The sequence below is a fragment of the Malus domestica genome, chromosome 03, assembly GCF_042453785.1.
Source record: "Malus domestica chromosome 03, GDT2T_hap1".
NCBI lineage: Eukaryota > Viridiplantae > Streptophyta > Magnoliopsida > Rosales > Rosaceae > Malus > Malus domestica.
The window spans coordinates 28,095,494-28,227,282 of record NC_091663.1 but is presented as its reverse complement, the minus strand read 5'-3'; the positions used below and the strand labels follow the sequence as shown (position 1 = coordinate 28,227,282).

The window sequence follows — 131,789 nt, the reverse complement described above, 5'->3', positions numbered from 1 at the left end:
AGGTGGTTCCGACTCATGTGCAGGATTTGATATGGTTGAGATTGGTTATGAGCTATAGACTCAGTCGTGCAGGTCACGTATGTGGATTTGGCTGATATGATATCTGGCATTGATACATTTTAATTGGATTACTTATAGCATTTCATTGAGATACTTTGGCATGGTATATTTCTATGGATTTTCATCCTGAGCATAATTTATGTTATAACATATATTATTTTCTAGGAAATTATACAGGTTTTACGGCGAGGGGTTAGAACTTTTGAAAAATGAAATGATTTTGAAAAGCTTTGTTTTTGCCCACTCACACTTTCTGTTTTGTGTCCTTCCAGATTTTAGGTAGAAGTGCTTTGGTGGCTCACGGGGATTTTGATAGTGGTTCTAACAGAACATCTCAAATGTAGGATCACCTTTGGGTGTAGTATAATTAGTACTTGTTCAGTCGGATTGCACTTAGGCTATTTATGCTCTAATGGTGAATTTCACACTTAATCTCGCACTTGCACCTTATCATAATTAGTACTGCTAGTAGTTGGATTTTTATTTACTCATATTTCTCTATATCAATTTTTGCTTCCGCACTGTGCACATGGTTACGTCACTTTCACGTGATAGCCAACATGCCCTGATTTAGGTCGGGGTGTGTCACACACCACAACTTCACTAAGTTCTATCATGTCTCCAATAATACTGATAGCATGTTAAAGAAGTTCGACAAAAAAAAGGCATGTTCAAGAAGTATCATGACAATCCAATAGTTAGATATCCGTCAATCACAAAATTCATATGGTAGTCAATTTGGGAACTATGTTCAAATGAAGAAATCTCGTCAAATAAACATTAGAAATGAATTCAAGGCATTGAATTTAGCTTATGAACACAAAATTAGGTCATTGGCCATACGCCGCTGTACACAGCGGTGGACGACCAAACCTTTGCTAGAATCCGGCCAACACTAACATTATTGATACCAAAATATAGCAAAACGAAGATCGTGAAGAGTGGAGCAATGTTTATACATTCCATGAAGGCTTACTCCATCGAAAAATGCCAGAAGACGGTGAGAGGAACTGAAAAAAAAAAACTCTAAAACTTTCGAACTTTGATCTGCTGTCACTAGGGGTTCATGACTTGGATCTTTGTTGGGTTTTGTTGCCAAGGTCGAGATCAGTTGATTGGTTGTGATTGTTGATGTCGGGGTGACTAGAGATGAGTGATCGACGACGAAGAATAACCCAAAAATCGGTGGCCTTCGAATAGCCCTCTACAATGGTTAAACAACCAAAAAATGTCGAAATCATCGTAAAAAATTTGCCCAGCGAACCTGGGTAGATCGTGGGTCAAACGAGTAAACTGGTCAGCTATCTAGGTTGGGTTTCCAAAATGGGAATGACTTCTTAGGGAAGCTATAAATAGAAAGCGACAATATGCCAAATTACATTTGACTTTGATTGCTTATCTCCCTCATTAAAACTCTGTTTCAGGAACGATTTTTGTCTATGTGTTTGTAGGATCGAGCCCTATTTGAAAATTCTACAAGTGACCCCAAAAGGTCTACGGATTTTGAACGACTAATTACTAAAAACCAAACTTTGTAACCAAAGTAAAACTACAAAATTAACGAAAATAAAATAAAGTTGGAAAAATACGAAATACGAAAAAGAAATAGTGATATCCGGGGACGAGATTTCACATCAGCTCCAAGTAAAGGGTTCTTGTTATCTAAGAAAGGTCATTTGAAGGTTGAAGTGTTTACAGATGTCGAGTGGGCATGATAGGTCATTTGGAGGTTGAAGTGTTTACAGATGTCGAGTGGGCAGGATCGATTGATTATAGGAGATTAACATCAGGTTACCTCACTTTTGTAGGAGGTAATTTCGTCGCTTGGAGAAGTAAGAAACATAATGTTGTTACTCGCTCGAGTGCCAAAGTAGAGTACAAAGGCGTTGCTTTGAGAACTATTGAAATGCTTTGGTCACGAAATATCTTGAGGGATTTGGGATATGATTCGAAAAAATTTATGAAGTTGTATTGTGACAATAAAATTGCGTGTGAGATTGCAACTAAAACAGTTCATCGTGATCGAACAAAGCATGTGGAAGTATATTGGTTCTTCATCAAGAAGAAGCTAGATCTAGAGATTTTTGAAATACCAAGAGTCAAGTCGGAAGATCAACTTGCAGATGACTTAACAAACACAGTATCGAAGAGGATATTTGCAAAACTTATGGGCAAGTTGGGCATGTTCGATATTATGCACCAACTTGAGGCGGATTGTTAGATAGGAATGCAAATATTGTAATTGATTATATTGAGGATTCATTTCCTTAATAGGTTTCCTAGATTAATTGTGATTAGGGTTGTACAACTACATATATTTCCTCTCGTGAGAAGAATAATATTGAAGAATTCACAAATTCTAAGTTAAACAAACCATGTTGTTCAATTAATCATAAAATTTTGACAAAATTAATCAAACAGATAAATGATTTCTAGTTTGGTTATTTTTTATAGAGTTTACCTATAAGGGGTGAAATAAAACGGAAAATTTGGAAAAATAACCACAATTTGGACCTCATATAGAATTATAGCCACCCTTTTAAATTTATGATAATTATAACCAAAAGTTGACATAAAAATACTAATATACCCTTAAAATTACCAAAATGCAAAATTAAAATATGCAAACCACCGTAGACGGTTCAACAGATTCCCCTTCCCCTTCAATTGGATTCGAAGTCAGAGCCTTTGAACACAAAATTCCTAAATCCTTTAAGCTATCACATTTCAAGCTCTTTTAGTTCTTCTTCAATCCTATATGAATCCAATTGACGATTTTGGTCTTCTGTTTTTTCTTTTTCTACTCCCCATTCTTTTACTTATGTCTTCCAAAACTTAACAACGTTTTGAACAAAAACAATTGTTAGAAGTGGGTCTTTTTATCGGCTTTCTTCCAAGTTTATGATGGAATAAATCAAAATTAACAAATTCTATTTGTTTCGTTAGATTTCAAGATGGAAAATAATTTGGGGATTCACAAATGGTGCCAAAAGGAATAAAGTTGAACCCAAATCAGCGACCTGGGGGCTAGGAAGTTTGTAGCCCCTCTGGTTTGTTTTCAAATCTTTTTTTATCTTGAAGGTCGATTTTTTCATGGTTAAGAGCAGCAAATGAGGAAGGTTTTAGCCATTATGGGTATTTTAGTACTTTTATATCAACTTTTGGTTATAATTATCATAAATTTAACATTGTGGCTATAATTCTATATGGGATCTAAATTTTGGTTATTTTTCCAAATTTCTCAAATAAAACGTAGAAGGTTTAGATCATCATACAAAATTACATGATGAGAAGGGAATCTGAGAACGTAAAATGAGAAACTAGAAGATAACATTCCCATCTAAAATTTATGCTTTTTTAAAATGAGTTTTTTTATTAGATATAATATGAGTAGTTGTTAAATAAAAAAAAATTATTAGATTTAAAATGAATCGATCAGCTCAACTGAGTAGCACTTAAATCGTTTATTCCCTCCAATAATGAAAAGAAAGAAAAAGAAATATTTCCAATCATTCATACTAATAATTTGCATAGGATCATTGTCGACTAAGGTGGGTATGTAATTGGGTACCAAGACAATAACAACTTTGCAGGTTACTGGATATCACGAGAAGAAAAGAGAGAGCAATGTATTTGGTCACCATGTTGGATTTGAACTCCTTTTTTCCTCAAGTCGGCCGTTGAAAACTCTGCCATCAGTGGATAGGTGGATAGAATGATGTATCAAGTTGACTCAACCAGAAGAAACAACATAAATAACTGTTGAAAATTGTTTTACAAAAAACAAACGTGGCTGACGCTAATTGTCAATGTTTAGTATAAGCCTTTGATTAGTTATAGGTCTTATTGCTGGCGTTGGTTTTAATTTTCTTTATAGCTTTGGTGGTTATAACATATGTCACATGCATGAATATTAGATGGACTCTCTAACACCTACAGTCTAACGTCAATTTTTGTACAACTATTATAAAATATTGTACTAAAAAATGAGTTGGTTGAGAGTTTATGGAGTATTCCACTTTTTGAGAAAGTCTCATTACCATTTCTCATGTCGCATATGCAAAAGCCCAATTAGTAGGTTATTTTTTTTTCTTTTCCGGTGGTTATAACGTATGTCACTTAATTAAGCACTTTTGTTTGTTTGTTTTCTTTAAAGTAGGTAAAGTATTAGTGGCAAGCCGGAGAATTTTGAATCGTGATTGTAATTAATTAAGCAGCACATCTTCTAATTAAGCACATAGATAAAGGAGAGTATCAATATTAAGAAATTTGTATTCTAAGTTCTAGTTATCTCCTAAAAAACATTAGATTTGAACTAACCAGAGTTTGAATTATGTGCTTCAAATCTAGGGTTTTTGGGACTTTTAGGGATTGTTCATATGTCCATAGTTCACCTGGCGTCTCGTTTGACCATACTTTGGATGTAACATTTAAATAGTCATTTTAGAATTTATTTTGTTGGATCACAAGCGATATTTTTACTTTAAATTAACTCCCCCCCTTCTCTCTCTCAAATTTTATATTATCACATTGCATAAGCGCGCGGGAGCACCATGTCTTAATTGTTGATTAATCTATCATTATTGGCTTTGCATCATTCTTATGACATTTTTAGTTGAAGATCTTTCTGTTGATTTGTTTTAATAAAAAAACATTATTCTTTATATTATTAGTGTCAATCATGCCCCCATTAGATGTGCCTAAACCTACCCCCTTCTCATATAATTAGTTGTTGGATACTAATCATTTCATCCACAAAGAATCTAATTAAGGCATCACATTCTCTCCACGTGTGACAAATTATTCAATTTTCCAAACTTCAATCTATGAATTAGGTTATAAAACAAAGGATACATAGAGAAGCCTATATTCCTAACATTTATGTGTGATATATAACCAAAATGTGGGTGACTTATAGAGGCCTCCCCTTGGGTAGGACAAGAAACTTCTATATTAGTTTAATTGTACAAGTTTTAGGGGGTGATGGGTCTCTTTCCAATGACCTGGAGAAGTAGTTAAATTGAGGGCACTACCCTAATAGTGGGTCCAAACTAGCTAACACATGATTCCTTGAGAAATTGTTCCTAATTTAGGTCAAATTGCTTTGTGTTTTCTTTTCAAAGATGCAAACTAATCATGGATTTTTTTTGGGTTCATAGTTAGAGGAATGGTTCTTTCATGGGGCATATGGGCATGCATGCACGTGTGCCCTACCAGCTGCTTTGTACAAGCCACCACCACATGCATGTTTGGTTTGGGAGCGCAGAAAAATAAGTCACCAAACCTGAACTTTATTAGTGTTGTCTCTAGAAAGGTTGCTTTTAGAAAAACAGAAGAAGCTGAAATTTGGATTCAATTTCTTTGGTTAGGTCGGACCTATTATCCTATATACTCATACTTCTGATGAGAAATTTTCCAGTGTTATTTGTTTACCTTATTTATAACGTACCTACAATGATTAATTCTGAACTTTAAACTTTAAATGGTGAACTTTAGACATAGTAAAACTATTATTTTTTGTATGGGAATATATACCACATTTTTTTTATAATAGTTTCAAGCATATATGGATTAGGCTATCGAAGTCATTGTGTAAGCATTCAGTTTTTTGATGTAAATAAGAGTAGTTTAGAATTCTTTAAAAAAAAAAATGGTAATATTTACATTAAAGCTAAGGGGTGGGAGAGTGAGCTAAGTCTCACAATGGGTGAGTAATAATATGGTTCAAATTCGTCTTTAGCGAGAATCGAATTTAAGACATCTGACTTACAAGTGAAGAAGAATATCACTAGACTGTAGTACTAAGTGGCATAATTCTTCTTGTTAGACGCAAAAAAGAAACTCTCCTTGGGGAATAGGAAAAACCCTAGCCACTAGTGGAAGGGTAGGAGGTAGAGAGCTTCTACTTCATCCCCTCCTCTCATAATCTTTTTAGGCTTTTTAGTCAAAATGGTCCCTGAGATTTGCATAACACATACTGAGATTTAAAATCAATAGAAGTGGTCCTTGAGTTGTTCACCTTCCATTATTTTGGTCATTCCGTTAAAAAACTCCGTTAATTTGAGGGTATAACACATAACTTTGGTCCCTGAGATTTGTAAAACACATAATTTTGGTCCCTGAAATTTGCATAATACATAACTTTGGTCCCTGAGATTGTCCATCATCCATCATTTTGGTCCTTTTGTTAAAAAGCTCAGGGACCACTTAATGGAGTTTTTTAATGGAATGACCAAAATAATAGTTGATGGACAATCTCAAGGACCACTTCTATTGATTTTAAATCTCAGGGACCAAAGTTATATGTTATGAAAATCTCATGGACCATTTTGGCTAAAAAGCCATCTTTTTATTTTCCTTTTCGTTTAGTGTCTTGTTTCAAATGAATAATATTCCATTCTGATGATTTCTCTTATAGTGATTTGATCTAATTTTCCATCATTGTTTTCTACTCTCCTTTATACAAAGTCTACTTCCAATATCATTTCTCAAATATGTCCTACTTTTTCCAAACTTTGATCCATCATCGATTAGGACTTTATTGCAATACTTTCATATATTTTTGTCCAAGTCAAATCAAGACTTTGGTTTTTGTACACAATTAAATCGTAGAAGGCCAAGTTCGAGTCTTACTGATTCATCAATTGCTCCACAGATTCTTCGTGGCGAAATGGAAATGATCGTTCCTTTTCTTTTCCATTTTTTTCTTTTTAACTTGCCATTTGATTTTCCTTTGCAAGTTTTGGGGTTTAAAGGGCCAGCACCGATTCAAGGAGGCTTGGGTTAAGAAGGGCCGAATGCCAAATTAGAGATGACCTTACTTTCTATAACTTTATTATATTTAGAAAACTCACAGCCATGCATGTATGACGTTTATCGGGTCTCATGAAAACTGTTTTGTGTTGAAGTGCCTTGTAGTGCGCTTTTTTTTTTAATTAATAAAATGAATTGGCGCAACAATTAGTAGTTCAACTTTGTTGAAGGATAAAATTGAGTGAATTCTTATTTTACTTTTCATAAAATAAAAAATTCGAGCTAACTGGAATATTTGCATGGTTAATATGCGTTCTAATACGTGAAGATAAAACGAAGGCCATTGTCCGAGGCAGATAGGTGGATCACAATGCATGTACAATAAGCATATAACACTTTGCTAAGTTTGGAGTTGCCAGTTTAAAACGAGACCTGGAGATATATGGCATATAAATGTGATAAATAATTTTATGAATGAATGATGCATCGCTAGCATATAAAGATGGTGCACTTTCTGGCAGTGAGTGGTTAATTTGTTTGGTAGAAGTTTAAGTCGAATGTTTGGCTTTCAATACTTGAAAACCATGAGAAATATACGACTACGTATGTACTGTCTCTATCTCACGTGGTCGACCCTTTTGTGTATAGGTGTTGCCCCACTGCGAGAGAGGCGATATTAAAACAAAACAAATTAATAGATTTCGTGTCTATTTAAATTTTTTACATTGACGGTGTCACGTCTCGAGGATAGACTCGTGACGTCAAAATATAGCTGAATAACAAATATACACATATCAAAAGTCCAATAAAACTCTAAAGATGTTGTAGGTCTATTTAACTGAGCTATTCCAAGGGAATAGAGAAGGGAAGGCCAGCAGCAGTGAGAGAGAGAATAGAGAGATTTAATTGTGAGGTGTGTGTTGCATCACCCCTTTGTGTCTTTATTTACAGTAGTAGGATAGGTTAAATTCTTATCCTTTTAGGATTACAACTCTTAATATGAATTAAACTACTAAAGGGAATATAAAAGATATCCCTAGATACACTAGGATTTACATAATTACATTCCAATTCCAAATATGACTACAACACTCCCCCTTGAGTGTGTAAATACTCAAACAAAACATCGCATCAGATCATCAGCAGATAAGGTAGAACAGTTGATGAAGTCGGCAACACAACGGATAAATGTGAGTCTCAAATTTAAAGAAAGTATGCATGGGTAGTAAAATTCACAAAACCTCGTTATGGTAAAACCCAAGGTAGGTGAAAACCCATTGGCTAAGGAGAAAAAGTGAGAAGTATGCATAATGTCTAAAACAAACATCAAGCGGGACGAAAGTAGTGAACTCAACGGAGTATGATCATCTCAGGATGGGTGCCTCATCAAAACCTCGTTAGGTAGCAAAAACTCAGTGGGAAAAATGCTCTTAATCGTAGGAAAAATAGTACATTAAGATCAAGTGAGTTTGCTTCAGGATACTCCTCCTGAGTTAGACATAACTTCCAAATAAGAGAACTATAAGCAATTTAATTCAGATAATTTACACATACTGATTCCTTGGACGAGCTTTTGAAAAGTAGACTTGGGCAATGACTTAGTAAAGAGATCGGCCAGGTTGTCCTAGGAATGGATTTGCTTAACTTCAATATTCTGATGCTGTTGTTGCTGGTGAGAACAAAAGAACTTTGACGCTATGTGCTTGGTGTTGTCTCCTTTGATGTATCCCCTCTTTAACCACTCGATACATGCTCATTGTCTTCAAAGATCGTCGTAGGAAGGTCAACGACAAAAGTAAGACCACTAGTGCTTCGAATATGTTCCATGACTGTTTTCAACCAAAAGCACTCACACAATGCTTCATGCAGGACGAGAATCTCAGTATGGTTCGAAGAAGTCGCAACTAGCGTTTGCTTGGTAGACCTTCAAGATATAGCGGTGTCTCCAACGGTAAAGACATAGCCCGTTTAAGAACGTGCCCTATGTGGGTCAGATAGATATCCAGCATCTGTATAACTAACAAGGCGGGAATCAATCCAAAGACTGAGGTGGCGGTAATTCTCGAAGATTCACGGGTATAGAACAAGCCCAAATCCGTAGTACCTTTGAGGTAGCGGAAAATGTCTTTAACACCATTCCAGTGTCTGCGTGTGGGCGTTTTGCTGTATTTAGCCAAAAGATTAATAGCGAAGGAGATGTCAGGTCTAATGTATTGACCCAAGTACAATAAAGCCCCAATTGCACTTAGGTATGGAACTTCGGGCTCCAAAATCTATTCCTCATCTTCCTTTGGATGGAAGGGATCTCGTTTAGCATTTAGAGTCCAAATGACCATAGGTGTACTCGACGACTTCGTTTTATCCTCATTAAAACGTCATAACACCTTTTGGGTGTAGTTTGATTGATGTACTAGGATTCCATCTGAACAGTGCTCGATTTCCAAGCCGAGACAGTATCGAGTGTTCCCAAGATCTTTCATCTCAAATTCTGATTTCAAGTGAACAACAATTTCCTCAAGCTTTGCGGGAGTCTTGATAAGGTTCATGTCATCGACATAAACTGCAACGATTTCAAATCCAGAATGTGACTTCTTTATAAACATGCATGGGCATAATTCATTGTTCACATAACCCTGACTTGTCAAATGACGGTAATACCACATCCGTCCGAATTATTTCAATTCGTAGAGTGATTAATCTAATAGAAAAAGTGTTCCTTGGTCTAGAACTATTTAAACCAGTCAATGGAAGTCCTTTTGGAACTTTCATGTAGATATATGTATCTAGATCCTCATAGAGATACGCGGTTACCACGTCCATAAGCTGCATATTTAGTTTTACAGAAACTACCAAACTGATTAGGTAACAGAACGTTATAACGTCCATTACAGGGGAATACTTATCCTTGTAATCAATCCTAGGCGTTGAGAGAATCCTTACACTACGAGGCGTGCTTTATATCGCACTATTTCATTCTTCTCATTATGCTTCCTTACGAAATTTGTAGCCCACGGGCTTCACATATGGTGGAGTATGAGCTATAGGTTCAAACACTTTACGTTTCACAAGTGAATTGAATTTAACCTGGATTGATGGTTCAATGTGACGTGACATTTATCAACGAAACGTGGTTCAATGTTATTGCTAAGCATGATGTCAGAAGCAACGGTATATGCAAATGCATGATCAACAATCATTTCATTCCAATTCCAAACCTCATCCAATACTGCGTAATGGATCGAAATCTCACGATTCTTGGGAGGCTGGTATGTCTCATCTAAGACATCACCGTAATCTAGAATAACCTCATGAAACAGACGAGTAAGCAATGGTTAGATTCAGACTAGGATCACTAGTTTGTGATGTTTTCCTTTTCTGAGGTTGTGAATCCTTTGAACTAAGGGACTTGCCACGCTTCAGGGTAGGAGCAGGTGATTGGTTAGCCGCCAGTGTACCGTGCCGTGTAGGAGGTGCAGCCGCCACACCCTCGGGGATGGTCCAGCCTTCCACGGTGGTGTTACAGCGTACTTTAAGTACGTCCATCCTTGCAGGTGTGTTTGCAGCGAGTATATGTGATCTCATCACATTTGCTAGATCAGTAAAAACATCTGGCATGCTTTGAGCAATGCTCTGAAAATCTAGAATACGTTGCACTTCAATTAAGACTGAAGGGTGCGGGGATCTAAATGAGACATAGTGGGAGTAATCCACGACAATTCGCGACGTTATATAGGAATGCTAGTATACTTATCTCCCCTTAACGACGGGAAAACTGTCTCATCAAAATGACAATCCGCAAAACATGCGGTAAAGAGACCTCCTATCAAGGGTTTTAAATAGGGAACAATTGATGGTGAATCATAACCGACATATATTCCCATTTTTCTCTGAGGATCCAGTTTGGTACATAGTGGTGGCGCTATTAGCACATAAACTGGGCACCCAAACACACATAAATGGGAGACGTTAGGCTCGTATCCAGTAACCAACTGTAACGGTGAATGAGGTTGGGTAACGGTGGGCCTTAGGTGAACCAGCATAGCTACGTGCAATATTGCATAACCCTAGGCAGATACCGGTAGTTTGGTTCGCATAACCAAAGTTCGAGCTATCAATTGAATGTGCTTTATGAAAGCTTCAGCCATGCCGGTTTGGGTGTGAACATGAGGTACAGGATGTTCCACTTCAATCCCTACTGACATGCAATAATCGTTAAAAGTCCGTTTCGTAAAATCTCCAACGTTCTCCAATCGAATCGACTTGATCGGATAATCAGGGTGGTGAACCCTTAGCTTAATAATTTATGCTAGGAGTTTCGCAAATGCAGCGTTGCATGTGGACAACAAGAAAATATGTGACCATTGTGTCGATGTGTCAACCAACACCATAAAATAATGGTCTGTATGTTGGTTGGATATGTCCGCAAATATCCATTTGAATCTTCTGAAAAAACTTAGGAGGGTTGTGAATAATCTTTGTAATCGAGGGTTGAGTATTTAACTTCCCCAAAGAACACACTTTGCATGGTGGGAATCCAATGTAGGGAGGTAAATGATGCCCTTGTGATGATTTGAGGATACGACGCAACATATCATGTCTGGGATATCCCATATGGTCATGCCAAAGCAACAAAGTGCTCTGGAACTCAGGCATAGGGCCAGCCACATGGTGGGCTTCTATGCCGCTAATGGTTGTTATGTACAACCCACTCAGAAGACGTTCCAACTTCTCGTGAATACGCTTTTGGCCATATTCGTACAAAGTGATACAAAGAAATTCAGAACCATTATCTTCAGTGGTTTCAATATGATATTGATTATCTTGAATATCTCTAAAACTTAGCAACGTTCTTCCGGAACATGGATAATAGAGGGCCTCTTTAATGGTTAAGACAATACCATTGGACAACATGATACGGGCATTTCCGTATCCTTTAATTAGGTTGGATGAGCCTGAGAAAGTTGTCAGAGGTGCTTTCTTAGGTACAAAGTTAGTAAAATAGTGCCGCTCACGCAATATGGTGTGCGTGGTAGCACTATCAGCCAAACAACTAACTTCCCCACTAGACATATACCTAGAAGTAAATTGATTGAATTGGTCACATGCATAACTATAAATCCATTCATTCAATTAATCAATTCGAGAAATAATATCCACAAAATAATTATCCATAATTCAAAACAAACCAAAAACCAAACAAATAATTCCAAAGTCTTAGAAGAATTGTCCAAAAATTAAACCATAAACCTAAAAATTTAGGGGGGGGTTCAGCCTCTCCTAGTGGGTTCGGCCACTAGGGTAAAACACCCTAAAAACATATCTAAAATTTATTTGTACATAGGAGTTGATGCCTCTTGAAAATCTGATATCTCCATAGATGTAGTAGCAACTTTCAGATCTTCCACATGTGCAAAGTTAGACTCACGACAAGAATGATACTTGGCAATAGCCTCAGGGGTAGCTCGGTATACGCGTGATTAATGATCATTTGATTCACAACAATAGCACATGTCCATTTCAGTGGAAGCAGATTGAACGGTAGTTTTTCCTTTGTTCTTGAAGTTTGGGGCCTTAGGGGCAAGGGGTTGGCGTTTCTGGGTCAAATTTCCTCCCTTGAGTGGGCCTTGTTTCTGTTGACCATGGGCCCGTGGTTAGGCTTGCCGCCCATTTTCACGGCCACAATGATTTTTACGTCGTTTGTGGCTGCTAGAATTGGTCGCATGCGCTTCAGGCGCGGTGTTCGAGGCAGTGGGTCGAGCTTGATGATTCTTCATCAAAAGCTGGTTCTGCTTTTCAGCGATAAGTAAAACAGAGATCAAATCCAAAAATTTGGTGAACTTTTGTGCGTTATATTATTGCTGCAGGACAATATTGATGGCATGGAAGGTCGAATATGTCTTCTCCAGGAGATCTGAATCGGTTAGTTCCACTTTACAGAACTTCAATAGTGATCAGATTCTACAAACCTCAGAGTTGTATTCATTCAATGACTTAAAGTCTTGGAAGTGAAGATGCTACCAGTCAAGTCTTGCTTCAGGCAAGTAGATGTCTTTCTGGTGATCGAAACTGAAGGCCAGAGCAAGCCCGATGGTGCGTGGGTCTTCCTCGACGAGGTACTCGGATCATTGCATTAGCTTTCTAAGCTTCGTCGACTGGTTTGTCATTGATAGGTGCCTCGATGGTGGCTCTAATACCTTTTACAGTAAGATGAAACTTCACGTCTTGAATCCACTTCAGATAGTTTCTTCCAGAGCGGTGAAATCGAGCTTGTTCAAGTTCGACATGTCCCTAAAACAGAGGGTACAACAAAAACATGGTTAGTTAGATGGTGATCCATAGACATATATTGTATAACATTTGGGGTTCTATATACATTGGTTTAATTTATGCATGAAAGCTACTGATTTCATGTGGTACGTTTTGGATGAAAACTTCAGATTTCAAAGGCACTAAATATGAAACTACAGGTTCAATTTAGTTTTATGAACGATTAGTTCATAAAGGAAAGGTTCCTGCAAGAACACATAATGCAATATGCTGATTTAAGTGTAGTGGATTTGAGTTGCTTCAGGAACTCAAGTGTGAGAGCTTCGGGACTATGAAAGGATGTCAACGGTTCAAAGTATAAAAATAAATTATTGAATCATTAATGTCCAAAAGTGATTTTTAGGTCAATAATTTTAGATTAATTATTGGATTAATTATTAGATTAAGGGACTGCATGTCACTTTTAATTAATTCAATAGATCAAGACCAAACGGGGTCGATCGTGGAAGCAAAATAATGACAAATGTGTCATATTAGCTTCGGTTAGTGATAAACCAAGTGATAATTAAATTAGAATTAATTAGCGTAAACCAAAACGCCCCAAATAAAATATTTGGGCATGATTTATAACGCGGGGATGCCAAAAATTGGCATCGGGTTGAAAAAACACAGGAGTGGGCCTTGCATGTATGATTGCAGGCTTATTGGGCCTCGATGAGGGCTGCAGGCCTCGGGCCGAGCGGCCTGGGTAAACCAAGCAACAATAGCTATTGGCATTGGGCCAAAAATTGGACACGGGTGTAGGCCTAGCGAAAGCTGGCCTTGGGTCGGTCTGAGGAAGCCCATCCGAAACTGGGTTTCATGTTTTTGGGTCGAGGCAGTTCAAGCCCAGAGGCAAACGGTTGCAGGTGAATGGGTCGAGATTTGGGCAAAGCCCAATAAGCGATATGGGCTTCCTGCAGGCGGGCCAAGGACACAAGACCAGGCCTAGCAACACACGGGTTACTAGTGATAGGCCATGGGTGTGAGGGCAAAGCCCAGCAAACGGCTATGGGCTAAGGCTGCAGGCCCAATCAGAACTAAACCCAGGCCAAAGAGGCCGGGTTTTCTTTGCTCACGGCAAGCCCAACGGGCTGCACCATGGGTAAGGCGTCAAAATGACGTCATCCTGGTGGCGTGCTTAACGCGGCTAGGCTGCAGGCTAACACGGATGTCCAAGGCGATGCAGCAGTCGTGCCGCACGGTTTCCTAGATGACGTCTTTTATTTATATGCTTCTAATTTATTTATATGCTTTGATTCACAAATTCCACATAGCAATATAATTGTGTAATGCATGAAACATACACACACACACACACAATATATATATATATATATATATATATATATATATATATATATATATATATATATATATATCGAAAGGAAAATATAAACATAGGGGGTTTATGCATCATGGGGAATGTTTTCATGCTTCGTGGATGTTTCAAATATCTTACTTTATTTTAAGCGTACCTGATTGGCAGAAAACAAATAAAAGCCTTTGAATTTTGTAGAAGAGAGCCTCCTCCTATGATCCTTCAGTTCCTTAGCTTCTGGCAAGAGCCTGCTGATAATGTATTGTAGGCCTATTTAACTAAGCTATTCTAAGGGAATAGAGAGGGGGAGGCCGGCGGTAGTGAGAGAGAGAAGAGAGACATTTAATTGTAAGGTGTGTGTTGTATCACCCCATTGTGCCTTTATTTATAGTAGCAGGATAGGTTAAATCCTTACCCTTTTAGGATTACAACTCTTAATAGAAATTAAACTACCAAAGGGAATATAAAAGATATCCCTAGATACACTAAGATTTACACAATCACATTCTTATTCTAAATATGACTGCAACAAAAGAAACTATTTTTACTATCTATTTATATCGCCATTCGTATCATCTTTCTAATAAATATGAGATCCACATGTATTAGTGGGCCTTACCTCAATTAGATCAATGGTACAAATGATGTTATAAATAGATGTTACATTCAATATATGAGATCTCAGCACAATAACAATTTACAACAAATTTTACTTCACAAGAGAACGAAATCAAACTGACTAAATATAAGGGTTATTAAAAACCTACTTTTCAAGTGCTCCGTGATTTAGTATGTTTGTTTAGATGAAAGACTATAAGCTATAAAGTTCGTGCGAATGACGAACAATAACATTGGAATCACTAATTGAAATGACAAATGCAGATTTAATCTCAGATCCTAATTAACATAACAACTTCATCTGTATTCAGTTTTCGTATAATTTAATCACAAGCTCTTCCACGTCCAACGTTTAATTCCGGTATAACACCTCGCACATATTGTAGCACTTGATCATTAATACTTGTTTACCTTACACGTCCAACATTTAAATCGAGTATAAACTCCAAACCCTAAATCATAAAGACCGCGGTGGTCTGACTATTGGAAATCCGAACTTTGAACTTGAATAAACGCCACAACAATTTACTTAGATCACAAATAGGATACTTTGGCCAGCGTGATATTCTTTGGGAAAATGGCGAGAATTGTCAAGAAACTCGTGGGTATCCAAAAGCTTTGCAGCGTCGATCGGTCGCCATCACTGGTTGGATGGCGGTGGGTCTTATAGAGCTTTTCTCCTTGGTTGATGAGCAACGTACGTGTTGATGGCTATCGAGCCTTGATATGACTTCACAGTAGCTCCGATATGACTTCACAACAACTTAGAAATAAAAATAAAAATCTTGAGAATATATTTTGACAGAAAGGAATTAGACCCTATAGATTAAGTGTATATGTAATTGAGAGATACAAATTTGAGATGTATTCATTTGCATCTTTTTGGAGCCAAATTTTCAAAATGCCAAAGTTGCCTAAACTATACCATGCCAAACTTGCAAAACAAAGGAAGAGATCATAAAAGAACTTGCGCACCGGTGTGGAACAGGCCAAGGACTCTCCGACGATCAAGGCAGTAATGACATTACAACTCAAACAGTAGGCTTTGGAGTAGAGATAAATAATGCCTTTGATGATAGCTGGGATGGATGGTCGAGAAGGGCTATTTGTAGTGTGTTTGTACCATACTTGACCAATCCCGAAACTACTGAGCATCGGTCAACGTTATACTATCAAGGACCTAGAAGAGTTTCCCTCCAACTAGGAGGCCAATCACAACGTGACACGTGTCGACATCAAAAGCCAATCATAGCGCGACACGTGTCAACATAAGAAGCTAATCACAACACGACACATGTCAATGTCAGAATGAAACTAGAAACTTTCTTCTATGAATAGAGATCATTCTCTCACAATATTTCCTAATGTCATTTGTACTATATCATTCACTAGTACTCACTAAAGGAGAGCTTGAACCTAAGTACTTGTGTAAACCCTTCACAATTAATGAGAACTCCTCTACTCCGTGGACGTAGCCAATCTGGGTGAACCACGTACATCTTGTGTTTACTTCCCTGTCCTTATCCATTTACTTACTTATCCACACTAGTGATCGGAACAATCTAGCGAATGTCACAAACTTAACACTTTCTGTTGTACCAAAGTCCTCGTTGATTTTGTGCATCAACATTTGGCGCCGTCTGTGGGAACGACACTTATTCCCACTCTCTTCAGCTTTGTCAAGCTGGTTTCCACCATTCATACACTCTCTTTTGACCAGGCATCCCTCTCTAACATGGGGAGCGAAGGAAGCCACAGCACACAGAATGACACCCCTCTTACACCTAGTGCGAAGCAACGAAAAAAGGAAGGAAAAAGGGTTGCTCTTCAAGCTAAAGTCAATGAGCTAGAAGCTCAGAATAACAAGATAGCAATAAAGAATGAGGTCCTCCAGGAGCAATATGAGAAGCTAGTTGAGACGCTCCACGAAACTAGACATACTCAAACACGCGAGCTCATTACTCATGTGGACATCAATCATCATCTGGGTGCCTTCCAATACGGAGGGTTACCTTCCTTCGACATGGGTATCCCTGATGAAGAGCGAGCTAATCATCAAAACATTGATTAACATGAGACATCTCTCAACCCAGCTGCTTCGATCCGAAGCAGGAGAAGTGGAGGAAGACACCTCTTTGTAAAAGGGTTGGAAGGATCGAAAGCCGTTTATCGTGACTGCCGAGACTTCTTAAAGCAACGTCGAGAGAATCCCTTCCACATATGCTCGAAGATCAATGACCCAAGGGTTTCTGAAAAAATCGGTCCCTTCCCACGACCCAGGCCATCTACCAATCTAGGGAAGGAACGACAGGTCCCTGAGGGACATGAAGGTACATGGGACTCTGAGGTATTCCGACAGACTCGCCCTAGAAGTCAGTACAGCGAGTCCAAGGAAAAATCACACGCCTTTGCTCAAACTTTCCTACTTCCAAGAGGCGATGGAGACTTACGAACGAAAATCCCAGTGGTACATGACTCCACTCAGAACCCCCTTGTCCTACAGCTCCTTGAGGAAGTAAACAAGTTGAAGGCTGAACGTCAGGCTGAGATACCTGATTGGAACCAACCCAGGCCTGGCCCTCTCACATGGAGGATCCTCGACACCCCCTTCAAGCAAAGACAAAACAAAAGCTTGGTTTACAACTCTATACTGGAAGGGAAGACCCAATTGAACATCTTAACCTCTTTGAGTCCACCATGGCCTATCGGATGCACACCGACGAAGAACGATGTCTTCTCTTCCCCTCCACCCTCTCTAGTGGAGCTCTAAACTGGTATTGTCGTTTTCCACCTGAGACAATAGACTCATTTGAGGAACTGAGGAAACTGTTTGTCTCTCAACACATCTTCCAAACCGATCGCTTGTATTTTGCAGATGACTTGTACACTATTCGCCAGAAGCCGGACAAGTCACTACGAAAGTATGTCCGTCGTTTCAGCTATGAGTATTCTCGCTGCACTGAGGCAGATGATAAGATCGCCCTCAAGGCCTACGTGATTGTTTCTTCAAGTACATGATCAATGCCAACACTTGGAAGACTTACTCTGAAGTGATGGCACAGGCTTACAACCATGCCTCTGCCGAGGCAAGGACATATCAAGGGAAACCCCCCACAACCACCCCTTATCAGCAAGTAGGGAGTGGAAGCCAGATCCAACCAAATGAAAAGACTTCGACCTTCCAAACGGCAGCGGTGCCTCCCTCTGCCTTACTTCATACTTTGCCAAGTCAACAGACATATCAATCTCAGGGCAAAAGGAAAGATTTCCATCCTTACCAGTCTCATTTTAGTAAAAAGAGTAAGGGACACTATAGCGATAACCAAAGGTATCGCCATGATAATCCCCGACCCCAAGCAGTCAACATAGTGGGTCAAGCACGTGTCAGGACAGCCCCTACCCCGAGGTATGAGGCATACACACCTTTGAACGCCACATGCGTGGCCATTTACCCCAGCATATCATACTTGATATCGAAGCCAAAGCCAAGGCACCCAGATTACAAGCCCACAAAGAACACGAGCACGTTTTGATGCTACCACGAGCATAATGGCCATGACGGCGAGAAGTGTATCACCCTTCGTGATCATATTGAAGCTTTGGCACTTGAAGGAAAAATTGGTCAATTCCTCATTCACCCTCCAAGGGGTAACCGTAACCAACGCCAGGTAAATGTGATATATTCCATAAGTGGTGGCATACCCATATCTAAATCTTCCAATAGGGCTATGAAAAATAGTGAACGAGCTTTAAGGTCTGGCCACCAAATGTTTCACGTGGAAGACATCAAGGGAGGTAAGTATCAAAAGCCTAACTAAGATCCAATATGTTTCTACCCTGAGAAAGAAAGAGGTATCATCTACCCTCACAACGACCCACTGATCGTGGAAGCTCACATAGCCAACTTTGAAGTACGACGAATCCTGGTAAACACGGGGGCTTCGGTCAATATCATGTTTGCTGAAGCTTTCAGGGCACTTAATGTAGCTGAACACTTGCTCGACCGCTCGATTTCCCCTCTGATAAGCTTCTCCGGCGATATCGTGCAACCTTTGGGGAGCATACACTTACCTTTCACCATTGGTACATGCCCTTACACAGCTACCATTACCACTAACTTCCTGGTGGTTGATTGCCCAACGGCATACAATGTTATCTTCGGACGCACATGCATCAATGATCTCAAGGCCATGGTATCCACACATATGTTGTTGATGAAATTTCCAACCCCCTATGGCAATGGTTACATTAGAGGAGATCAACTTAGTGCACGATCATGTTACAACACGTCAGTCAAGCAAGAGCACCTGTATGTGCCCAAGGAAACCCTTTCTATACATGACCAAGTCATAAAGACCAGCCCAGACGAAGCCAACTTGGATCTTCACGGTGGCAACAGTCAACCCAACGTTTCTCGAGATGACTTTTTCACCTAGCAAGCACAACCCGTTGAAGAGTTAGAGAAGGTCTCTATCTCAAAAGATTATCCGAATCGTATGGTGAAGATTGGTACCACCTTGTCACCACCCATTCGGTTGGCATTGATATCTTTTTTGGAAGAGAACACTAAGGTCTTCGCCTGGTCATACGAGGACATGCCAAGCATCTCTCCCGATATAATCTGTCATCACTTAAATATTGACCCCAAGACCATGCCAGTGAGACAGAAATGAAGATGTTATAACATTAAACGGTACGAGGCAATGAAGGTAGAAGTTGAAAAACTCAAAGGCATAGGCTTCGTCCGTGAAGTCAATTATCCAATGTGGGTAGCAAATGTTGTCCTTATTAAAAAGAATCTGACCAAGGAAAGTCTCCTACTCTAAAAGGTCTTGTGGAGAATGTGTGTCGATTACACCGACCTAAACAAAGGATGCCTGAATGATAGCTTTCCTCTTCCTTTCATAGACAGACTTATAGACTCTACGGCAGGGTGTGAACTCCTAAGCTTCATGGATGCTTACTCAGGATACAACCAAATCCTCATGAACCCTCCGGACCAAGAACACACAGCCTTCACTACTGACAAGGGACTATATTACTATAAAGTCATGCCCTTCGGCCTAAAGAATGTAGGAATGACTTATCAGAAACTGGTCAATTCAATGTTCGCCGAACAGATTGGGAAGAGCATGGAAGTTTACGTTGATGATATGCTAGTCAAGAGCAAACATACTGACCAACACATCACCAACCTATCTGAAACTTTCACCATTCTGAAGAGGTATCGAATGAGGTTGAACCCCAACAAATGTGCCTTCAGTATAGGCTCTGGCAAATTCTTAGGCTTCATGATAAGTCAACGAGGCATTGAGGCTAATCCCGAGAAGATCAAAGCAATCCTCGACATGAAGGAACCGGTAACTTCAAAAGACATCTAGAGCCTTACTGGCAAGGTGGCAGCCTTAACTAGGTTCATCTCTAAGGCCACAGACAGATGTGCTCATTTCTTCAAAGCACTTAAGGGAAGTAAGAAGTACATTACATGGACTAATGAATGTACTGAGGCATTCAAGAACCTCAAAGACTACATGAATAAAGCCCATTTGCTCTCCAAACCTGAGGTTGGTGATACTCTCATTATCTATCTGTCGGTATCGGCTTCAGCAGTAAGTTCCGTTCTCATTCGAAATGATGGTAATGTCGAACGACTTGTCTACTACACTAGTAAGGCCTTACAAGATGCGGAGACACGATACTCCAACATTGAGAAATTGGCACTAGCATTGGTCATGTCTGCTCGAAAACTTCGCCCTTACTTCCAAGCACACTCCATCATCGTGCTTACCAATCATCATCTTCGACAAATACTCCAAAGTCCTAACACTTCCAGGCGAATGATCAAATGGGCAATAGTTTTGGGTGAGTTTGACATCTCCTACCAACCAAAGCCAGCTAAGAAGGGCCAAGTAGTGGTAGACTTCATCGCCGACTTCACATATCCTGTTGACATTGTTTCTACGCCTAAAGAAGTGGTTTCATTACCCTCGGAAGCTCAAAAAATAGAACCAACAGCCCCAACATTGAGTCTATATGTTGATGGCTCGTTCAACCAACATGGTTGTGAAGCAGGATTAGTCCTTACGACCCCTAACAAAGTGGCGATGGAGTATGCTCTTCGTTTCAAATTCAAGGCGTCGAACAATGAGGCCGAATATGAAGCCCTCCTAGCAGGCTTACGTTTGGCCAAACACCTTGGGGTTAAACGAATTGATATCTTCAGTGATTCCCAATTGGTAGTTAACCAGGTCACCGACAACTTTGACGCTAAGGATAGCTCCATGGCAATATATCTGGCACAAACACAATTGTTGCTCAAGTACTTCCACTACCAGATCACCTAAATTCCTTGAGCGGCAAACAGTCATGCAGATGCTTTGGCTTGCCTCGCCTCAGCGGTGGAAAATAGGATTGGGAGAAAAATTCAGGTCGAATTGTTGGCAGCACCAAGCACCATGGTTGCTGAAGTGTGCAACTTACAACAAGGAGATAGTTGGATTACCCCGATTTATAGATTCCTTGCTCATGGCACCCTTCCAAATGACAAATTCCAGGCTAAGCAGAGTCGATACAAGGCTACTCGTTACTTGATCATTAATGACCAACTCTATAAGCGGGGTTTTAACCTACCATACCTAAGATGCCTTACGCCTGCAGAGGCGGAAACTGTCCTTCGGGAAATACATGAAGGAGTCTGCGGAGATCATGCTGGATCTCAATCCCTAGCACACAAGGCTTTTCGTTAAGGAAATTACTGGCCAACACTCCACCAAGATGCCATCAGAATATCCCGCTCATGTGATAAGTGTCAATGCTACGTAACTATTCCTCACTCCCCTCCCGAGCCGCTCATTCCTATGATCAGCCCTTAGCCCTTCGCCCAATGGGGACTTGATTTGATTGGCCCAATACCTGCAGGGAAGGGCAAAGTTCGCTATGCAATCGTTGCAGTTGACTACTTCACAAAGTGAGCCGAAGTAGAACCCTTGGCAACCATTACTGAGGCAAAAATAGAAGACTTCGTATGGAAGAACATCCTTTGCAGATTCGACATTCCCAATGCGATAGTCACTGACAACGGGCAACAGTTCGACAACAATAAGTTTAGGATGTTCTGCTCTAAGTTCAACATCAACTTATGTTTTACCTCCCCAGCTCATCCCAGTCTAATGGACAAGTTGAAGCCATCAACAAAATAATCAAGTGAACTTTGAAAACCAGCTTGGACAAGGCTAAAGGTTGTTGGCCAGAATTTGTACCCCAAGTTCTTTGGTCATATCGCACTTCTTATCAAACATCAACAGGAGAAACCCCATTCTCACTTGCCTTTGGTACAGAGACAGTTGTCCCAGTTGAGCTTAAGCAAGCAACGTTCCAAGTCTAGAACTACGTGCAAAGCGAAAATGACAAACAACTTACCCTTAACTTAGATCTAGTCGAGGAACACAGAAACCAGGATCACTTGAAGAATGTCGCCTACAAGCAGCGCATCTCCAACTACTATGACTCCAGGGTCAAACCTCGTTCTTTCAAAGTAGGGGACTGGGTATTGAAGAAAAGATTACTCTGCGACAGAGTCCCGAGTGAAGGAACACTTAGTCCAAACTGAGATTGACCGTTTGAAGTTGTTGGCATCAGTCGCCCTGGCTCCTACAAGCTTAGAAGCTCCGATGGCAAGACCCTTGGCCATCCATGGAACGCTGATCACTTGGAGTACTGTTACAAGTAAACTCACATTGTACAAGTGTTAAGCTTCAGCCGTTTGGCATCCTATGTAACAAAGACTATTTGGCATGAATTCAATAAAGAGGTGATTTAAACAACTCAGTCCTAATCATCATACATTCCTAGCAATGAAACACTTGGGTTCAAAGCTTCAACATGAATGCTTCCAACATGAAACAAATTCTAAGTATATGTCAATAAGACTATACAAATAAACGAACAACTTCACAGTATATTCGTTCAATCATACATTCCAACACATTCGTACATAAGCCAACTGTGCTTTGAAAAGGTTCAACATAATTTGTGTCATTCGACACTTGCTACAATTTGCCTAAACACCTTGCCCTTATTCTCGCCAACCAAGTGATGAAATGTGAAGAATGAACTCATCTTCATGCCACTAACCAGGTGATCAAATGTACAACTCGTACTCTTCTTCATGCCACCAACCAGGTGATGAAATGTACAACCCGTACTCTAATATCATTTGGCAACTTGCCACTCAAGCCACCAACCAGGTGAAGAAGGAACTCATCTTCATGCCACCAACCAGGTGATGAAATGTACAACCCGTACTTTCCTTCATGCCACCAACTACGTGATGAAATGTACAACTCGTACTCTAATATCATTTGGCAACTTGCCATTCATGCCACCAACCAGGTGAAGAAGGAACTCATCCTTGTGCCACCAACCAGGTGATGGAATGTGATGAAAGGTGATGAAGGAACTCACATTCGTACCACCAACCAAGTGATGAAAACAACTTACTATTCATTTCACCTACCAGAAGACGAGTGTTACAACTTGTACATGTGAACTCCTAGCATTCACAAATAATAAAAAAACCCTGAAGCTTGACAACTCAACTAGGGGAGCACTTATGCCCAACAAGAGTTATAGTCACCAACAAAGTCTTATTGCAAGCCAACAACAACTTCAGTGCATGGCATATGAAGATCAAGCTCTTCGGCCTTCTTACATCTGCTTCAAACATTTCCCTTCTGTAACAATTCAAACACTACAACTCGTAGAAGCTTCACACACTCTTAATCAAGACAGTGTGAAGCAAAACCAATTTATGATGCCAACAAGAGCTTCATTAAAGGAGTTCAACCACAATTCTCAAAAGCTTCACACACTTTTGATCAAGACAGTGTGAAGCAAAACCAATTTATGGTGCCAACAAGAGCTTCATCAAAGGAAGGCAACCGCAATTCTCAAAAGCTTCACACTCTTCATCAAGACAGTGTGAAGAAAAACCAATTTATGATGCCAACAAAAGCTTCATCAATGGAGGGCAACTACAATTCTCAAACCTTTGAAGTAAATTCAAGACTGATCGAAGCAAATTCAATTTATATAGTTCATCCAAACATTCGACTACTACAAGGTGTGGCTTGCATCACAATCTCTTGCTCAACAGTGTGGAAGCCAAATTTGTATATGTTGTCTCTCCCACATTTTCAAAGTTCTAGTTTCCAAAAAAAAAAAAAAAGGGAAATTCAACAAAAGCTTCAACTTCAAAGCTTCACCAACAAAAGCTTCATCAATGAAGGACAACTACAAATTCTCAAAAGCTTCACACTATCTTGGTCAAGATAGTGTGAAGCAAAATGAATTCATGGTACCCAACAAAAGCTTCACCCATAAAAGTTTCACCAACAAAAGCTTCAACTCCAAAGCTTCACCAACAAAAGCTTCTTCAATGGAGGACAACTACAAATTCTCAAAAGCTTCACACTATCTTGATCAAGATAGTGTGAAGCAAAATCAATTCATGGTACCCAACAAAAGCTTCAACTCCAAAGCTTGACCCACAAAAGCTTCACACTATCTTGATTAAGATAGTGTGAAGCAAAATCAATTCATGGTGCCCAACAAAGCTTCAACTCCAAAGCTTCACCTACAAAAGCTTGACCCATAAAAGCTTGACCCACAAAAGCTTCACCCACAAAAACTTGACCCACAAAAGCTTCACCTACAAAAGCTTGACCCACAAAAGCTTCACCTACAAAAGCTTGACCCACAAAAGCTTGACCCACAAAACTTCACCCACAAAAGCTTCACCTACAAAACTTCAACACAAAAGCTTCACACTATCTTGATTAAGATAGTGTGAAGCAAAATCAATTCATGGTGCCCAACAAAGCTTGACCTACAAAAGCTTGACCCACAAAAACTTCACCCACAAAAACTTGACCCACAAAAGCTTAACCCACAAAAGCTTCACCTACAAAAGTTTGACTTACAAAAGCTTCACCTATAAAAGCTTGGTCACCAACAAAAGCTTCACCTACAAAAGCTTGACCCACAAAAGCTTCACCTACAAAACTTCAACACAAAAGCTTCACCTACAAAAGCTTCACACTATCTTGATCAACATAGTGTGAAGCAAAATCAATTCATGGTGCCCAACAAAGCTTCAACCTCAAAGCTTCACCTACAAAGCTTCACCTACAAAGCTTTAATATATATATATATATATATATATTTTTTTTTTCAGAAATTCAAAAATTCAGAAATTCAAAATTTCGAAAATTCGAAAAAAAAAAATCGAAAAAAATATTTCGGAAAAAAAAAATTGCCTAGGCCTCCTCTTCTTTGGGCCTAACAACTTTCATAACAAATATATATGAAGAAGGAGTTTTAGGCTACCACTTAGAAAGGAAATGCCTCATTCGTCAACTCCCTCGACCGGAGACTTGGTGGACTCCTACCATATGCTACTGCACCTTGATACCCGGAAGTCTCACGACCACTCAGTGACTTGGATTTTTCAAGTCTCCAAATGAGAAGTTTTCCTCACTCGGGAAATTAAGGGAGCACTACCTCAACCTACATGCTTCACTCACAAAGCTTCAACATACAAGCTTCAACAAAAGGAAAAATTCAAAGAACTTAATGAAGAATGCCTTGGTGTATTTAACACAATACGTTGAAATGAAGCAAAGCTTGTTTATTGATATCTCCGATAAGTTACAAATATGTACATATACATGAATCAAAATAAACAAACAAAAGGGAGTCTTCACAAAGGTTGCTCAGGAGAAGTCTCAGCAGTCGGCAGAGCCCCAGAAAGAGGAGGCACCAGAGGGTGATTATTCGGAGCCTCAGTACTAGGCAGAACCCCAGAAGAATGAGGCACCGAAGGTTGATTATTTGGAGCTTCATTACGCGGTACTGCCCCAGAAGACGAAGGCAATAAATGCCTTTGGAACAAACCCACAAACCTCTGATGATCAAGTAAAATCTGACCATCAGATTCCTGTAGCTAGTCGAGCTTCCTCTTCATGTTTGTAGCATAGTCATGTGCGAGCCTGTGCAACTGTTTATTCTCATGCTTGAGCCCTCTGATCTCCTGTTTGAGACTTATCACTTTAGCCGCTAATGATTCAACTTGGCGGGTTCGAGCAAATAGGCGTTGGGCCATATTAGACACAAAACCTGCACACTGAACACTTAGAGCCAGAGAATCCTTAACAGCCAACTCATCAGACCGTTTGGAAAGTAATCTGTTATCTTTAGGAGTGAGAAGGTTCATGGTCACCACCGCAGCGGTCATATCATTCTTCATCACAGAGTCCCCAACGGTAAGAGGACCAGTAGGAGATAAGAAGGATGGGCGCCATATGTTGTCTTGAGAAGGCATTGCTGCCTCTTCACCAAAGTTCAAGTAAAAAAGACTGTCGGATGGCCAGACATTCTCAGAAATGATGAAGGAGAAATGAGGTGTAATAAATCTCTGAAGTAAGGGGAAAATTCCTATAAGCAATAACTCTCTGAATGTACTTCTTGCACACAATTGATGCCCTTATAAAAGAAAGGGCAACAGGGCCTTTGGTTCAAAAATCGAAGAGGCACCACTCTCTGGATTTCGAAGAGGCGCCACTTTCCACACGCAACATCAGCTCCTCAGGTACCACAGATAACTTTACCAAAGATCTTTGACAAAGTTTAGACACATAAATTTTGAAGATCCAGCTACCCTACTATTACCCACAAGGGTAAAGGAGCAGCTTGATAACAAGAAAGTCCCAATGTGTGTTAACCTCCATGCTCTGTGGCAAGGCAGACTGGCAAAAATGCCTAACCTTTACTCACATTCAAGAAAACACTCCTAACAAGATTGCTTGCTCAAATATCGAAGAGGCACCACTCTCTGAATCTCGAGAGTCAGACTCCCAACAGGATTACTTTCTCAAAAATCGAAGAGACACTACTCTCCGACTCTCAAGAGTTAGACTCACAACAGGATTGCTTTCTCAAAAATCGAAGAGGCACTGTTCTCTGAATCTCGAGAGCCAGATCCCCGACAGGATTGCTTGTTCGAAAATCAAAGAGGCACTGCTCTCTGAACTTTGAGAGCCAGATTTCCTTGGATAAAGCTTGTCTGCAATCTTCACATGAAACATCAGTTTTCCAGATACCACATACCACTTTTTCAAAGCGCTCTGACAAAGTTAAAACATGTGAAGCTTGCATCTCCCAATACATTGCTATGACCAAGAAGGGTAAAGGAATAACATTATTACTTGCTCAAAAATCGAAGAGGCACCGCCCTCTGAATCTCGAGAGCTAGACTCCCAACAGGATTACTTTCTCAAAAATCGAAGAGGCACCGCTCTCCAAATCTCAAGAGCCAGACTCCCAACAAGATTGCTTTCTCAAAAATCGAAGAGGCACCGTTCTCCGAATCTCGAGAGCTAGATCCCCGATAGGATTGCTTGTTCGAAAACTAAAGAGGCATCGCTTTCCGAACTTCGAAAGCCAAATTTCCTGGGATAAAGCTTGTCTGCAATCTTCACACGCAACATCAACTTTCCAGATACCACATACCACTTTTTCAAAGTGCTCTGACAAAGTTAAAACACGTGAAGCTTGCAGCTCCCACTACATTACTACGACAAAAAAGGGTAAAGGAATAGCATTACTATTTGTTGTTAGGGAGACTTCTATATATGTCGACCTCCATCCTCCACGGACAGGCAGACTTGCAAAAATGCTTAACCCTTCCTCATATCTAAGAGAGCACTCCCAACGAAGCTTCTCGAAATACTCAGCTTTCTTCCCCCCTCCCCCAATAATACGTATGCAAACCAGCCACACCAGAGCAAAGGTATCTCATATCATCAGGGTCAAAAGCAAGAGTATCCCATATCATGCATTTTCCCTGTCTTTTCCTTTGATCTTGTTCTTTCCTGCAAGACAAGGAGAAAGAGAGCAATCAGTCAGCACTTGGAATTAAGCTTCCAGTCAAGAACTAACTGCCTAGAACCCCTTGCCTGATTACTTACCTGGCATTGCTCTTGAGTACTCATCTTCAACATCTTATGCTTCCAGAGAAGATACCACATCTGCCTGAGGAACAGATAAGGCAAGTGAGAAGGATACAAGGAAGCATGTGGAGACAAGCGTAACAGAACACGTGCCGATACATCCACTACTTTGTCAAAAGCAAAAGTATCCCATATCATCAGGGTCGAACGTACTCTAGATTTGATGGACTTGTTTTGACCCTCAAATTCTTGAGTCGACCTTATACTCTGGAGGAAACTAGAAAACCCTCCAGCCTAGTTCAAGAATAAGCATGTGGAAAGTTACTTCTTCAAAAGCAAAAGTATCTCATATCATCTCTTCTCCATTTGCTTCTCCTTATCCTTGGTCCTATTTACGACACAAGGAGAATGAGAACAATCAACTGGAAGCCAAAGTTGAACTTTCGATCCAGGTTGCTTACTTAGAAGTCTGATTGCTTACCTTGTATGTTACCTCCTTCGGCAAATCTCCTAGCTCGGCGACTTGGGGGACTCCTACTATAGGGTTTGTATCGCACTTGACGAATCCCGAAACTACATGTAAGCTTCAAGTGAAATTGATACATTACCTTGTGCATCTTTATCGGTTAAAGATACCATCCCTGGATGGAGGAAAAGTACTTCCAGAAAAGATGCCACATCTACATATGAGACAGATAAGGCAAGTGAAAATGATACCACACTTCGGTACTTAGAAGTTTCGTGATTACTCAATAGCTTGGATCTTGCAAGTCTCAAACCGAGGAGCTTCCCTCACTCAGGAACTTAGGGGAGCACTATTTGTACCATACTTGACCAATCCCGAAACTACTGAGCACCGGTCAACGTTATACCGTCAAGGACCTAGAAGAGTTTCCCTTCAACCAGGAGGCCAATCACAGCGTGACATGTGTCGATATCAGAAGCCAATCATAGCGCGACACGTGTCAACATCAGAAGCCAATCACAACACGACACATATCAATGTCAGAATGAAACTAGAAACTCTCTTCTATAAATAGAGATCATTCTCTCACCATATTTCCTAATTTCATTTGTACTAAATCATTCACTAGTACTCACTAAAGGAGAGCTTGAACCTATGTACTTGTGTAAACCCTTCACAATTAATGAGAACTCCTCTACTCCGTAGACGTAGCCAATCTGGGTGAACCACGTACATCTTGTGTTTGCTTCCCTGTCCCTATCCATTTACTTACTTATCCATACTAGTAACCGGAACAATCTAGCGAAGGTCACAAACTTAACACTTTCTGTTGTACCAAAGTCCTCGCTGATTTTGTGCATCAACATAGTGTTTCACGCAAAGTCATTTTGAAGACAGTAGCCCTCAGTAACCGAGAATCTAAGAGGAAATTTAGATCTCATTTTTTTCCAGGAATGTGATTACTTATGGCATAAGCCAATCTCAATTAAATTGGACTCCCAATATCTTTGGGACTCTTTCGCAATCAAGGTCAAATTAGGTTTCTTATACTTGGGAGGCAAGAAATCGCCCCAAAAGAATAAGATTTGTTTACAACCTCGGAGCTCAAAGAATTGCCCGAGTTTAGGCAGTTCGATTCGGACAGCCGAAGCCTATCCACTTACATACTAGGCATTCCGATCATTGTGACCATCTTGAGTGCCACATTTTCCAGTTTGAAAACCATGGTACCGCGCATCTCATTTACATCTTCAGAAGATATACATGTAGCTTTGCTCCAGTAGAGATATGTAAATTAAGAATTGGGTCTCCCATCTCTTTCTTCTTCTTTTTTTTGTTTGAAAAACGGGGGTAAAAGCAAGAGCCCAAACAAACCTACTCAATAATAAATCTAGACCAAGACATCCCAAGTTGATCCTCATGAATAAAACTAATTGTCCGCAACAAATTCTTTTCTCTGTAGACATGCCAAAGTTCACATTGCCAAGATCTTGAAAGCAAATCTTGGCAAGCCAATACAAGGGGACCTAAAGGATGATTATTGCTAGCAGCTTGCAACACCAAATGAATTGTGACTGCATAGTCTGATTCCACCAATAATTTATCAATCTGTAATCTCCATGTCAATTGTAAGCCTAAGTAAAGACCCTATAGCTCAACAATGGAAACGTCACCTGTGCCCAAATTGGTGCAAAACTCAAAAATCCATTTACCATCAGAATCTCTCAAAACACCACCTGCTTTAATAGAATTTACATCCAATTACACTTGCCTATTGGATAGCTTTTCGACAAACAAGAGTGTATATGAGTTTTTCTGTTATGGTTAATTTAGCCCTTATTAGAACTTTGGATTCTTTTAAGGTTAATGCTAGAGAGACCAAATTTTCAAACTAAATTTTGTAAACCATATGACATGGTTGTTGATAATTGGATTATTACTTAAGGGTTGATTAACGTGCTTATTTACTATTGGTGACACATCATTTGGTTTGCAAATTTAGTCTAAAAAATTGATCTGCCTAGCATTACCTTTCTTTTAATTTGATTAATTGATTCAAGTGATTGTAGTTAATCAATGTGTGTAAGTTTAAACGAACAAAAACAGAACCTTAAATAAAAACTAAAATTAAAGAGAAGAAAACATTGTGTTTTAAAGCAAGTGATGAAAAAGTCTAGGGATTCAGAATTAACCACAAGCAATCTAGTTTAGGTTTCAAGGCATTCAATGGATCTTTCGATTCTTTAGATGATAATTCCCATATCTAAGTCCTTGTCAAGTGCATTAGACCATAGTTTTCCTTAAGTGAATGATTCTCTCCTAGTTCAGGCACAGATCGTACATCCTAACATGCAATCTATATCCTGGTTAAGGCATAAAATTAACAAGTAGGACACTTTACGCTCTAGAAAACAAGGGAACCAAGCAAACCATTATTCTTTGTCAAGCAATAATGTAATTTACCACACTTAACCAAAAGAAGCTAATTGAATTATATTGCTAGTTCAGCCTCAAATTCATCTTCCAATCTTACTAGATGCAAAGTCCTAAGGTGATCAATCAAAGAACTCAAACAAAAAGTAACAATTCAAACAATGATTAAGCATTCATCTAAAAGAAACTAGAAATCCAATGAATAACATTAAAAACCATAAACATGCTAGGGCATCATCCTAACCCTAGAAAAAGAGTTTAGTTACTCATAGAATACGAAAACATAATTAGGAATCTTAAAAACATGAAAAACTTCCGAAAGATGAAGACGGAATAACAAAGATGGTCGGTGGCTGCTCCTTCCAAAAACACGCAGAGAATCCCCCCAGAAGAACCCCTTGGACTCCCTTTATATAGTAGACAAATCCTAACATAATTAGGCCTTGCGATATCCTTTGTATTGCATGACTGATGATGTGGCGAATCAACTTCCCAATTAATTACTTAAAACCCATTTGAAATAGGATTAAAGTCAGCTCAACACGTTCTATCTTGGGCTTTGGTCTTCGACTGAATGAAGACTTGAAAAACCCAACAGACTTGCAATTTCCGCGTAGACTTGGCTGACCGACATCTTGTACAAAAATCTTCATAACATCATTTAGGAAACTCGGAATCACAAACCGTAAAATTCCTCTGAAAGATGACTTACATATCTTTCCAATGGTACAAGGCTCAACAGCTGGTTCATTCTAAGGAAATACAGTTTAATCCGTAAAGTTGACTGATCTGCACAAACAGCTTCTGCTTCCAGCATGCCAAACTCATTTCAATAGCAAAAGTGTTCCCTTTTCTTCTTTCTTCCTCTTCACTCATCAAATCTAAGAAAAACATAAAACTGGTGAAACAAACTAAATTCACTCAAAAACATAACAAGAATCTAAATTAAGGGGCATTAAAATGTATGCAATATTGGTCGTATCAATCCACACGAATGAGTCTCCAATTGGTTAAACAGTTGTCTGCTAGAACACTCCCCTCATAAATTTGGTAGGGATAGTGCTTTGTTTTGTCAACTGCAAAAACCTGGGCAGGGGAATGTGGGGAGTTGTGGATGTTTCCTTGGAAAAATTGTCTCAACTTCCATCAATAAACTTTCGAAGACAACCATCTGGCTGTTTTGATTCAAGAGAAATCAAATCGATGGTTTCAGGTGACCTTGCATACATATATATAGTGTTGGTTTCCAATTACTTTGTGTGTATATATAATACAGTGGGATATGCTTGCATCAAACCATGACTTCGATAAATATGCATATTTTGCTAATGGCGAAACTCCAGGAAATCGTGTTTCCATATTGCAAGCCTTTAAATCGAATGTGAGTTGCATTATGGACCCTAACTTTTATTCTGTTACCTTTTTATAAGATGACAATGTTTTAAGCTTGACTTCGACTTGTGTTAACAAAATTTTATTTAATTTAGAGGATAAAATGGAGGTCGATATATTCTACTTGCAAGCAAGTTATACTGACGCAACAGGCTCATACGTTGTTTTTGCACCGATTGATATGTATGCCATGACGGAGCTCATAAATGGTGGAAACCCAGATAATTTGGCTATTTGCCCTCAGTGTTTTCTATACTTCCTGATAAGCCAATGCACCGGGACGATACTGGCGGCAAGTCTCTTGACAATTGCCTTCCACATCGCTGTTGGAACTTCAACCCAAGAACATGTGTCTGCTCATCAACATGCCAATCTTATGTACTTGTTCTGGCATCAACTGTGGTTTCAGTTGAGGAGGGATTACAATCTATAACCTAATTGCCAAATCTAAAGTCAGTGAGTTATTCAACTTCTGAAGTTTTTAAGTTGATGTGCTAGAAATTCGAAGAAACTTCATTTGATTTTCCCATTATATGGTGGAATTGATCTTTAATTTTTTTACTTCTATGATTTTAGGATTTATTTTCTTTAAGGTTATGCTTTAAATTCCTTTTTGTTTATGATCTAGCTATGTCTACTTTATAGTTTATCTCCTGCAAGGTGAAGTAGCTCATAAAATAATGGGAAAAAGCCACGTAATAAGAAAAGGAAATTATATTTTGCACTTTTTTTCTTCTTTCTTTATACCTTTGTTTATTTTTGTCCCTCATTTCTCTTTTACTTTATTCAATTAATCGGCCAAACACGACTAAGAGTGTGCATGGAGAACAAAGAATGTGAGTAACTCACTTCCCACAAGAAAAATAAGGCAAGGAGTATGACTATATACTATATATACATATATTGCACTAGAGATTAAATTTAATATTTCTCAACATAGATTACATTATGAAATCTAACAACTATATGTTGTAAATTGCAGACTCACACATGTACATGCCAAAAAAGGGAGGCAGTTTTAGTAGTTGCAGTATTGAGCTTCCCCAATGGTGTTGACATTATATATACAGAAGCTTGGTAAATACATGTAATTAAGCCCTCTTGATTTTTGAAGTCTTTGTTGATGAGCTTCGGTCTTTGCATGTTATACCATGTATGGTGTTTAGGCTACAACGTTTGTAACCCTTATTCCATTGTTTAATGGTATGTAGTTTTTAGTTTTATGTGCGTTGGATTCGCTTGATTGGAAATGGAAGTATATTTGCCAAAAAATCGGCTAGCACTTTTCGCAACAGAAATGTGGGGATATTTTTGTTGCAATATTTATTCTAAAAATGCCGCACCATATTGGGAGAAATCTCATTAGGGGCCTAATGTGGTCTCCTATCGCTTATAGATTGTTTGGAAATCCAACTGGGATTTGGAATATTAACTTCTCATATCTTGTGCCCACTAAGGTTTAGTGAATTTGAGTAGGGCAAAGGGGTTTTTTATTCTATTTGAACTTAATTTAAGGAAGTATAGATGCATAAGGGTTCCTAGTAGACCTGTAAACGGGTCGGGTTTATTGGGTTTGGGTCGGGTTCAACCCAACCCGTTAAGTTAACGGGTCACCCGAACCCAACCCGTTAAGCTAACGGGTCACCCGAACCCGACCCGTTAAGCTAACGGGTCACCCGTTTCACCCGTTATCACCCGTTAACAATTATTATTATTTTTTTTTTGCATAAAGTTTATTTTTTGTTATCAAGACTTTACTAAAATTACTAAAATATCCTCAACTAACGGGTGCTAACGGGTGTTAACGGGTCCTAACGGGTCTAACGGGTTGACCCAAAGTGACCCGTTATTTAACGGGTTGTTAACGGGTTCACCCGTTAGCGACCCGACCTGTTAAGCATCCACCCAAATACAAATATTAACGGGTTGGGTCGGGTCGGGTTAACGGGTTGGGTCCAAAATGCCAGGCCTAGTTCCTAGTAGGCTTATTAGGGGCGGATTCTATAGTGTTTTGTACTGTGTATAAGTAAGGGTCTATATTAGCTTCTTATGAAATAATACTCTCCATTCGGTATCGTAATTTGATGTTTTTTGGGTAAAATATCATAACCAACAACCTCACCCTCCCTCATCACTGCAATGCTGAACAACGTTTGGCTGCCAGTATTGTAATGCTAAATATATAATTTCAAATTTAGAGAGAAATCAATGAGAATATTGTACCTGGACAAAGTTTTTTAGGTAAAACATCCATCAATTATCTGGCCAAATAAATTAGGTCTCACTAGATTATATTCCTTTTCTGGTTAAGCTATTAGTTGACCACAATCATTTTGCACCTGAGGCCGCCCACTTTTATAAGAGTGGCAGCAAACTCCTTGTCCCAAAACCCTAAGTAAGTACCTTTCTCCTTGGTTGGAGGAAGCCTGGAAACAGATCTACTCAGTTTCGCTCACCGTTATCATCTCCAAGCGTATGGCATGTATTTCATAACCACTTCATTATTATTTTCTTCAAGTTTAATTTTTTTATGTTAAGTTTTTAGGTTTAAACTCATGGATTCATGTTTTCTTTGGTGTATGCAAGTTATTACAGTTGAAAATGGCTGCAAAGAGAAACACTAAACACACTCCTATTCCAAGCACCGAAGCTGATGAGTATCTCAAAAATCTAAATTATTCTGCGAAATTTAAAGCAACAACATCAGATCATGAGGTCCAACGCGTTTTGAAGTAAGTTTCCTTGCACTAAGCTAGAGATCAAGAAAGAGACGCACATATCTATGTATACTATATGTATATAGGCTTAGCTTGGTTGTTCACTTTTCTAGGTACTTTTTTGGGGTTTAGTTTGATGTCATTATTTATCACCATGATTTCTAATGGATTTTAGAGTTTTTGTTTTCTTCAGCTTCATGAAAGTGTGTGAAGCTTCAAGCAGTGGTACTCCTAAGGTAGAGGCTTACAGCGATTCAGGGTTAAACCTTTGGGTCGATTTAAAGGTATTAGGTAAATTTTAAAACAAAAAAAAAATTGAATAAATTTTAACAAAAACTAAAATACTGGGGTTTGTGATACATCGTTTTATGCACAAGTAATGTCATTTAAGCATACAAGACTTACCTCATTGTTGGCATACTCTCTTATTTATGTGTGTCTATAGGAGCACTCACATTTTCTAGAGAGTATATATTAGCAATGAAGTTTTATTTTATTTTGTGACTGAATAATATTACTAATTATATTGTTGAGGTCACATTACTACAGTTAGTAGAGCATACCCAACTTGTAGTTTCTCAAATGGGGTGGATCTGTGGCACTACTTTTTGTTACACAGTTTTTTACATATGTTTTGGACACAAACATTTTAGATTGTTAAAATACATTATGAATCAGGCCCTACAAAAACGTGTGTCAAAAATTGTGTAAAAAAAATGGTGCCACGAATCAGCCCCCCATTCTCAAAATTAATCAGCAAAATAAATAAATAATAATAACACTAACATTACTGTTTATATATTTGTGGTATATATTCATGTTTCCTTTTGCAATTTGACTACTTCGATGGGAATATGAAGAGTTTGACAATCTCATCAAATTAACTGTCTACCCTTACCATCATTTTGTATTCTCGTTATATTCAAGTTCCATTTTACTTTGAGCTTTTGTTTGTTTTCGTTTTGTTTTACTTAACTCAATATTCAACCTTTTGGCTAATTTTCAGATAAATAGCACTCCAAAAGATGATTTAGATGAAGGGGACTTGCCTCAACCTACTGCGCCCTGTCAAAGGTCACCACCACAATATGATTTAGATCTTAACGACTTGCCACAACACACTGTGACACCGCAATGCTCATCAATGCAATATGATTTAGAACATAGGGTCTTGCTTCAATCTACTGCATCAACTCAAGGTTCAACACCAAAGTATGATTTCGATCTTAACGAATTGCCTCAACCCACTGCATCCCCTCAAGGTTCACCAGCACAAGTTAAACTCTCAGATTTGAGGTTCCATCAAGACTCACATGTTGAAGAATGTAAGAATATCCCAAGTGGGATAAATTGAAAAAATATAATATAATTTGATATATGATAATGAATGATTCTATATCTCTGTTTTTTATTTTTTTTAATACTAGTCATAATTGTACTGAAGTCTCTTGTAATAAAATTCTACATGTCGTGTTGTGCAAGTAGTAAAATGCATGTTAAAGACTATATGAGTGTCATTTGTGGTGGGTCATTACCCATCTCTTTGATTTTTGGCCCTCTCAAGACTCATCCATATCACAAGTCCAACTCACCGATTTTGGTTCGCATACACTTGTGGGAAGCAACTGATCAGTTGAACACAATCAAAATCATTGAACTTGCATCTTACGCTATGCAAGAGCTCTCGACACTGGCTTTGGTCTGAGATCCTCTTTGGAAAGTTGCCAAAGAAAGCATTAATACTGAAATTATAAGTGATGTCAAGTATATACAGTCTTAAGAACATTAATAATGAAATCTTAGGACCCGTGGATATCCTATTTTAAAATTTATCATTTCTAAAAACATTTCTTAAGAACAATTGTTTTTGAGATCCAAAAACTTATTTGGCATAAGATTTTAAAAAATTAATAAATCTTAACAATTTAAAAAGAAAAGGAAAAAACTTCAACCTACAACAACTCCATAGTGGAGTCAGGAAAATTCAACAGGGGAAAGAGATATGAAGACGGATGGTCAGAGTTAGAAGAGGGAGAAAAAGGAGGGAGAGAGAGAGAGAGTAACATATTAAAGGAGGGAGAGAGAGGAGAGCAAGAGTGAGAAGAAAGAAAGAGAGGAGAGAGAAAGGATAGAGTAGAAAAAGAGGGTGAGGAGAAATAGATAAGACAAAGAGAGATATAAGAGTTAGATTTAAAAATTCTCAAAACTCTTTTTTTGTTATTTTTAAGAAGTAAGTTATTTTTTAAGTCAGTCTTGAATTCAATCTTCAAACAAATTCTAGCAAATAGGAAAGGGGTGTGATATCCACATACCCATTTTTACATCTCACACACTCTTCTAATTTTCGGCCGTCAAATCGGATGAATTGAAGAAGATCAATGGACATAAATTAACAAAGAGTGTGTGAGAAGTAAAAAGGGATGTGTGGATAGCACACCCCATAGGAAATCATGACCTAAATCTCAAAAATTAGTTTTCAGTTTAAAAAGTTGAATTAAAATAGAATAACAAACGTGTTATTAAATTCTCCTAGTTTTGGACATTAAACCAAAGGAATTTGTACCAAATCGTATTAGTTCTGAATCATCACGAGAAACTGAGTATGTCTATATGAGGCTATTTAGTATTATAGAACTCCTAATGGGTTTGGTGTGTTCTCCCTTTACAAGGTTTCATCAAGCAACACATTAATAACCTTGATATCTATGTAAATGGCTTTCGAACTTGATTCCTCACCAACCTTGGCCAATCCAAAGTTAGATATCTTTGGGAAATAAGAAATTTATCTTCTCTATACTAGAAAACTATATATAATATATTACTATTTTATTATCTACTAAGTTAAATAAGATAGTCAATATCAGGCTAGAACCCAAAACGTGCTCACCTATGACTAATATGGGTCAGCCCGACTCGTTACATATTGCTACAACCTAATTTTTTTTTTAAAGTACCTCTAAAATGGAATTAATAAAGTTTAATGTTGTTTGTGCACATCACACAATTTGTATTCGACTTATGTGCTTATATTGTACTATTTTATGTGCTAAAGATTATGGAAATGGATGATTCACATATAACAATTACCATGCTAAGAAACTATTTAACTTTTCTTTCAATAATATTTCTAAACAGAAAAAAGAAAGTTTATATAGGGTAAGTTAATGACTTATGAGCTTGTATGTTTGAGCATTAGGGTTAGTTATGTTGATAATCTATCAAGCACTATGCCATTTTCTCTCTTTTCTAGTGTCTCCGCGCTTTGAATAAGGATTTGATTAAATGAATTTCATGAAAATGTGCACATGAAGAAATCGATATTACTTTAGTTGCCCCATTTCAAATAGGATTGAAAACATTTCTTCATCCTCGCATTCATCTCATTATATGATGAGGGATTTGGGTCTGAGACGAACTTTTCAACAGTAGTCTTGCCTTCAAGCATGCTCACAACTGAAGGTATGGTAGACCTAAGTTTTGAAGTGGCATTAGAGTAGGGGGACAACCACATTGATTGTAACCATCATCTATTCTTTGTTGAAGTTTGAGCCCAACCTTGAATCCACTAAGTTCATCAAATTCCCGTCCAATTTTAGTACATGTGCCTTAAAACATGAAAGGAACAAAAGAAAATTAAGTTTTTTATCTTTAGAAATAACTAAGAGAACTTTGATAAAAAAAAAGAATATAAAAACCTTCTATCTAGCTTGTAAACAGCATCAACGAAATCAAAATTGAAGTTCAATTAGGAAAGTTACCCAGTCAAGAATATAAAAGCCTTATGTGTTTATCTATTAACTTCAGTTCTTCTCACTAATAACCTCCAGTATAGTAATTCCAAAGCTATAAACATCTGCTTTATCAATCAGACAACCCCAAATTGCACTTTGCAGTGCATACTTCCATTGCAAATTAAATCATGAAATAATGCAATCGTCTACCTTAAGAAAAAAATATATATAACTAAGATTAAAAAAACAGGGTGTTTTCTTCTAATTGAAAGTTTCACATCAATACAATAGTTATACAGATATATTGTAGTACAACTATATGGAAAAGACAAACATAAGAAAATAAATTAACATAGAGACTTACAAAGTTCTAGCAATGCATGAGTTTATGTGTTTTTAACCTCTTCATCAAGCTTGGCCAATCCAAAGTCAGATATCTTTGAGTTAAGATTTTCATCAAGCAACACATTAATAGCCTTGATATCTATGTGAATGGCCTTTGTTGATGCACAAAACCGAAGGTCTTGGAACAACGTAAATCCGACCGTAAATCTGCAAGAAATGTAAATAACACAAGATGTATCGTGGTTCACCCCAAGGTTTGGGCTACGTCCACACTAATTATGTATTTATCTGTTTGTGAGGGAGAGAGATGGAGAGAGCTTCTGAGGGTGAGAGAGCCCTTCCATGGCCTAAGAAATTGGCCTCTCCTAATTGTGAGGGTGATGAGTCCTTGGCTCATCGCTTATTACATATTTGCCCTTTCCTTTATTACATAATTACATTTAAGTCCTCCGAGTATTTATACGAGATCTAAATACGGAGGCCTTAAATATGGTATAAACAGTAGTCCCCCAAGTCTTCAGTTAAGAGAGTCTTTTGGCTGGAGACTTGAAATTCAGTCCATGTGTGGGCCGAAGTAACTAGATGGCGTCTGGCACTGATACTCGACATGAGGCGGTGCCTAATCTGAAATGATGCTCAACTAGAAGTAGCACATGTTGCGAGGCTACTCGGCATGTCGCTGATGTTGCCTTGGTTGGCTTGGCTTGTGGCGTTGAAGGTGAGGGAGTCCCTTTTATAAAATAAAGGCTCGTTCCTCTATACATAAATGATGGGCTAGAGTTGATGCTCGCGGCGAGACGGTTGCTCAGTAGGCGGCGATACTCTCTAATGATGGTGAGGGAGTCCCTTTTATAGAATAAGGGCTCGTTCCTCAATACATAAGTGATGGGTTATGAGTGATGCTCGCGGCGAGGCGGTTGCTCAGCTGGCGGCAATGCTCTCTAATGATGGTGAGGGAGTCCCTTTTATAAAATAAAGGTTCGCTCCTCAGTACATGAATAATGGGTGCTCTCTAACAAAAGTAAGGGAGTCCCTTTTATAGAATAAGGGCTCGCTCCTCAATACATAAATAATGGGCTAAGTCCCCCAAGTATTTTTCATGAGGCCCAGTTGAGGCCCAATATATAGTGTATAGTGTAGTCCCCCAAGTCTTCAGTCAATAGAGTATGTTGGCTGGAAACTTCATATTGAATCCATGTATGGGCCGAAGTAACGGTTTTTCGGAGGCGGTATTTCTATACCCTGCACTGAAGCTTTGTAGGTGAAGCTTTGCAAGTGAAGCTTTGAGGCTGGAGCTCTGTAAATGAAGCTTTTGAAGCTAGAGCTCTGTAAATAAAGCTTTTGAAGCTAGAGCTTTTGTAAATGAAACTTTTGAAGCTGGAGCTCTGTAAATGAAGCTTTTGAAGCTAGAGCTTTTGTAAATGAAACTTTTGAAGCTGGAGCTCTGTAAATGAAGCTTTTGAAGCTGGAGCTTTTGTAAATGAAGCTTTTAAAGCTGATTAACATGAGTGATGAAGCTTTTGAAGCTAGAGCTTTTGTAGATGAAGCTTTTGAAGCTGGAGCTCTGTAAATGAAGCTTTTGAAGCTGGAGCTCTGTAAATGAAGCTTTTGAAGCTTGAGCTTTTGTAAATGAAGCTTTTGAAGCTGATTGACATGAGTGATGCTCATGAATGTTTATGTCGATTGTTATGAGTGATGCTCATTGATTTTGACATGAGTGATGCTCATGAATGTTGATATGAGTGATACTCAAGAATGTTTATGTATGATTGAATGAGTAATGCTCATAAATGTTTATGTATGATTAACATGAGTAATGTTCATGCATGTTTATGTATGATTGACATGAGTAATGCTCATGTATAATTTGAAGTACTAGGCGTACTTTTGATCACCTGGTTTGTGGTAATAGCGGCAGGTTGCCGAATAATTTTAAAGTATTGGGCATACTTTTGATCACCTGGTTTGAGCTATTTTGGGCTTATGGGTCTGCGCCCTCTACACAACATTCCAACCCATTTATTTTGGGCTTTGCCATTTTTTTTATTACCCTCTGATAGGGTTTATACAGATATCTCTTAAAGATACGAAAAATAAATTACATCATTCAAAAATAAGGAAAGTAAACCACATCATTCTAGTGGGGTGTTTATTCCTTGCTTTTGCTTTCTGCTTTTCTTGATGCTTTTCTTGATCTCCCCGCTCATTCTCTGTCCACCTTGTTTTGTAAGGTATCTTTTGCTTGCAAACCCACTTGCTTTTGTCGTGCCCATCCATTCTCACTTCTCTTTTTCCTTTTTTCTTTTTGCTTTTCTGTTCCCACTGCTTTTCTTTTCTCCTTTTTTTATTTTTTTTATTTTTTTGCTTTACTTTTGCTTTTACTTTGCAAAGTGCAGATGGCACTCAAGTTCTCTGTTTCCCCATGGCTTTCCTGGCCGTCGGTGTCCCAAATCTGGGCCTTCTCCTTGGCCCACTCGAACGGCGCCATTCTTCACGCCAAAGCACAGCGCAGTAATCACCTCAATTGGAGACGACTATCTTCTCCGAGGTGACGACAGCCACAATCGCCGTAGGACCGACGGCCACAATGCATTCTTTGAGACTGTGGCAAACTTACTCTTACTCAATAAAAGGCATGACCACTGAGGAAGTCTATCATAGCCAACATGTGATTGCAACTTCGCTTGTTTTTCTATGACCTGAACAAAGGCTGCCGCAAAACTTTTCATAAAGGAAACCTCTTGTAAACCTTTTGTAATGATGTCATCAACAGTTTTCCTTGACCCACGATCATCGTAAATGTACAATGTTTGAAAGATTATATCTATCAATGGTAGTACAGACTCAGTACCAATTTCGAAGTTGCTGAGGACGGCGGGAATTTCATCACAGAAGATCCGAACCCGTTTCTTGGTGGAGTTGGTGGAGACCGACCCGACAATGGAGAGGAGAGACTCGATGGGAGTCGCCATCGAAAAACGGAAGGGTAAATAGGAATGGAGGATCCGGTGGCGAATGCAGGTTCAGTTGTTTTGTTGCCACAGTTTTGGGATATTTACCTTCCCACTTGCAATCGAGATCCCACCAGAGAAGTACTCGAGTTGGTCCAAGAAGACGTGTTGATGTGGCGGACTGCGTGATGCAGAAGGCCAAGAAAACGTGCAGGGACCTCTATCAGGATGTTAAGGTGGAGACGAAAGTAGTGAATGGAGATCCGAGGGATGTCCTTTGCAGATGGCAGAGCAGCTTTGTGCTGACGTGGTGGTCGTGGGGAGCCAACGGTTATGACGGATTCTGCAGCTCCTTCCTCAGCACTGCGTTTGCCAACTGCTTCAACCCGGCGTTCCTCGGCCAAACAAAAAAAGCAATCAAAGCCAGAACAAGCAGCACCTTTTGAAATCATCGAAACTTCTCTAATCTGACTTGTCTCCTTCTCAGGTCGAGTCACATACTTGACAAAATAAAGCAACAGTGAGCCGATTAGGACGCCCATAAAATCGGCGACGGTGTCTTTAGCGCCGTTTATGGCGGATCTGAAAAACCCGAGCTCGTCAGCGAACTCCTTGGCTACGCCGACTAAGAGAGACAAGATAGATTTGAACCAAATAGAGTGACAACGGAAGAGTTCTCTCACTTTCCTAGGCGATCTTCTTATGGGAGAAACGGGTGGAAGAGAGGAGCTCGACAACGTGGAAGGCTACGAAGGACGTGTCGTAGATCTGGCGTCGCTACGGGATCTGGGTTGCCAAACCCAACCCGACTTTATCTGGGCCACCACCATCACTGTACACGAATCAAGCTCGCCTATTTAGAAGAATCAAAGGGCAGGGTCTCCACGAGGATTTTGTGGGGCGGAGCTATGAGACCTTTCTGGAATTCTAGGCAGATGGGTTTCTGAGGGATTGTGTTACGGTTGTGTTGGACATGAATAGGGTACAAAATTGGGAAGAGGTAATTTGCAAATTTCTGTAAAGACCACGGAGATCCAATTTCAGGCTTTGAGCATATGAAAAGAAAGTTGGCTCATCTGAATTTTTGAGCAACAGCTTTGAGCAGCCATGGAAATCTGAAATTTTTATGGTTCTTGCAGATTCACAGTGGAGGTGAAAAATTGAGAGAGAACCGACATAACTTTTCGTATTGTTTCCCACAGACGGCACCAAATGTTGATGCACAAAACCCGAGGTCTTGGAACAACGTAAATCCGACCGTGAATCTGTAAGAAATGTAAATAACACAAGATGTATCGTGGTTCACCCCAAGGTTTGGGCTACGTCCACACTGATTATGTATTTATCTGTTTGTGAGGGAGAGAGATGGAGAGAGCTTCTGAGGGTGAGAGACCCTTTCCATGGCCTAAGAAATTGGTCTCTCCTAATTGTGAGGGTGATAAGTCCTTTTATAGAATAAGGGCTCCTCGCTTATTATATATTTGCTCCTTCCTTTATTATATAATTACATTTAAGTCCTCCGAGTATTTATACGAGATCTAAATACGGAGGCCCTAAATATGGTATAAACAGCCTTCAAACTTGATTCCTCACTAATCTTGGCCAATCCAAAATCAGATGTCTTTGGGAAATAAGGAATTTATCGTCTCTAAAAAAAGTACTAGAAAACTAAATACAATATATTAATATTTAATTATCTATTAAGTTAAATAAGATAGCCGGGCTAGAGCCTGAAATGTGCTCACTTATGACTAATTTGGGCTGGTCCAACCCACTATGTACTGCTATAACCTCATTTTTTTGAAAATGGTACCTTGAAAATGAAATTAATAAGTTTAATGTTGTATTGTGCACATCATACAATTTGTAATCTACTTATGTGCTTGTATTGTACTATTTGATGTACTAAAGATTATGGAAATAGATGAATTCACACATAAATATTACCATGCTGAGAAACAATTAACTTTTCTTTCAATAATATTTCTAAACAGAAAAAAGAAAGTTTATATAGGTAAAGTTAATGATTTATGAGCTTGTATGTTTGAGCGTTAGGTTTAGTTATGTTGATAATCTATCAAACACTATGTCATTTTCTCTCTTTTCTAGTGTCTCGGCGATATGAATAGGATTGAAAACATTTCTTCATCCTTGCATCCATCTCATTACTTGATGAGGGATTTGGGTCTGAGATAAACTCTTGAACAGTTGCCATGCCTTCAAGCATGCTCACAAATAAAGGCATGATGGGCCTAAGTTTTGAAGTAGCATTAGAGTAATGAAGAGCCACATTGATTGTAACAGTCATCTCTTTCTTTGAAGTTTGATCCCAACCTTAGATCCACTAGGTTCATCAAATCCCCGTCAGATTTTAGTACATGTGCCTTAAAACATGAAACGAATAAAAGCACACTAAGTTATTTACCTTTAAAAAAAACAAGAGAACTTTCAACAAAATCAAAATAGATTTCCAATTAGGAAGTTACCCAATCAAGAATATAAAAGTCTTTTCGTTTGTCTACTGACTTCAATCCTTCTCACTAATGACCTCTAATACAACAATTCCAAAGCTATAAACATTTGTTTATTGGTCAAATAACCTCGAATTGTATATTCCAGTGCCATATATTCACTCCAAATTAAATCATGAAATTATGAAATTGTTTAGCTTAAGAAAATACCTTACAAAAGTAGGGTATTTTTCTCTTAATTGAAAGTTCACATCAATACAATAGTTGTACATATATGCAGTAATACAACTATATTGGAAGGACAAATATAAGAAGATAAGTTAAAATATAGAGACTCACAATGTTCTAGCAATATAGGTGCTTATGTGGGTTTTAACTCCTACATCAAGTTTGGCCATTCCAAAGTTAGACATATTTGGATTAAAATTTCATCAAGCAACACATTAGTAGCCTTGATATCTTTAAGAATGACCGTCAAACTTGATTCCTCATCAAGCTTGGTCAATCCAAATACAAATATCTTGAGAAATAAGGAATTTATCTTCTTAAAAAAATTACTAGAAAACTAAATATAATGTATTCATATTTAATTATTTATTAATTTGAATAAAATAGCCAATAACAGGCTTGAGGCCAAGAAGTGCTCCCCAATGACTAATCTGGGCCGGCTGGACTCACTACGTATTGCTATAACCTCATTTTCGAAAGAAGTACGTCTAACATGGAATTAATAAAGTTTAATATTGTATTGTGCACCTCACACAATTTATATTCTACTTTATGTACTTATATTTTACTATTTTGTGTACTAAAGATTATGAAAATAGATAAATTCACACGTAACATTTACCATGCCAAGAAACTTATTTAATTTTCTTTCAACAATATTTCTCAATAGAAGAAGAATATTTATATACGAAGTAAAGTTAACGATTTATGAGATTGTATGTTTGAGCGTTAGGTTTAGTTATGTTGATAATTTATGTCTTCAGGGCCGAATTATCAATTGTGTTGTAAACCCTTTGTTTTACACAATCTTTGTTAGAATATTTGTTAGTTGATCGCAATCTTAATTACCGTATTACTCTCAATAAACATAAAGTAACTAGATATAAATTTTTTTTATGAGTTCTATTCCTTGTCCAATCAACATCAGTGTATCGTCCACATTCAAATAACAATGCTTTGAAACACGAGCCTCACTTGGAGCTGATTTCAAGTATAAAAAAAATTCTAACCACAAGATTCATGTGTTCTTTAGTAGGCAAATGCATGAACTAACTTACACACTTATGACATATGCAATGTTTTGTCCTGTATGTGACAAATAAATCACCCTCCCACCATACATTTTGTACTGTTCTTAATTAGCCAGAACTTGGTCGTAATATTCTTTTAAGTGATGGTTCAAACAATTAGTGAATCTGTGAATTTGTAATCAAGCATACATGTTACTCAAGTTCATATTTCTATCAACAAACTCACCCTATTTTCCAAAAATATGTGAGTCCTCCGACATCCTTGATCTCAAACTCGATTTTCATGTATTCCTTTCAGTTTATGTATTTCTTCATCATCATTAGACGTAAGAATCATGCCATCAACATAAATGATCAAGATAGTCACTTTTCATCGAGATCACCATGAAGAAAAATGTTCTTCACATCAAAATTAGCAACAAGAGGTCGTCGTGAAGAAAAACGTTCTTCACATAAAAGATGTTTTTCACTTTTTGTCAGTGTACCCATTTTTCACAAGTCCTGCTTGTGTTGTTGTATCAATTCATCAACCTTATGTTTGATACTGAATAACCATCTGTATATCACCGTTTTGTTTCCTTTCAGCGATAAAACCATGTTTAATGTATGTTTCTTATCAAGCGTGTTAATTTCTTTCTCCATTGCTTTCATCCTAAACAAAACTGACAACTATCAGGACTTTCCTTAGAAATATTCTCAAGAGATTGATTGTCTCGTCATGTAGTATTTCATAGGATGGGGAAAGAAGGGGCTTGTTCTTTGTCAAGTGCGTAAGCATTTTCAGTCTCACTATTCTCTAACTTCCCAGGATTTTCAATCCATCCGAGAGTGGCGTTCCCAGGATGTATGCTTCGTCCAAAAGCAATTTTCTTAATGTTTTCAGTCGATTAGATCCTTAGAAGAGTTGTGCTCTTAGTCATTTTGATCCAATTCTTCTTTTTAATGGGTTGTATATCCCACAAAATCACAAAGCAACACTTCACATGGGTACAGTAAACACTAAACTATCACGCAGCACATATAGACCACATCTCGAATAAAGGCGAGACTCACAAGTATACGTACTAAAGATCAACGTGATCCACAAATGTGATTGTTCTAGCATTACTTATTAATGAACTAGTTGGGACTTTTTTAGAAGTGCTTTTAAAATGACTCGAAGCGCTTTTAGAGAAAATATTTTTGGGTTCTAAAGCAGTTGAAGTGCTTCTTGAAACATCAGTTATGTGTTTCTTCCAAAAAGCACTTCAAGTGCTTTTTCAATATTCACTTGTGTTTTTACCAAGGATTTGTTATAAAAATATTTTCAACAAAATTACTTTTAGCCATTTTAAAAGATTTCCAAACAAACCCTTAGGGCGTGTTTGTTTGGCTTCCTTAAGTTTCACTTGACTAACTACGACTCCTAGTCCGTGTTTGGTGCAAGAAGGAGCTAAGTTTAATGAGACTAAGTCAGACTTGCGGGCGCTTCGCTAGGGGATCTTGCTAAGACCCCCTGAAAAGGAGGATGCTAATATTGTCTCCTACACTTGCTTTGCTTCGCCTCGCCTCGCCTCGCCTCAAGCTCATCCAGGTTTCTAGTCTGCTTCGCATCGTCCTTGTAGCCTTCCAACAAGTAGACAATCAACGGCTAACCTGCATCGCCGTTGAAACCCAAATCCCCAAAAGACGGAATTTTTTAAAGAACGTCGACATTCCCATCGCAATAGAGGAGCGCAGCAACAAGCGCAACGACAGCCAAAAGTGACCCAAATCCCCACTTCAACGACGACTGCTGCAAGCACAAAGCCCCACTTCGACAAGCTCAGACTCAAAATCGTAAAGATCTCGGCCAACCAAGCTCACCCATTGGGCTTCCATGCCCACCCAACAAAAATCCCAACAACCAAGCTCGATTATGCGTTTTGCAGGAAAGATATAGAATTTAATTGGAGAAAAAGGAGGAAGGCAGAGCGTGAGACAGAGAGAAAGAGGTTGAAAAAGAAGGAGGTTTTGAGAGAGGAAGAGTATTTTGGAGGGAAAAAAAAGTAGAATTAATAATAAATCTAACAAGCACTGAACAGTTCACTAAGTCCGTCAAGTTTAATCTATTCTAAGCAAATCCAACTTAGTATCTGAAGTTAGGCCAATCCAAAATAGTATAGTGCAACAATTGCACCCTGCCCATTTCGTGGGCTGAATGAGATTAAACCTTACGAACATGATTAGATTGGCAGCGATGGGTTATATGGCCTATGTGTGTGGTCGGGTTACATAACCCATCATATTTTCCCTTATTTTAGATTTGTAGCCAATTCACCAAATATTGGCTGAGCTACAACTCCAATTTAATTGGAAATAACCCATCCTATCCTCCCACCAAACAGGCCTTACGTCTTCCAATGATTTCAAGTGCTTGCAATAAATTTACGGACAAACAAAAAAAAATGGAAATCATAAAATAAGAAACGGTTTTTTTAACTATTTTCAAAAAAATAATATAAGCAATTAGCTATAAGCAGAGTGGCTAACAAAGTTTACACATTCATAGAACCATATTGTACAAAAGCAATGTACAAACTAGAACTACTATCTTGAGAACAAAGAACGAATACAATCTGTAAATTAAGATTTCTTACAGAAATTACAAAGTACATACACCCTGAAAAAGATCCGCCGCCATTCATCATCTTCTTGGAAGAATATCCGAGAACAAAAAATCATGGAAGGGTGGACCTGCAAGAAGGCGAAGTTCGAATTTAGGAACGGATCTCTGCAAAACATAGCATAATTGCATTGAAGTATATGTTGTACTTAATCAGCACTTGGTAAAAGTATAGCGTAATGGAACCAGAGTAACCAAATTTCATAGGCAGTGTAACCACGCACTCATTCATTTTCCGCGTGTTGTTTACCATCTCTATTTTATACGTTCATAATCCTAGCCCAACAACGTCAACAACTACAAAGCCACATCCCACTAAGTGAGTATTGGGAATATAAATAAGAAAAATCATTTTCAAAAGGCAACGGCATGTGATGGTGCAGATCAATTGACATGTTGACCTAAGTTCAATGCTCGGAGAGGACATGTTTAAGGACGCGTGCAACTATTTCAGAGTTTTAGTAAAACAGGTTCAAATAAGAATATTCGGCCAGGAAAAAAGAAAAAAAAAAGAAAGGGTTTCGATAAGGATCCTGACCTTCTTGTTCACCAAGAATATAAAATGGAACATGTGCAATCATCTTTGATGCACCATCACTCCACTTGACAGTACCGCGGTTCTGCATTTGTCCATTTGAAGGCCGGGAAGGCCCCAATACAGACAAGGAAATTGCAGGTTCTGTCATTAAGCCCAAATAATCACGAGCCCGTCTCCAGACCCTCTCATCTGATATTCGAGAGCGAGCTACCTGGGGATACAAAACAATTTAGTGAACGTGAGCTGCTGAGATAATTTTGACAGCATAATATACTTCTACATAACTCCACCAATCTCACTATGACACATAGGAGCTAAATTTTCTCTTAAGAAAATTGTAACTGAAAAACCACACATTATTCTAGCAAGGAAAATAGCTAGACTTATGGTCAAATCTGAAAGCCAAACCTTGCCCAAGGAAAAATGTGCCCTAGGCAGCAATTCACGGTGGATGGTGGCCAACTTTGCAATGGCTGTAACAACAAAGCATAGAAGCCTTGATTGTGATGACTTTCGGTAAGTTTGATTATCAGAGCTAAAGGTTGATTCCTGTCCCAGGCCTAGACGACTTCACAAGAAAATAAAAGGAAAATAGAAAAGTCAGCAGACATTTAGTCGACATTGCTAAGGACGTAAATGAGACACAAATCAAACTGCTGGTTTATTTCTTACCTAGATGAAAGGTTTTCATACAAGAGTAGCTCTAAACTCTCAAAAAGCTCGCGAGCTTCATCTTTGTGAGATCGTCCACCCCCACCATGCTCTCCAATGGCCCAGCACAATTGTAATGCCAACTCTGTCTATAGGAAAAGAAAACTGTAACATACTAAGACACAAACTACTACACAAACAAGCTTCAACACACAGTGAAGTGATCAACTGACCTTTTCTGGGCTGTCATAAGCTTCCCCTAGCCTGTCCATTATAGGCTTCTGCAAAGATCGAAATCACATTGTAAACTCTTTCAATGAAGAACAGAAAAGATCTGACGACTAGATATTAATAAAATTAAACATGAGTCTTCTACTAGGTAAGTAACAAGTTGGATATTGCACTTCGGCTACTTTTCCCTTTAAACCATTAAAGGAATGAACCAAGACCCCCAATAACCAAAATCCATTCCTTCAACCTCCTGTCTGCTCAAACTCGTGCATTTCTCTTTTCTATTAAGAATTTCCAATCACATACCTTACCAAGAATTTCTAACCACTTACCTTACTAAGAATTTCTAATCACATACCTTGAGAACCGTGCCACCAACTGTTTCTAATGGATTTTAAAACATACACAGCTGAAATAAAGAGTACAATAAAGATCCTAGAGGCAAAATGTTTTTGGACAGTACCTTCAAAAGTGCAATAAAATCTGGAGAGCGCTGAAATGCGGCAAGCATGAATTCTAATAGCCTCTTACGAACCTACAGAAATGAAAAAAATTTAGAAATAAGATTATCCACTCATGACAAAGGATGACAAGATGGTCAATCAGACTTTAAAGTTCACCAGAAACACTTATGATATATAGCTATAAATAATATTTCATTATATGAACTGATCACGATTACTTTCACACATTTCATAATTCGAAAAGCATCTTATCTTGCAGGACATGGACACGAATTTTTTGCACAAAAGATACCAACAGATATTAATTATAGTGAAAATGAGTATAGACAAAATGTAACACCAATATATACTAGGGTACCAGGAACCAAGGATATTGAAAAGCAAGAAATAGTCTCCAATCATCACATTTGATCCCCAAATCCAGACCAACAATTACTGTATTTCATGTGACCCCCGAGTCCCTAACTAAACTGTAACCCGAGATCAAAGAAAATGAGATCACTAAGGGTGTTGGTGTGATGCTGGAGAATGATCTTTTGACAATATCAAATCAAATGAAGTGCACGTGAAGAGTGGTCCACTTCCACAACAACAACAACAACAACAACAAAGTCTTTTCCCACTAAGTGGGGTCGGCTATATGAATCCTAGAACGCCATTGCGCTCGGTTTTGTGTCATGTCCTCCGTTAGATCCAAGTACTCTAAGTCTTTTCTTAGAGTCTCTTCCAAAGTTTTCCTAGGTCTTCCTCTACCCCTTCGGCCCTGAACCTTTGTCCCGTAGTCACATCTTCGAACCGGAGCGTCAGTAGGCCTTCTTTGCACATGTCCAAATCACCGGAACCGATTTTCTCTCATCTTTCCTTCAATTTCGGCTACTCCTACTTTACCTCGGATATCCTCATTCCCAATCTTATCCTTTCTCGTGTGCCCACACATCCCACGAAGCATCCTCATCTCCGCCACACCCATTTTGTGTACGTGTTGATGCTTCACCGCCCAACATTCTGTGCCATACAACATCGCTGGCCTTGTTGCCATCCTATAAAATTTTCCCTTAAGCTTCAGTGGCATACGGCGGTCACACAACATGCCGGATGCACTCTTCCACTTCATCCATCCAGCTTGTATTCTATGGTTGAGATCTCCATCTAATTCTCCGTTCTTTTGCAAGATAGATCCTAGGTAACGAAAACGGTCGCTCTTTGGTATTTCTTGATCTCCAATCCTCACCCCTAACTCGTTTTGACCTCCATTTGCACTGAACTTGCACTCCATATATTCTGTCTTTGATCGGCTTAGGCGAAGACCTTTAGATTCCAACACTTCTCTCCAAAGGTTAAGCTTTGCATTTACCCCTTCCTGAGTTTCATCTATCAACACTGTATCGTCTGCGAAAAGCATACACCAAGGAATATCATCTTGAATATGTCCTGTTAACTCATCCATTACTAACGCAAAAAGGTAAGGACTTAAGGATGAGCCTTGATGTAATCCTACAGTTATGGGAAAGCTTTCAGTTTGTCCTTCATGAGTTCTTACGGCAGTCTTTGCTCCTTCATACATATCCTTTATAGCTTGGATATATGTTACTCGTACTCCTTTCTTCTCTAAAATCCTCCAAAGAATGTCTCTTGGAACCCTATCATACGCTTTTTCCAAATCTATAAAGACCATGTGTAAATCCTTTTTCCCATCTCTATATCTTTCCATCAATCTTCGTAAGAGATAGATTGTCTCCATGGTTGAGCGCCCTGGCATGAACCCGAATTGGTTGTCCAAAACCCGTGTCTTTTTCCTCAATCTATGCTCAATGACTCTCTCCCAGAGCTTCATTGTATGACTCATTAGCTTAATACCCCTATAGTTCATGCAATTTTGTACGTCGCCCTTATTCTTGTAGATAGGCACCAAAGTGCTCGTTCGCCACTCATTTGGCATCTTCTTCGTTTTCAAAATCCTATTGAAAAGGTCAGTGAGCCATGTTATACCTGTCTCTCCCAAAACTTTCCACACTTCGATTGGTATATCGTCTGGGCCTATTGCTTTTCTATGCTTCATCTTCTTCAAAGCTACAACCACTTCTTCCTTCCGAATTCGACGATAAAAAGAGTAGTTTCTGCACTCTTCTGAGTTACTCAACTCCCCTAAAGAAGCACTCCTTTCATGTCCTTCATTGAAAAGATTATGAAAATAACCTCTCCATCTGTCTTTAACCGCGTTCTCTGTAGCAAGAACCTTTCCATCCTCATCCTTGATGCACCTCACTTGGTTTAGGTCCCTTGTCTTCTTTTCCCTTGCTCTAGCTAGTTTATAGATATCCAACTCTCCTTCTTTGGTATCTAGTCGTTTATACATATCGTCGTAAGCCGCTAACTTAGCTTCTCTCACAGCTTTCTTCGCCTCTTGCTTCGCTGTTCTATACCTTTCATCATTTTCATCAGTCCTATCCTTGTATAAGGCTTTACAACATTCCTTCTTAGCCTTCACCTTTGTTTGTACCTCTTCATTCCACCACCAAGATTCCTTTTGGTGTGGGGCAAAGCCCTTGGACTCTCCTAATACCTCTTTTGCTACTTTTCGGATACAACTAGCCATGGAATCCCACATTTGGCTAGCTTCCCCCTCTCTATCCCACACACACTGGGTGATTACTTTCTCTTTGAAAATGGCTTGTTTTTCTTCTTTTAGATTCCACCATCTAGTCAATCTCCCATAGTTTTCTGTCTAGGAAGCCAATAAGGCACTACATCAAAAACCTCAGCAAAAGAAAACATAAAATATATTTAAATGCATACCTCATAAGAAAAACTTCTGTCAGGAAATATTGTGGCATTTCTGGACATGAGTAGAGGTATCAATGCACAGACCAAAGCTGGAATAAAATAGAGAAAATAACTTTTTAGAAACAAAAGAGTTTATACCAAACTCTAATGTAGGATAAGAGCTATATCACATACAATTATTGACATCACGCAGTGCTATAGCAAAATACACATCAAGAAACCGTGGTGTCATGCGTAGTATATTTTTCAGCCTATTAGATTGGGGAGTATTAATTACAGCCTGTAAAGTTGCAGCCATCGCAGGAGAGGTCCAATGGCGTTCCTGCAATACAACATAAATAAAATCTCAGTATATTTTCCCAGTGTTCAATTTGAAATAAATTTTGTCATAACATAATGCTACCCAACCATTTGTAGAAACATGCTCAAATCTTGATTTGGAAAATTGTCGGTGGTCCGAAACATATACATTAAAGTCATGCTTAAAAGGAACAAAAAAATGTTTACCAGTAAGTCCACATCTCTACTTAATTACTTGTAATTACAAGAAAACAATGGTTTTATGTTGTCTTGCATTTGCATTCGGTTGAAATGATAAAAAGGACACATCAAAAGAAAAGAAAGAAGAGGAATACAAGTAAGTGAAACATTACTTTTATATAACTTAAAAGGAAAACAGTTCTACATTAGGATATGCAAATGGAAATTGAGATTCAGAAACAATATCCTTACAGCAATGCCATCATTTTCATCCTTTAGAAGGTCAAGGAACAGAGGATCAGCAACATCAATTGAACTGCTGTCCTCTGATTCTGAGTCTCCCCCTCCATCTCCTATTGTTGAACCAGTATATGCTTCATCCATAAGAGCGAGCAGCATCTGCATCAACATATCAACGCACATCTTTGATTGCATGGTTTCTGAACTTTTAGGTTAACACGTGTAATTTTCAAACGTCTAAAAAATAACCTCGGGAGCCGAACTCTTCTGCATTGATGCAATGCTGTTTCCAACTAACGATCCCGAGCTCTTTTCAACCTTCTCCAATGCCACTACCAAAACTACCACAGTTGAAACAAAAAATGATAAATCTCAGGCTACTTTAAGAGGAAACTAAGAAAAACCAATTGAAAAAAGGCTTAAAAGCACACCCAGCCAAGCCCAAATTACTGGGCTACCATGAACCAATAGTTTTTATATTTTGAAAAAAAACAAAAAGAGTAACAAATTTGAAATAAAAGAACTCAGTTCGGAAAAAACAGAAAAATTAATAAGCCCATTATTTCACCCTTTTCTTTTCAGCATAATGACAGTCTGTTCAAAAGTGGTAAGGCATAAGCTGAATGCTCAGACTTTGCACTTGACATATCAGCTTAACAACTTATAAATTTTATATGATGGCTAGATAAATATTTCAGATCAGTTATATACAAGAAATATTTTAAAGATAAGGATCTAGAATCAATTAACTCCACACATAACAGAAACAACAGATGAAAAACACATATACATGCAACATAGTAAAAGCCTTATAAGGTAAAAGAAGCCAAGAGACAATGTGACATCAAAGAAATATGGTGAAAACGGAGGACAAAGGTGAACTGAATAATCATGCTTACTTGGCAAGTCTACCAAAGCTGGAAATAATGGAAGAAATGACCCAGGCGAAATCAACCCTGGAAAAACTTTCATATATGACTTTTCTAACCTGCAGGGAAAACAACGAAGTGGACATTCATTAAAATAAAATTCATCAATTTTCTTTAAAGCTAAATGACAATAGAAACATAAAAAAAATCTTTGTAATGTGCATATCCACAAGTGTCTATCTTCAGCTGTACCATCAGAAGTTCAGAACTGACAACTTAGAAACATCATATGTACGTACGTGAGTGTGTGTGTGTCTATCTTCAGTTGTACCATCAGAAGTTCAGAACTGACAACTTAGAACATCATATGTATGTACGTACGTGTGTGTGTGCGTGTGTGTCTTCAGCTTACCATCAGAAGTTCAGAACTGACAACTTAGAAACATCATATGTACGTACATGTGTCACAGTGTGTGTGTGTGTGTGTGTGTGTGTGTGTTCAGAACTGACAACATAGAAACATCATATGTATGTATATACATCTTTGAACATGAGCCCTAAGTCAAATTATAATTGCTGTAGAACTCACTTTTCCCCATTCCATGCAATCAACTTTAACATCAAGGGAAAGAACTGCATAGAAGTTGTTAAGGTTAGAGATACATATCCAGCTATTGAAAGAAATATTATGGTCGGATCCTGCAAAAGCATAAAAGAACAAAAAAAAAAAGCAAGAAGGGAACAAAAGCATATAAAATTCAAGATGAAATATTTGACCACAATGGGTCTGATTTTGTTTTAATTCCTTCGGATATTTGAGAGCTTCACAAGGATGAGAACATTGTCAAGCAGCAAGAACTTAAAAGATCTATGAAGCTAAACAAGTACAAATACACAATAGTCTTGCATTCCACAGATAACATCACAATTAATGAGCATGGTCCAACTGTTCAATTTTGTGGCTTTCAAATGTAGAAGCAGTATTTTAACTCAGACAGCATGTTCACTGACATTCTTTGTAATTTACAAGTGAATGTGTGTATTGCAGTACATGAAAACACCACCACAATTGCTAAGTACCTCCACAACCTTTGCACAATATCAAAATAAAGACTTATGTCGTACATTTCTAATAGGTATACTACATAACAATTTTTATCATAAACAGAAAACCCTGAGAATATCGGTCATACTTGAGGCAGTAAGGTAGGGAAAGAAGTTAAAAGCTTTTTCTTGTTGACGTTCAGAAATTCAAGGGTTGATTCTGCGACAACAGGATCTGCAAACTCACTGCAACCAGATTAGAAAAATTTGACATGTGATGGCCATCATATTTGTAGTTAGATTTGATATAAGAAGAATGAAAAAAAATGTAAGAATATAAGCAAAAAAACAAATGCTTATTCCAACACAAAATGGCAAGTAGTGCAAATGAAACTTAGTTAGCCCATCTTTTTGAAGTTTAACATTTGTAACTTTCTCTTCAACGTACAAAAGAATCTAGAGAATAATTTCCAGGTCAATATAATTGCTTCTTGTTGTTGATTTCATAAAGCAACCTACAATATCCTTTGATAAGACACCATGGCTTATGTCTGATTTAACATTTAAGCTGATAGATAGTAATAAAATTTTGGACAAGTCTGGCATGAGTCCATGTATAGAGTATACAGTTAAGAACATGTTGACCATCAAAACTGACATGAAAAAAACAAGATGATCAAGGTTTTTATAAAGGAGGACAAGGTGAGCAAAGTGCGTCATACTTCTGTTAACCAATAAAAAGTACGTCATTTTTCAGTTCATCTTCCTCGTAAATTGACCATTGGATCTTAAAATAGACTTGGGCCTCAGGTTTCATGGTTTGGGGAGTTTAAAACAACTTAAGTAACAAATAAAAATCTTCCTCACTTCCATTTCATCTTTAACTACAGAATAACATACGTTGCACATTAATCTTGCCATAATTTCTCTTCTTTTCCTATGGTAAAAACCAAGCAAATGCTAAGTAACTTTCCATATCACACAACTAATGACTAGGTATATATCAATATGGATAAAAAAAAAACCCAAATGGCACACAATATCATATACTTTTAATCAGCCTAGACACTAATCTCAAATGAAATACATCACTCACCGGCTCAAACATGAACGGAAAAATGTCCTGAGACTGGGGTCAGCATCATGTAGAACCATCTCCCCAAAGTCAAGGTAAAATTGAAGAATGGCCTGATAGAAAATCAGGGGTTATATCAATAAAAAAAACTAATAGATTGGAAAACTGAATTAGCTATTACACTAACAGAAAATACAACTTAGCTAGTTTACAGCATTAAATTTCATAAAATTATTTTTCAACTATATGCCTTTCATACACTCTTTCAAAAAACCAAAATCTATTAGACACCGAAAGAAGAGACTCCCTTTTACATCTTAACTCCCCCCCCCCCTCCTTAAACTATGAAACTGCTTCAGAAAATCCATCACGTTAAAAGCACATGCCCTAGAGAACAAGCATTCAGTTCTCATTCTGCAAGGGAAAGCTCAGACCTTAGGTAACCCGGTAAAAAGCACTCGCAGTTTACTTCCAAAACAAATCATACTGAATGCTTACGCATACAAAAGTCAAAGACTTAAATGGAGTTGAAACCTTAAGCATCAAATAAATGCTCTGCCGAGTGCCATTTCTTGCGATTTGGCCCAAACAACTATAGAATGTTACTTAGAAAGTGCGCTCGCTCCAATCAGTTGTTAAAGAGGATTCCCGGGATAATCTATATTGTGACTTTTGTAAACATCCCATATACCATTTTCCATCCCACAAGTTCTAAAAACACTGTTTGATAAGTTGATAATGCTCAACATTTGTTTTATTTTCCTAATCCTTTCTCAGCAATTAAACAAAACGGAACAAAATAGCGAAATTTGCAGTTAACAACATAGAGCTAAGTGAATAATAAACAAAATTAGGATAGCAATGCAACAAAAATACGACTCAAAATCCGAATGGGACCAAAAAACGAACCAGCAGTAGAAGGCCAATGGAGGTTCGAGATTGAGACAGCGAAGCCACCGAGCGCTGAAAGAGCTTGTTAATCTGCGTGTAAACTCTCGCCACCAAATCCTCTGAATTCTCAGCTTTACACAATTCATACAGCTTCTTCACCTGCTCAACATTTAATCAAACAAAAAAGAACCAATTTTTCCCCCTTAATCAGAAAAATGAAAAGAAAATTAAGCTCATTTCTGGGTTTCCCTGCTTTTCAATTATTTTCACGGGAAACAAACAGAAAGTTAGGGAAATGATGAGATGCAGAGAGAGAGAGGGACTGACGGATTGGAGAAGAGAGGAGTCGGAAGCGGGATCGTTTGCGACATTGGAGTCTCTGGCACTGCTTGAAAGGGTTCTCAGATGTAATTCCCAATCGCCCATTTTTTTCGTTTTTCTCAGAAAACGAACGAAATCCGAAGTGTGTTGCTTTTCGTTCGTAGCAAAATTCGAATGGAACCCCTTTTTTTATTTATTTACTGCGACTGAAGCAAAAATTTCATCAACTGGGCAAAAACGGCACGTCGTTAACTGTTTAAGAAATTACTCAACGGCTAAAAGCTAAAGAGTTATGTCGGTATTCATTTAAACGTAACCGCAGATATCCGTCCCCACTCCCCAGTAATCATTTCCCACCGCTACTCGTGTTTCTTGGGTTGGACAAAAAGACAAACCCGATGAGTGTAAGAGCAAGTCCACCCCTAAGGACTTTGTGCCAGTATCAAGCGCATTTATCCACTCAAGTGAACAGTAATAGACCTCAATGAACAGTAACAGACCAAAGCATCTCCATCCCTAAAAAAATGCGTTGGCACCCAGCGCATTTATTTGGTGTGTTTTTTTTTTTTTTAAGTTTATTTCGGATATGATTTTTAACCAATAAAATTACACTGAAATAAAATTACATACTCATCAAATAAACTTAAAAAAAACACACTAAAATAAAATTACATAAACTCATCAGATAAACTATAGAAAAAAAAAATTTTAATTTTCTGTATTTTTTAATAAATTTTAATTAAGTTAATTAATCTGGACCGTTGATCTTTGATCGGACGGTCCAGTTTAAAAGTAAAATTAAAATTTTTTTTTACCGTTGGAAATCCAACGGTCTAGAAACACTAGCCGTTGGAAATCCAACGGCTATCATAACGCCACGTCGCTGAGCCCAAGTGGGCTGACACATTTTCAGAAATGCCTGAAACCCACTCGCACCTTGCGCGCTTGTGTTGCACGCGCCCGAGAAACAGGCCAGCTATTTGGTCAGTCCAAAACGTGCTGGGCTGTTGCCTGGCATGGGCTGGGTGCCAGGCAACTCCACGGGCTGGAGCAAATGGACTGAGGGCCAGGTTGTTTTTTGGACTGAGGGCTGGGACATTTTGTCCCCGCCGGACTTGCTCTAAACCCAAACTTTTTTTGGACAACTTGTATAGGGTAATTCTTTTTATACTCTAAATATTTCCAGTACTGTTCATTTTTAACAAAAAATCATAATTTTCCCTTCAATTGGCACTATTCACTATACATTTAAAAAGGGTTTTTCGTTAAAAGAGAAGTTTTTTTAGACTTTTCGTTAGTTTTCCTTTGATATTATTTGTACTACAGTAAGTAAGTTACCTCACAATAAGTTATCATAATAAGCTATCCATAATAATTTATTTTGAATTTGCTTCGCCAATGAAAAACTTCTCACTCAACTACAGGTGAAAAACAATACTACTATAACATCACTTTTTTATTATTAAAAAAAATAAAAAATCACACCGTTTATGATAGTTGGTCTCATATTTCTCTTATCAAAGAGTGTCAATCTTGTGTCGAGAGCAATTTGTAAGGAGCGAATTCATTGATATGGTAAGATCTCGCGCCAATAATATAATATCATGTAAAGAGAAACTTACGTGTGATATTGTGTAATTAAACTGAGACAATTTGATGTCAACGAACATCTTCTATGGATTGATTTTCTTTTTTAAATTGAAAGGGCCCATTTAAAATTAAGCCGACAATATAGGCGGAAGTCAAAAGAGAAGAAAAACTTTTAGAGTGAATGATATCTGGTGTGAAGTTCATGTTACTAAACTGGATAACATGTTCTATAAGAGCAATTGGTCAACAAAAATTTTATGAAGCTCTGTTAAATAGAATACTCTGTTTTTTTAACCGTTGAATTCTAAATTTGGACTTTTTATCCAAAATTTAACAGTTAAAATGTCGAGTTCGCCTAGGCGCATGCTTAGGCTCCAGTCGGCCGCCCGACTAACGCCTAGCATTTTTTAAAACTTTGATAAGAACTATGCGGGATATGCGCACAGCTGCTAACTTTACATATATTGGCATTGGTATGTAATTTTTCTTTGATTTAGGTGCACTACTATAAATATGATTGAAATATTCTTAAATATTGTAAGCTTCTATTAACCTAAAACTAAAGCTCTCAAGAAGAACACCCCAAATAAACAGTTCGGTATTAGATGGTTTATGGAGAAGGATATTCGAACTGGAGTGCAAAAGTCGAAACAAACTACTTTAATCAACTTGATTAAGTCTCAAATACACATGAGCGGCCGTGAATACTCTCAACTCACGCATATTTACACAGAGAAGAATTCCGTTGTAGACTGTCTAGCCAATTGGAACTTCAATCTTGATTTGGGATTTTGTTTTCTTGAAGAACCTCTTGTTTGGATTGGTGATCTTTTGTTAGACGATATTTTGGGAAGGGGTGTGATATCCACACACCCCATTTCACTTCTCACACACCTTTTTAATTTTCGATCGTCTGAACGGATGAATTAAAGAAAATCCAGAGACATAAATTATCAGGGAGTGTGAGAAGTAAAATGGGATGTGGATAGCACACCCCTTTTGGGAATTGCTAGTAACCGCCTAGTTTGCACTTCTCAGAATATTTAGTGTTTTTGGGGGTGTTCAGTGTTCAAACCCCAGATTACCAAAAAAAATAGAATTAAAAGAGGCACTAAATCCTCCTTCTTTTTATTTTCAAAAAAGAAAGAACTGGTGGCAAGTCACAGTTATCCACCCCCTTCTAAGGGCCGAAAAAAGTAAAAGGTATTTCAGCCTCCTCCGACCACAAGTTAAGCACCCATGAAACAAACAAAAACTACACCAGGTGGACGATGTGTAATGAAGCATACCTACCACCAACCCAATTGGAATATGCTCTATAAGGTCCACATTGACATTGATGCTTTCTCAAGGCAGATAGATAGATAGATATAAAGATAGATACAGTCTCATGTATCATTATTATTATCCCTGCTTTTTATTGAAATATTTCTCTCTCCAACCTCATCAAACAAAAATATGGAAAAAAACAAAAAACACAACTGCCTAGTTCCCTTTCTTAACAGGTGGAAATGTTGTTTCAACCATTATTGGTATCTACAATTACACATTCTTGGTTCGTACAACCAAAAATTCAGTAACCATGGATCGCCAACCGCTCCACCTCCTCCCCCTTTCCTGTCGTTTATGTTGCATGAACGTAAATTTCCGCAAGCCCGAGCTTCTCACTGCTTCGCCTGCAGAAAAAGGGAGACAAGATGATGTTTAGGGTAAAAGAGTAGATGTTTGTGTTTAGCATCACAGAGGGAGAAACCAAAGCATATTCCAACATTGTGCGGTCGGAGTCAACTTAGACGCCTAATGGCGTTCTCGACTTTAATAAGGGAACTTTAACGAAAAACACCCGGTACTGTTCACTTTAACGAAAAACCACATTTTTACACTAAAAAGTCAATCCTGGTACTATTCACTTTACCCTTTATTTTGTCCTTATCATTAAAACTCAAAGTTTTCAAGCCCTTTTCATTAGTTTTCCTTTTAATTAATGGTATAAGCGATGAAACAAACTTATCAAAGTAAAATTAGGTAGGTTTTGATGGTCCAACCACAGCATGGCGAAGGCCACCTAACACTCAACATCCTAATTAGTAGCAAAGGAACATGATCCTTGCCGGGATATACATCTACCCCCCGTATTGCTCCAATTGCCTCCACCTAAACCTTCATTAAGGTAGGTTAAAGAACTAGAAATATAACATAAAAGTAAATACCTAGTTTGAGGTTCCGATGCAATCACTATCGTAAGCACCGTGGTACAACCCACAACCAACAAAAATATCCACCAGATTTCTTGTTGGTATCTTTAACATACAAACAAAAGCCATGCGAAGAATGCAAACAAATAATTTTGTCTGGATCTATAGGGTTGGCCAATTTGCATCAGAGCAAGTGTTGTAATATACTAACAGTTGGCCTACGTTGTAACAACTTCAAAGTTGTAGAAATAATGGGTAAACAAACAAAAAAATCATATGACGTTAAAACAAGGGATTCGGGCATTCGGAGTTCAAATCCCTTTAATTAGAACCTCCCACCCTAATTTTAAGTCCACGATTGTGTCCTTTAACGAAAGCGGGAAATATGACACATTCGAGGTAGAGGAGAAGTGTTAGGTTCATCATGGTATCAAAATGGGAGATCATTTGTTCAAATCCATGAAACCCTGACCGTCCTATTTTGTTGAATTCCAGATGTTGTGGGTTAAACAAGCCCACAAGTAAAAGAGAATGTTTAGAATATATAAAGAATAATTGGTGCACATTATAATAATCGATGTTTTGAAACTATGGCACACTAACAAAATCTATCATGAATGTCCAAAAAGCTAATAGGCGAAATTAGCAAAAAGACCATAAGTAAATTATGAACAATCAACCTCAATGCATAGAGAGAACATGGGCATACCTGGGAATACAAGAAGGTTCCGAAAATTGCAATAGCAGCTCCAAGGGCATTGACGGGCTGGACAGGTGTGCGGAATATGATGATGGAGGATACTATGACGGATATACGTTTCATGGTGTTTCCTATGCTAAATGTCAAGGGAGAAATCTCGTCCAAGGACATGTATGACACTTGGTTGTAGAGATGATAGAAGACACTCTGGGCCGCCATCCACCTATTGGATGTAATCAACAGCAGCGTGAGTAAAGGCATTTATAAAAACATTCAGAAAAAAAAAGGTATCACTGTATCAAACAAGAACAAACACAAAGAATTGTTCCTATGGGGATTCAAGTTCCAATCAGCTATTACACCACATGGTCTCTGCAACAACATTGCCATAAGTTTCCAGCTCAATACACGAAATATTAACTATGAATTCATAATATAACAAGTAACCTGCACCTTATAATCACGACTGTAAATACTGCAACATTCAATAATTCACACAGATTTAGTACTGGTTAAACTCCTCCAGTACAATTACATCAAGATAAAAAGACCTGTACCATAAAGAACGAAGCTACAAAACCTACAGAAAAAGACAAGAAAACAGATCGCAGGACCCTATTATAACTATCAGTTAAACATACCAAAGGAAGCTCAAGACCTACTATTTTGCGTGTAGAAGGATTTCATAATCAGTAAGAACGAGATCATCTGATTAGATGTACTTCTAGCACACTACCTTCCAACCAATAGCATTGTGCCTTATCCCTTTCATCGTGTGCATTTGGCTAAGCTGCTAAGGACATTCAAAACATCTCTAAAAGAGACTATATTGTTTTCTCGTATTTTTTTAGAGTAATCTATAGAAGAGAATTGACTTTGGACAGATTGTGAAATAGGATATAATTAAGTGAAAATAAAAAAATGAACAAATAAATAATACACTCGTAGAACAATTGCACAAGAGTAGTTTCTATTATGAAAACAAATACATGCTAAGAACTGCAGATATCGAACCACACAATAAAATTATAAAACATATCAGAGTCAGTAACAGGCCAAGAAATCACAGTTAGTAGATGACATGTAATTACCATATCAAGTTGGGTCCAATTTGAGCAAATGCTGAATCAAATCCAGCTTTCCACATCTGTGGTCCCTCCACCGCAATCGCAAATGGTGTGAGAATTACTAGAGACATAATGGATAGAAGAGCATAATAGTTCATTCCGCTAACAGACTTCCCCTTCATTCCCTTCTTTGAAAATATGTTCCGAAATACAAATGCCAAGTTTGATATCATGGCCCCCATGAATCCTGAAACAATCAGTAAAAAGACCGAATTTTAAGTCTCTATAACCTTAAGAAAAGCAACAAAATTACATTATAATTACAATATAATGACAGAATAAAATCCTGCAACCAGCCAAAACTCATCCTGCTTTTTGGAAAAACTAGAAGGAGAAAGAAACTGGCTACGACACCCAACTTCAGATAAAAGAAAATAAACCGAAACTTTGGCCAAATAAGTTATATTGAAACATATAGCACGAAGAATGGAACCTCAATTTGGTTGCATAAGAATACAAAGGCAAAACATGTATTGACGTATTTTAATTTTAATATGTATTTGTTTTCTTTTCCAACGGAGCCTGACAAAGGTTGCAAATACCAACAAACCAATAATTTTACAATTCCATTCCCTCTGGGACAAGAACAAAATGGTTACCTATCATGTTAAAGTTAAGCTCTGTCAAGGCAGCAAGACCGCAACCACCGATGATTGGAAGGAGGGACAGGTAGACCGATGTAGGGAAGGACTCGCCCAGCAAGAACCTCGAAACCAATACACTGAAAGCTGGCTCTCCACTCTTGATGATATGGGTGAAAGAAACTGCAACCTTTGACATACTAACAGTAGCTGCTACATGCCCAATCGTATGCGCCACAGCAACCTGTTCAGAGATATCAAACAATAAAATCACAACCCATAAGCGAAAACTGAAACAGAATTTTCAAGCAAAATGATGACAAACCACCAAAGCCTCTGAGTCATTGTATGGCTGGAAATAAAAACTTATCTCTATAACTTTCTCAACAATTAAGACCTCTCAAGTTACACTTTCTTGCCTTTAATTTTCTCAGCTACCAAACAAAATAGTTATTTTCACAGAATAAAAGACGCCCAACAATCCTAATTCGATATCCATATCGAAATTTCAACACCATCAAACATAACAAGTTAAAAACTTCACTTTCCTTCATATTCCTCCATTCTCAGAACCCCAAAAGCATAATATATATACATACATGCATATGAATATATATATATATATACATAAACCAAATTAAAACCAACTGAACTTACAGGAAACAGAGCTTTCCAGAACTCCATATCAACTTTGGGGGCCTCAGCAATCCTGGTGGCCCAAGATACCAGCATGATCAAAGACCCACATGCCAGAGACAGGGTGGAGGTCAGCCATGGGAAAGGGTAAGCATTCAACACCTTCTTGTTGTATATATTGAACACCACGTTCAGCGCCCACCACATAGCAAAATACACGCCGATCTTCAGCTTCTTCGCCGCCTCCAGTTTAGCATCGACTTTGGGAAGCTCGACGCTGGACTCGATCGGCTGCGATCGGTCAGCCTCGAACGCCTGACATTTAACCACACTCATTCGGGTCGGCTTCGGCAAAGCTCCGAGGGTGGCGATCGCAGATACGTGCAAGGCCTTTTGCACCGAGATTCCTGATCTCTGAGTCTGGTGCGCCGGAAGAGGGGGCAGAAACAGCGATCGTTGCACCGGCGGCGGTCGTGTGCTCCGCCGTAAAAATATGTCGGACCCATTTGTCACGCCGGTGTATTGCTTCACAGAGCAGATCATGGTGGGACTTTTGGGGTGAAAATTCAATTGGTTTTCTGTAACAAAACCCAAAAGAGATCAAATCACTGGGGTGGTGGAGCAAAATATAAAGACGGAAGCAAATTTATTATTTTTTTTACCTGAAAAGCTCGAATAAGTTGAACCCAGAACGGTAGATCTTCAATATATAGGAAAGATCAAAGCTTTTTGAATAAAAAATAAAAATATGAAAAAGCAAAGGAACTATTTTTTATTTTTTATTTATTTTTTGCTTTCATAGATTGTTGACCGTAGAAGTAGGTCTCAGAAAGCAGAACAATCAAATAAATAGGATTTATATTTTATATATTTTAATTGAATTTGTTGACGGTTGGGTTTGGTGGAGGGGTGGCGTTGTGGAGGGGTGTGGCGTTGAAATATACAAAAGGCGAAAGGGGTTGGGGTTTATTTTCTTCCATGAAATATCAGTCGACAGAGAAGAGAACAATGCGTATGAGGTTGCCTTGCTTAATTCCTATTTGCCACCAAACTGTCACGTGAGTCCGCATCTTTTTGCATTTAAGTATTCCATCAACTTTCTCTACTTTGGAAGGGAGTAGCATAAAAGCTTATTTTTAGTTACGGTTCCGAAGTTCAATATTAATTTTACTTTGCCTTCCCCAAAAGTTACGATTACTCTTTGAAATTTAAAATTCGTTTTATTTTGATTTGTGAACTTTTTCTTCTTTTTAAAACTCATGAGTCGCCTCTTGAAATATATGTGAGACCCAAACATAAAATTGTGCCAGATATGAATAATTTTGATTATAAATCTTCATTATGAGTTAGTTAACATTCAACAATCAGAAAATGTTAAGTTTAAAATAAATTGAAGAGATGAAAAAAATAAAAAATAAATGGATTAGTCTGGTGCACCTAATTCAAACCTACATAAGAAATTAATATATCTAAGTCAATGTGAAGCTGATTTTGAGATGTATAGAAACAACTTTTGAATTTCAGGAGGCAAAATAAAATCAAAATCGTGTTCTAGGGGCAAAGTGAAGCGAATTTTGAGTTTTAAGAAGTAAAGTGACAATTTTTTAATTACATAAATAAAATGAGATTAAAATCCTAATATAAACTAAAAGGTACTTTTCTCGGTTAGGATATGGTGTAGTTGGGTGTACCGTGCAAGATGGCTTTGACTAATCGGGCCTTCCTATGTAGAGGAGGAAAATATCTCAAAGAAGCATCTCCAAAAACCTCTTTAAAATGAAGAACTTTGCTACAGTATATGCATTTATTTAATACATTCATCATTCAAACAGATATGTGTAATTATTATATTCTCTCTTTTGAATTGCATGTCTAACCGTTAAATAATGAACATATTAAGTAAATGCACGTACGATAGCCAGTCTTAGCTCTTTAGCTGGTTTAACTAAAAGTGCACAAAAATGGTACTCTCTATCTCATTCTCTATTTTAGTTTTGTGGACAATTGTTCCTTAACTTTAAAGGGGAAAAGAGAATTTTGAGTTAGCTAAACATAAAAAGTTATTAACTAAGAAGAGAGAAATGTCGAATGGCTTCGACAATTCTTTTTACCGGAGAAGAGAACAATGCCTATGAGGTTGCCTTGCTTATTTCTATTTGCTACCAAACGGTCACGTGGGTCCGCATCTTTTTGCATTAAGGTATTCCATCAGCTTTCTCTATAAATGCTTATTTTTAGCTACACTTTTCAAATTCGAATTTGATTTTATTTTGTCCATGTAACTTAAAGGTTACAATTTTATTATCTGAAACTTAAAATACGTTCTATTTTGACTTATGAACTTTCTCTTCTCCTGAAACTCATAGGTCCTCTCGAAATATATGTGGGAGCCAACACTAATAAAACTATGTCATATATGTAATAATTTTGATTATAAATATTCATTATGAGTTAATATTCATTATGAGTTAACATTCAATAATCAGAAAATGTTAAGTTTAAAATAAATTGAAAAGATGAAAAAAAATAAAGAAATTGATCAGCCTAGTGCATCCAAATCAAATTCACATAAGAAATTAACAGATCGATGGTAATGTGGAGCGAATTTTGAGATTTATTACGATTTTTTGAATTTCAAGGGACAAAATGGGATCAATCGAGTTCCAAGAGGCAAAATAGAGCAAATTTTGAGTTTTAGAGAGTAAAGTGACGACTTTTGAGTTTCAGAAAGTAAAGTGAAATTAAAATCGAGTTTTAAAAAGCATAGCTGCAAATAAACATAGCGTAAACTAAAATGTACTTTTCTAGTACTTTTCTAGGTTAGGATATGGTGTGGTTGGGTGTAGTAATCAGACCTTCTCATGTCATTCTGTACGTACGATTTGTAGTGGAGGTAAATAGCTCAATGAAGCGTCTCCATAAACCTCTTTAAAATGAAGAACTTTGGAATGATACATGTATTTATTTAATACATGGGTAAATTACACATAATCATTTTAATTATGAGTCGAACCATAATTTCATATTTTATATTATAAACATTGTAATGTCATACTTTAATCTATTAATTCGTTGTAATGTTTGACCTCTGTTAAATTTTCTGTTAAATTAACTGTTAAATGATGATGTGGCAAGAATGAGGTCCACTCCTTGCCCATCTAGATTAAAATATTGATAAAAAATTCTTAATTTATTAATACTAATATTCCTAAACCCTAAAAATTATTAATATTAATAAAAATTGAAAATTGTTATAAAAAAAATTAAAAAAAGAAAAGAACTTTAACAAACTCTCGATACTATTCACTTTAAAGAAAAAAACACATTTTTACACTAAAAAACCAATTTTGATACTATTTATTATACTTTTTATTTTATCCTTATCATTAAAACTCAAAATTTTCATAAATTTTTTTATTAATTTTTCTAAAAAAATACTGAAAAAATAATTTTTTTATTCTTGGGGCTTGAGACAGTTAGAGGTGAGTAGGTACAAGCTTCCCGAGTTGCACAGGCAAGCTCCACGAATCCATGCCTACCCAGTTGTCTTCCGCCCGCGGATCTCGGGACCAAGCTCATCACTGCCGACGTCGACAATTGAATCGAGAGGATTGCGAATCACGGTTCAGCATAGCAAAGTCGCGGGGAATCGGAAACAAGAGAGACCCAATTTGCGGCGGCGAAATCAACGGAAGAATGAAGGTGGTTCGGGTTCGGGTACTCCGCTGGCAGCTGACCCGATGAGTTCGTGCGGACGAAGATGGAGTCGTTACGGATGGCCTGCGAGAGTGAGATTGCGATCCACCAGCAGGATTTAAATGCCTTCGCACCAGAAACCCTCCAGTCCCAAAGTCCAGCTTCTCATTTAACTCTTTGATTTACTCGATTTTTCAAAAACTTACTTCAATTTAGGGTTTGTATCTGGGTTGTGTTTTTTCTCACAAACGACTTTGGGGAGACTCCTCCCTTTCTCCCTTTTCTCTCGCCTCGCTTCACTTCAATTTAGGGTTCTATACCGCTTCCAATGGCGGGATCTCTTCATCGGCGTCAAGTTTTGCTTCTTCGACGAGCGGGCACCCTTCTTCAGCAGTCTCAAGCCCCGTATTAAAAAAATATTTTTTTTCTGTTTTTTTTATTAATATTAATATTTTTCACTTAGAAATATTAATAAATTATGAATTTTTTATCAGTATTTTAACGAGGAGTGGGCCCAAACGATCGGGAGTTCAAGCAGATGTTAAATTAGGGTGAGGTTTACGATTCTAGGGGTGTATTCAATTGAGGATTTAAGGGTTTTTAATTCTTTTAATAAATTTAGGATCTCCAACCAGGAATTTAAGTAATTCTCTAAAATTTAATGTCTATTCAATCAGAATTTTAAGATAGTTTATTAAAATCCTTAAAAATCCGGGTGTATTATTTTAAGGAAGTTTATAACATTCAAGATGTATTTAATTAGAATTTGATTTTAAAGAATTTGACAAAGTTGAGGAATTATAGGGAATTTGAGAGATTTTGTAGTATATTTTAAACATCTACAAATCTTACCTCTCACTAAGAGATTTTGAGGGATTTAATCAAAATTTTACATAGAATCTCTACAAATCAATTAGACTCCATAAAAATCCATGGATTTATAAGTCCATTAAAATCTTTCAAATTCACAATTGAATACACACCCTAGTCTATAGGCTAAAAGAAATCCTAAGTATCGACTGTCGTGTGAGTCTCAACCAATGTGTAGTTGCGGCTATAAGTAATGGCATTCCTTCGTTAAGATAACATGATTCAAGCTTGTTTGTGTGTACATGCTTGTTATAGGTAGATGTAGATGTGAAGGTGCCGAAGGAATTGCCCTAAAATACGTTGTTAGAGGCGTTAACTATTCGTAGATCTGTTATACAGACGATTTAGCTACTTTCAATCCTTAGTTTCAACTCTTCAGTGAGTCTTGCTAACCCCCAATCGTAACTCTACCTTGTACTCTTGCCACATCATCATTTAACAGTCAAATTGATAGAAAATTTAATCGAGGTTTGACATTGCAATGAATTCATAAGTTGAGGTATAACATTGCAATGTTTAAAACATGATGTATGCGATTGTGGTTCGACCTATAGTTAAGGTACTTTTATGTAATTTACCCTTACTACATTCATAATATAGATAAATATGATGTTCTCTCTTTTGAATTGCATATCTAACCGTTAAATAATGAACATAATAAGATGCTCTCTATCTCATTCTCTATGTTAAGTTTTGTGGACGGATAAACAATTATTAACTAAGAAGAGAGAAATGTTGAATGGCTGCGACAAATTTTCTACCAAATACCACTGGGGTAAGGTCCAGCTTGCTTGTTTACCACAAATATATTTCCTGCTTTAGGTACCGTTTGGTACGCAGACGGGACAGAATGGGACGGAACAGGACGGAACGGGACGGGACGGAACATGACAGAACGGATGATGTAAATATTGAAAAAGATAAGGAGAAATTTTGTCATAAAATGTTATAAATTTGTGTTCCACGGATGTGGAACAGGTCGTTCCAGGAGGAAGAGGTGGAACGAAAAATCAGCCAAATTTCGTCCCATGGGACAACTCGTTCCACAGTTTTTAGGCGCACCAAACGTGGGACGGAACGGCTCGTCCCGTTCCGTCCCGTCCCACGTACCAAACGGTACCTTATTGACTCTTTTTTTTTATTTTTTATGCTAGATCGGATCTACCGGTTCCAAGAGACAATGACTTAATATTAAAGTAAATAACGTTTGTTAAAATAGAGAGTGTTATTAGAGATACTAAGTTAAATTGTTTAGCTACATAGTTATGGACACTATTTAGTACCTAAGCTAACAAAATTTTAAAGAAATTGCTATAGATACTCAACAACATAACATTACTCAAACACTACAAAGCTTGTACTTAAACACTAGAAATGCACTACAACGGCACTAACAAATGACTTTCAAAATGACAACTATTAAAGAGTCGATTGATAGTTCCCTCGAATGTATTATATCTAAAGCCATTTTCAAGTCATTTTTTCTAATTTTTGTAGTGCATTCCTAACCAATTTAATTCAAGTTTCATAAAACTTCAAAGCTTTAAAGTCCCACGTCCAGATGAAATATATATCAATGTAGCAACCCAAATACATAGGCAATTTGTAACGGTGACACAGAGCCTAGAGCATTTGCATATGTATCATACTGTTGAATGACACGTTTGCTTACTAGGAACATAGAAATTAAGAAATCAAGGAGGATCGGAAGGAAGAGATCCCCTGCAGATCTCTCTCACCAAAGCCCACCAATAAATTGATCCGAATCCTTAAAATTTGATTCAACGGTTACAAACAGAGAGCCTCTTTAACAGTGTTAATAATTTTAACCGTTTGATCAAATTTCAAGAACCCAGATTAATTGATTGGTGGGTTTTGGTGGGAGAGATCCAGAGAGGATCTCTTCCCAAGATGGGATGACCAACTCCCCTAGTTAATCTCGTTCTTGAATTTGAGTGTGCTTAATTACTGATTTTGAGGTAACACCCACATGAAATAATTACATTACTCCACTTCACATGCTCCCACACATGTGACGACACATCATGGTATTTTTCCGAAGAAAAAAAAATAGCAATTTATCGAAGGCTTTGCAATAGCAATCCATTAGAACTATTCAGACCAAAACAGAACTGTGTATTTATTTTCTCATTGAAATTATTGAAGTTACATCATACAGCAAAACCAAAGAAACTTGCATTATTACAAAAACTGGCTTAAGTTATTTAAGAAATGTGTAGCACAAAATTTCCCTTCAAAGAAACAACCGAAACCGGCAGTTCTTCCTTTGGTTGGCAGATGCCGAACAGGCATCCTCAACCAAATGACGAACTGCATTTCTAAACTTCCTCTGTAACTGTGGCTACATAAGACCCATTTGAGGAAATAATGAAACTTCTATTTTCCATGGTCCTTTTACTTTTACGAAGACGGTCCTTTGGTTTGCTCATTCGTGGCCGCAACATCAAAGCTTCAAGTGCTTGATGGCGGTTTGGACATCCTTATCCCCTCTGCCACTGCAGTTAAGCACGACCTTGGCGCCATTGGGGAGTGTAGGGCACAACTTCTCTAAGTAAGCCAGTGCATGAGATGTCTCCAAAGCTGGAATTATCCCCTCCAGTCTTGATAATCGTTTAAAAGCTGCATGTGCGGAGAAAAAAATGATGAAGGATGTGCAAAGGGAAAAAGAAATCCATTCGAAGTTTGAACCAAGAACAAAAAAAGCCAGAGAAGGGAAGGATAAAGTATGGTTAAAGGACTTAAGACCAAGACATCACAAGGACACTGCGACTATGGGGCAAAGAAAAACGTCAAAGCTTATTAAGGTCTCTAATTCTTCGCAGTATCATTTGAGGACCATATATTAAGCTTCAGATGGAATGGCAACCAAGGACAAAATATATCAATACTCGATATGTAAAACAAAGATTCATCTATAGATAACATATCAAACAATATGCATACCTAGAATGCTTCCCCCCACCATCTACCGAAAGATGTCAAAAGAGAGCATAAAGTAAAGTTGAGTGTAAGTGCAATACCTTCCAATGCTTCTTCATCAGTAATGCTATAATACTCAGCACGCCCCATGTCTTTCAGAAAACTATGCTCCGGGCCAACTCCAGGGTAATCCAGGCTGAATACCACACAAAATTCATACGATTAACACACTACAAGCCATACAAAAATCAATAGCCAAAAAATCCAATTAATTGTCATACCCTGCACTTATAGAATGAGGCTCAATAATTTGTCCATCATCATCCTGTAACAAGTAACTCATTGCTCCATGCAAGACCCCAACTTCCCCCTTGGTCAAAGTTGCAGCATGCTTTCCACTGTCCAATCCAAACCCTGCAGCCTCCACCCCAATCAGCCGGACATCTTTGTCGTCAACAAACTCATGGAAGAGTCCCATGGCATTTGAACCTCCACCAACACAAGCTACCAGCACATCTGGCTTCCCTCCCCACTTTTCCAGTGCTTGTTTTCTTGTTTCTCTACCAATCACCTTGTGGAAATCCCGAACCATCATAGGGTATGGATGTGGGCCAGCAACAGAGCCCAAAATATAATGAGTTGTCTCGACATTAGTCACCCAGTCCCTTATCGCTTCTGAGGTAGCATCCTTCAATGTTGCCGTCCCAGAATGGACTGGTCTAACCTTTTTTTTTTCAAAACAGGAAGAGAAGTTGCAGTTCAAAATACATAGGATTAATAAGAGCAAAACATCTGGCTTACGTAAACATTAACGGTTTAGGCCTTTTTCAAAATATTGAGATTCTCAAGAAAAAGAACAAACAAATTTAAAAGAACTGGTCATCCATGTTAAATTCAGTTAATTGTGCTATGAAATGAATACACATTTTTCTGTGTACACTGTACAGAGAAGATGCAATGTGTATGTTCTGATCAGAAAACCTATCTTGCTAAATCACACCAGAAAAGATATAATGGTTTATAAATTTCACAACTTGGAAATATAAGAGCTTTTTTGGGGTGAAATATAACTATAAACTTACAACTTAGCACAAGTAAAGTCATCATTTCTTGACTTACAGACTAAAACAACTGTTGACTAACCATCCATGTGATGGAAACTAGGACGAATTAAAAATTATGTAAACAAACTCCCTTGAGAAAAATAAGCTAAATTTGTCAACAACAACAACAACAACAACAACAACAAAGCCTTTTCCCACTAAGTGGGGTCGGCTATATGAATCCTAGAACGCCATTGCGCTCGGTTTTGTGTCATGTCCTCCGTTAGATCCAAGTACTCTACGTCTTTTCTTAGAGTCTCTTCCAAAGTTGTCCTAGGTCTTCCTCTACCCCTTCGGCCCTGAACCTCTGTCCCGTAGTCACATCTTCGAACCGGAGCGTCAGTCGGCCTTCTTTGCACATGTTCAAAATCACCGGAGCCGATTTTCTCTCATATTTCCTACAATTTCGGCTACTCCTACTTTACCTCGGATATCCTCATTCCCAATCTTATCCTTTCTCGTGTGCCCACACATCCCACGAAGCATCCTCATCTCCGCTACACCCATTTTGTGTACGTGTTGATGCTTTACCACCCAACATTCTGTGCCATACAACATCGCTAGCCTTATTGCCGTCCTATAAAATTTTCCCTTGAGCTTCAGTGGCCTACGACGGTCACACAACACGCCGGATGCACTCTTTCCATCCAGCTCGTATTCTATGGTTGAGATCTCCATCTAATTCTCCGTTCTCTTGCAAGATAGATCCTAGGTAGCGAAAACGATCGCTTTTTGTGAGCTTCGCTAGATTGCTCCGGTCATTAGTGTGGATAAGTATATAAATGGATAGAGATAGGAAAGCAAACACAAGATGTACGTGGTTCACCCAGATTGGCTACGTCCACGGAATAGAAGAGTTCTCATTAATTGTGAAGGGTTTACACAAGTACATAGGTTCAAGCTCTCATTTAGTGAGTACAAGTGAATGATTTAGTACAAATGACATTAGGAAATATTGTGGGAGAATGATCTCGTAATCACGAAACTTCTAAGTATCGGAGTGTGGTGTCGTCTTGACTTGCCTTATCTGTCTCATAGGTAGATGTGGCATCTTCTCTGGAAGTACTCTTCCTCCATCCAGGGGTGGTATCTTTAACTGGTGGAGATGCACAAGGTAATGTATCAATTTCACTTGAAGCTTACTTGTAGTTTCAGGCTTGGTCAAGCGCGATACAAACCATGTAGTAGGAGTCCCCCAAGTCGCCGAGCTCGGGGGTCTGCTGAAAGAGGTGACAGACAAGGTAAGCAATCAGAGCTCCGACTGATTGTTCACCTTCTCCCCATCTTGCAGCAGCATGAAGGATAAAGAGAAGAAAAATGAGAAGAGATGATATGAGATACTTTTGCTTTTGAAGAAGTAACTTTCCACAGGCTTATTCTTGAACTGAGCTGGAGGGTTTTCTGGTTTCCTCCAGAGTATAAGGCCGACTGAAGAATTTGAGGGTCAAAACAAGTCCATCAAATCTAGAGTACGTTCCACCCTGCTGATATGGGATACTTTTGCTTTTGACAGAGTAATGAATGTATCGGCACGTGTGCTGTTACGCTTGTCTCCACATGCTTCCTTGTATCCTTCGCACTTGCCCTATCTGTTCCTCAAGCAGATGCGGAATCTTCCCTGGAAACATAAGATGTTGAAGATGAGTACTCGAGAGCAATGCCAGGTAAGTAATCAGGTAAGGGGTTCCAGGCAGTCAGTTCCTGGCTGGAAGCTTGATTCCAAGTGCTGACTGATTGCTCTCTTTCTCCTTGTCTTGCAGGTAAAAACAAGGCCAAAAGAAAAGACAGGGAAAAAGCATGATATGGGATACTCTTGCTTTTAACCCTGATGATATGAGATATTCTTGCTCTAGTATAGCTTGTTTGCAGAGGTATTATCGGGGGGAAAGAAAGCTGAATATTTCGAAAGGCTTCGTTGGGAGTGCCCTCTCAGATATGATGAAGGGTTGAGCATTTTTACAGGTCTGCCTGTCCGTTGGGGATGGAGGTCGACATATATAGGAGTCTCCCTAACAACAAGTAGTAATGCTATTCCTTTACCCTGCTTGGTCATAGCACGGTAGTGGGAGCTGCCAGTTTCACATGTTTTAACTCTGTCAGAGCACTTTGAAAAAGTGGTCTGTGGTATCTGGCTCTCGAGATTCGGAGAACGATGCCTCTTCGATTTTTGAGAAAGCAATCATGCTGGGGGTATGACTCTCGAGATTCGGAGAGCAGTGTCTCTTCGATTTTTGAGAAAGTAATCATGTTGGGAGTCTGGCTCTCGAGATTCGGAGGGCGGTGCCTCTTCGATTTTGGAGCAAGCAATCTTGTTGGGAGTGTTGTCTCGAATGTGAGTAAAGGTTGGGCATGTTTGCTAGTCTACCTTGCCACGAAGCACAAAGGTTGACACACAGGGACTTTCCAATTATCCAGCAATGGTACTGTTCCTTTACCCTCTCTTCGATTTTGAGAAAGTAGTCATGTTGGGAGTCTGGCTCTCGAGATTCGGAGGACGGTGCCTCTTCGATTTTGGAGCAAGCAATCTTATTGGGAGTGTTTTCTCGAATGTGAGTAAAGGTTGGGCATGTTTGCTAGTCTACCTTGCCACGAAGCACAGAGGTTGACACACAGGGACTTTCCAATTATCCAGCAGTGGTACTGTTCCTTTACAGTTGTGGGTAATAATATGGTAGCTAGACCTTCAAAATTTATGTGTCTAAACTTTTGTTAGTGCTGTTTCTTTGCTATTCTTTTACCTTTCTTGGTCAGAGCGATGTAGTGGGAGCTGCAAGCTTCACGTGCTCAACTTTGGCAGAGAACTTTGGCAAAGTTATTTGTGGTACCCATGAGCTATTGTTGCGTGTGGGAAGTGGGTGATTGAACAGTAAGATTCATGTGCTTTCTACTTCACCAGAAGTCTTCGACAGAATGCCCATAATTTCTGCAAAGCTGAGTGTGCGTGTGACAGGTGCTGACAAGGCTAGAAAAGTAGGTGCCTCTTCGATTTCTGAGATCGGCCCTCGTGGTCTCTGAGCAGCCCAGCTTTTGAGAAAGCGAGCGCCTCTTCGATTGATTCGGAGAACGATGCCTCATCGATTTTTGAGAAAGCAATCATGCTGGGGGTCTGGCTCTCGAGATTCGGGGAGCAGTGTCTCTTCGATTTTTGAGAAAGTAATCATGTTGGGAGTCTGGCTCTCGAGATTCGGAGGGCGGTGCCTCTTCGATTTTGGAGCAAGCAATCTTGTTGGGAGTGTTTTCTCGAATGTGAGTAAAGGTTTGGCATGTTTGCTAGTCTACCTTGCCACGAAGCACAGAGGTTGACACACAGGGACTTTCCAATTATCCAGCAATGGTACTGTTCCTTTACCCTCTCTTCGATTTTTAAGAAAGTAGTCATGTTGGGAGTCTGGCTCTCGAGATTCGGAGGACGGTGCCTCTTCGATTTTGGAGCAAGCAATCTTATTGGGAGTGTTTTCTCGAATGTGAGTAAAGGTTGGGCATGTTTGCTAGTCTACCTTGCCACGAAGCACAGAGGTTGACACACAGGGACTTTCCAATTATCCAGCAGTGGTACTGTTCCTTTACCCTTGTGGGTAATAATATGGTAGCTAGACCTTCAAAATTTATGGGTCTAAACTTTGTTAGTGCTGTTTCTTTGCTATTCTTTTACCCTTCTTGGTCAGAGCGATGTAGTGGGAGCTGCAAGCTTCACGTGCTCAACTTTGGCAGAGAACTTTGGCAAAGTTATCTGTGGTACCCATGAGCTATTGTTGCGTGTGAGAAGTGGGTGATTGAACAGTAAGATTCATGTGTTTTCTACTTCCCCAGAAGTCTTTGACAGAATGCCCATAATTTCCGCAAAACTGAGTGTGCGTGTGACAGGTGCTGACAAGGCTGGAAAAGGCTGGAAAAGTAGGTGCCTCTTCGATTTCTGAGATCGGCCCTCGTGGTCTCTGGGGAGCCCAGCTTTTGAGAAAGCGAGCGCCTCTTCGATTTTTGAGATCGGCCTTCGTGGTCTTTGAGCAGCCCAACTTTTGAGAAAGCAAACGCCTCTTCGATTTCTGAGATCAACCCTCGTGATCTCTAAGCAGCCCAGCTTTTGAGAAAGCAAACGCCTCTTCGATTTCTGAGCAGGCGCCTCTTCGATTTCTGAAGCTTCGTCGAGTGCAGATTTTTATAGGGGCTGGCATTAAGTTCCAAAGCACACTTGAATCTCCACCAGTAGAAGCTTCATTCTTGCACTTCTAAGATCTTGATTTGTCCGACCTCTTCTCTCTTCAACACCTTTGAAAATGTCTGGCCCCTCCGACCGTCGTTTTGACTTGAACCTTGTTGAAGAGGCAGCCCCGCCTTCTCCAGACAACATATGGCGCCCATCCTTCGTCTCCCCTACTGGTCCTCTTACCGTTGGGGATTCCGTGATGAAGAATGATATGACCGCTGCGGTGGTGGCCAGGAACCTTCTCACTCCCAAAGATAACAGACTACTTTCCAAACGGTCTGATGAGTTAGCTGTTAAGGATTCGCTGGCTCTCAGTGTTCAGTGTGCAGGTTCTGTGTCTAATATGGCCCAACGCCTATTTGCTCGAACCCGCCAAGTTGAATCATTGGCGGCTGAAGTGATGAGTCTCAAACAGGAGATTAGAGGGCTCAAGCATGAGAATAAACAGTTGCACCGGCTCGCACATGACTATGCTACAAACATGAAGAGGAAGCTTGACCAGATGAAAGAAACTGATGGTCAGGTTTTACTTGATCATCAGAGATTTGTGGGTTTGTTCCAAAGGCATTTATTGCCTTCGTCTTCTGGGGCTGTACCGCGTAATGAAGCTCCAAATGATCAACCTCTGATGCCTCCTCCTTCTAGGGTTCTGTCCAGTACTGAGGCTCCAAATGATCCCCCTCCGGTGCCTTCTCTTTCTGGGGCTCTACCGACTGCTGAGACTTCTCCTAAGCAACCTTTGTGAAGGCTCCCTCTTGTGTGCTTATTTTGACTCATGTATATGTACATATTTGTAGCTTATCGGGGATATCAATAAATAAGCTTTCCTTCATTTCAACGTATTGTGTTAAATACACCAAAGCCTTCTTCGCTAAGTTCTTTGAATTTTCTTTTGTTAAAGCTTGTATGTTGAAGCTTTCTGAGTGGAGCATGTAGGTTGGGGTAGTGTTCCCTTAATTTCCCGAGTGAGGAAAACTTCTCGGTTGGAGACTTGGAAAATCCAAGTCACTGAGTGGGATCGGCTATATAAATCTTAGAACGCCATTGTGCTCGATCCTGTGTCATGTCCTTCGTTAGATCTAAGTACTCTAAGTCTTTTCTTAGAGTCTCTTCCAAAGTTTTCCTAGGTCTTCCTCTACCCCTTCGGCCCTGAACCTCTGTCCCATAGTCGCATCTTCTAATCGGAACGTCAGTAGGCCTTCTTTGCACATGTCCAAACCACCGTAACCGATTTTCTCTCATCTTTCCTTCAATTTCGGCTACTCCTACTTTACCCCGGATATCCTCATTCCTAATCTTATCCTTTCTCGTGTGCCCACACATCCAACGAAGCATCCTCATCTCCGCTACACCCATTTTGTGTACGTGTTGATGTTTCACCGCCCAACATTCTGTGCCATACAGCATCGCCGGCCTTATTGCCGTCCTATAAAATTTTCCCTTGAGCTTCAGTGGCATACGGCGGTCACACAACACGCCGGATGCACTCTTCCACTTCATCCATCCAGCTTGTATTCTATGGTTGAGATCTCCATCTAATTCTCCGTTCTTTTGCAAGATAGATCCTAGGTAACGAAAACGGTCGCTCTTTGGTATTTCTTGATCTCCGATCCTCACCCCTAACTCGTTTTGGCCTCCATTTGCACTGAACTTGCACTCCATATATTCTGTCTTTGATCGGCTTAGGCGAAGACCTTTAGATTCCAACACTTCTCTCCAAAGGTTAAGCTTTGCATTTACCCCTTCCTGAGTTTCATCTATCAACACTATATCGTCTGCGAAAAGCATACACCAAGGAATATCATCTTGAATATGTCGTGTTAACTCATCCATTACCAACGCAAAAAGGTAAGGACTTAAGGATGAGCCTTGATGTAATCCTACAGTTATGGGAAAGCTTTCGGTTTGTCCTTCATGAGTTCTTACGGCAGTCTTTGCTCCTTCATACATATCCTTTATAGCTTGGATATATGCTACTCGTACTCCTTTCTTCTCTAAAATCCTCCAAAGAATGTCTCTTGGGACCCTATCATACGCTTTTTCCAAATCTATAAAGACCATGTGTAAATCCTTTTTCCCATCTCTATATCTTTCCATCAATCTTCGTAAGAGATAGATTGCCTCCATGGTTGAGCGCCCTGGCATGAACCCGAATTGGTTGTCCGAAACCCGTGTCTCTTGCCTCAATCTATGCTCAATGACTCTCTCCCAGAGCTTCATTGTATGACTCATTAGCTTAATACCCCTATAGTTCATGCAATTTTGTACGTCGCCCTTATTCTTGTAGATAGGCACCAAAGTGCTCATTCGCCACTCATTTGGCATCTTCTTCGTTTTCAAAATCCTATTGAAAAGGTCAGTGAGCCATGTTATACCTGTCTCTCCCAAAAGTTTCCACACTTCGATTGGTATATCGTCTGGGCCTATTGCTTTTTTATGCTTCATCTTCTTCAAAGCTACAACCACTTCTTCCTTCCGGATTCGACGATAAAAAGAGTAGTTTCTACACTCTTCTGAGTTACTCAACTCCCCTAAAGAAGCACTCATTTCATGTCCTTCATTGAAAAGATTATGAAAATAACCTCTCCATCTGTCTTTAACCGCGTTCTCTGTAGCAAGAACATTTCCATCCTCATCCTTGATGCACCTCACTTGGTTTAGGTCCCTTGTCTTCTTTTCCCTTGCTCTAGATAGTTTATAGATATCCAACTCTCCTTCTTTGGTATCTAGTCGTTTAAACATATCGTCGTAAGCCGCTAACTTAGCTTCTCTGACAGCTTTCTTCGCCTCTTGCTTCGCTTTTCTATACCTTTCACCATTTTCATCAGTCCTCTCCTTGTATAAGGCTTTACAACATTCCTTCTTAGCCTTCACCTTTGTTTGTACCTCCTCATTCCACCACCAAGATTCCTTTTGGTGTGGGGCAAAGCCCTTGGACTCTCCTAATACCTCTTTTGCTACTTTTCGGATACAACTAGCCATGGAATCCCACATTTGGCTAGCTTCCCCCTCTCTATCCCACACACATTGGGTGATTACCTTCTCTTTGAAAATGGCTTGTTTTTCTTCTTTTAGATTCCACCATCTAGTCCTTGGGCACTTCCAAGTCTTGTTCTTTTGTCTTACTCTTTTGATATGTACATCCATCACCAACAAGCGATGTTGATTAGCCACGCTCTCTCCTGGTATAACTTTGCAATCCTTACAAGTTATACGATCCCCTTTCCTCATTAGAAGAAAATCTATTTGTGTTTTTGACGACCCACTCTTGTAGGTGATCACATGTTCTTCTCTCTTCTTAAAGAAGGTGTTGGCTAAGAAGAGATCATATGCCATTGCAAAATCCAAGATAGCTTCCCCATCCTCGTTTCTCTCCCCAAAACCATGGCCACCATGAAAACCTCCATAGTTGCCTGTCTCCCTGCCCACGTGTCCATTTAAATCTCCTCCTATAAATAACTTCTCCGTCTGAGCAATTCCTTGCACCAAGTCTCCAAGATCTTCCCAAAATTTCTCCTTCGAACTCGTATCCAACCCTACTTGAGGTGCGTACGCACTAATCACATTGATAAGTTCTTGTCCTATTACAATCTTGATTGCCATGATTCTATCTCCTACCCTCTTGACATCTACAACATCTTGTACCAAGGTCTTGTCCACGATGATGCCAACACCGTTTCTCGTTCTATTTGTGCCCGAATACCAAAGTTTAAACCCTGAGTTTTCTAGATCCTTTGCCTTACTACCAACCCACTTAGTTTCTTGTAGGCACATAATATTTATCCTTCTCCTCACCATAACTTCCACTACTTCCATAGATTTTCCCGTTAAGGTTCCTATATTCCACGTTCCTAAACGCATTTTGCTCTCTTGAACTCTACCCTTCTGTCCTAGCTTCTTCACCCTCCCCCGTCTAATAGGATCAAAGTACTTCTTTTGTGTGTCCCGGGTAAAGTTGATAGGAGCATATGCTCCCAAACAACTTTGAGTGGAGTCGTTCGAAAAGAAGTTTCTATGGCCCCCTTGCTCATTTAACACTGCATCCGGGTGCCGACGGAGATACAGCGACCCTTGCTCACTTATCACTGTGCTCAGGCCACACAGCGCGCCACTTACGGGTGACGCCCTAGCTTTAGCGCGATTTTGTTCTGGATTCATTTTCATAAGGATTCGACGTGATCATGGAGTGCCGGCTGTCGACTACCTGACGCCCTCCCCCTCCTCCTTTATCCGGGCTTGGGACCGGCCATGTAAGACATAGGCGGAGTTATAAGCTAAATTTGTCAATCCGAGTAAATTTAAAAGTATTCAACAGATGCGAAACCATGACTAATCCAATTAGGCAACATAAGGGGCAAGCATTACATATTAACAGTATGGAACATTCCACAGAAAGACAATCGAGAAAAATATGCCCAATCTGTCGCCTGTCAGTACATTCCAGTTTCATAGAACATTCAATGTCAGCTTATAAATGTGGGCTAAATTAAATAATTAAGTTGCATTGCTTAAAAGAAGTTGCAGAATCATAACAAACCTCAGCCCCCAGAAGCCGCATTCTGAAAACATTGAGGGCTTGCCTTTCCATATCTTGGGCACCCATATAGATGATACACTGCAATCCAAACCGAGCACAAACTGTGGCAGTGGCAACACCATGTTGTCCTGCTCCAGTCTCAGCAATAATCCGTTTCTTTCCCAATTTCTTAGCAAGCAAGGCTTGGGCAACGGCATTGTTGATCTTATGGGCCCCGGTATGGTTAAGATCTTCCCTCTTCAGGTAAACATGAGGCCCTTCACCATTAGGGCGTTTGTAGTGCTCAGTTAGCCGCTCCGCAAAGTAGAGAGGAGTTTCCCTCCCAACATAGTCCTTCAAAATGCCATTCAACTCTTTCTGCAAAATCACACGGTCATCGTCAATAAAAAAAACTGTATAATCCCCAAATCATAAAGATATCTTCATCCCAATTTAATATTTAGTGTATGCATCCTACCATATATCGGATTGAACAAAAAAAAATGTGAAAGATTAGAAAATCATCAATCACAACAATCTTTGTTAATTAGTCCTAATTTGTTCCTAAAGACACCACATGACAACCAAAAAATGCAAACATTTATATAAAACAAACCGTAAACCGAATAACAACTCCTACAAATTCAAATTCTCTAACTAATTGGATGCAGCATTGAAATGAGAATTTCCAAATCCTAAAAATTCAACAGAGCCATGTACTCCGCAATCGAGTTTTGTTGTCCACATTGCCTTCCCAGCTCAATTCAATCTCGAAAAACATTGCAGAAACTTGATTCAAATAGCTCTATTTTATTTATTCCTCTCACAAATTTCGCCTCGAAAACATTTACAATACGTAAATTTACTTCTACAACTAAAAATTATAGAGAGAAATTTCAAATTCATTAATACATAATTCTCAGAAAACAAAAAAATTTCACATTTAAAAAAGAAAAGAAAAATAGGAATGGAAGAAGCAAAATTGACAGGACCTGAAACTCTTCATCACTAGCGAGAGCGTGAAACGCGGCCTCGAGCTCAGCGAGCGCGTGCATTAGGGTCTCCGGGACGTACTTCCCGCCATACTTACCGAACCGGCCGAACGAATCGGGCCGGGGCAGAACCGGGAAGGCGCCGTTATCGTTTTTCTCATCCATCTGTAGAGCGGCGGAATCCCGGGTGAGAGTGCAGGAGATGGATGTAGGGGCAGCGGTGGCGCGGGAGGTAAACTTGAAGGGAAGTTGGGTGCAGGAGGAGGAGTAGGGTTTTGGGAGCGGCGGGGCGATAAGGCGGTGGGTTTTGCAAGTGGTGGAGGCGCTACCGGAGGCTGCTGCTGCCATTTATGAGGTTTCGGAAGTGACACGCCCACGCAATTGAGAGGAGAAACGTCGCCTCTTTTTCTTTTCTCTTTTTGTTTGGAGTAGAATAGTGGAGGCGAAAAAAGTTGTGTGAGAAGCTAACCTAGAGGCTTTTGACGATACGTATAAGCAAATAGATACAAAAAAAATAGAGTTAAATATCTAGAAACTAGTTAGAGCAAGGAAAAAGAAGATAAGGACCTACACTAAGTGAGGTACATCAAGGATAAGAATGGAAATGTTCTTATTACAGAGAATGCGGTCAAAGACAGATGGAGAGGTTATTTTCATAAACTTTTCAATGAAGGACATGAAAGGAGTACTTCTTTGGGAAAGCTGAGTAACTCAGAATAGTGTAAAAAATACTCATTTTACCGTTGAATTAGGAAGGAAGTGGTTGTAGCATTGAAAAAGATGAAGCATAGAAAAGTAGTGGGCCCAGATGATATACCGATCAAAGTGTGGAAAGTTTTGGGAGAGACATGTATAGCATGGCTCATAGACATTTTCAACAGGATTTTGAAAACGAAGAAGATGCCAAATGAGTGGCAAAATAGCACATTGGTGCCTATCTGCAAGAATAAGGGTGACGTACAAAATTGCATGAACTATAGGTGGATTAAGTGAATGAGTCATAGCTCTGAGAGAGAGTAATTGAGCATAGACTGAGGCAAGAGACATGGGTCTCGGACAACCAATTCGAGTTCATGACAGGACGCTTAACTATGGAGGCAATATATCTTTTACAAAGATTGATGGAAATATATAGAGATATAAAAAAAAGAATTGTACATGGTCTTTATAGATTTGGAAAAGGCATATGATAGGGTCCTAAGAGACATTCTCTAAAGGATTTTAGAGAAGAAAAGAGTACGAGTAGCATATATCCAAGCTATAAAAGATATGTATGATGAAGCAAAGATTGCCCTAAGAACTCACGAAGGACAAACCGAAGGCTTCTCCAAAACTGTAGGGTTACATCAAAGCTCATCTTTAAGTCCTTACCTTTTTGCTTTGGTAATGGATAAGTTAACGAGACATATTTAAGATGATATTTATTGGTGTATGCTTTTCGCAGACGATATAGTGTTGATAGATGAAACTTAGGAATGAGTAAATGCGAAACTTAACCTTTGGAGAGAAGTGTTGAAATCTAAAGGTCTTCACCTAAGTCGGTCAAAGACAAAGTATATGGAGTGCAAGTTTAATGCAAACGGAGGCTTAATTGAGTTAGGATGAGGATTGAAGATCAGGAAGTGCCAAAGAGCGACCGTTTTCGCTACCTAGGATTCATCTTGCAAAAAAACGTTGGATGAAGACCTCAACCATATAATACAAGTTGGATGGATGAAGTGGAAAAGTGCATCTGGGGTGTTGTGTGACCGTCGTATGCCACATAAGCTCAAGGAAAAATTTTATAGGATAGCAATAAGGCCGACAATACTTTATGGCACGAAATATTGGGCGGTGAAGTATCAACACATACATAAAATGGGTGTAGCAGAGATAAGAATGCTTCGTTGGATGTGTGGGCACACGAGGAAGGATAAGATTAGGAATGAAGATATCTGAGATAAAATATGAGTAGCTGAAATTGAAGAAAAGATGAGAGAAAATCGGTTACGGTGGTTTGGACATGTGAAACGAAGGCCTACTGATGCTTCGGTTAGAAGATGTGATTACGGGACAAATGTTTAGGGCCGAAGGGGTAGATGGAGACCTAAGAAGACTTTGGAATAGACTTTAAGAAAAGACTTAGAATACTTAGATCTAACGGAAGAAGTGGCAGATGACCGAGCGCAATAGCGTTCTAGGGTTCATATAGCCAACCCTACTTAGTGGGAAAAAGTTTTGTTGTTGTTGTTTGGAGTAGAGTTTCTAACGACTTTTCTAACCTCCTGGGGACAAAGGTAAAAGGTTAGGCCGAGTCAAGAGATTTTTCAGAGTTGCCTGATACGGTTTAGTATACTAATAACAATAAAAATGATTGAAAATTAAAAAAAAAATTCAACTAAATTATATTGATACATGATGTATTCAATTGTGTTTCTCAGAAACTGAAAAATTTATCGGTAGAGTAAAGGGATTTACCTAAAAGTTCGGATTTTTTTCATTCAATTACCCACCAAATTGTAAGATTACCAAAATATGTTTTGTGCACGTTGGATGTATTATGTATTCACATTGTTGAGCAAAAATTGTACATAATATGTAAACAAATAATTCACTCGATACAATTTCCCCCTCGTTCATTTTTCCGAAGAGGATTTTATTAATTTGAGTTCAACTCATTCTAAACTATGCGTCTATTAACTACAATCCTCCGTCAAAAAGGAAAAACCCTTTGATTCTAATATGAATAAATCGTAATTTAGGGATTTGGGTGTTTGATTTTGATTTTGTGACTGCACCTAGGTAGAGCCCTAGATTGCCTACATACCCTTATTGAGGGATCAAGTCACGCGTAGTTCATGTATTTGTTGGAGTTTGATGTCTTGTGCAGTTTCAACTCGTGCAGGCAAGGAGCATTTGATGTTTTATGTAGTTTAGGCTCTTGTAGGCGAGGACTTCGAGTCACTTGGAGCTTTTAATGCCTAGTGCAATTTTAGCTCATGCGGGTTAGAACTTTGAGCCATTGGAGCTTTTGATGCCTCAGCAATTTCTGCAACGCTTTTGTCCCTCTTTGTATACTTTTACCGTCAATCTCCTCTGTGCTTTCCTGTCTCCTCTTTGAAGACTTGAATTTTCCAAAGTCTCGAATAGTACTGCACGGCCGTCGGGTATGGCTGCAGAAACAGCTTTTGAGCTTCTGCAATCTGTTTCAAAATGCAACTTTAGAGCCACTTCCGCTGCAGCTTGTATTTGCTTCAATGCGATGAATGCCATTTCAATTCCCTGCTTTTTGACCGAAACGGTGGCAGAGACGATTTTGATGCGATGAATGCCATTTCAATTCCCTGCTTTTTGACCAACACGGTGGCAGAGACGATTTTGGACCGGGGGACTTTTTCTTTCCTCAAATTCTCGGCTTTCTTGCCTTCGGATGTCTTCCGCATTTTCTGAAGGCTTTGGGAGTCGACAGCAGCAGGGAGCGGTGAGCGTCTCTCTTTCTTCTCTGCTCGCCAACCGCATCTTTGGCTTCGTGTTCCGCTGCCTTCTCTCCTTCTGCAACTGTTTCTTTGGCATCGTCTTCGTTGTCCCTTACTGCATGCTTGATACCCAATGTTGCTTCGCCGCGGCTGCAAGTGTGGAGTGTTGCATTGTCCCTGGGGAGGTTAACACTGGCCGTAGTGATTGCTGCAGTAGCCGTGCTTTGCTTCTGATGGCTGCGATGGTGGACTTTCACCTTTTTCTTTGCTTTGGTGAAAATAAGAAGAGCCAAGTCTTCTTTCTTTTCCTCTGCAAAAAGCTGAACCAACACCAAGACGAAGAACAAATTATAAACAATAAATTTATACCTAGAACTTTTGCTCCCTTTGCCGTGTCTTCCTTGCTTTCCCTTTTTTCCTTCTGCCGTGAACCCCTCCGTACTCCTCTCTTCCTTTTTGTTGGTTCTCTGCTGCTTTTTCTGCGTTTCATTTTTTTTCCAGTTTGCTTTGGCCTTTAGTGCCTTTTATAGGCGAACGGTCGAAACGGCAGTTGTGGTTAGTAGGTGAGTGCTACCAAGTTCGAAGGGCAAACCGACAAATATGCCTTTAGGCTGTGAGATTTATTAGCTTATTGAGACCAAATACAAAGAATGAAATTTATGTCTTGATAAACAATAAAAAAGGTTACTTTGGATTCGTTTCAAGTATATATTGGGAAATTTAACCAAAAATAATAAGAGGGGAGCATCCATTTGGTCTTATCCACATACTACCAAGTACCAACCATAGAAAATTAGAAATGCATATGCCTCTCATATCGGCATTACTACAAAAGATAAAGTGATTTTCGCGCTTCCCTCGATTTCCGGCCTCAATGGTTACGGTCTTCAAACAAATTTCCACTTTGCACTTCTATCGTAATCGAAAAATGAAAAAAAACAATCTGTACTTCGGTCCCCCTTTAGTATACTCTAAGACTGAGGCAACATACCGCGCATTCTATCTAGTAACATCCTTAAATAACATTCAGAAAACTTTGATGGTATTCGTAAAATCAACTCACTTCCATACATTCTGATTTGCCAAAAACTAAAAGAGGTCCGTACATTACACATTCCACATGCTAGAAAGGTACGTGCGCCGCCAAATTGTACCCATCAATCCATTGAGTTTTCGTGCAGCAGAACATACTCCCGGCTGCAAAAAACCAAATTATGAGGACGGTGTCAAAATATGCGACATAAATATTAGCAACAGTACAGAATTGACTGCAAATCATCAGAACGGATGAACAAATTTGAAGAGATATACAGAAGTTTTCCCAATCAACCAACCTAACCAAGGAAATCATCTTTCAAACTTGAAAATAAAGTCGACCAGGAAATATGAATCACTTGGAGCTGATTGCAGTTACAAACACGTAGGGGTGATATTTGATTGTTCATATGTTCCAGGCTTTCTAAAGCTCTAGTTTGTTTCCATGCATGTCATTCTTCAATTGATTCCAATTACTTACACTTCTAGTCCTAGAAACTACATGAACATGAGAACTATTGTTTCAACGTAATCCAAATATAGTAACCTTCTAAATCAAACAAATTCAATTCAGGTATTCACCTGCAAGATCACTACAGTAATCGGAAAGGAAGAAAGCATTATAAAAAAGATGAGTATTTTCAGGGGGACAACAATCTAAGCATCACAAAGCTCAAGTTAGATAATTGATTAGTGACGTACCTACTATTACCAAATCTGATTGTATCCTTTTCCATAAGTTCATAATATCGTTGAGGTTCGATTGCATTTTCCTGCAACAACAAAGTAAATGTTAAAACCAAGTTCCTGCAAATACAGTAAAACCAAGCTTTACTCTACACAACACAAATGCAAAAACCAACAAATCTAATGAGCCACTTACATTAAGAAAAGTTTTATTTGTGCTTCCGAGGTCCATCAAGTACGGCCTACAGTTGTGCACGCAAGAAGTTAGATATGAGATTTGAAAAATTCACTCTCAAATTAATGGAATTAACCGCAAGGTAACTTTGTCTTACCTTACTTCCTTTGATAACATACCATCAGGTTGCTCCTTTTCTACTTGCCTGGTATGACAAGTAAAATAGAATAAGATACTAGTTGCTAACCAAGAATCTATATAGCAAAAATAGAACTACAAAATTCTAGATCTACCGGTATTGTATAACAGCATGTTGCTTGCTGCAGGATGGGTGATCTGTAGGGACGTCTGCTACCCTTCTTTCCCTCCCAAATAGGTAACAGCTTTGACGATGTATGTAAAGGGGGTCTGGAAATCATATATATGGAAAATCACCAAAACTAAGTCATCACGAAAAGAAAATGGAAAAGCCCAGCTTGGGAATGGTAATCACTACACAACAATATGCTCACCTAAGCAATGGAACTTAACTGGTCTACTCAGTAATACAAAGTCAATAAAGTTTAAACACAAAATTAAACTAAGTGCAATAAGAACCTAAAGCAACAACAAAAACAGTTATCAGTATATTACTATATTACATAGTTTTATATTTTTCTCTTTTGGGAAGAAAACTAGAGCAAATGCCTCAAAATCTAAAATAAATTTCCAGTAGTAGTAAACACCACAATGTACAACAACCATTTATTTGTGTGCAAAACTTGCAATATATTATATTTGAACGAAAAGTCTTAAACAATCAAATATTTCTTAAACTGTCCAATATTTATTACTCACACCATTGCACCCAAGCCAATCACTGATTGGAACTTTTAAGGAGATGTTTCCATTACGAGAAAAGGAAAAGAATTACTACAGTCTGCTAGTCTGAATAAACAATGTTATCTGGAGAGGTTAAGTGTGTGATAGAAGTTACTACATGGATCTTAAGAACACAAAAGGCCTACCTCCTCTTCAGCACAAGCACTTATCCTTCTTCACATAGAACTAGTTCTCCCTACAAGCCTATGGTCACTTAAATAAAAAATGAAGATTGATGCCTCATTGTGGGTTTGCAGCCCGGGTCTTAAGAAAATCAGAGAATCTTCAGCCAGTAGCTCTTCAACCTTTGGTGTTTAACTATTTTTGAAACTTGAATTCAAATAAGGTATTTTGCCTCCACACAAAAAAAGGCACTTTAATCACACATGACATGAGGTCTTTAGAAGCATTTTACATTTATACAGAAGAAACCCGTCAGTACTTAACAGCTCCCTCATTATCACTAGTCATTCAACCTCTAAGTGTGTCACTGTTAACGAAGCGCATGAAGGTCGCAAAAAAGGCACAAGAACAAGTAGATAATTTACCTTTCAAAACTTCACCACCCTTGAAAACATAAAGTCTCCATCTCACGTTAGGTTTTCGTGCTTCTGGAGGCTCGGTGAATAATAGTGTTACACCTGACAAAGTAATAACCACATGAAAAAGATCATTTTCGTTTTATTTGTTATAATAACAAACAAATAGAAATGCAAAATCTCTACAATTTCTATGCGAATTTTTTTAGAGAAGACAAATATTTGTAATTTAGGATATAAGTAATAAGAATATTTAACATCCTAGTTATGTAAGAGATAGCCATTCAGTTTCTCACTGTGACATATGGCTTCCCCATTTAAGTGATTGGTTGTTATTTAGTTTCCTATTGTGATCCGCTTGTACTCAGAAATGGAGATCTCACCATTGACTCTATTGGTTTCTGCAGCAAGCTTCCCAGACAGCTCAAAAGAAGGTTTTTGCTGTATATAGTAAAAGGAATGAAAGGTAAGTACAACTGCAAAAAGAATAATATGCACTAAAATGATACTTGGAAATAAATGAAGCAAGGTTATCTATCACAGCTTGCACCCGGTAGCTGAAAATATCAGCATGAATAACAAAAAGTAGATGATAGTTATGAATCAAGAAAGAATGTTATCTATGCATTACTTACCTTTTGCTTTGCTTCCAAGGCCTCCTCTGCAGCCTTCATCATCGCTACTGCATCATTCTCATCATCCCTGCCCAAGAAAGCAACCAACAGTCATCAAAATCTACACCCAGGGTTATTGACATTAAAACGTGAGCACTCAGACTTTGAAAAAAATTGAATCAACTTAGTCCAAAAGTGTAGAACCTCTGTTCAAGTGAATCTAGCCTAAAAAGTTAACATACATGAAGGTTTATTCTGTTAAATTAACAAAAATTGGCTTCATATTTCTTCCATTGACACTTATATCTTATTTATTATTAAAAAATTAACATGTTTTCTTACTTTTACTACATCATGAAGGTTTACTCTTGTTAATTAAGAATATATTGCTTCATTCACCTTTATCTCCTCTCATTCACCAAAACTAATAAATAGAATGATTAAAAATACCAAAGTGCAATAAACAGAAAACAAAAAGTTTTAACAGATCAACTCACCCTTGCTCAGCTCCTCTTGAATTTGGCACCTGAAGAAATTACCTTTGGTTAGATACTTTAGATAAGAATCAATGCAAACCGAAAGAGAAGTCACTTATAAGCATCACAGGATATCATTGCACAATGAATGCTAAAATAATTAATGATTATTTTGTGAAACTAAAATAATTAATGATTACTGACTAATTTTCTGTGCTCTGCTTCATTTAAAAAAAGTCTTAAAACATACTGGCACGAGTGAATAGGTGGGTGAAAAAAAGAGAATAACATAACTGTTTTAAATTGAAATGTAAGTTACTGAAAAGTAAACCTATGCAAAATAACCTCTGCCAATCTATAATGATGTAAAAATGCTTTCCAAAGTCATCAGTGAAATTTAAGAAGTAAACTAAAAAAATGAAATTTAAGAAGTAAAAATCTTCAAGACGGAATAAAATTATGGGGGAGGGGGGCTTGAGAAGTTGAAGGTGTGGATATCACCAGACACCTCATCACGAATTCTGGTATTGGCAGCATGTTGAGGTGAATGAGAACTATGTCTGTTCTGGTGGTGCCGATCTAATGGAGAAGTAGACCGCCCATGTCTTGATCTTGAAGACCTGTGATCAGCACTGTCTTTTCCTGACTTTCTCTCCACTTTGCCACTCTCAGTTTCCCTATCTGAACCTTTTTCCCTTTGCATACTTCTATCACTCCCTCTGCCATGATTCCCTGCATGGTCTTTATCAATTACTTTCTCCACACCTCTAGTATCACCAGCAGGTTGAGGTGAGGAGGATCTATGCCTACTCCTGCGCTGTCGATCTGATGGAGAAGTACCATGTCTTGATGTTAAAGATTTACCATCAGTATCATCTCTTCCCGATCGTCTCTCCTTTCTATCGCTCCCAACATCTCTCACTGAACCCCCTTCCTTCTGTAAATCCTTATCAGGTCCTTTCCCATTGTTCCTTTCAGATACTCTTTCAGCCTCTCTTCCAGCTTGAGCTCTTCTTAACCGTTTTGTCCGGGGAGAAGGAGAGTGAGCAAGAGGAGAAGGGGACCTTGCATGCTTCGGAGACTTATGGTGACTCGAATGTTTCTCCCTTGGTGGAGAACTACCCCTGTTGGATCTCCTATGTCGGGCAGGTGATCTTTCTGTTCGAGATGGACTCTTCCTATATGGGCTCCTCCTACGAGGAGACCCAACCGGAGATACTGAACGATTTGAAACGTTACGCCCCATTAATCAATTCACAAATGCATGAGCCTCTTCACCTATCCAAGAAAAATTGACACACAAAGTAAAAATTCAGATAAAGCAACAACAAAAAAATTGTAAAAGCTCGAGGTCATGTACTGGTCTAATATGCATCAATATCCTCATCACCCAATATTTGTTAATGGAAATGCTAAATAAATAAATACACAATCAACCATTAATTATATTCTACACACAATTTTCAAATGGTGAAAAATTCAAATAACAAGCCCACCCCAGAAATCATCTGTAACGGCAACATAAGAAAAGAACTTCCCAGCAGGCATAACACACAGAGAGTTCGCAAAAGCAAAACGTTTATAAAAACACAAAAATCAAGACTGGAAATTTTTAGTAGAGACATTCATCAAACAGTCGGTGTGCACGTTGGAGCATGTTATGATGCAGCGGCAATAGCTTACGATAGAAGTTCAAATATGCAGAATACAGAAATGGAAAGATACGATTTGGGGCAACGAAGCTTTGGAATTTCCCGACGTTGAAACAGAAGAAACGGTAGGGTTTTGGTATCAGAGGTTTTACTGAAAAAAAAGAAAAGGGAAAAAATCTACTAACCTGAGAGAGAGTAGAGCGGCAATGGCGAGGTTGAAGCTTCGTCGACGATGTGGTTGTCGCTGCAAATTGGTAGCATAAAGCTCTGGATTGTAAAGTGTGGAAGGAATATGAATAAGATTAAGTTTAAACCAGAAGGCGGTGGCGGATCGGAAGTGACTGGGAGAGTATGAGACTGTGCAAGCCCAAGCCCTAAACTTTTTTTGGTCCCATGTGACAAAAGAATTTCTATATTTTTAAACTTTTTTTTCTTCAGAAAAAAAATAATTATAGTGATAACAAAAGAAGGAATTTCAAATAAAATAAAATCAAGGAGTATAATAATCTTCTTTTTTTCTCCAAATTGTTTGACTCCCAGGGCGAGATGGATGTGGCGGAAATCATGCGGGTGGTGACCCCTAAGGTCTCAGCAGAGATGAACCAAGAGCTTATTCGGCCGGTTTCAAATGATGAAATTATAGAGGCGTTGTTTCAAATGCATTCGACTAAAGCGTCAGGACCTGATGGTATGTCATCGGGTTTTTATCAGAAGCATTGGGAGACTGTTGGCCAAGATGTGTGTGATGGGGTAAGGCATATTCTGTCATTGGATCATATGCTTAGGAAAATCAATTATACCCATGTCCCCTTGATTCCAAAGAAAATTGATCCAACCACAATGACTTAGCTTAGGCCGATTAGTCTTTGTAATGTGATTTATAAGATTTGCTCCAAAGTTCTTACTAACCGACTGAAGGTTTTTCTTTCGGAAATTATTTCACCTTCGCAAGGTGCATTTATACCGAAAGGCTAATTTCTGATAATTGTTTGGTTGCCTCGGAAATTGTACATTATATGCATAGGAAGAATAATGGGTGGAATGGGGTGATGGCATTGAAGTTAGACATCAGTAAGGCTTATGATCGTATTGAATGGAGTTTCTTGGAGTAAATCATGAAAAGGTTGGATTTTGCGGAGGAATGGATACACTGGATAATGATGTGTGTGTCTACAGTTTCTTATTCATTCAAACTGAACGAGGAACTGGTGGGACTTGTTTATTCGAAACAGGGAATTCGTCAAGGCGACCCGCTGTCACCATTCTTATTTGTCTTATGTGCGGAGGGATTATCAGCTTTATTTGATTCATGGGAAGCCCAAGGCTGGATTCAGGGGGTGCAGGTTTGTAATGGGGCACCAAGTGTCCATCATTTACTTTTTGCGGATGATAGCTTTATTTTTTCCAGGAGTTCTCTGCAAGAGTGTTTGCAGGTAAAGGAATTATTACGTACTTGTGAATGGGCTTCCGAATAAGTGGTCAATCTTTCCAAGAGTTGTGTTGCGTTTAGTCAGAATCTCACGGAGATTGATGCTCAATTGTTGGCTGATTGTTTAGGGATGGAGCGGGTGGAGTACCACGATTGGTATCTTGGCTTATCGGTGTTCATTGGTAGGTCTAAGAAAGATACATTTACTTTTATTAAAGACCATTTGTGGAAAAAGTTCAATGGTTGGCGTGGATCCTTGTTGAGTAGTACGGGGAAAGAGATTTTGATAAAAGCGGTTGCCCAGGTTGTGCCACTATATACAATGTAGACGTTCTTGTTGCCAAAATCCTTTTGTGATGAGCTAAACCGAATGGTGGCGCAGTTTTGATGGGGAAAAGAAGTAGGCAGACGGAGAATACATTGGGTAAAATGGCAACGGTTGTGTAAACCAAAAAGTGAAAGTGGCTTGGGGTTTAAGGATTTATATGCGTTCAATCTTGCTTTGCTTACAAAGCAAGGGTGGAGATTACTACAACAACCTAATTCTCTTGTTACAAGAATGTTCAAAGCTCGTTACCATCCTACCACTGAGTTCTTACAGGCTTTAGTTAAGCCTAATTCCTCGTATTGTTGGTGCAGTGTGGTGGCATCTCGGGCAATTATTTGCCGAGGTGCGAAATGGAGGGTGGGGGACTGTTTACGAATTCATATTTGGGGGGATAGTTGGCTGCCACGGGAGCATTTTTATAAAGTTCTTATCCCAAGACTGTTGGGGGTGCATCCAGAGCTTACGGTTAGATCATTAATGGTGGAGGATGATGGGATTCATTCGAATTCCAATTTGGTTTGCAATTGGTTCTTGAAGGAGGAAGCGGATTTGATTTTGATCATTCCTTTGAGTTTGTTTTGCCCAGCAGATTCTATGATTTGGGCAAAAAAACCTAAAGGTTTATTTACAACTAAGAGTGCGTACTTTGTAGCAAGATCATGCCAAGGAATGGGTGGTGATGAGCCTACGCGTTAGGTGCTTAATGCCAACACTAAGTTCTTTTGGAAAGCATTGTGGCGAGCTAAAATTTCGGGGAAAGTGAAGATATGTGTATGGTGTGGGTATATTTGCCTTCCAAAGTGAATTTGAAGAATCGACGAGTACTTACGGAGGTTACTTGTGGTTTTTGTGATAAAGATGCTGAGACAATGGAGCATGCTTTACTAATGTGTGCATGTTTTACTAATGTGTCCTAGAGCGGCTGGGGTGTGGTTTGGAAGTCCTTTAGGAATTCGTTCGTTTCATCGAATTGAGGAGGGCTTTCGAAGTTGGTTGGAGTATATGGCGCAAAATATGTCTAAGGATAGTTTTGAGCTGCTACTTGTCCTTGTTTGGAGTATTTGGAAGGTACATAATGAGTTTCTTTGGAATGGTGTTGATATGTCTCCTTCGGATACCCAAATCAAAGCACAAACGTGGCTAGCGGAATTTAAAAAATGGAATGTTGTGGAACCGCCAAACTCATCGACAAGAACATATAAATGGCAGCCTTCAGCTTCTGGATGGATAAAATGCACTTTTGATGCAGCTTGGGATGAGAAGAAGTCAATTGGAGGTTTTGGGTTGGTCGTGAGGGACTCGAAGGGAGGTTTTCTGGTGCCATAGGTGAGCAGGGAGGATGATATCAAATCAGCATTACATGCAGAGGTAGTTGCCGCAATTGGGCAGATGGGTCACGGAGCAGGTCTAGGTGGAAGGGAATGCATTACTGGTGGTTTCTATAGTTCAAAATGCAGGTGCAGCGTACAGTGGTCACTACAGACATATGTTCGATGAAAGGCGGCTCCTGGAAGATTTCAAGCAATGGAAAATCACATGTGTCGAAGAGAGACGAATAAGGTGGCTCATCGCCTTGCAAGGTTTAGTTTAACTGTTGATCACCCAGTTTCTTAGTTTGAAAAACCTCCTGATGTAATTTATGATTTATTATTAAAGGATAGTTCTAGTAGTTAATTTGGTGCGGAACACACTTTTTTCCTTCGATTGGGTTGAAAGCCCTGACAAGGTTTTTGTTAAGGCCTAATGTAAGCACCCTATCCTCAGTTTGTACGTGTTCTCAATCTTCAATGAATATCGTACTTATATTAAAAATAAATAAATAATCTTTAAAGCGATTTACTTCAAATCATTTCAGCTCTTCATAATCTAATTGGACCAATTTATGACTGAGCCAGCATTAGTGGATGCCAAGTTGATGTTAGCTTAGATCACTGAGGTTCATTTTACCACTACAAGGAAATTGCCTTCTTGCTACACTAAAAAATGTTGCCAATAAAGTGGCTCATCGTCTGGCTTGCCTTGCACTTTATTCAGATGATATTTACATTTGGTTATGAAGAACCTCATGATTAATTTTAGATGTTTTGTTGAAGAATTGTAATATTTAGATTAACTACTTTATAGTTTCAAGGGAGGGGAATAGTTTATTAGAGAGGTTGGTTCTTTCTAATTGCTCTGAGCGGGAAAGAAGTACTCTATTTAGGTAATTCCACGACCAAACTATGGGTCTTGTTCTTTTCACTTGCATTGTGGGAGGAAAGTAAGGCTACAAGGCTGCTAAAATGCACAATCATAAGAACTTTGTAGCACAATTGGATAAAAACATTCTCTTGCAACAGATGTCCCAAATTTGAATATCCCTCTCCTATTATTGCTAGAATTAAAATTAATAAAAAATCACAAACCCTATTTCATTGATGCAAGCATGTGATATATAGGCTTATGCATGATAAATTTCACGTGTTTATCTTATTATTTTGGCGCAAGACAGTTTAGTCTAATAAAAAAATAAAAATACTTGAGACAGACTTATGTGTGATGAGTTTCACGTACTTAGCTTATTATTTTAGCGTGAAAGACTGTTAAATTCGTTAACTTTTCAGATTCAAGTAACTACACAGCATTATTTTTATAACAATCGTAACTGGGAATAAATAAACAAAAAAAAACTTGTCATATAAACTCGGATTAGTTTCTTTTATGGTTTCACTTTTCCTATTTTTGATCCATATTACCTTGTTCTTGTTCAACATACAATTCACCCACACAACAAATACCCTTTTGAACCCAACTCCATAAAACGTAGTGTCTCTCTATTACATCCCATCTCCCGGTCGTCTCTCAACATCAAAGAGGCACACAACTTTTCGCCAAACCCCGAAACGGTGCCTCAAACAATCATATCATCTCCTATAAGTCATCCCAGTCCCTTCAACTTCTTTCAGTTCAATCCCGCCACCCTAATAAACAAAAACACAATCATGGACCGCCTCTCAAACCTCCCTCATCCCCTCCTCTCACACATACTCTCCTCCTTGCCCTTCAAAGAAGCGGCAAAAACCTCCTCCTTGTCGAAGCAATGGCGCAACCAATGGAAATCAACCCGAAACCTCGACTTCAACCACCTTTACTTCGCCAATCGTGATTCTAACGGAGATGTCAAACTCCAACCACAAATCTTCACCGATTTCGTCCAACAATTTATTGCAAACAACAAAAGTCCCATCATGGACAAACTTTCCCTCACATTTTCTTCGCCTGGAGACTCCCAAGAATTGGTGGAAAAATGCATCACATTTTCTGTCGAGCGCAACGTAAAACACCTGAAGCTTGATTTCTCCGACCCCACATGGGATGAAAACGACCTCGATGGCCCGGCACATCCAATGTTTGATTTGCCTCTGTCTTTTTACAACCATCAAGTTCTTGAATCCATGACGCTCTTTTCTTGCAAATTCGACGTTTTAAGATTCAAGAATTTTGGGTTGCTGAAAAGTATTTCGCTGCGTTGGATCGAACTCAAAGTTTCTACTCTCAAGGCTTTGCTGGCCAACTGTGGGTGTCTCGAGAGTTTGAGCGTGAAGAGTTGCTGGAACATGGACGGCCTTGATGTTTGTGGGAAGGACTTGAAGTTGTCAACTTTGGTTGTTGAAAAATGCCATTTTCTGAATCCGTACTTTGAAATCGAGGCTCCAAATCTCAAATACTTGAAGTATTCTGGCACTGTTGGTGTATTTTTTGTGAACGGAACTGGATTGGAGGAGGCAGACCTTGATTTTGGGCTTGAGTCTGAATGTGATGAGTCACTGGGAGATTCTCTCTATCAATCACTCAATCAAATTTGCCCTACTACGGCTTTGACCGTTTGCACCTACATGCTTCAGGTACTTAATTCCCCTCTTCGACTTTTTAATTTCACATCTGTATAATATGTGGGTGATATAACCCTAAACCCTAAACCCTAAATAGGAAAAAACTATATAGTGTTCATTATCTACCTGTCATATTAAACAAATTATCTTTGCATTTATGTGGGCTTCGAATTGTTTTTTTGGCGGGATTTGCAAAGGAGAAAAGAGTGTCCCGCAATAAGATTATGAGTTATAAGTATAAAATCATTTTTTCAACCTCTGAAATTCTTCCCTAACTAATTGAGTATGTTTCTCTCCTAATTAACTAAAGGTTGGTTTCATGGTTAATTTGTCGATTTTGCAGGTTATTCCTATGGGAGAGGAACCACTTGGTATGGTACCTAGGTTGAATGTTACACATTTGACCTTAAGGACTGCCATGCATAATTATGAACAATATGGCATCCGGTTTTTCTTTAATAGTTGTCCTCGTTTGGAGACTCTTACAATCGACATAGACCGCTCACGCAGAATATGTGATGTGAGTACTCATTGATTAATTAGTAACTAGTCCTTTTAATTAACTGCATAACACTAATTAATACTGTGCAATTCTTATGTTTGTTGCATCCATCCCTTCAGGAATATGAACCTCCATTGGGGGATAAGTTCGAGTGTTTGTGGACTCGGAGTGCAATAATTTTCAAGTGCATAACTCAAACTTTGAGGAAAGTTGAGATCAAGGGCTTCAAGGGGACGCCAAATGAAGTCTATGTGATGTTCTATCTTGTCAACCATGCTCGTGTGCTGGAGAAACTTACTGTGATCACCTCAAGTGAAGAAAGCAACCGTGGCCCAGAATTTTTTCGCAGTGTAGCTGATCAAGTGCATGGTTTTAGAAAGGCATCGGAGAATCTGTCCATAACAATTGTTTAATGATTAAGTAATAGATATTGAAGTTCGAAGCTAGCTTTTGATTCGAATATGTTGTGACCCTGAATAAAATATCGAAGATTGTGGCTACAATTTATACTTGAAAGCAGATGTTGTTATAATTACGCTTATTATTAGCTATGCCCTATAATTCGACTTTGACTTCACTTATTTTGCCATCTGAAATTCAAATTTCGTCACTTAACGTCTTAAAACCTGATTTTTACTCCAGTTTGCCTTTAGATACAAGAAAAATCCTCGACAAAAAGAACCCCAGAAAATTTTGACGTGCGAGGTGGTGATGGGAGATGGGGAAGCAGAGAGAAGGCACAGGGATGAGATTTTGGCCTTTTACTTTTACCTTCTTTTTTATTTTTTTTAATTTTTTTTTATTTTTTTAAATAACAAGTAAATAAATGTTTATTTTACCAAAATATCCTTTTCTTTCTACCACGTCATCAATTTGATGCATACTTAAGGGAGTACACATAATTTAGGCAAAATTGAACAAAAATCGAGTTTTAGTAGGTTAAGTGACGAAATTTGAGTTTCAGGGGACAAAATTAGATCAAAATCAAATGTTAGAGGACATAACTAAAAATTAGATCAAAATTAATGCCCAGCTTCAATTCAGTTTAAACTTCAACTCAAATGGACAACGCAATATACTAAACGAAACACTTATATGTTAAGTCATAATGTTGTACCATCTATGGAAATCACCTTTCTTTATAAAAAACAACCAACATTGATAAATCAAAACCATGTTAAAATCCAATAAATAATATGCACAAGCAAGAAAATGAAACACAACCATAGAGCAAGTAAATCAATTAGAATGAAAAACTCCAAATTAGAACAAAATTAGGGATTTGATACACATTTGAAGACTAAAAGGTATTTTAATATCTCGAAATAATGCATTGTGAAATGTTGAACCCTAAACCCTATGAAAGGAACCGAGTCAAGTCAAAAGCTTGAGCTCACCACAAATGAGCTGAACTTAGTAAAAATCATTTTTTATTTTTATTAAACGATAGAGTTTGTTAGATTAGCCACCGTGAACTCACGACGTCATGTAAGGGCTCAGCACATTTCCATCATTGTGGTAAACATCATATTATTAATATTTCTTGAGTAAAAGCTTGAACATTGATAAGTCGATTTTATATTATATATTTCACCCTATTCTTACTGTGTTTTGGTGATTATTTTGTGAGATTTGGATACTTTATTTTTTATGTAGGACATGTGATTTACTCTATGCAAATAAGTGATGAAATTATGGAGTTTTGGAAAATTTCTAACTCGAGTTGTCACGCCCCAATCCCGACATACTTCCGGAATCGACACGTGACGTCACCAAATACCTGTATATCTCACATACCCTGCCTCCGGGATATGGACAAAGCACAACTCAAGATTAGAATTGCGTATTAATTTTTCGTATACTTTATGGCTGCATCTAACATTCTCGCTAGACTGCCTATGCACTCTAAACAGGGATAAAGCTATTCGTAGTTCGTCCTTCACTACACTCGAACAATCATCACATAAATCACTATGTCTCTCAACATAATACCACAAAACAGGCATGCAACATCTCGAGGAACATTCGATGAAGCGCAACATAAATCTCTAGCCATATTGGTCAACGAGTCTAATCATGATGACAACAATCACATCTATCAATAACACGTACCATACATAGAAATGCAGGGCTAGAGCGACACAGTTCGGTCAAAATGTACATCTCTGAAACTGAAATTAAATCCAAGGAACCAACAAGTCAGATGATGAGATTTCAGACCACTCAACGAAATCCATCAACATTGGGTTTCAGATCGCTCAACGGAACCAAGACACCAAAGGGGATTCCGGACCACTCAACGGAATCTAAACCAAGATACGATTCTGGACCACTCAACGGAATCGCAGAGTACAATGCATATCGAACCACTCAATGAAATCCAAGCTGGATACGATTCTGGACCACTCAACGGAATCACGGAGCACGAGGGATTTTAGACCACTCAACGGAATCCAGATGGAGCAGGGAACTGGACCACTCAACAGAACCCCAGCGGAAACCTAGTTCCGGATCACTCAATGGAACCTAGCCAAAGTCCAAGAAATATAGCAACACTCGAAAAACAAGACATGAAACAAATACTCAAATACAATAGCTCAACGAAACAAGAAATGGAACAAAGCACAAGCTACCCAATTAGAACGGCTCAACGAAGCAACAATCCCCATGACAATGGGTTAACGGTCCACTACTAGCCCTCACATTTCATCACATCATGCCAATCATGCAAATTAAATCTCATTTCAAATATGCACGTCAAATTACTTTCCATCGAACAATTCATCAAGCACTTCAAATCACATTTCATAGATATCATCAATACATAAGTCAAATCGCGACTAATAAACATAGATCAATGACTAATCACATTTCAATAGATTCACATTATATAATCAAGTGATATCGAACCAAAATATGATCGCCTATCGAAATGTACCAAGTACAACTAATCCTCATCACCCTTAGAATGCATATGGTTCCCCATCGCGGATATACCAAGCAGAACCATGGGCATAATCTCATCGTGCAAGCAGTGATCACCCATCGCGGATATACCAAGCATGAACACCCCTGAATACATATGGTCCCCCATTACGGATATACCAAGCAGGACCATATCCTAACTCTAGGTAGTGATCACCCATCGTAGATATACCAAGCATGATCATTCTTAGAATGCGTATGGTCCCCCATCATGGATATACTAAGCAGAACCATAAGCATAGTCTAATAATGTAGGCAGTGATCACCCATTGCGGATATACCAAGCATGATCACCCATAACAGTCCTCCATTGCGGATATACCAAGCAGGACTGCATCCTATAGCTCTACGTAGTGATCACCCATTGCAGATATACCAAGCATGATCACTCATAGAATGCGTATAGTCCCTCATCGCGGATATACCAAGCAGAACCATATGCATAGTCTAATCGTGCAGGTGATGATCACCTATTGCAGATATACCAAACATGATCACCCCCAAAATACGTATGGTCCCCCATCGCGGATATACCAAGCAGGACCATCCATGTACCACTGCTACATGGTGTAGTAAATTCAACACACAACTTACCTATACCTCAACCCCTATGAGTTACAACGTAGTCACCTACACCATCAACTTCTCATGGCTACCAACTAATATGTCACATAAGCATATAAGTTCTACTGAATACTTCTTATACTATTCTAGAATCACATTGTCATAACATTTATCATACTTATCATTCACATTATTAAGAAGATAAATAAACACATATATATCTCAATATGATGTCCCATACACGTAAACCGTTGTATATATTATCGGAGATAACTCACTAACCAATATAGGCCCACTAAGCCCTACATAGTCCCTAGCAATACTAATTTTAACATTTAAGATCAATTCTTAACATATTGACCAAAAGTCAAGTCTTTGTTAAAGGTGGGGTCCACGACCCTAGTAACCTAATTCGAAAGATCCGCCTATCTGGTTTTTTATCCGTAACTTCCCAAGAGTCTCGTTAGTCTTCTAAAACAACATGCTAAGATTTCATTATGATCCAACGGTTGGATCTCTGCCAATCGCAAATTCAAGTGGCAGTCAACGTTTGATGTTACGAACTTAGAAATCCAATTCGAGAAGATTCGTACGTCGGATTCCTGATCCGTAAGTTCCTAAGGTCCTCAAATATTACGAATAATAATCTATTAAAGTTTGGTGACGATTCAACGGTCGGATCATCGATTCATATAATGACCAAGTGGTAGCCTCTATCATAACTATATTCATACGACAAGATTTCATCAATCGGATGTCATATATGGAATTGGGACATCAAATTTAGCCTAGAAGGGTCAAATGGATCCTCGGGCCACGCGCCGCCTGCCAGCCCCTACTCGCCAGAAAAATCAACTAACTCTGAAAATTACCAAATTTTATAGCATGAAGATCTCAATGAGGGGAGCAATTTTCATGCCTGGGCCGAAGTCCAATTCGGATGGGAAATTCCTGAAATTGCCCTTGGACCGCCAGAAACTCTAGAAATGAGTGTGCTTCGATTTGACTTCTTTGGTGCTCCGCCGCCTCTATAACAACCCGCCCCCGAAATATTTATTTTTGGAAATAATTCCATTGGTTGGCCCAATTTTAAATCGTGGTTAATTTATTACCATTAATCACATTTCTTTACTTCAATAATTCATTTTCTTACAAAACTATCCATATTTTTAAATATCAAAACATACAATTACATTACCAATTTAATTCACTAACATTAATCACTGTTCTTTATATAAATTCCTTCATTCCACATATGATTCATAACCATTATTCTCTTATCAACATACAATTACACTTTCCATGAATTTCCATTTTCTTCTCTTAGATCAAATTTCCAACTAAAAATTTATTCTCGATTATTTAACCTTACTTATTTTATGGCTGCATCTAACTCCTCGTTAGACTGTTTACGTACCCTAAACAAGGATCAAGCCATTCATAGTTCACTAATTCTAATTCCATTAAATTTCGACATTTCTACAAATAACTACCAATCACCATCTAGCTTCAAACAAGTGTATCACACCAAGTGCTTATTAATTTTAGTTTCAGAACATCAAAATTTGCTTAAAAATACAGCGTCGGCTCATTGGCCACGCGCCGTCGCCGGTGGCTGTCGGTCGCCCCGAATCGCCGGAAAATATCAATTATTTCCGAAAATTACCAAATTTTACAGACAAGCATATCTCAATGAGTGGAGCAACTTTCATACCTGCGGTCCAATTTGGCCGGGAAACACCTCAAATTTACCACGAACCACCGAAACCCTTGTTTTTGGGTGTTCTTAATTCGATTCCAAAACAACTCCACCGCCCCAACCAATGCATGGGCTTTGTCTCTGGGGTTGAGGGGAGTCTATTGGTGGTGGTGGTTGAAGGAAATTGTTTTAGGTTTTGGTGATTTGAAGATAAACCCGTCTCACCCTCTTTGTAAAATCAAAGCCAAATTCTCTAATTTTTGGGGTGGAATTGATAGAGGGATCGATTGGCCTCGAGGTAAGTATCATTTTGACACCAACCTCGCCATCCATGGTGGCCGGAGTTGGGAGATAAAACCGTGTCGAGTCACGGTTCCTTAAGGGGATCTGTTTCCCTTTCCTTTTTTTCTTTCATTTCCCTTCCTTTCTTTTCTTTCTCATTGGCCCTCTCCTTCTCATCACAACCGTCCCTTCCTTTCTTCCTTAAATCTTAGCAACACACGTGGCTTTCCCCAGATTTGGCTCAAAGAAATCTGGAGCCTTCTAAAAAATAAATTGACCATTTTGTCCTCGACTTTAAACGTTAATAACTTATTCGTTATAACTCCGTTTCACAATTAGTTTGCGCCTATGCGTTCGTGAGATCGAGTTCTATTTAAAAATATTAATTGTGACTTGGAAAGGTCTACGGATTTTAAATAATTAATTTCCAAACTTCAAACTTCATAACCAGTTTAATTTAAAATTAAACTCACATGAATTAATATAATTTCTCTAAAAATAACATAAAATCTCAATAATACAAACCCGTAAATTATAATAATTTATGGAAACAAAACTTTAAAAGTTCTCGATTAAATTCTTCATAACCATAAGTTGATTTATTTTCGATTTTTCCCACATATTCATAATTATGAATATGTAATTTATATATTTAAATTTTCAGGGTATTACAGACTCCAAGGTTGTTTGGGGTTTGTTTCTGGCCTCTAGAGGAGTGGGTTGGTGGTGGTAGTGGTGGTCGAAACCTGCATGATTGGCATGTTTCGCCATGACCCATTCGGAACCCACGGGTTCCGTTCTCCTCAAATCGGGGGTTAAAGGAACTGGATTTTGGGTGGAAATGAAAGAGGGAAGGCTAGGGAGTTGTTTGGTAGGGGTGGAAGGCTGTAAACCCCTATAAAAATGGACGGAAAACCGTTGGGAAAAGTCGCCGGAACTCGGTCGGGTCCCTGTGTAATGGGTCAAGGGGAAAGGGTCCAGTTTTTATGTGCCACTCACCTCTCTCTTTTCCCTCCCTCATCTTTCCTCTGATTCGGCAGCTCATTCCTCTCCCCTCTCCTAATTAACTGACCTCCCTTCCTTTTTTTCCTTCTTATTTTTGATTGGCCGCCCCTAATCCCTCATTTGTGATCTTTTCTTTTAATCCCAGCCATCCACTTATTTCCTTTCTCCATCATAGCCATCCATGTGGCACTTCCAGATTTTCTGGAGCATTCCAGATTATGATAAAATGACAAATTCGCCCCTAACTTTGCTTGTTCATATCTTATTCGTTATAACTTCATTTCACGAACGGTTTGCGCTTACATTTTCATGAGATCGAACTCTATTTGAAAATATAAATTGTGATCTAAAACGGTCTACGAATTTTAAATAACTAATTTCCAAACTTCAAACTTGGTAACTAGTTTAATTAAAATCTAGATTCAAATAAATTAATATAAATTCCCGAAAAATAATATAAAATCACAATAATACAAATATGTAGATTATAATAGTGAAATCCAGGAATAGGATTTCACACGAGTAGATTCACAAGTTTGTCAAGCTTATATAAAAAATTCAGCATTTAATTCCAAGGCGTTTGAACGTGGCAAATCAATTAAGGCCAACGCGCAATACTGGCAAAATGTTCCAAGCTTAATTGTGATTTTTTAGCATGAAGATGACGTTTTATGGAGTTTAGCCCTTCTAAGGATATCTTGATCTTTAAAACAAGACCTTTGGGCCTATTTTGGAGTTGTTTTTGGTCCAGATTGTCTAGTTAGATTAGAGTGGTGATTTTATGTTATCCTTTTGTTATTTTGTTTCCTAGTTTTCTAGAATACCTTATTTAGGTAAGATTATATATAAGGGGCTGTTTATAAGTAGCCAACCGTCTCTAGGGTTTTTTTTTTTCTACGCGACATTGAGAGATTACTTGGCATAGGCTTGATGATTTGTAGATTTCAATTACAAGGTGTTATCCATCCTTTTCTTCTCAATAGTATTTTCTTTAAGTTTAAGAATGATTATGCATAACTAATTCCCTTTTGATAGGGCGAGGCCATGAGCCCTAGCATGAGTTTGTAGTCTCTATCGAATTACTTATGATTATGCATGCATACGTTGAATTATTAATCACCATGTTGAAATTATCTATATGTCTTAATGCTTAGCTACCATTAAGATATGCAGGCAAGTAATTTGACACAATTTCTATTGGAACATCACCCAGAAATTGAGTAGGGCTTTTTGTGATTGATAATTGTAATTTCACTTAAGGTGAACATTATAGTCTTAAAGGTTGTATGATTTTTCACAAAATATAATGAGTTTTGCATGTTTATATTTGATTTGAACCTAACAGATGGGTTGCTTGTTAGATATACGTTCTTACTTGAACATCACGTGGAGAATATGCATTAGGAAAACCTAAACTTCAAAGTTGCATGTGATAACTCATAAATAATTGTTAGGATTGCATACAATTGTTAATGAAGGGGGCTAAACCCTTCAATTTGATTTTTACTATAAATAATTTCTTTTTCTCTTTGCTGCCAATTTCAACTCAAAGTTAATTCAATTGTTTTATTGAATTTTTTGTTACAATTTCTAATCTTTTCCAAAACTTGTTTTAAATAATTAAGTAAGAGTTGGTTTTATATACAAATTATTCATTTAATCTATGTAGAGAACGACCTTACTTGAACTATTTATACTACAATTGTTCTCTTATAAGTATTTTTAAGTGTTTTAACTTTTTTGTACAAATGGTAAAAATCCTCTAAAAAAATTGTTCGGTATGTTGAAACCTGAACCCTATGAAAAGAAACGAGCCAAGTCAAAAGCTTGAGTTCACCACAAACCAACTTAAAATAGTAAAATCAAATCAGTAATCCTGAGTAAAAGCTTGGGCACCTTCGTACGTACTTAGGCTTTTTTTTTGTTAGAATTCCTTCATATACTCTGCTTGACTTATGTACTTGATGGTTTTGGTTGATTACTCACATTGTATGATTAGTTTCACATCCAGTGTTTTGGTGCGAAAGGTGATCGGCTAACAATTGTTAAGGAGGGGCAGTGCTGGCGAGTGAGGTGGTTGGTGGTGAGGTCAAGTCAGGTAGTTGGCGGAGAGAGCATAGATGAGGTAAGTTTATTAGTTTTTTATTTTCCAATTAATGAACATAAATTGGCCTACATGTGCGGGAAGATTCGATTCATCATGAATATGTTACTTAGAACGAGTAAACTGCCGATTTGCCCCTTGAACTATCACCCAACTTTCGATTTGCCCCCTGAACTTTTTAATTGGAAAATTAAGGACTTAAACTAATTTTTTTGGCCAATTTGCCCCCTGCTATTAATTTTTCATTCATTCCATCCAAATTTCTGTTAAATGGAAGCATATGCACAACATGTGTGGGTAGTTCGGTCACTTCATTCTTTAAAATAATTGAAAACCTTAGATTTCTAAAATATAAACCTATGCAAATATGTGTGATTCTATAGCTTTTCTATCTGAAGGTCTAGTGAAATGACGCTTTTGTCCACAAATGAGAGTTACGTAGTTTGCACATGATGAGAGTTAATGTTAATTTGGATGAAATTTATGAAAAACTAACGGTAGGGGGGAAATCGGCCAAAAAAATTAGTTTAAGTCCTTAATTTTCTAATTAAAAAGTTCAGGGGGCAAATCGAAAGTTGGGTGATAGTTCAGGGGGCAAATCGGCAGTTTACTCTACTTAGAACTCATAGCATGGATTTGTTTCATACATTTGAATAACTAAATAACCTCCGATTCGAATGATATTTTAAGGAAATGATCTTCAACACAGATTTCATTTTTTTACGAAAACTATTTGTTCATTTTTTCATTTGTGAGCAATATTTCATTGCCCAACAATTGCGACTTCCATATGTCCTCAAATAATAAAAGATAAATCAATTTGTAAATAAATTTGTTGATACATTTTTAAGAAATCTTTTGCTAAGAAAATTTGGGAAGAAAAAAATTAATGGCTTAATTTTTTTTCCCCATATTCTTATGAAGACGGAAAGACACAGATTGACATTCAGAAAATAAACTGTTACAATTGACTTTAAAATGTTACAGTAATATCTGTTTTAAAAATTGGACCACTTAGTAAGCTACATTACTGAAGACAAATCCTTATAACGACTATAAGGAGGACTTAATGAATACCTGGTTTTCTATATCCTCAATTCTGAAGTTTTGGAGACGAGAAAATTTGGGAAGAAAAAAAAGAGAGAAAGGAGAAGAGAAAAAGTTGAACGATTAAATTAATCTTAATTAGTAAGAAAAATAATTATGAGAGTTTTAAATAATAAAAGATGATAAAATATTATAGGATTAAGTACTTAAAATTCTCAACATTTTAGTGTCATTCCAAATTGGTCTCAACCTTTTTAAACATTCCAAACAAATACCTAACCTGTTGAAAATGTCACATCTGTTAAGCTCCAGTTAAGAATCTGTGAAATTAATTAGGCTTGCTTTGTCTCCAAAATCAACAAAAGGTCATGAAAGCATAGCCTGCACCAACTAACGGTTACTAGTACCCTCATCATGCAATCACTTCCGAACCAAACACAAAACCACAAACTCCACCCTACAACTCAAGCTGCTAACATCAAGAATAGGCCATGGAGGTGCTAAAATGGTATGGACTACCATGTTGCGAACACCACCATCTTCACCACCCACAAAGAAGAACTGGAAACTTTACGAGCCGAGAATTAGCGAACAAAGAAATCACATGAGTAGATACAAATTCCTTAAAACCCTATCTGAATTCTTAACCCTCTTCTCTATTAAGATTGCCCTCCTGATGAAATTTTAATTTGGGTCCATTTTCGATTCAATTCAATACCTTTTGATCATTGGGTTTCATATTATAATATATGTTTGAAATTTAGATTTTGAGGCAACTAATATTTATAATGTCCATGATATACCCTAGTTGGTGGCTTTTGAATAGAATCTATGTTTGAACAATTAATTGGAGTTGAACGGATGCGACATTTTTAATATTGGGTACTTATTTAGAATGTTTAAAAAGGTTGAGACTAATTTAGAATGACACTAAAAGGTTGGGGGATAGTAGGTACTTAATCAAATATTATACTTAAGACTTACTATGTGGCAAGTTTTTATTAGATTGGAGTGCCACTCAGTAAAATCCAGTGGCAAGTTAAGCCTACACAAGTTTTTCTCCCAAAGGAGATGTCAAAATGTCTAAATCAGCAATAACGGTAAAAGAAGACAACAATAATATTTTTCAACTTAGAAGCCAAATCCGATGTGGTATGACATGGAATGACATCTCTTCCTCTTGTTGCCAAATTTGATAACACCTTCAATTTTTTTTAATTAATTATTAAATGCTTTTTATTAATTTTTTTATTGGTTAAAGCATTGCCTTTTTGTTTTTGTTTTTTGTGTCAAATTGTTGATTTTGTTAGACTAAATGTTCAGTTAGCCACCGTCATGTTTCAAACTCACGCCATCATGTAAGGGCTCAACACTTTTTCACCACTATGATAAATGACCACTTGCTTTCCTTTTTGTTTCTTTTCATTACCAATGCAATATTTAAATATCTTTATACCTTTTAATTCATTTTCTTTCATTCCCAATGCAAAGAAAATAAATATGAATTTTTATTTTAGGTTTAAAATTTGACATATAGGATGGAAAGAAAAACTTTAAAAGATATCAAAGTGCCACGTAAGCCTTCATATTTAAATTTTAGGTTTAAAATTTGATATCTTCTTTGGAGATGGTCTAACACAAAGACTTCAAATCCAGTCAGTAAATACCCCTTCAGTTAGGAGAATTTTTATGGGTAAATTACACAAAACTATTTCAACTATTGGATCGATCACAATTTCATATCCTATCTTTAAAACATTTCAATGTCATACCTTATCTTTGATTTTGTTGCAATGTCATACTTTTTGTCAGTTGGTCTGTCAATTCATCCGTTAACTGTTGACGTGACTTGAGGGGCTCACTCCCTATTAAAAAATTAATTAAATATTAAAAACTAAAAAAATAAAATTATTTAATTATTATTTTTAAATGGGGGACCCACCCTTACAACCCATCACCCCTTCTTCGGTTTTTCCCTATCCATATGTGTCCCCCCCAACCTTCCTTCACCACTAAAGCCAAAACCTCACCACCGCCTTCTTTTCCTCCATCTCCACCTCCATCCCAAGGCGCTTCTCCCCCTCCCCTTCCTCCTCCTCCTTCTTTGCAAAACCGAATCAGATGCAGAAGCATCAATTGCCAAGATTAAGTCGTGCCCAACGTCAAAGAAATCGAGCATAGACTGCACACCCAAAGCTCTTCCAAAACCTTAAATCACAACCAAATCAAATGACATTTCAATGCAAATCAAGAAATTAAGCAAAATGTGGTGATTTTGATTTCTGATTGATGAACTTACGGTGGGCAAAGGGGAGAAGAGAATGAGGTCGTCGTACAAGTACTGGCCATAGCACTGGAGTGATAGCTTGGGGTCTTCGGCGAGCTTGAGGTCAAGATCGAAGCCGCGGGAAATGTGGGAGTGGAAGAAGATAGAGTGAGAGAACTAGAGAAAGTGGTCGTCGAGGAACACCAGGAGGCGGCAGTGGGTTGGGGATTCCGCAAAGAATAAGAGGCAGAGGAAGAGGAGGAGTGTGAGGACAATGATTATGACGGAGAGGCTTGGCATTGTTGGTCTTCTTCTTCTAGGTGAGTTTACGGCAAACTCCGGCGACAAGAACTGTCTCCGTCACCACCGTTCTACTGCTTTCAGTGCCACAAACAGGAACCACCCATAGTTTATGCTATTTGGCTGCCGTTCATGGCAGATCGAATTGTGAAATTTCTGGGATTTTTTTTTAGTTGAAATTTCATGGCGGATCGAATTGTGAAATTTATGGGATTTTGACGTGGGCAATCTCATCCTTGAGGACAGTGAGGGTTCAACAGTAGGGATTAGAGAGGAATGTGGTGGTGGATGATGAGGAGGAAGGGGAGGGGGATGAGCTTTGGGAAGGAGGTGGAGATGAAGGAAGAAAGGGCGGAGGTGGGGTTCTGGTTTATGTGATGAAGGAAGGTTGGGGGACACGGGTAGATGGAAAAGAACCAAAGAAGAGGTGATGGGTTTGTAAGGGTAGGTCCCCCATTTAAAAAGTTATTAAATAATTTTATTTTTAATTTTTAATATTTTTTAATATTTATTTATTTTTTATAGGGAGTGGGCCCTGCCTCAAGTTATGTCAGCATTTAACAGAGGAATTGATAGACAAACTGATAGAAGGCATGACATTGCAACAAATTCGAAGATAAAGTATGACATTTAAATGTTTTAAAGATGTGGTATGAAACTGTGATTGGCCAAATAGTTGAGATAATTTTATGTAATTTATCCATTTTTCATATCAAAGCATAATTATTGAAGTGATCAGAATTAAATATTTATCTAATGTCAATAATATAGCGATAAAAATTTGTGAACATAGAAATCAAATATTGCTGACATACTTTAAAATTGATTTTTTTTCCCACTTTTGGGGGTTTGAAAATTTTCCCTATGCATTAACCTATTTTCATTTAAAAAAAAAGGCTTTTATTACCTTGTTGGTTTACATGTTTAGCATACGTATTAACAATAAATTTTCAAAATTGGTCTACCAAATATTGCAAACACACTTGCCAATTTCAAAAAAAGCTTGAAGACTGTAACTGCAGAACAACGTTCATAAACATCTATCCAATATTTCTAGGAAAACCACTACTCTTCTAACCTTTTCGAAACATCTGCCCTGCCCACTGCTTCTAAGAAACCCATTACACTTTTGGCCTTCTCGAAGAATCCACACACACACCGTTTCTAGGAAAACCACTACTCTTTCTCGAAATATCCGTTTGCCCACTGTTTATGAGAAACCCACACGCGCACCGATCCCCACCTTGTTGGTTATGCCGACATAGGTTACTTATCTGACCCACACAAGGCACGCTGTCAAACGAGTTATGTCTTTACCGTTGGAAGCACCGCAATATCTTAGAGGTCAACTAAACAAACCTTAGTTGCCACTCGTTTAACCATGCTGAAATTTTCACCTTACATGAAGCAACTCGGGAATGCTTCTGGTTAAAAGCAGTTGTGGGCCATATTCAAAGCTCATGTGATCTTTACCCAGTCGTTAACGTCCCCATGATGATTTATAAAGATAATGCAGCATGCATCGAACATCTCAATAAGGGTTATATCTAAGGAGATAACACCAAGCACATTGCGCCGAAGTTCTTCTTCTCATATTAATAGCAATAGCATCACAAGATCGAAGTCAAGCAAATCTGTTCACAAGACAATCTAGTCGACTTCTTCACCAAATCACTACCAAAGGCAACATTTCAGAAGCTTATTCAAGGAATATGTATTCGTAAACTTTCTAAGTTGTAACATTGTTAGTTCTCTTTGGAATTATATCGAACTCAAGGGGAGTATCCTGAAGTATATACGATTAGGAGCATTTTTCCCATTGGATTTTTATTACCTAACGAGGATTTGACGAGGCACCCACCTTGGGTTGATCATATCCCTGATGACGTCCTGTAGACGTTTCATTTAACTTTGTATTCTCTCACGCATTGTTCCTTAGATAATAAGTTTTTGTCCCTACTTAGGTTTTACCATACCCATTGGTTTTTTGTGAGACTTAGTGCCATATGCAAGTTCCTACTTTACTTTGAGACTAACGTATTCCTAGAATCAATGCCGACAAGTCGACTTCCTCAACTCTACATGATGCTAAATTTACTTGAGTATTTACACACTTAATGGGGAATGTTATTGTAACATCCCACATCGCCCAGGGGAGTGGATCTTGTAAGCCTTATATGTAGCACGAGGCCTTTTGGGAGCTCACTGGCTTTGGGTTCTGTAGGAACTCCAAAGTTAAGTGAGTTTGCACGAGAGCAAGCCCAGGATAGGTGACCCATTAGGAAGTTCTCGTGTGAGTTCCCAGAAACAAAATCGTGAGGGCGTGGTCGGGGCCCAAAGTGGACAATACCGTGCTACGGCAGAGTTATGCTCGGGATGTGGTGGGGGCCTGGGCCAGGATGTGACAGTTTGGTATTGAGCCAATCCCTGGCCGGAAGTGTGCCGACGAGGACGTCGGGCCCTTAAGGGGGGTGGATTGTAACATCCCACATCGCCCATGGGAATGGATCCTGTAAGCCTTATATGTATATTCCTATCTCTACCTAGCACGAGGCCTTTTAGGAGCTCACTGGCTTCGGGTTCCATCAGAACTCCGAAGTTAAGCGAGTTCGTGCAAAAGTATTCCTAGGATGGGTGACCTACTGGGAGGTTTTGCTCGCGCGAGTTCCTAGAAACAAAACCGTGAGGGCGTGGTCGGGGCCTAAAACGGACAATATCATGCTACGATAGAGTCAAGCTCGGGATGTGGTAGGGGCCCGGGCCGAGATGTGATAGTTATAAACATTGTATTTAAGTGTGATTGTGTAAATCCTATATTAGATTTTATACTAGTTATTCTTCCCTATTAGGACTTGTATTCCTTGGAGGAGAAGGGTTCTTCCCTTCCTTATTACTATAAATAAAGGTACTGCGTAAGGGGAATAATACATCCTCTACACAACCCAACAAACACATCTCTTTCCCTACTCTATGTTGTGCGCCCCCTCTCTCCTCTGTCAGATTAAATAAGCCACAACATTTATTATATTGTTGGTTTACATGTTTAGCATAGGTATTAACAATAAATTTCCAAAATTGGTCAACCAAATTTTGTAGATACACTTGCCAAATTCACGAGAAAAGCTTGAAGGTTGTAACTGCAGAACCATGTTCAGAAACGTCTATTCACTATTTCTAGGAAAACCACTACTCTTCTAACCTTTTTGAAACATCCACCTTGCCTATTGCTTCTAAGAAACCCACTACCCTTTTGGGCTTCTCGAAGAATCCACAGCACACCGTTTCTAGGAAAACCACTACCCTTTCTTGAAACATCTGTCCGCCCACTGTTTATGAGAAACCCACTACCCTTTTGGCCTTCTCAAATAGTCCGTCCGCCCACTGTTTCTAGGAAAAACACTACTTTTTTGGTATTCTCGAAGCATCCTTCCACTCTATAATTAGCATAACATACTAAGGTGTTTATTGCACAATCAAAAGCTCCTGAGGAGAAGGAACCAATTAAGAGATGGTAAAAGTCGCATCACTAACCCTGGATGAAGGTGATGATGGAGACCTTAGTGAAGACCTAGCCCGGCTCTCAATCATTTCATCGTATCCATGATTTACCAGAGGTATATACGATCCTTTTGGGTATCGGAAGTGAATGGTTACTCTTAATTTTCACCTTTTATTATTAGAAATGGACCCAAAATTCCCTTGCGGTTCCAAGGGTTCTTCCTTCAAACCGAATGAAAAAAAAATGAGAAACATCAATTTGACAATTTATAAAACATCTACTTAATTTTTTTTCTTTTTGTTTCATATGTTTTTCATTTTGAAAATTCATTTTGCAAAATATACTACCAAATAAAGTTTACACTGTTGTATCTCTGAAATTGAGAAACTAATTCTTGAAAACGCAACCCCTTGTATTCCTGGCCTTCTCCTCCTGTATTTGACTGGATCTTCCCATGCATTTTCTTGGAAGGTTTTTGTCTCCTCTAATTAACTAATTCGTGTAACACAATGTTATTTTATGTATAAGCTTTAGAGTCAGATTTTACATATGCTATATTTACGTAAGCTGTTATAGAGATTAATATATATATATATATATATCAAAGCATAATTGTTCTTTAGCACTTCCGAACAGTCATCATGCATTTATTTTCTTTTATATTTCTATAAATAAAGAGTAGTGCACCATAACTATTTAAATAAAATATTGAAATTTGTTATATGAATCGATCACTTTTTGACATTCAATGTACTTTTTCTCGAAAAAAATTTAATTATACTTTGCCACTTAAATTAGGTCTCGATAGAATTGTTGAAAGGCCAGAGATAGAGCTACTCACGATTGTCATCTTCAAACATTGCACAGCTTCAACCCGTTAAGAAGTAACGGTCATATCGAAAAAATGAATTATTCTCAAAATTTCGAAGAATAATCCCCAAACCATGAGCTCCAACCCGTTAAGAAGTAAGTTCTTTGAAATAAGCTAGACATGTGTGTAATTAAATGCAAATATATAGACATGCAGTGCTTGGTATTCACTTTTTTAGGTGTTTTTTTTTTTTTTTTTTGAGAGGTTTTGTCATCATCATGATTCTAATCACTTTAGGGTTTGTGTTTTCTTCAGATCCGTTGAAGAAGTGTGTGCAGCTTCAGGTAGTAAGATAACAAAAACCGAGGCTTGCTGCAAATCGATGCTAGAGCTGTGGGTTGATTTGAAGGTAATTAAGTAAAATTTACTAATGTGAGTTAAACTAGTTAATCTGCTCTCTCGTAGATTAGAGTATTTTAATTAGACTGTCTGGTAAAAAAAAGTGAAATTTACCAAAGAGAAACGAATGGGGCTCTGTAAGTTGAACATAATTACAATGTTCTCATGTTAACTTCGCACAATATTCCATTTTAATTTTTCTTATTAAACTAAGTCTTCAACCTTTTGGCTAATTTTCAGATAGATAGCAATCCACAACTTGATTTAGATGATCTTATGGATTTACCTCAACGTACTGTGCCGGCGCCCCCTCAAGACTCATCCCCGCAAGCAGATCACCTCTCAAATTTCGGTTCACAAATGCATCTTGCAAGCAACACTATTCAAAGAGCCAGTGACCTACTCATTTCAGTCTCACTAGTTGTTGAAATGAACAGAATCAAAACCACTGAGCTAGCTTCTCAAGCAATGGAAGAGCTGCGAAAACTGGCTTTGGCTAGAGAGCCTCTTTGGCAAGATGACATAGAAAACAACACAAAAATACTAAGTGAGATCAAGTATACGAGGAAATTTGAGGATATCAGCGCCACGTTAATGGAGATAGTGAGAATGGTTGAGGTCCGAGAGTCTCAATCTCTACCAAGTTTGGATACAATTCTTTTCTTTCTTTTTTCTTCTAAAGAACAAGGATACATACATTTCTCAATTCTCAGTAGCAATTTACCCCGTTAGGGCATTCAGAGTTTGCTCATACGTGCTTCAGGTATTTAATTAATTTTAGTTAGCCCATGTGTTTAAGTTAATATATGTGTGACATAAAGTTATTTTTCTTTATTAGTTATGTGTTTATTATTTTGCAGGTTATTACCAAAGGAGTGGAACCAATTTGTACCCACCTCATTTTAGTGTCACAAACTTGACCTTAAAATGCAATGCACACAACAATGTTCGAACAAAATTTGATTGGAGAATCTGACAATCGAAACGTCATGCCGCCATGCCGCCACTCCACAACTTTTCCAGCTCAGCTAAAGTTAGAAAGTGCTATGTCAGCATCTCAGTAAAAGTAATTCCAGCTCAGCTGTAGTTAGAAAGTCAATAACTAAGTTAGGCTGGTTGTTACAGAGTGGTTAGTTTGTTAGTAGTATAAATACCAAAAGAGCTACAATGTATGTAATCACTTTTGTCATTTCTCTCAGAAATAGAAAATATCTTCTTTCCTTCTCTTCGTTCTCACATTTCCTTTTCTCTCTCTCTCTCTCTAGTTCTTCATGAATTTACTTCAATTTTTTCATACGGTTATCAGTATAACTCATAATTAATCAGTCATTAGCTAGTCTTCTAATTAAATTACTCAAACACAAGTCAATACCTTGGAAACCATCCAAACTTTGAAAGAGGTTCGGATCAAAGGCTTCCTAGGTACATTACTTGAGCTGTGTGCTGGTCTATCTAGTCCGCCGCGGTCGTATTCTGGAAAAGCTTACTGTGATTACTTCATGGGAAGTGAGCAAACCATGGAAACCAAGAGGTATATCAAAGTCTAGCTGAAAAAGTATATAGATGCAGTCCGCCTCACAATATCTGCAACTAACAATTTTCTAAGGAAATAAAGATTTAGCTTCAATCTATTTAATTCATTGTTCATTTTTCCGCCCTTAGTGTTTTTCTTTATAACAGAGGGAATCATAACGGACCCTTGAATTAATATTTAGATTTGAAGACATGCACAAAGATTGCACGTTTAAACGCCAAGTTTGAAACTTCTGCACGTTTAAACGCCAAGTTTGAAACTTCCTGAACAACTGTTGTATTGTTGTGTTGTTGGAATTATATAACCCTCTCCAACCTGGAATTGATTCAAAGGTTGTGACAAAAAGCCCATCATAAAATATTTGAAGATCTCTCAGTGTTTGATGTATTACTTCTATGGGAATTATTGTATAATTGTTTCTTTTTTCGGTTTATAGTTAGCTGTATTTTAGATCTCTCACTGTTTAACATTGGAAGGTTACTGCTGCAATGACCATTGCTTTTGCAAATGAAGGGAATAAGTTCCTCAGCTGGCTGGATTTTGGTCTCATCAATCTGCTTTTCCATAATGTTGTTCAAGTCACCAACGTTAATAATCAATACCAGTAGGAAAAGACAACGACTCGTTCAAAAATTTGAATAGATTAAGTTGGAGATGAAGTAATCTTTATTCATTGATCTGGCTCTATAAAATCACATTATACATGTAAACTTCATATTGTGCAAGAAGCCACAGAAAACCATTAAAACTTGCAAGCAAGAAGTCAAAGGATGGATAAGCCTGGTAAATCATCGATTAGATTACAAACAGGAAAGCCTCACAAGATAGCAGATACAAACGGAATTGACCCTTCAAAGAATCAATTGTATGATCTTTCCCTTGAGAATTATCCTAACTCTGGCAATTGTTCATCGTGCATTGTTGAAAGTTGTGGTGATTTTGACCTTGGTTCATCGCCTGTCTCTGCACGTGCATGGGAGGGTGTTGTTGTTGTTGATAAGGTGAATAACGACCACCATGTCTTTGAGTATACCTCTCCTCTGGCCTTGTAAAGAAATTGGGCCAATTTGAGCTGCACCCACTGAGCCTAATGCTCCTTGCTGCCCCAGCTGCCCAACATTAGGGTCAAGAGTACCCTAACGCGTAGCTCTTCTTTTGTCTTCCTCCTCCTCCTCATCCTCTAACTCCTTCGATCCTATATGATATTGAGGCGGTGAACACAAATAATTGATGCGTTCTTAAGTGGGGATTATTTGAAATGCTAGAACAAAAACGGATATTTAACAGGAAATTAAAGTTATAGTAGGCTTACAATATGTATTGTAATTCCACGTAAAGGATACTTAAGTTTTCAAGAAATTAAGTCAATAACAATATGTATTTTAATTAATTCCACGTAAAGGATACTTTAGTTTTCAAGAAATTAAGTGAATAACAATAGTTATAGTAGGCTTATAAGACATGCAGCCACATCCTGCGTGTGTAGATAGAGCAGTACAGACCGATCGAAATTTAGGTGTGCACTTTACAAATCAAAATTTAAGTGGGGAATGGAAATTCGAGTTTTCGAACAAGTACCTGTCTAATACCGTATCAGGGAACTAGATAAATTAGAGTGAGTACCTTCGTTGCAAGATGATGACAAGCACTCGAAAGTAGGTGAAAATTGCCCTCTTGAAGATATTTGAAGCTTTCCTACGGAATCGCCGTACTTCTTGCTTGTACAGCCACCGATAAATTATTGGCTCTTGCTGCTATTTTTAATTGGTCTTTGCATCAGCTTGATGTTAATAATGCGGTTCTTCATGGTGATTTACATGAGAAAATTTACATGTCCGCTCCTCCTGGTCTCCGACGATAAGGGAAGAATCTTGTATGTCACCTTCACAAGTACTATATGGTTTGAAGCAAGCATCACGACAATGGTTTGCTAAGTTCTCCATGGCCCTACAATCAGCCGGTTACACTCAGTCCAACGCTGATTATTCTCTCTTTACACGTCATCACGGCAAGTCTTTTACAGCACTCTTAATATATGTGGACGACATTGTAATCACAGTTAATGACCTTGTGGTAATTGCAGCACTAAAACTATTTCTGCATAGTCAGTTCTGGATCAAGGATCTTGGTGATTTAAAGTTCTTTCTGGGTATCGAGGTTGCTCGTTCACATAAAGGTATTTTGCTTTTCCCAAAGGAAATATGCTTTGGAAATTCTCAAAGACAGTAGCTTGTTAGGCGCAGCTCCCATTGAGTATCCTATGGAACGAGGTCTCAAATTTTCAAACAAAGGTGACTTGCTTAAAGATCCCTCACAATATAGGCGATTGGTCGGTCGCTTCATCTATCTCACTATTACAAGACCTGACATCACCTACTCAGTGAACATTTTGAGCAGATTTATGCATGAACCTAGGAAACCTCACATGGAGGCGGCATTACGTATCCTACGTTATATCAAGAGCACACCGGGAAAAGGTATTTTCTTCTCTTCAAAAAGTGATCTTACCTTTGAGTGCGTATTGTGACTCTGCTGGGCAGGTTGCCCGATTACTAGAAGATCCACTACCGGCTATTGTATTTTTTTGGGTTCTTCATTAATTGCTTGGAAATCGAAGAGACAAAGGACTGTTTTGTTGTCTTCAGCAGAAGCCGAATACAGGGCTATGGCGAATACTTGTTAGGAGTTTCCATGGCTTAGATATCTTCTCAAGGATTCCGGACTGGCCACCCGAAATCGGTTTTGTTATATTGTGATAATAAAATAGCTTTGCACATTGCAGCTAATCCTGTTTTTCATGAAAGAACTCGACATATAGATATAGATTGCCACTTCATTCGGGAAAAAATTCAAGAAAGATCCGTTACTACTAGACATGTCAGTTCTTCTTTTCAGTTGGCCGACATTCTTACTCATGACATGATCAGACGTCACAGAGACATATCACCTAGCTACGAAAACAAGCCTCCAGTTATCAGTTCTACCCCGCCAAGAACAGCTGACCTCCGAAAACATAGTAAAGTTGAAAAACAGATTCTCTTTCCAGCCACAAAACATGGTGGACAAGTAACCAGGCTATCTCGCATTTTACATTACCATTCTCAACTCAGGTAGTGTAAGGAAGAGATCTTAGATTCAATTCTCACTAAAGATGAATTTGAACCATATTATTATGGTTAGCCCATTGTGAAGCTTAGCTCACTCTCATACCTCCTTAATGTAGATAATATTCTTTTGTTAAAAAAAAAAAGTCGAAAAGTATAAAATTAATCTTATATTTTGCATTTGTATCTCTCTCTTTTTAATTTTCGTCTATCTTTTTTTGTTGTTCTAAATTTGACCTTTTTTGTTGTTCTATTATATGGTCAAATTTAGTCATTTATGGTCTATGTTGTTTACTTCAAGTTTCACTTTAGTCGTTTGAGTTTCTATTGTGCAAATTTTGACTATGAATAATGCTAGGGAGACCAAATTACTCTTTGACTATTGTGTACTTACGTACAATCATTTTGTTCATTTGATGATATGCCATATGGGGATTCAATATCCGATAATGGACAGCACACTTGTAAATTTTAGATCAAAATTGTGCAATTGATTGTCGTCAAGGATACAAAGCATCTGACTTATAAAAAGCTGAATCTCCATGATGAGTTTTTTGGTCCATGTAGAGTAAGTTTGCCTTGCACGTTAACCTATAAATAGGTCCTAGCTAGGGAGGCAGATTGTCTGCCCTCCTGTTATGGTGCCCTTCCCATCCTCTCCTATTTGTGCGGTTACGGTTAAACCACGCCAACATTTTATATTTCTATTGTTTTTTGTCTTATTATTACTATAAAAATATTAATATAAAATGTTGACGTGGCTTAACCATGACTGCACAAATAGAAGGAGATGGGAAGGGCACCGTAACAGGAGGGCAGACAATCTGCCTCCCCTAGCTAGACTCCCCTTCTGCAATATAAGGAAGTACAAGATGGCCAACAGACTAAAAACATAAATTGGGGCGATTTTAAAAAGGGATACAAGCCCTAATCCTTAACATTCTTTGATTAAAACCTTAATAGTATTCAAAGTTTGATCAAAATCCCTTGACTTTGTACACCTCATTATATTACTATTAATATTTTTATTTTTATAGTTTTGACATTAATTGTTTGATATTTTATGAGATTTATAATCCTATAAATTTAAAATCCCTCATTATAATACTATTTGAAACGGTTACAATAAAAAAATTCAAACATTTTGATTTAATAAATGGATAAAAACTATGTAAAAATAAGAAATAATAAATGGCAAAATAATGTATCCATAGTGTTAAAAAAATTGGTACATTTTACAAAAAAAAAGGTACATTTCACATATAACAAAGTGGTACATTAATAAAGAAGAATGAGTACATTATAAATAAATTAGGGTACAGATAAAAGATTAAAAATTATGAGTACAAATGAATTTTTAAAAAATATAGGTGCTAAAAGAAATTAATACATGGGTACAAAATAAAACTAACAAGAAATTACTACAAATTTAAAAAAAAATGTTGCAAATTAAAAGTGGGTACAAACTAAAAATATAAATATATGATACAAAGTTTAGGCATAAAACATAAATATACCATATGTAATTGTTCTATCATTGATTAAATATACAATGTCACGTGAGGCATACACATGGGTACAAACACAAATAAAACTTTAAAAAAATTGGGCACAAAAAGAAACTAATATATGGGTACAAATTAAAAATGAAAAGAAAATTGGTACAAATTAAAAAATATTTGCAATTAAAAATAGGTACAAACTAAAAATAAAAATATATGATAAAAAAATTTAGTCATAAATATAAATATATTAATTGTAACATTTTTAACACTAAATGAATATATTTAAAAATAAAAATATTTTATTATTCAAATAATTAATGATGTTATTTATACCCAAGGACCTTGATCAAAAATTGAAAATGAATAGGATTTTAATTAATGGAGTAACAAAAAGAAAGATGTGAACCTAATTTCCCTTTTAGAAAGTTAAAATGTACAAAGTGAGAAAATTAAAACTCCATAGCTTGTTTTGAATATTACTCTAAATTTGGATGGTGTAAATTAAAGTGTATGGGGCTGTTAGATAGCCAATTCGTTTTTGGGATCATTTTTTCTCACTACCATAATTATGGTGATTGTTCACCATACACTTAATTAATTGACATGTATCCTTTCACCTAACTCTAGTTAACTTTCATATTAAATGTTACTTCTTCAATTTAAAAAAAAATAAAAAAATTAACCAAAGTTAAGTGAAAGGATACTTGTCAATTAATTAAGTATATGGTGAGCTTACACCATATGACACACCCCGACCCGGAATGTCCACTAGGACTCCAAATCGAGATGTGCTAGCCGACACCTAAAAGGTGACGAAACCATAAAGTGTGATGATGATGAAAAAAAATGTGAATACATTAGAACCTAAGAGTGCCTAAATACCAGAGTGCGCTAGTGAGCGGGTATGAACCCATTCACACGCGATACCAAAGTGTGCTGGTGCGCTGGTGCTCAGAATAGTAGCATCCATATGTATGTCATGCTCAATATTTCAACATAATGAAATAAGTAAACCAGGTGAAATCAATCCATGAAACGTAATATGTCAGCCAGATCCACTTATTGTGGCTTGTACGACTGAACCTATAGCTCATCCAATATCTAAGTAATGTGTCAGCCAGATCCACCTCTTGTGGCCTATATGGCTGAATCCATAGCTCATCACATATCCCTACACACGAGTCGGAACCACCTCTAGTGGTCTATACAACAGGCTGGGTGTAAATAAATACGCTCAAGTGCTACGATCATGTGAAGGCTGTGCAAAGTATCGCAAGTCACCTACGAGTCGGAACCACCCAATATGGTCTATACGACAGGTTGGCACCTACCTTGAATCCAAGGTGAGCGTGTGGTGTGGGAGGTGAATGATCACGTGAAGGCTAGGCCCTGTCCTCAGGCGAGAGCACTAACACCGGGGTGTAGGGTTATGAGCTCTAACTGCATCTAATATGACATATACAACTCATAGGCAACCTGTACGACAATGTTGGAGTTGCCTTTTATTACAACCTGTATGACAGTGTCGGAGTTGATTAAAACGTAAATATAGTCATGCCATAACTCAATCATTCCAAATAAAATGTAATCATAACCATGCATCTCACATTTCTCAACATATACTCACTGGAACTTACGTGTGCATCCTGCGTTCACCTTCGTACTTCAAAGCATTCACAGTAATTATACGCAATAATATACTTATGGATATGCCCTGATATAATCCAAATCTTAACCATATCGTAGTGCTTCCAAATTTTTTTTTTATATATATATATACCTATAATGTGGCGTAAAAGGCACAATCTATAACGCCATACTCCCGAACTATTTATTTTCAGGAATAATTATCGGTGACAAGGTCAACTAAACACTAGTTTAACTAACTATCAATACTACAATTCTTTACTTCAATTTCTCGATCCCTCACACAATGATTTATGACCAACATCCAATCACTAATTAATAAGGTTAAACTCACATTTTCTACCAATGCCCTTCACATTGCTCAATTCCCCAAACAAGGCTATTGTCTTAATTATTTAGTCTCATTTATTGTATGGCTGCATCTAACATCTCTTTAGACTACCTACGTACCCTAAACAGGTATCAAGCCATTCGTAGTTCACATTTCCAAAGTTCAACCCAAAACCAAATATATAATCATTTAATCTAACATATACTATACTCATACTAATATCCAAACCACCGCAGTTAGGTTTCAAAAGCATAATTAGAATAATGAAATTCACATAAAAACACCATGTCGGCTCCTTGGCCATGCGTCGTCGCACCAGCTGCCGCGAGTGGCGATTGGCCGCCATGGCTCGCCGGAAAACTCAACTATATTTAAAAATTCTCACCAATTATAGAAATAAAGATCTCAATGAGTAGAGTAACTTTCATACCTGCAATCGAGGCCAATTTGGCCTGGAAGAGCCCCAATTTTGCTAAAACCCGTCAAAAACCCTAGTTTTGGGTGCCGTTCATTCAGCTCCATAGCAACTCCGACGCCCCCAAACTTGTTTGGGCTTTGTTCTTGAGCTTTAGAGGAGTATTTTGATGGTGGTAATTTGTGGGTTTTGTTTCAGAATTTGAAGGATGGCCACCACGAACCTTTAGCCCCGCTGTTGGCCCTTTGATGAATTTACACCCAAATTCCTTCAAATTTTAGGTGGATATGGAAGAGGAAAGACTAAGGAGTAGTTTCTAGGTAGTGGTTTGCTTTGATTTGCCGGAAAATAACCGAATTTGACCATGGTTCTCTTCGGGTCGCGCGGGTCATGGGATGACCCACTTTCCCCTTCTTTTTCTCTTTTCCTTTCTTTTTCTCTTTTCCTCCTTTCCCTCATTTCTTCTCTTTCTAATTGGGCAGTTTCTTCCTCTCCCCTCTCCCAATTTGTCCATCTCCCTCATGTGCTCTCTTCCTCCCCTCTCCTTCGCTGCCATCAGGCAGCCTCCTCTTTCTTCCTTTCTTTCCAAAAACTGATTGGTTCCCCCTCCCACAAGATGGGAGTTCAATTTAATTAAAACTAAACTTAAAATAACCAATTTCAAATGTTCGTAACTATACTGATATAAACTAGACTCGCAAACGGCTTTCGCCTATGTGTTCGTACCAACGAGTACTACTTAAATACGCTAAAAGAATAAGTCATACTTTTCTCTAGCGATGGTCAACGGAAGTCCAAGTCCTTGCCTCTAGGGCATTTTCATCAATTCCCTCGATTAAAATAAATAAAAACGTAAAGTTAGGGACGGGTTGTCACACCATAGTTTATAGTGGTGAGCAAAAATAGTCCCTTCGTTTTTAGGTTTTTTATTTTTAATTTTCATATTTTTGAAACAGATAGTAGTTAATGATGAAAAGTGAAAACTTAAAACAAAATATTTGCCAATATATTTTAAAGGGCATTTAGACCTGGGTTAATAAACATGGCTATTATGTTAAGTCCGGTATTACTTTCTTTCTCTACTTTTGTTTGTTTTTTTTTTTTTTTTTTATAAATTAAAATTTTCTAATTTCATGCATCTTCTAATTCTTAAAAATGTACTTAAAATCTTCTAACAAAAAACTAATATACTAACATAAACTCATATGATAACTGTAGACATCGAAATTTCGGTAAATAAATGTTGACCGATAAATCAAAGTTTCAACGCTCATGTATTACATAAATTTTACGCGTAGCGTGTGTCTAAACAAAAAATCGAAATAAGTTGGAAAAGTCATCAAATAGGACACGTGTCAACACCTGGCAGAAACGACTTATTTCATCTGGAATATTATATTCAAAGTTAGGCCTTGGAAATTTCTATAAATAGAAGGCTAATTCATTCATTTAAAAAGGATAGATATTAGGCAAAAACCTTGAAGCTCTGAAACTCTGAAACTCCGAAGCTCTCAAGCATCCAGGTTCCCGAAGAATCAAGAAAGCGTTCTTCGTTCTTCGTTCATCGTTCTTCCAAGATCAAGCCCCGACGGCCCTTGGATCAACAATCACCAACTCAAGATCAATCCCCGACGGCTCTTGAAGAAAGTGTTCTTCGTTCTTCGTTCATCGTTCTTCCAAGATCAAGCCCCGACGACCCTTGGATCAACAACATCAACAAATCCACACATCCAACCGTTCTTCAAGATCAAGCCCAAAAGCCCTTGAAGATCCGTTCATCACCGTTATTCAAGATCAAGCCTCAACGGCCCTTGAAGAAACGCTCATCCTCAAGATCAAGCCCCAAAAGCCCCTTGAAGATCCGCTCAAATCCACCTTCAAGATCAAGCCCACGGCCCTTGAAGAACGTTCATCCTTAGATCAAGCCCAACGGCCCTTTGGATCAATCGCACATCCACAAATCAACACCTTACGGAGATCGAATCAGAGGATCAAATTTGAGAGAGATTGTAACCCAAAATTTTCAAATACAAATATTTGTTTGTGCACGTTGTTCTTGTCTCTTTCGTTTCAGGAATTTTCCATGTTCACAATAACATACACCAAACTCAGGTAACAAATACATGAATGTATATGACACCAATAAGCAAGATATGAAATATAACTACAAGCTCTCTCTATCTTTCTTTCACATTTCTCTCCAACACTTATCTTTCCAATATTATAGTTTGGTTCTTTCAAGAATTCTTGCATCAAGTCGAAGCAGCCTCACAAAATCCAAATCTGGAAATAACAGTTCTGTAGTATGTAACCGAATAAATCTGCTGCATGTGCTTGCTTCCGGCAATACAATTGGTTTTCGTGTGCATACAGTTGAAGATGGAATGTGCATTTTGAGTCGAGTCTAGCTTAAAGAGTTCAAGCTTCCGGTGATATAATGTTAGTTTCATGTGCAGTTGAAATTGGAATCATGGAAGTCTAATTCAAAGACAACTAAGTCTGTAACAACTAACAAATCAATACATGTGCAGTTGCTCTTTTGATTCAGTTCATGTGAATGGTTTTCTTCTCATATCTTTGTTAGTATAATCGTAGATTAGATCTAGTACTCGTTCGAGTACTATATAAAAGGAGGAGACAAATAATTGCTTGAGTCGTCCAACATCCCTGTCTAAGTTCGAAGTTTGATTTCATATGTTGAAGCAAACATGGTTCTGTCAACAACTTAATCACCAAGTGGGGATTCAGAAGAACGGGTAGCAAACATTGTTCTAGAATATCCTCTTGTTAAAGAAAAAACTTTGCTTGAAGAAACTTTGTTCACGTTGATATTGTGGGTTGCACTTGTGAAGAACGGGTAGCCTTCATAGCCTTTACATAAACCTACCTTGGCCTGCTAAAAATATATAAATTATGATCCATTAAGCAAAATTAAGTCAACAAATGAGGATTCAGAATTAAGTCAACATATTGGCATTGTGATGTTTTTTCCTTGGTGAAGTAGAGGTTTTTTTTAGGGAATTTTAACGAAAAGCTCATGGTACTGTTCACTTTAACGAAAAATCACATTTTTACATTAAAAAAGTCAATCCTGGTACTATTCACTTTACCCTATATTTTGTCCTTATCGTTAAAACTCAAAGTTTTCAAGTCATTTTCATTAGTTTTCTTTTTATTACGAGTAAGTTCACTTTACTAAGACAATTACTAATCAAACAATGGGTGAAGGCAAATTACTGCCTTAGTGAATAGTTGTTGGCCAAGTGCATCTTTACTTTGTAAATGAATTGCCTACACAATTGGTATAAAAAAATTATTATTTATTAATAATAGTAAACCCATTATTATTTTATAATTAATTTTGAATAAAAATTTTAACTAATTTCGTTACGTCACGTGTCGTTATCAGAAATTACAATTTTTGTAGATAGATTTTCGATTAGACTTTTAACCAATCAGTAAGATCACGTGTCATGATTCTGAAAGATTTTTGTGGATAATTTTCAATAAAAATTTTAAGGGCTAATCTCAGTTTACTACTCTAAAGTTTCTTAGTTTTTAACATTTGGTACATCAAGTTTTTTTTTATCCCTGAGTGGTACCTAAGTCATAATTTTGGAACACTTTCATACATATGTTAAGGTTGGTGTTAAATCAGGACTGACTGCTAATGTGGTGCCCATGTGAACAATGATTGGGCACCACATGTCAATATGGGGCATATGTGGAAATTAAAAAAATTCAAAAATTATAAAAAATGGGCCGCTGATGTCGTCCTAATCTGATCATTCGATCCTCGATGTCGTATCACATTTGTTCGAGTTCTTGTTTCGCGGCTCGGGGTAATCCCTCCAGTCTGGGTTCATGCTATACATACTTTGACGGAAGTCTGAGCTTTGTGGCGCGAAGAACTGGTCGTCGATGAAGCCGATGAGCTCTCGGGTCTTTGGAGGGTTTGGGAAATTAGGGTTTTAGGGGAGTGATTTGGGTGGGGAAAAGACACTACAGAGGAGAAAAGGGAAGAACGGTTAGGTGGTCAAGAGTGACATGTGACACCCAGTCATTGTCCACGTGGGTAGGGTTGGGCAAACGGGTCTTGGACTAGCGGGTAGTGGCGAGTACTAGCAATTCGAGGCGGGTTCAAGGCGGGTCCATATTTTTCTAAACTCAAAACGGTGCGGGGCAAGGCGGTTCCTAGTAAATAGCATGAGGGCAGGGTCCTAATTTATGAAGACATGGGCCCCCGGCTTGGACCGTATCCACTAACCAATACTGGAGATTAAATCTATATCGTTCAAAGTTCAAACATCTCACACTCACAAGGGTCTTAGAGTCTGTAGTTCACTCTCAAACTTTCTTGAAGACTCTCCCAGACTCGGATGAATCTCCTATCTTGAGTCATCCCTCTCGCATCTCAATCATCTATTCAATTTTCACTCTCATTCAGCTTGATCTCTCTATCCCAGAGTCCAGATGACTTTCATCCCTCTCAAATCTCAATAGCTAAGCTTTCTTCCTTAACCTCTTTAAAGTCGACTCCAAGTCTCCGACCACCACCATCCGCTCTTCTCAACTTCAATCACCACCTCACGGTCCTGACCAATCCATCTCGAAGCTAAATCTTAAAACAAATGGTATTCAATTTTAGCCTTTAAGGATTTAAGGAATTTGGGTTTTTCTAGATTTAGGGATTTTGAATTATTTTTTTATTTTGGTTAATTAATATCATACTCTGGGTCTGGGACCTGGGTTTTTGCATTTGCAGGCTTAACAAACTGGGGAGTTTTAATTACCAATAACGATAATATGTACTCAATTAGGAACAAAGGGGTAGATAGATTACAACAATCTTTTATAAGTTTTCAAAGGGTTTGTAAGCACTCGATTAGGAACGACGGGTAGGTAGACTACCAATTATTGTATAATATGCACTCGATTGGGTTACTGAATCTCTTTCCAATTTGTGCAACTCTAGAGAAATCAATTTGTTGCATTTCAAAAGCCAAGATACTGTTGCAATCCAACCCTTTGAGTTTACCAATGTAGTTAAGCAGTTTATTGTTTTGCCTGCTTGAAAAGTCTAGTCTTGTTTTATGATTAGCTGACTTGTTTGATTCTCTTTGTATGTTAGGCGAGGTAGTTTTGTGATTTGTTTGTATGTGAAACTTGATTAGTTTATTATTATTGTCATGCCCCAATCCCGACATACGTCTAGGATCGACTCGAGACAGTAGACTGTAGGGGGATGCCAGGAAATACAAACTGAAATACTGAACTAAACATAACAATAATCACATTTGTTTAAGGAAAGTATAGGAGTAACCTAACACTCCAAGCTCTCTGAACTCAATCTGCTACCCCAAAGCTCCTCGTATCTACTAAAACCTGCACAATCGCCCCTACACCATGGGAATGGTGCACCGGGCAAACAACAACCTGGATAAGCCATGAAACTCGTGTGAGTGACAATAATTCTACGTATGTGATACTAATAAAAACCAACCATCGATTCGGTTTATAAATGTCAAATATAAAATCATATTTTATGAAATCACAATCAAGTCATTAAAAATCCCAAATGAGTCACCCATACATCCAACGGCTCGTTTGAAACAAGTCACAAAAGCTCACAACCATAAACTCATACAACACAATGAAAAGTAGGGCTAGAGCGACATAGTTCGGCCGAAACCTACATCTCTGAAGCTATCTCAATCCAAACTCAATCCGAAGAATCAACAAAGCAATTAATCGGGTTTTGAACCTCTCAATGGAACCATAATACGAAACGGGATTCCAGACCACTCAATGGAATCCAACCAAGATACGATTCTAGACCACTCAACGGAATCGCGAAGTAAAAGGGATTTCATACCTCTCAATAGAATCCAAGTGGATACAATTCCAGACCTCTCAACGGAATCATGGAGTAAAATGGATATCGGATCACTCAACGAAATCCAAGCTGGATACGATTCCTGACCACTCAAATGAATCGCGGAGCACGATGGATTCCAGACCACTCAACGGAATCCAGACGGAACAGGGAACTGGACCACTCAACGGAACCCCAACGGAAACCCAGTTTCAGATCACTAAACGGAACCAAGCGGAAGGCCAACAACCATAACGTACAACGGCTCAAAGAAACAAGATAAGGCATAAGTTACTCAATTTACAAAAGCTTAACAAAGTGAAACAAGACACAAATACTAAATTTAGAACAAATCAACGAACTGGGAAATGAAACAATATCAAAGCAACAAATCCCCATCATAATAGGTTAACAGTCCACTACTAGCCCTCACATTTCATCACAACATGCCAATCATACAAATCAAACCATATTTCAAATATATACGTCAAATTTCATTTCATAAACATAAATCAATGACCAAGTTTTAAAAATAACAATTCTGTTTATACCATATTTAGGGCCTCGTATTTAGATCTCGTACAAATACTCAGGGGACTTAAATGTAATTATGGGATAAAGGAAGGGGCAAATATGTAATAAGTGAGGAGTCCTTATTCTATAAAAGGACCCCTCACCCTCACAATTGAGGAGGCTCATTCTCACCCTCAGAGGCCATTTCTGAAGCCTCTCACCCCCTCTCAAAGCTTCCTCACATCCCCTAAGCTCTCTCTCCCTCTTCAACAGAGAAATATAATACATAATCAGTGTGGACGTAGCCCAAACCTTGGGGTGAACCACGATAACTCTTGTGTCATTTACATTTCATGCAGATTCACGGTCGGATTTACGTTGTTCCAAGACCATCCGGTTTTGTGCATCAACATTTGGCGCCGTCTGTGGGAATCGACACGAAAAGCTATGTCGGTTCTCTTTTAATTTTTCACCTCCGACGTGAAACTGCAAAAACCAAACGGAACCCAAAGCTTTCCCAGAAAACCCAACGATTCATTCTCTCTCTCTACAAACAGTCAAAAACCAAAATCCCAAATAAATCTTGTCGCACCAGTGGTTTTCTCGGAGACTCCGCCAAAGAACAAGCCGCTTGAATTCCCCAACAAGATAGAAATTGCAGTGTCCCAATGACTACAAAATGAGCGACCACAAGGTCGCAGCAGCACCACCTGCACCTGATCACCCACTACCATCACTCGGAAGACTACGCTCCACACCCTAAAGTCGATCTCAACGAAGTCGCTCCACCTCCCCACTCTGAAACTCGGACCTCCACCTCCCTTCAACACACTTTGTCAGTCTCTCTCTATCTCTCTGTAAGTGTACCCATCAAAGCTCCCACTTCGATCGATTCAGCATCGATGATTTCGAGGTAGAAGATGAGGTCCGACCCGACTTCCCGTGCCCGTATTCCTACGAGGACTTCGACATCGCGTCCTTGTGCTTCCATCTCGAAGACGAGCCCTCCTGCGAACCACCTACTGCTCAGCCTTATCTAAAAAATAGTGGGTTTCAATGGTAGGTTT

At 38.3% G+C, this 131,789-nt stretch overlaps 6 protein-coding genes and 1 long non-coding RNA gene across 8 annotated transcripts; 3 read left to right on the top strand and 4 right to left on the bottom strand.

Annotated features, from left to right (window-relative positions):
* Positions 1–34,709: 34,709 nt before the first annotated feature.
* On the top strand, positions 34,710–36,574 carry LOC139194260 (uncharacterized). The gene is made up of 3 exons (XM_070818600.1): positions 34,710–35,088; positions 35,267–35,357; positions 36,080–36,574. The coding sequence occupies exons 1-3, from the start codon at positions 34,958–34,960 to the stop codon at positions 36,425–36,427; spliced, it is 570 nt and encodes a 189-aa protein (XP_070674701.1). The 5' UTR covers positions 34,710–34,957; the 3' UTR covers positions 36,428–36,574.
* Positions 36,575–48,271: 11,697 nt separating this feature from the next.
* Positions 48,272–58,243, bottom strand: LOC103429152 (uncharacterized). The gene is made up of 16 exons (XM_008367298.4): positions 58,069–58,243; positions 57,760–57,900; positions 56,872–56,963; positions 55,925–56,021; positions 55,321–55,364; positions 54,762–54,850; positions 54,112–54,203; positions 53,875–54,021; positions 53,317–53,464; positions 53,155–53,231; positions 50,358–50,429; positions 49,897–49,944; positions 49,685–49,812; positions 49,421–49,580; positions 49,013–49,223; positions 48,272–48,545 (listed from the first exon to the last, which is right to left on the bottom strand). The coding sequence occupies exons 1-16, from the start codon at positions 58,165–58,167 to the stop codon at positions 48,496–48,498; spliced, it is 1,695 nt and encodes a 564-aa protein (XP_008365520.3). The 5' UTR covers positions 58,168–58,243; the 3' UTR covers positions 48,272–48,495.
* A 2,752-nt stretch (positions 58,244–60,995) lies between these two features.
* On the bottom strand, positions 60,996–65,985 carry LOC103407960 (glucose-6-phosphate/phosphate translocator 1, chloroplastic-like). 2 transcript variants are annotated; one of them, XM_008346834.4, is made up of 6 exons: positions 65,554–65,985; positions 64,913–65,469; positions 64,274–64,499; positions 63,639–63,861; positions 62,557–62,770; positions 60,996–61,328 (listed from the first exon to the last, which is right to left on the bottom strand). In XM_008346834.4, the coding sequence occupies exons 2-6, from the start codon at positions 65,432–65,434 to the stop codon at positions 61,317–61,319; spliced, it is 1,197 nt and encodes a 398-aa protein (XP_008345056.3). In that variant the 5' UTR covers positions 65,435–65,469; positions 65,554–65,985; the 3' UTR covers positions 60,996–61,316. The 2 variants fall into 2 exon arrangements, with proteins under 2 accessions (XP_008345056.3, XP_017180355.3); XM_017324866.3 differs by lacking the exon at positions 65,554–65,985 and having other exon boundaries at positions 64,913–65,547.
* Positions 65,986–71,572: 5,587 nt separating this feature from the next.
* LOC103407959 (tryptophan synthase beta chain 1) lies at positions 71,573–83,710 on the bottom strand. Its single transcript, XM_029100184.2, has 5 exons — positions 83,213–83,710; positions 82,242–82,598; positions 72,679–73,121; positions 72,499–72,593; positions 71,573–72,097 (listed from the first exon to the last, which is right to left on the bottom strand). Exons 1-5 carry the CDS (start codon positions 83,558–83,560, stop codon positions 71,922–71,924), a joined length of 1,419 nt encoding a protein of 472 aa, XP_028956017.2. The 5' UTR covers positions 83,561–83,710; the 3' UTR covers positions 71,573–71,921.
* A 3,954-nt stretch (positions 83,711–87,664) lies between these two features.
* LOC103427300 (FHA domain-containing protein DDL-like) lies at positions 87,665–93,380 on the bottom strand. Its single transcript, XM_008365366.4, has 11 exons — positions 92,892–93,380; positions 91,563–92,332; positions 91,076–91,104; positions 90,600–90,666; positions 90,348–90,405; positions 89,974–90,066; positions 88,858–88,972; positions 88,722–88,769; positions 88,586–88,631; positions 88,405–88,475; positions 87,665–87,864 (listed from the first exon to the last, which is right to left on the bottom strand). Exons 2-11 carry the CDS (start codon positions 92,298–92,300, stop codon positions 87,825–87,827), a joined length of 1,305 nt encoding a protein of 434 aa, XP_008363588.2. The 5' UTR covers positions 92,301–92,332; positions 92,892–93,380; the 3' UTR covers positions 87,665–87,824.
* Positions 93,381–97,439: 4,059 nt separating this feature from the next.
* On the top strand, positions 97,440–99,418 carry LOC103427309 (F-box protein At3g62230-like). Its single transcript, XM_017330097.3, has 3 exons — positions 97,440–98,347; positions 98,679–98,855; positions 98,957–99,418. Exons 1-3 carry the CDS (start codon positions 97,445–97,447, stop codon positions 99,248–99,250), a joined length of 1,374 nt encoding a protein of 457 aa, XP_017185586.3. The 5' UTR covers positions 97,440–97,444; the 3' UTR covers positions 99,251–99,418.
* Positions 99,419–114,571: 15,153 nt separating this feature from the next.
* LOC139194259 (uncharacterized) lies at positions 114,572–117,023 on the top strand. The gene is made up of 5 exons (XR_011579019.1): positions 114,572–114,703; positions 115,387–115,554; positions 115,715–115,808; positions 116,039–116,561; positions 116,659–117,023. It is a non-coding gene; the product is annotated as an uncharacterized lncRNA (long non-coding RNA).
* Positions 117,024–131,789: the final 14,766 nt, after the last annotated feature.

Excerpts from the sequence above, each read along its gene's own strand:
- LOC103427300 (XM_008365366.4), bottom strand. The coding sequence starts at position 92,300 with ATGGGGCGTAACGTTTCAAATCGTTCAGTATCTCCGGTTGGGTCTCCT. Across the intron at positions 90,667-91,075 it reads TCAAGAGGAGCTGAGCAAGG|GGATGATGAGAATGATGCAG; the intron begins GTGAGTTGATCT and ends TTTCTTGGGCAG. Across the intron at positions 88,770-88,857 it reads CATGCTGTTATACAATACCG|GCAAGTAGAAAAGGAGCAAC; the intron begins GTAGATCTAGAA and ends TTGTCATACCAG.
- LOC139194260 (XM_070818600.1), top strand. The coding sequence starts at position 34,958 with ATGGCTGCAAAGAGAAACACTAAACACACTCCTATTCCAAGCACCGAA. Across the intron at positions 35,089-35,266 it reads GAGGTCCAACGCGTTTTGAA|CTTCATGAAAGTGTGTGAAG; the intron begins GTAAGTTTCCTT and ends TGTTTTCTTCAG. Across the intron at positions 35,358-36,079 it reads ACCTTTGGGTCGATTTAAAG|ATAAATAGCACTCCAAAAGA; the intron begins GTATTAGGTAAA and ends GCTAATTTTCAG.
- LOC103427309 (XM_017330097.3), top strand. The coding sequence starts at position 97,445 with ATGGACCGCCTCTCAAACCTCCCTCATCCCCTCCTCTCACACATACTC. Across the intron at positions 98,348-98,678 it reads TTTGCACCTACATGCTTCAG|GTTATTCCTATGGGAGAGGA; the intron begins GTACTTAATTCC and ends TCGATTTTGCAG. Across the intron at positions 98,856-98,956 it reads GCTCACGCAGAATATGTGAT|GAATATGAACCTCCATTGGG; the intron begins GTGAGTACTCAT and ends CCATCCCTTCAG.
- LOC103407959 (XM_029100184.2), bottom strand. The coding sequence starts at position 83,560 with ATGGCAGCAGCAGCCTCCGGTAGCGCCTCCACCACTTGCAAAACCCAC. Across the intron at positions 82,599-83,212 it reads CTAGTGATGAAGAGTTTCAG|AAAGAGTTGAATGGCATTTT; the intron begins GTCCTGTCAATT and ends GTGATTTTGCAG. Across the intron at positions 72,594-72,678 it reads CCTCATTCTATAAGTGCAGG|CCTGGATTACCCTGGAGTTG; the intron begins GTATGACAATTA and ends TGTGGTATTCAG.
- LOC103429152 (XM_008367298.4), bottom strand. The coding sequence starts at position 58,167 with ATGGGCGATTGGGAATTACATCTGAGAACCCTTTCAAGCAGTGCCAGA. Across the intron at positions 54,204-54,761 it reads AGCTTTGGTAGACTTGCCAA|TTTTGGTAGTGGCATTGGAG; the intron begins GTAAGCATGATT and ends CAACTGTGGTAG. Across the intron at positions 49,581-49,684 it reads TATGAAAACCTTTCATCTAG|TCGTCTAGGCCTGGGACAGG; the intron begins GTAAGAAATAAA and ends TTTCTTGTGAAG.
- LOC103407960 (XM_008346834.4), bottom strand. The coding sequence starts at position 65,434 with ATGATCTGCTCTGTGAAGCAATACACCGGCGTGACAAATGGGTCCGAC. Across the intron at positions 63,862-64,273 it reads GCTTAACTTTAACATGATAG|GATTCATGGGGGCCATGATA; the intron begins GTAACCATTTTG and ends TGATTGTTTCAG. Across the intron at positions 62,771-63,638 it reads ATTGGACCCAACTTGATATG|GTGGATGGCGGCCCAGAGTG; the intron begins GTAATTACATGT and ends TACATCCAATAG.